Genomic DNA, 144,179 nt, shown 5'->3' on the forward strand with positions numbered 1-144,179 from the left:
CGAGTTTGTTACCTGGTTATATCATTAGCCTCAAGTTGAAACCGACGTTGAATACAAATTCAAATCTTGATTGAATGTTAATATTCGCTGTTAAATTTAACACTTTACTGATGATAGAGAAATCAGTTAGATGCCCTTTCAAATTTAATTCATTAATCGACAAGGACTCTATGTAAAACTGTTCCCGTACTTAAAGGTACGATTTTTTGAAATTCTTTATCAAAGTGTTATGAATTCTATTTCAACGTGAACCATAACATTTCTTTACTTAGGGCGTTGTTGTGAACATACCTTGATTTTGTCAGAACTATCACTTGTTAAAAGTAATGGATATTGGCTATGTGACATTTGACCGAGTATTAGTGTCTGTTTATTAGCAGCTCTTTACTTCAAGTGTCTTCGGCAGTATGCTTCAGTGAGGTAGTATTTTAAATCAGCGAAAGTTCTAGACTATCACAAGTAAACTTTACACCAGCATACCACAGCCTCCTAAAACACACATAGGCACTCACCATGCGCATCCATGTCGCACGCACGGGAAGCCGTCCTTAGCTGTTGATAGGATGTTAAACAATAATAACCATAACCACAAACTTACAGAGTATTATACTTAAACTGTAGACATTATCTATCCAAAACTGCTGTGCTGATGAAACGATAAAACATTAACCAAATAGCAATGGGTTTCTGAAAGGATAAATTGGAAGTTTTTTATTATTAATATGGTATACTACACATTAAATTGACAGGACGCCGAACTCCTGTTTTGGACTTGAGCATTTCGACATCCATCACCCGGACTACTTATACCAGATTGGACAGATTATACTCGAGTAAGTACATAAAAGAACAAAGATTGTAATTGATGATGATGATGATGATAATGATAATGATGATTATATGAAATATTTTTTTGATAAAGATTAACGAATCTCATGAAACTTAAAAAATACCTTGTAAAAACCAAAACGAGATACCAGATAAATATACGGATTAGTGTACATTAATATCCGTCTTCGTTTCAGAATATCTGCAAATCCTCACTTGTATATAGACTGTCTAAAAAGTAAAGATATTTGGGAGTACAGCATATACGACCAATTGTTTCTAGCCATCTTCGGGGACCTGAACGTCACCGCGTATATGATACATCAACCAGATGTGGGTAAGTACATATAATTGACATCCGATTCCGAAAAGAAACATACAGACGTAGTAATATTGGTTAAGTTTAATTAGGTGTTTTTTTTATATTTCATAACAGGTGCAAATGGTGAATTGTATTAATTATATTTTGCAACATCTCATAGGATATACGAACATCATTGTGTGTTTGTCATTTAATGAGGTATCATGTTGAGTTCTCAATCGTGGTAATGCAACAGGAATACTTTTTGCATATCACTTATAAATATAGCAATTATTTGTGGACATGTACGCATTTTATTTTTCTCTGATTCCAGCTGTACATTTGCCTCTTTTGCTGGAGTGTATAACAAACCGACCGTCCGACTGTACTTTCCCGACTCTACCCGATCCAAACACATACACAGTCCAGGAAATGGTGCAGAACCTCTGCAGGTAACGTTGGCCCGTCAGTTATGACCTATTTTTCCTCAATGATTGTGGATGATTTTATTAAAGCCGAAGTTCAATGATTAAGCATACGAATTGGAAATCAATAAGCAGACGAGACAGTCCAGCATTTACATGTAACGAAACCAACTGACTCTCGTAATGAAGTATCGCAATACACCGTGGCGTATGTCGGTGTCTGTTCTTTCAAAATCAACTGATTTTGCATCATTAAGCTGATGAAATATTTTAATTTTCCAGAGCTGTGAACGACTGGTTACGCTGTGCTGAATGCGATCCAAATGTGATGAGAATATTGTCCATTCTAACTACCTGCAATGCAACATATGATGGGGTAGGAGGAGCCGTCTCGAACGGTATGTTAAATTAACCAGATATGTTATAACATAAAGGAGAGCACGTCATTGAACCGTATATATGAAAACATAACGTTTAGGTATACGCAAAATGACGTGGCCAATTCGTAGTACTTTGTTGACAGATTATTGATAGCAAGCTTCATTTTTTATATAGTTTATTGTTTGCGTGTTGCATGTATACGTTGTTTTTGTATTGGCGTTTATTAAGCCCATGTCGTTACTGAATATCGTTAATGACTTTCCGTTTCTACGCTAGGATCAGTAAGCTTCCCTGATTTTCATTTTTATATGAATTCTTCCATTAACGGAATCATTGCAGAAATACATACCTGATAAAAGCCCGCTCAGAATTGCATGATATCAGTTATGAACGAAATTCAATTTCACAAACATTTATCGCTGGTTTATTCTGATATTTTGACAGATTCAATGCAGACTGATGTCTCCACACCTGATTATGGGTATGTTGAAAATATTTTTCGTCGACTCTCCATTGAGTAATTTATTGCAACAAAACTATTTATTAAACATTTAACATGTATTGATGTTATCAATAGAAGTACAATAATAAAACATGGTAATGTCAAATATCTCAGTATATAAACCCTTCTGATCTGTTATCCATCATTTTTACCTTAATGAGTGTGCATACCTGTAACAAACATTGCCGAGTTTGTTACCTGGTTATATCATTAGCCTCATGTTGAAACCGATGTTGAATACAAATTTAAATCTTGATTGAATGTTAATATTCGCTGTTAAATTTAACACTTTACTGATGATAGAGAAATCAGTTAGATGCCCTTTCAAATTTAATTCATTAATCGACAAGGACTCTATGTAAAACTGTTCCCGTACTTAAAGGTACGATTTTTTGAAATTCTTTATCAAAGTGTTATGAATTCTATTTCAACGTGAACCATAACATTTCTTTACTTGGGCGTTGTTGTGAACATACCTTGATTTTGTCAGAACTATCACTTGTTAAAAGTAATGGATATTGGCTATGTGACATTTGACCGAGTATTAGTGTCTGTTTATTAGCAGCTCATTCCTTCAAGTGTCTTCGGCAGTATGCTTCAGTGAGGTAGTATTTTAAATCAGCGAAAGTTCTAGACTATCACAAGTAAACTTTACACCAGCATACCACAGCCTCCTAAAACACACATAGGCACTCACCATGCGCATCCATGTCGCACGCACGGGAAGCCGTCCTTAGCTGTTGATAGGATGTTAAACAATAATAACCATAACCATCAACTTACAGAGTATTATACTTAAACTGTAGACATTATCTATCCAAAACTGCTGTGCTGATGAAACGATAAAACATTAACCAAATAGCAATGGGTTTCTGAAAGGATAAATTGGAAGTTTTTTATTATTAATATGGTATACTACACATTAAATTGACAGGACGCCGAACTCCTGTTTTGGACTTGAGCATTTCGACATCCATCACCCGGACTACTTATACCAGATTGGACAGATTATACTCGAGTAAGTACATAAAAGAACAAAGATTGTAATTGATGATGATGATGATGATGATAATGATAATGATGATTATATGAAATATTTTTTTGATAAAGATTAACGAATCTCATGAAACTTCAAAATACCTTGTAAAAACCAAAACGAGATACCAGATAAATATACGGATTAGTGTACATTAATATCCGTCTTCGTTTCAGAATATCTGCAAATCCTCACTTGTATATAGACTGTCTAAAAAGTAAAGATATTTGGGAGTACAGCATATACGATCAATTGTTTCTGGCCATCTTCGGGGACCTGAACGTCACCGCGTATATGATACATCAACCAGATGTGGGTAAGTACATATAATTGAAATCCGATTCCGAAAAGAAACATACAGACGTAGTAATATTGGTTAAGTTTAATTAGGGCTTTTTTATATTTCATAACAGGTGCAAATGGTGAATTGTCTTAATTATATTTTGCAACATCTCATAGGATATACGAACATCATTGTGTGTTTGTCATTTAATGAGGTATCATGTTGAGTTCTCAATCGTGGTAATGCAACAGGAATACTTTTTGCATATCACTTATAAATATAGCAATTATTTGTGGACATGTACGCATTTTATTTTTCTCTGATTCCAGCTGTACATTTGCCTCTTTTGCTGGAGTGTATAACAAACCGACCGTCCGACTGTACTTTCCCGACTCTACCCGATCCAAACACATACACAGTCCAGGAAATGGTGCAGAACCTCTGCAGGTAACGTTGGCCCGTCAGTTACGACCTATTTTTCCTCAATGATTGTGGATGATTTTATTAAAGCCGAAGTTCAATGATTAAGCATACGAATTGGAAATCAATTAGCAGACGAGACAGTCCAGCATTTACATGTAACGAAACCAACTGACTCTCATAATGAAGTATCGCAATACACCGTGGCGTATGTCGGTGTCTGTTCTTTCAAAATCAACTGATTTTGCATCATTAAGCTGATGAAATATTTTAATTTTCCAGAGCTGTGAACGACTGGTTACGCTGTGCTGAATGCGATCCAAATGTGATGAGAATATTGTCCATTCTAACTACCTGCAATGCAACATATGATGGGGTAGGAGGAGCCGTCTCGAACGGTATGTTAAATTAACCAGATATGTTATAACATAAAGGAGAGCACGTCATTGAACGGTATATATGAAAACATTACGTTTAAGTATACGCAAAATGACGTGACCAATTCGTAGTACTTTGTTGACAGATTATTCATATCGAGGTTCATCTTTTATATAGTTTATTGTTTGCGTGTTTTACGTATATATTGTTTTTGTATTGGCGTTTATTAAGCCCATGTCGTTACTGAATATCGTTAATGACTTTCCGTTTCTACGCTAGGATCAGTAAGCTTCCCTGATTTTCATTTTTATATGAATTCTTCCATTAACGGAATCATTGCAGAAATACATACCTGATAAAAGCCCGCTCAGAATTGCATGATATCAGTTATGAACGAAATTCAATTTCACAAACATTTATCGCTGGTTTATTCTGATATTTTGACAGATTCAATGCAGACTGATGTCTCCACACCTGATTATGGGTATGTTGAAAATATTTTTCGTCGACTCTCCATTGAGTAATTTATTGCAACAAAACTATTTATTAAACATTTAACCTGTATTGATGTTATCAATAGAAGTACAATAATAAAACATGGTAATGTCAAATATCTCAGTATATAAACCCTTCTGATCTGTTATCCATCATTTTTACCTTAATGAGTGTGCATACCTGTAACAAACATTGCCGAGTTTGTTACCTGGTTATATCATTAGCCTCAAGTTGAAACCGACGTTGAATACAAATTCAAATCTTGATTGAATGTTAATATTCGCTGTTAAATTTAACACTTTACTGATGATAGAGAAATCAGTTAGATGCCCTTTCAAATTTAATTCATTAATCGACAAGGACTCTATGTAAAACTGTTCCCGTACTTAAAGGTACGATTTTTTGAAATTCTTTATCAAAGTGTCATGAATTCTATTTCAACGTGAACCATAACATTTCTTTACTTGGGCGTTGTTGTGAACATACCTTGATTTTGTCAGAACTATCACTTGTTAAAAGTAATGGATATTGGCTATGTGACATTTGACCGAGTATTAGTGTCTGTTTATTAGCAGCTCATTCCTTCAAGTGTCTTCGGCAGTATGCTTCAGTGAGGTAGTATTTTAAATCAGCGAAAGTTCTAGACTATCACAAGTAAACTTTACACCAGCATACCACAGCCTCCTAAAACACACATAGGCACTCACCATGCGCATCCATGTCGCACGCACGGGAAGCCGTCCTTAGCTGTTGATAGGATGTTAAACAATAATAACCATAACCATCAACTTACAGAGTATTATACTTAAACTGTAGACATTATCTATCCAAAACTGCTGTGCTGATGAAACGATAAAACATTAACCAAATAGCAATGGGTTTCTGAAAGGATAAATTGGAAGTTTTTTATTATTAATATGGTATACTACACATTAAATTGACAGGACGCCGAACTCCTGTTTTGGACTTGAGCATTTCGACATCCATCACCCGGACTACTTATACCAGATTGGACAGATTATACTCGAGTAAGTACATAAAAGAACAAAGATTGTGATGATGATGATGATGATGATGGTGATGATGATGATAATGATGATTATATGAAATATTTTTTTGATAAAGATTAACGAATCTCATGAAACTTCAAAATACCTTGTAAAAACCAAAACGAGATACCAGATAAATATACGGATTAGTGTACATTAATATCCGTCTTCGTTTCAGAATATCTGCAAATCCTCACTTGTATATAGACTGTCTAAAAAGTAAAGATATTTGGGAGTACAGCATATACGACCAATTGTTTCTAGCCATCTTCGGGGACCTGAACGTCACCGCGTATATGATACATCAACCAGATGTGGGTAAGTACATATAATTGACATCCGATTCCGAAAAGAAACATACAGACGTAGTAATATTGGTTAAGTTTAATTAGGTGTTTTTTTATATTTCATAACAGGTGCAAATGGTGAATTGTATTAATTATATTTTGCAACATCTCATAGGATATACGAACATCATTGTGTGTTTGTCATTTAATGAGGTATCATGTTGAGTTCTCAATCGTGGTAATGCAACAGGAATACTTTTTGCATATCACTTATAAATATAGCAATTATTTGTGGACATGTACGCATTTTATTTTTCTCTGATTCAAGCTGTACATTTGCCTCTTTTGCTGGAGTGTATAACAAACCGACCGTCCGACTGTACTTTCCCGACTCTACCCGATCCAAACACATACACAGTCCAGGAAATGGTGCACAACCTCTGCAGGTAACGTTAGCCCGTCAGTTACGACCTATTTTTCCTCAATGATTGTGGATGATTTTATTAAAGCCGAAGTTCAATGATTAAGCATACGAATTGGAAATCAATAAGCAGACGAGACAGTCCAGCATTTACATGTAACGAAACCAACTGACTCTCATAATGAAGTATCGCAATACACCGTGGCGTATGTCGGTGTCTGTTCTTTCAAAATCAACTGATTTTGCATCATTAAGCTGATGAAATATTTTAATTTTCCAGAGCTGTGAACGACTGGTTACGCTGTGCTGAATGCGATCCAAATGTGATGAGAATATTGTCCATTCTAACTACCTGCAATGCAACATATGATGGGGTAGGAGGAGCCGTCTCGAACGGTATGTTAAATTAACCAGATATGTTATAACATAAAGGAGAGCACGTCATTGAATCGTATATATGAAAACATTACGTTTAAGTATACGCAAAATGACGTGACCAATTCGTAGTACTTTGTTGACAGATTATTCATATCGAGGTTCATCTTTTATATAGTTTATTGTTTGCGTGTTTTACGTATATATTGTTTTTGTATTGGCGTTTATTAAGCCCATGTCGTTACTGAATATCGTTAATGACTTTCCGTTTCTACGCTAGGATCAGTAAGCTTCCCTGATTTTCATTTTTATATGAATTCTTCCATTAACGGAATCATTGCAGAAATACATACCTGATAAAAGCCCGCTCAGAATTGCATGATATCAGTTATGAACGAAATTCAATTTCACAAACATTTATCGCTGGTTTATTCTGATATTTTGACAGATTCAATGCAGACTGATGTCTCCACACCTGATTATGGGTATGTTGAAAATATTTTTCGTCGACTCTCCATTGAGTAATTTATTGCAACGAAACTATTTATTAAACATTTAACCTGTATTGATGTTATCAATAGAAGTACAATAATAAAACATGGTAATGTCAAATATCTCAGTATATAAACCCTTCTGATCTGTTATCCATCATTTTTACCTTAATGAGTGTGCATACCTGTAACAAACATTGCCGAGTTTGTTACCTGGTTATATCATTAGCCTCAAGTTGAAACCGATGTTGAATACAAATTTAAATCTTGATTGAATGTTAATATTCGCTGTTAAATTTAACACTTTACTGATGATAGAGAAATCAGTTAGATGCCCTTTCAAATTTAATTCATTAATCGACAAGGACTCTATGTAAAACTGTTCCCGTACTTAAAGGTACGATTTTTTGAAATTCTTTATCAAAGTGTCATGAATTCTATTTCAACGTGAACCATAACATTTCTTTACTTGGGCGTTGTTGTGAACATACCTTGATTTTGTCAGAACTATCACTTGTTAAAAGTAATGGATATTGGCTATGTGACATTTGACCGAGTATTAGTGTCTGTTTATTAGCAGCTCATTACTTCAAGTGTCTTCGGCAGTATGCTTCAGTGAGGTAGTATTTTAAATCAGCGAAAGTTCTAGACTATCACAAGTAAACTTTACACCAGCATACCACAGCCTCCTAAAACACACATAGGCACTCACCATGCGCATCCATGTCGCACGCACGGGAAGCCGTCCTTAGCTGTTGATAGGATGTTAAACAATAATAACCATAAACTTACAGAGTATTATACTTAAACTGTAGACATTATCTATCCAAAACTGCTGTGCTGATGAAACGATAAAACATTAACCAAATAGCAATGGGTTTCTGAAAGGATAAATTGGAAGTTTTTATTATTAATATGCTATACTACACATTAAATTTACAGTACGCCGAACTCCTGTTTTGGACTTGAGCATTTCGACATCCATCACCCGGACTACTTATACCAGATTGGACAGATTATACTCGAGTAAGTACATAAAAGAACAAAGATTGTAATTGATGATGATGATGATTATATCAAATATTTTTTTGATAAAGATTAACGAATCTCATGAAACTTCAAAATACCTTGTAAAAACCAAAACGAGATACCAGATAAATATACGGATTAGTATACATTAATATCCGTCTTCGTTTCAGAATATCTGCAAATCCTCACTTGTATATAGACTGTCTAAAAAGTAAAGATATTTGGGAGTACAGCATATACGACCAATTGTTTCTGGCCATCTTCGGGGACCTGAACGTCACCGCGTATATGATACATCAACCAGATGTGGGTAAGTACATATAATTGACATCCGATTTCGAAAAGAAACATACAGACGAAGTAATATTGGTTAAGTTTAATTAGGGCTTTTTTATATTTCATAACAGGTGCAAATGGTGAATTGTCTTAATTATATTTTGCAACATCTCATAGGATATACGAACATCATTGTGTGTTTGTCATTTAATGAGGTATCATGTTGAGTTCTCAATCGTGGTAATGCAACAGGAATACTTTTTGCATATCACTTATAACTATAGCAATTATTTGTGGACATGTACGCATTTTATTTTTCTCTGATTCCAGCTGTACATTTGCCTCTTTTGCTGGAGTGTATAACAAACCGACCGTCCGACTGTACTTTCCCGACTCTACCCGATCCAAACACATACACAGTCCAGGAAATGGTGCACAACCTCTGCAGGTAACGTTGGCCCGTCAGTTACGACCTATTTTTCCTCAATGATTGTGGATGATTTTATTAAAGCCGAAGTTCAATTATTAAGCATACGAATTGGAAATCAATAAGCAGACGAGACAGTCCAGCATTTACATGTAACGAAACCAACTGACTCTCATAATGAAGTATCGCAATACACCGTGGCGTATGTCGGTGGCTGTTCTTTCCAAATCAACTGATTTTGCATCATTAAGCTGATGAAATATTTTAATTTTCCAGAGCTGTGAACGACTGGTTACGCTGTGCTGAATGCGATCCAAATGTGATGAGAATATTGTCCATTCTAACTACCTGCAATGCAACATATGATGGGGTAGGAGGAGCCGTCTCGAACGGTATGTTAAATTAACCAGATATGTTATAACATAAAGGAGAGCACGTCATTGAACCGTATATATGAAAACATTACGTTTAAGTATACGCAAAATGACGTGACCAATTCGTAGTACTTTGTTGACAGATTATTCATATCGAGGTTCATCTTTTATATAGTTTATTGTTTGCGTGTTTTACGTATATATTGTTTTTGTATTGGCGTTTATTAAGCCCATGTCGTTACTGAATATCGTTAATGACTTTCCGTTTCTACGCTAGGATCAGTAAGCTTTCCTGATTTTCATTTTTATATGAATTCTTCCATTAACGGAATCATTGCAGAAATACATACCTGATAAAAGCCCGCTCAGAATTGCATGATATCAGTTATGAACGGAATTCAATTTCACAAACATTTATCGCTGCTTTATTCTGATATTTTGACAGATTCAATGCAGACTGATGTCTCCACACCTGATTATGGGTATGTTGAAAATATTTTTCGTCGACTCTCCATTGAGTAATTTATTGCAACAAAACTATTTATTAAACATTTAACCTGTATTGATGTTATCAATAGAAATACAATAATAAAACATGGTAATGTCAAATATCTCAGTATATAAACCCTTCTGATCTGTTATCCATCATTTTTACCTTAATGAGTGTGCATACCTGTAACAAACATTGCCGAGTTTGTTACCTGGTTATATCATTAGCCTCAAGTTGAAACCGACGTTGAATACAAATTCAAATCTTGATTGAATGTTAATATTCGCTGTTAAATTTAACACTTTACTGATGATAGAGAAATCAGTTAGATGCCCTTTCAAATTTAATTCATTAATCGACAAGGACTCTATGTAAAACTGTTCCCGTACTTAAAGGTACGATTTTTTGAAATTCTTTATCAAAGTGTCATGAATTCTATTTCAACGTGAACCATAACATTTCTTTACTTGGGCGTTGTTGTGAACATACCTTGATTTTGTCAGAACTATCACTTGTTAAAAGTAATGGATATTGGCTATGTGACATTTGACCGAGTATTAGTGTCTGTTTATTAGCAGCTCATTCCTTCAAGTGTCTTCGGCAGTATGCTTCAGTGAGGTAGTATTTTAAATCAGCGAAAGTTCTAGACTATCACAAGTAAACTTTACACCAGCATACCACAGCCTCCTAAAACACACATAGGCACTCACCATGCGCATCCATGTCGCACGCACGGGAAGCCGTCCTTAGCTGTTGATAGGATGTTAAACAATAATAACCATAACCATAAACTTACAGAGTATTATACTTAAACTGTAGACATTATCTATCCAAAACTGCTGTGCTGATGAAACGATAAAACATTAACCAAATAGCAATGGGTTTCTGAAAGGATCAATTGGAAGTTTTTTATTATTAATATGGTATACTACACATTAAATTGACAGGACGCCGAACTCCTGTTTTGGACTTGAGCATTTCGACATCCATCACCCGGACTACTTATACCAGATTGGACAGATTATACTCGAGTAAGTACATAAAAGAACAAAGATTGTAATTGATGATGATGATGATGATGATGATGATTATATCAAATATTTTTTTGATAAAGATTAACGAATCTCATGAAACTTCAAAATACCTTGTAAAAACCAAAACGAGATACCAGATAAATATACGGATTAGTGTACATTAATATCCGTCTTCGTTTCAGAATATCTGCAAATCCTCACTTGTATATAGACTGTCTAAAAAGTAAAGATATTTGGGAGTACAGCATATACGATCAATTGTTTCTGGCCATCTTCGGGGACCTGAACGTCACCGCGTATATGATACATCAACCAGATGTGGGTAAGTACATATAATTGACATCCGATTCCGAAAAGAAACATACAGACGTAGTAATATTGGTTAAGTTTAATTAGGGCTTTTTTATATTTCATAACAGGTGCAAATGGTGAATTGTCTTAATTATATTTTGCAACATCTCATAGGATATACGAACATCATTGTGTGTTTGTCATTTAATGAGGTATCATGTGGAGTTCTCAATCGTGGTAATGCAACAGGAATACTTTTTGCATATCACTTATAACTATAGCAATTATTTGTGGACATGTACGCATTTTATTTTTCTCTGATTCCAGCTGTACATTTGCCTCTTTTGCTGGAGTGTATAACAAACCGACCGTCCGGCTGTACTTTCCCGACTCTACCCGATCCAAACACATACACAGTCCAGGAAATGGTGCACAACCTCTGCAGGTAACGTTGGCCCGTCAGTTACGACCTATTTTTCCTCAATGATTGTGGATGATTTTATTAAAGCCGAAGTTCAATGATTAAGCATACGAATTGGAAATCAATAAGCAGACGAGACAGTCCAGCATTTACATGTAACGAAACCAACTGACTCTCATAATGAAGTATCGCAATACACCGTGGCGTATGTCGGTGTCTGTTCTTTCCAAATCAACTGATTTTGCATCATTAAGCTGATGAAATATTTTAATTTTCCAGAGCTGTGAACGACTGGTTACGCTGTGCTGAATGTGATCCAAATGTGATGAGAATATTGTCCATTCTAACTACCTGCAATGCAACATATGATGGGGTAGGAGGAGCCGTCTCGAACGGTATGTTAAATTAACCAGATATGTTATAACATAAAGGAGAGCACGTCATTGAACCGTATATATGAAAACATTATGTTTAAGTATACGCAAAATGACGTGACCAATTCGTAGTACTTTGTTGACAGATTATTCATATCGAGGTTCATCTTTTATATAGTTTATTGTTTGCGTGTTGTACGTATATGTTGTTTTTGTATTGGCGTTTATTAAGCCCATGTCGTTACTGAATATCGTTAATGACTTTCCGTTTCTACGCTAGGATCAGTAAGCTTTCCTGATTTTCATTTTTATATGAATTCTTCCATTAACGGAATCATTGCAGAAATACATACCTGATAAAAGCCCGCTCAGAATTGCATGATATCAGTTATGAACGAAATTCAATTTCACAAACATTTATCGCTGCTTTATTCTGATATTTTGACAGATTCAATGCAGACTGATGTCTCCACACCTGATTATGGGTATGTTGAAAATATGTTTCGTCAATTCTCCATTGAGTAATTCATTGCAACAAAACTATTTATTAAACATTTAACCTGTATTGATGTTATCAATAGAAGTACAATAATAAAACATGGTAATGTCAAATATCTCAGTATATAAACCCTTCTGATCTGTTATCCATCATTTTTACCTTAATGAGTGTGCATACCTGTAACAAACATTGCGGAGTTTGTTACCTGGTTATATCATTAGCCTCAAGTTGAAACCGACGTTGAATACAAATTTAAATCTTGATTGAATGTTAATATTCGCTGTTAAATTTAACACTTTACTGATGATAGAGAAATCAGTTAGATGCCCTTTCAAATTTAATTCATTAATCGACAAGGACTCTATGTAAAACTGTTCCCGTACTTAAAGGTACGATTTTTTGAAATTCTTTATCAAAGTGTCATGAATTCTATTTCAACGTGAACCATAACATTTCTTTACTTGGGCGTTGTTGTGAACATACCTTGATTTTGTCAGAACTATCACTTGTTAAAAGTAATGGATATTGGCTATGTGACATTTGACCGAGTATTAGTGTCTGTTTATTAGCAGCTCATTCCTTCAAGTGTCTTCGGCAGTATGCTTCAGTGAGGTAGTATTTTAAATCAGCGAAAGTTCTAGACTATCACAAGTAAACTTTACACTAGCATACCACAGCCTCCTAAAACACACATAGGCACTCACCATGCGCATCCATGTCGCACGCACGGGAAGCCGTCCTTAGCTGTTGATAGGATGTTAAACAATAATAACCATAACCATAAACTTACAGAGTATTATACTTAAACTGTAGACATTATCTATCCAAAACTGCTGTGCTGATGAAACGATAAAACATTAACGAAATAGCAATGGGTTTCTGAAAGGATCAATTGGAAGTGTTTTTTTATTAATATGCTATACTACACATTAAATTTACAGTACGCCGAACTCCTGTTTTGGACTTGAGCATTTCGACATCCATCACCCGGACTACTTATACCAGATTGGACAGATTATACTCGAGTAAGTACATAAAAGAACAAAGATTGTAATTGATGATGATGATGATGATGATGATGATTATATCAAATATTTTTTTGATAAAGATTAACGAATCTCATGAAACTTCAAAATACCTTGTAAAAACCAAAACGAGATACCAGATAAATATACGGATTAGTATACATTAATATCTGTCTTCGTTTCAGAATATCTGCAAATCCTCACTTGTATATAGACTGTCTAAAAAGTAAAGATATTTGGGAGTACAGCATATACGACAAATTGTTTCTGGCCATCTTCGGGGACCTGAACGTCACCGCGTATATGATACATCAACCAGATGTGGGTAAGTACATATAATTGACATCCGATTCCGAAAAGAAACATACAGACGTAGTAATATTGGTTAAGTTTAATTAGGGCTTTTTTATATTTCATAACAGGTGCAAATGGTGAATTGTCTTAATTGTATTTTGCAACATCTCATAGGATATACGAACATTGTGTGTTTGTCATTTAATGAGGTATCATGTGGAGTTCTCAATCGTGGTAATGCAACAGGAATATTTTTGCATATCACTTATAACTATAGCAATTATTTGTGGACATGTACGCATTTTATTTTTCTCTGATTCAAGCTGTACATTTGCCTCTTTTGCTGGAGTGTATAACAAACCGACCGTCCGGCTGTACTTTCCCGACTCTACCCGATCCAAACACATACACAGTCCAGGAAATGGTGCACAACCTCTGCAGGTAACGTTGGCCCGTCAGTTACGACCTATTTTTCCTCAATGATTGTGGATGATTTTATTAAAGCCGAAGTTCAATTATTAAGCATACGAATTGGAAATCAATAAGCAGACGAGACAGTCCAGCATTTACATGTAACGAAACCAACTGACTCTCATAATGAAGTATCGCAATACACCGTGGCGTATGTCGGTGGCTGTTCTATTAAGCTGATGGAATATTTTAACTTTCCAGAGCTGTGAACGACTGGGTACGCTGTGCTGAATGTGACCCAAATGTGATGAGGATATTGTCCATTTTAACTACCTGTAATGGTACAAATGAAGGTGCGTTACATTTACGTTAATATATTACAATTGTTTCATGAACTTGTTATTGCACGGTATCTGTTTTCGATTTCTGTGACCATTTGTACTTGACATTTTATTGTGGCCTCATCTTGAAATCATGTTTCGTTCCTTATTTTGTAACGTTTTTTAAACATTGTATTTCTGTGTTAATTTATACTGACTTCCACATTTCTTTTCCTTTCGTATTTTATTTTTCGCATTTTGGTTTTTATATACTAAATTTTTGTATTACTTTCCTATGGTGGCTTCCGCATTTTGACTTCATTTCATTTTCAACAAATTGTATTGACAGAGGGGAGTAGCAGGCAAAGCCTATATAAATTCTCTGCATAGGTCGAACGAGTTTTACAAATAAATATTCATTATATGATAATTATGATATGTGAAATGAAATTTTATAAACATATACACAAATGATAACAATAACTGTATAAGGGAAGGTAACTAATTTGAATGAAATTATAACAAGATAACACAAGAATACATACAACACATCCACTCACACAAAGTACAATAGCTACAAACATAGTCAATATTAAGTATATACATGTAGTTGAAATTAATTAGTAGTAAGTATAATTAATCATGCACATACAAATGATCTAATTTAACTACGGTTGAGTGGCTAGACCAAAAGTCCATGTGCAATTACTGCACAGGTCATCACCACCCAAACAGTTTAATGTATAATGTAATAAGGATATGGTCTATAATTGAAATGCATGCACATGATTTTAACAAATTAATTACAATATAAATTACAAACAAGATCACTGAAAGTAAATTTATTAATACTAAACTAATTCATTTCGTATGTTCATCTGGCCTCACATATCATGGATTAAAAACTCCAAATAAAATAGATGTCATGCTAATCATAATAAACAAATTAATTAATTAATTAATTAGCATGGTCATTGTGAAGTGACTCACTATAAGATACATTTTTTTAATCTTTTAGACTTCCCTATAAAATAATGAATGTTATTTAGAATTTGCCTATTTATGAAAACATTACAGATAGGACATCCATATAGGAAAATGACAGTACTAATATGGTTATGATCATGTGTATAATTATTAAGAACTTGAAAAAGGTTATTACGTAGATCATTGTAAAAGTGGCATTCAAAGAAAAAGTGAGAAACTGTCTCAAGTGCGTCTGAGCAGTTACAAGCAGGACTGTCTGTGAGGTGGTCATGATGTAAATCAGATTTTAAATCGCTGCAATAATTTCTTTCCCCTTCAGATTTAAAATTTTTTAAAAGAGTCTATATCAGACACTTTATCTTTATCTAGTTTATGTTTAAAGTTTACAAGTGTAGGATAATCAAAAAGGTTAGCATTGTAATTAATTGTGCGACACATAAGAGGAAAGAAACTGTCATAATAGTTATTAGTTCTGCATAATGGCGGGTTAAATTGCCTTGTGTGACGGAGAGGATAGTGATTTTGATTGGGAATGTTAGAAAAAGGAGTGAGTACATCTTGTAAATGAGTTGGTGCGTGTCCATGCATTAGTTTGTACATCATGATGTATTTATGTTTTCTCGTCTGGCTGCCAGAGATTCCCAACCAAGTTCGGTATACAGTTTATGATGTGAGGTTCGTGATCTGAGTCCTGTAATAATTCTTGCTGCTTCTAACTGTATGGATTCCAAAAGTTCAGTTAATTGTTGGGTGCAATTATCCCAGACAATGTCTGCATATTCCAAAATTGGTCTTATAAATGCTGTATGGATTGTAACTAATGCTTTTCTGTTGAGTTTAGTTTTTATGTAGCGAAGAATGTTAAGTCTGCTATAAGCTTTTTCATAAATTATCTGAATGTGTTGATTCCATGAGGCATCATCTTTAAAAGTTAGTCCTAAATGTGTGTGTGATCTAGTGTCTGTAATTTGACTGTTTTGAAACGTTATTATGGGGTGGTTTGTGTTTTGTTTCCTGGAAAAGATTACAGATTTTGTTTTATTTGGGTTACATTTTATGTCCCATGTGTTTGCCCTACTCACTCATAGTATTTAGGTCAGTTGTTAATGATTGTGCTACTTTTACCGGATCATTATCAATAATAACATATAGGGATGTGTCATCTGCAAAACGTTTAATATTAGTAGAGATATTTTCTGTGACATCGTTATTGTAAAGAAGAAAAAGAAGTGGGCCAAGAACAGATCCTTGGAGTACCCCTGCATTAACAAATTTAAATTGAGAATGGTACCCCTCATTACTGACTCTTTGCATTCTGTCAGAGAGATAATTCTGGAACCAAGCAAGTAAATTTCCATTAATACCATATTTTTGCAATTTAAACAAGAGACCTTGATGCCAAACACGATCAAAAGCTTTACTTATATCACAAAAAATAAATCTTAGTTCTTTTCCCTGGTCATATTTTTGACAATTTCATTATATATGATCAATAACTGATTTACAGTTGAATCACTAGGTGTAAAGCCAGACTGATGCTTGGTAATAATAGAGTTTTCAACAAGGTAGTTAAAGATATACTTAAAAATATTTTTTTCTACTATTTTACTAAAACATGAAGTAATTGAAATTGGCCTGTAGTTTAAAACATCACTTGATGAACCAGTTCCTTTATAAATGGCTTTAATATTTGCTTGTTTCCATATACTAGGTACTGACCCTGATTGTAAAGAATTTAACTTTGTCATATTAACTTCACATTTTTACTTTTGAATGTTATCTTCCGCATTTGAACTTTTTCTAATGACGCTCACCTTTTTACTTCCGTAAGGTGACTTCCTCATTTTGATTTTTTATATCAACTTCACATTTTTACTTTCGAATGTAATCTTCCGCATTTTGACTTTTTTATCCTGGCGTTCACATTTTTACTTTCGTATGGTGACTTCCGCATGTTGGCTTTTCATATCAACTTCACATTTTTACTTTCGAATGTAATCTACCGCATTTTGACTTTTTTAATATTGACTTTAACATTTTTTTACTTTCGTAAGGTGACTTCCGCATTTTGACTTTTTCATATTAACTTTCACATTTTTACTTTCGAATGTAATCTTCCGCATTTTGACTTTTTGATACTGACGTTCACATTTTGATTTTCGTATGGTGACTTCCGCATTTTGACTTTTTCATATCAACTTTCACATTTTTAATTTCGACTGTTATCTTCCGCATTTTGACTTTTCTATAATGACGTTCACATTTTGATTTTCCTAAGGTGACTTCCGCATGTTGACTTTTTTATACTGACATTCACATTTTTACTTCCGTATGGTGACTTCCGCATATTCACTGTTTCATATCAACTTCACTTTTTTCCTTTCGAATGTAATCTTCCGCATTTTGACTTTTTCATACGGACATTCACATTTTTACTTCCGTATAGTGACTTTCTCATTTTGATTTTCCATATCAACTTCACATTTTTACTTTCGAATGTAATCTTCCGCATTTTGACTTTTTTATCCTGGCGTTCACATTTTTACTTTCGTATGATGACTTCCGCATTTTGACTTTTTCATATCAACTTCACATTTTTACTTTCGAATGTAATCTACCGCATTTTGACTTTTTGATACTGACGTTCACATTTTGATTTTCGTATGGTGACTTCCGCATTTTGACTTTTTTCATATAAACTTTTACATTTTTACTTTCGAATGTAATCTTCCGCATTTTGACTTTTTCATATTAACTTTCACATTTTTACTTTCGAATGTTATCTTCCGCATTTTGGCTTTTTTATACTGACATTCACATTTTGATTTTCGAAAGGTGACTGACGAATTTTTACATTATCAGCTCACCTGGTTAAAAGGTCCAGGGTGAGCTTATGCCATACGGTAGCGTCCGTCGTCCGTCCGTCAACAATTGACTTCTTCATAACCACACATCGGAATTTGATCACAATAGGTCAAAAGCATCCCTTTGGGGTGGGGACTCAAAATTGTACAAATGGCGGGGCTGACACCCCCCCCCGGGGGGGGGGGGGTCTTAGGGGTGGGGCCAAAAGGGGTCAATTTGGCTAAATTGATATAAACGACTTCTTCTCTGAAACTAAGCAATAGATATAGCTCATATTCGCCTGGCAGCCTCCCCTTGGGGTAGGGTTTCAAAATTGTACAAATGACGGGGCTGAGGAGACGGGGTCAATAGGGGTCAATTTGGCTAAATTATATAAACAACTTCTCCTCTGTAACCAAAGCAATGGATATTGCTCATATTTGACTGGGAGCATCCCTTTTGGGTCGGGATTCAAAATCGTACAAATGGTGGGGCTGACACCCCGGGGGCTGAGGAGCGGGGATAAAAGTGGTCAGTTGGCAGACTTGATATAAATGACTTCTACTCTGTAACTAAGCAATGGATATCACTCATATTTGACTGGTAGCATCACCTTCCGTATGTTCCACATGATATCTGCCGTGTTTTCTAGATCTCCAGATTACACAGATCGAATATCTGTGACATATACAAATGTAATTCACATTCCGTTGAAATAAAATATCTAAAGTAATCAATTGAATCTACCTCATCTGGATTTTTTATTCCTGAGATTTTCTCCTGGTTATGAACACTTTAGATCAGTTGCTCTACTGACGGACGCAAGTTGAACGCAGCTCTATGATGCATTTAAACTCACACTGCAACTGTCTTAGATTTTATATCGCTATACGCTAATATCTTGTATGTGTTTTGGGCAATCCTTTGTCTTTATACCAATTTGTTTTGTTGTGACAGACTGGCTACCGACGGGTAACTTGAAAACGGAGGATGTGTATGTATATGAGTTATTGATCTACAATGTAGTATTAATATAAGTTCAGAAATATCCGTTTCCCTCAGGAAAATTGTTTAACACTTATTTCCACCTACCTGATTATTTTTGAGTGTCTTTTAAGTATTTCAATGACCATTTGTTTTCATTTATAATCGTGTTGATACAATGTGTATCATTGCGTTATATATCACCTGTATGCTTTATTTGTGATATTTAACTTACCTCTGTTGTTATGGTATCAGTTCTATAATGTATTCCTCGGGTGTGTTGAACGGAAACCTATAGATACAGCAATACATTTCCATCTTCTTTCTTTGAATAATTCAATCACATATAAACATACCATTAGGAAATTACATTACATTGTGATGATTTCAAACCGTTCATTTAAGGAATCATCTTCTTTCAGTTTCGTTGCTGCTGCGAAAGAAACAGGAATCTACGATATTATGATGATGCCGTTCACCGATGAAAATGCCAATATGTTTGTAGACGTATTATGCAGGTAATGTGTTTGTTTATCGGGATAAATTAAAGACATTTTTTATCAAGACACGAGTAAAATGCATCACATCTGACATGTCCAAGAGTAGTCGTGCAAGAATATACACCGGTTATTATAATTGATCACTGATCCCCGGGAGACACGACTTAGACAACAGGCCGGGAAAATACTGACATGGTGACAGCTCAAAACAATCTTGAGAAAAAATATAATCTTCACCTGATTTTCATTTAACAGTATATATATCAACATATTTATGTGTTTTTAAAGCTACATAATTGAATATTTGCTTGTTTATTACAGAGAAATGGACCAATTCTTCCATTTTCTGACGATGTTTGGTGTAACACCTGAAATGGCCTTTAATGTATCACAACATTCCCTGCATACAACGGACATGTCAAATGAAGTAGGGGTGGTGTGTTTCTTTCACAGGAATGGTAAGTAATCAATTGATTAAAATCAAAGTCGAAATAAATAAAAACCTAATAACGTTAAGAAACTAAATATAGTTTATCATTACCGATACAAACACCTACAATTTCTGTGATTATCAAGTTATCAAAGGTGCCAAAATACAGAAATAAATCCTGCGATCAAAAACGCGTATATATTCGGACCAATGCATTCTTACTAATTTCTCACTCTCTCTTTTTCTCTTTCTCATTTATTCAAAGATGTGAAAGAAGCACTTGCAGCCTGCAAAGGTGAAGGTGGCACAGTTGGAACAACTTCATCCGTGGGGGAATTTTATCAAAGGTAAGATCGCGCAGAGATCGATGCTTGTGCATAGGTCGTTTATGAATACGTTGTGGAGTCTTCTTAATGCTATGAATTTCAGAATTGTAGATACATTCAATAGATTATCAGTATATTTCCAATCACATTCACAAAGGTGAACAAGTAAATGTCAAAAAGTCCGTTCTACAAATAACAACTTACATGTGTATATCATCTAACTACCAATGATTTTATCACTTACAGTTCTAGTTCAGATAGTGACAGAACATATACGTGGTGCAACCAAACAAAGCGCTCTAGCGGAGTTACTGCTAAGGCTGGATATCTTAATGCAATAGTTTAATGAATAAAGACGTGAATACGATTTTTACATATCCGTGAAATACTTAAATAGTATTCGGTCTTTGTATGGCATTTGATTATTTGGGGTGATGCAGGTGCAGATGACTTTTTTATGTAGCAGATTGTTTTGGTTTTTCTGATGTGCCAATCATCTGGAATCCTTTAAAACCGTGAATGATTTGAATTACATATTGAATTAATATTAATGTTTCAATTTCAGTCTGGATCCGACTCGGTCTTGTTACAAAAATTACCCTCAGTTAACGGTATTTTTCGACATGTCCGAGGCCTTGGCAAACCTTCTCAATGATCATTCTATCAGGTGATTTAAAGGAATTGACACTTGAAAATGTTATAGATTAAAGTTTAAATGGTGTTGATCAATTAATTTGAAGGTGAACGATGTAGTCTATTCATTTACAATATTTGAGTTTTAGAGGAATATTTGTAACATTGTAATTTTAATAATATACATTAATGTTCACGGAGAGAATGAACTAATATGATCAATCAGTGATAATAATTGTCAAATCCTGTCATATATTGATAGATATGATAATGTATGTTCTATTTCAGTGGAACTTTGATCAACATGACGTTTAATGATCACATCAATGACGACAGCGACATTTGTCCCGATTTCAAACTTCGGTACGTTGTTCTACATGTATGGTGTATAGCTCCAATTAACTTGTGACATATAATAATTCCTGAGTTTGCCGCTCGGGAGTTTATCACTGTCTTAAATATCTTCTATATTTTCTCTCCTGACAATCTAATGTTACATATTACTTTGTCGATTGATAAATCAAATAGGTACTCTCCTCAGCGTGCTTGGCGCTATAGATGATTATTCTTGTCGATGAAACGATAACACAGTTTGTAATAATTTCGATACATATGTAAACGAATAAACTTTACGTTTTATTTACAACCAAGGCGTATGATATTAGCATGCGAGCAAATTTACTGTGCCAGTTGTGTAGTACATCGATTTATCTTTCCCACTAATTCATCGGATATTTCTTATTGGTTCTCTAGCGCATTGAATGCTTTGAAGATTTGCATTATTGGATATGAATCTTCTGTCGAAACCCTGGATATTATATACCTCATTCAAGCCAGATTGCACCAATCAGACAGTTGTAGGTAAGTATTAAGCAAGAACCCAGAAATTGTCAAAATTACTGTGTATATTGAATTATGCGAAACAATATTATGAATCGGATCATTTTTCCATTAATATAGTGGTATAGTGTTCGCGCTGATTTCAATTCGAATACAGCGAAATTAAACAATTACTTAATAAACAGTATGTGCAGAAAACTTTCTTTTCCATCTTACAGTACCGAGGTTGACCGTATATATGAATGCATTACGAACAACTATGATATAGGGGCGGCAGAAATCATCCACCAGTTGTCGTCAGGAATTATGATTCATTGGGATGAAGTACACTTCATATTGTTATCGTTCTGTGATTGGTCAATGCAAGGTATGTAGGCCTACGCTGCCTTTTGTTTACTGAAAAAAATATTCGACAATGAAATTGATACAGCAATTAATGAATAATACCTTTCCATGTTTCTTTCGATCGATTTATTTTCATGCTTTTAGAGATCCTATCTTTTATTTCAGTGTTCCGTTGTCAGTCTTTATGTCCACTGTTGCAAACATTTGTAATCGACGATAACATCTACAATGTCCTCTTTTCTTCTATGTGTTACAGAAGCTGAGTGTTTCCTGACCGGTTTATACCCATGCCTGAGTCAACAAACAAGATCGCTGTTTGACATCGTAGAGTGAGTAACCTTCCTTCAGGATATTTCCGCCAAGTGCATCAAAGAGATAAATGGAAATTCTTATATAGAATATTTTAGATGATATATACAGAAAATAGTATTCCGTAAGCTTTCTTTCTTTCATTTTTTTCCTGGTGGATGTTTTAGTAATGATTATTGAGCTTGAAAATTCCGCGTCAAATGTTTACATACAACTGATATATGTCATTAAAGCTAATCATTTGTTTGGAATTGTCACTGTTAAAATAATATTTGGTTATTATACTTCGTTTTCTTAATATTTGATGATAGCAAGAGAGAGTATTTTTTCTATTTTAGAAATGTACAACAATGCCAGGAAGCATCCCAATGCATTGGTACTCCTATCGCTGATTCATTGGAATACATATACAGTGAGCCCCTGTAAGTAGTATTCCTGTGATTTGATATTTTTTTTTTTAAATTGCTTTACTTGATTATTTGATATGTTTGAGTGTACAAAATGTGTGTATCTCGATTCGAAGACTTCAAACATAAACTGATAGCATACGGATTAATTAAAATGCTTTCGTGCTACAATGTTTACTGCAAAATATGGAAAATTCGACAATATTTTCGTGTTTTAAACGACATTGTCTAAAGTCAATGGCCTTTCGATATTGTAATGTCTGTCATTTTATATAAATATGATAGCAAACCAGGTCTTTTTGTTGTGTGACAATGAATTTCTAGTGAAATTTTCGCCCGTTTATATCTAAGACAGAAATTTAAGATTGCTTCGAATATTATTATACCTCAGAAGCGGTATATTGAATTGATGTGAAATATGGAATACCACTCTACAAGCAATACGACTGGAAGTCTAATACTAGACGGCGAAAACAGTTCCGGTGTACAGAGGAAACTATCATGCTCGATTTGTTTGTCTCAGAATTTAAACAGACTTCCTAAATATGCCATGAAGAAACGGTCAATCATGAGTTTCGTCTTCATCTTACAGGTCATCTAGTGACTGGTCCAAGTGTGCCAACACCACTGATTACAAAGGCTTCATCATCGATATGATAACAAGGTACGTAAAGCACAATAATGTCAACAAGATATTATTGAAGTTGACATTTTCAGTCATATATCATATAAATCATAGTTACGGCAATCTAAAATTCGCATGTAATATGTAACACTGACATGTCTTATCTCATATGCTTTAGTCCAGAACCATAAAAAGACAGTGTTAAATCAACGATAGGGTCGACTATTTGAAACCTATTTCTTGATACTCCCACGAATAGATGAAAGCAGTCAAGAAACAAATTGGCGAAATTAATTTGTTTTCGTCTCTTAGAACGATTTTGTGTACAGTAGTTGCTAACCCATAGATAATGTTGTCAAATGTGTTTATTATGACGCCAGAGTTGTATGACCTATTTGAATTCTTGTTGATTAACAGCCCTGATACTGCATCCGGTATGGCGAGATGTAAAAGTCATTACAACAGCAATGCTATCGATATGATTTACGTTGGTATATTCCACCAAAATGTCACAAATAATGAGTATATGGACCGGCATACCATTGGTAAGTTCTAGATACAGTTGTCGTATTGCTATCGTGAAATTGTAAATCTACACTTCGTACTTTTGTCCCTGCTGTATCATTAGCATCGCCTTGGCTAATGAGAATGGTAATCGGACTATATTACAGGGATTTGTACATCGTAGAATTCTGGCATGTGTATATTACGGAAACAGTAACTGGTAGCATTGAGTATTTCTGAAGAAATGAATAACGACGAGAGCATATTTGAACCTTTATATGATCTTGATTTAAACTGAAATCATTTGCAACAAAGTTAAGCAAGATATCAATGAATCTGCGGCAAGGCCGGATAATTCTTTAATGTTACTAAATCTGCGGTAACACCGAACACTTCTATGATTTTACTAAATCTGCGGCAAGACCAAACATTTCTTTCATCAGCAATGTTGTGTGAAAGGGGAAATCATTTGTAAAATTATTGATTTTAAACGATATTTTAATAAAGCGATTCATTTTCATCATTAAAATATATGCAATTCATGATTTCTGCTGACACAATATTAGGAATATTACACTTGGTACAAATGTTTGTTTCTACAGAAGCTATGCAGGTTGTGAACGATTGTATCCATGGCGAAGACATCAGACATTGTTTAGTGACAGAGATCAGACCAGATGATGACCATTTCGAATTCTATTGTGATGACCCGATACAGTCTGAAGTCAACCGAATTTGCAGGTAGCTCATGTTAAATCGGTGCATTTAATTATCAGTTTTTGGTAAACCTTTGAGAAAAACAAATTAGCTTTCTTTAAGCCAAAACTGTACAATTTCAAATTAAAGTACAATTGATAAATCAGAATACCATGACTTCTGAATGTATTCTTCATTTTTACTTTACTGTCACCATTGACTCATATCAATTTCGAATATATATTTATACATATCTAACCTTAAAAGTTCGTAAAATATGCTATCTTACATTATATACATTCCAAATCATGGCGGTTTTGTCGATGTGTCCGTCGTGTTTTGATCTACAGCACAAGATTTATGGGTCTGAATAAACCACCGACTACTACATTGATATTGGATAAAGCAATGATTGTTTCGTAAGGCGATCATTGTGACACGTATTGACAGTGCGATTGCTTGAATCTAGCTTGACAGCGCTAAATTATTCAAATTCATGTAAAATAAGTCGTGTCATAGACTTTGTTTATAAAACATAAGATTTGTAAAGAAACGGATATAAGTTTTATCTTAACAAACACATCGGGATATCATCTTAGTCCTGACATGTCATTCACAGCAGTTATTTATCAGTATTTTGAAATTTTTGAAATTCTTAATCCAACATTCAAAAATAATATTTTGTTTTTTGTAGGATATACACAACTCTAATGAAGTGTGTCAGGTACTTGTCCAGTCATCCAACCTGCATTTCAAGCTTGCATACGGTAATACGATCACTTACAACGTGTACCGTACCTGATGTAAGTCACCTAAACACCACCATGCTACCATACCCAGATGGAAGTACAGCAAATGACGAATTATCGACGCAGTATGATTACGGTACAGTGCCGTCATCTTCGCCAGCGTCATCAACAGTGGATGTGACGTCAGAATTCTCAACACCTGACGATTATGCTAGAACATCACCTACTGTAATGGATATGACGTCAGAATTCTCAATACCTGACGATTATGCTATAACATCTCAGACTTCAGTGGATGTGACATCAGAATTCTCAACACCTGACGATTATGCTAAAACATCCCCTAATCCAGTGGATGTAACATCAGAATTCTCAACACCTGACGATTATGCTAAAACATCCCCTAATATAGTGGATGTGACGTCAGAATTCTCAACACCAGACGATTATACTATAACATCTCATACTTCAGTGGATGTGACATCAAAATTCTCAACACCTGACGATTATGCTAGAACATCACCAAATCCAATGGATGTGACGTCAGAATTCTCAACACCTGACGATTATGCTAGAACATCACCTACTGTAATGGAAATGACGTCAGAATTCTCAACACCTGATAATTATGCTAAAACATATCCTACTCCAGTTGATGTGACGTCTGAATTCTCAATACATGATGAATATCCTGCAACATCCCCTAATCCAGTGGATTTGACATCAGAATTCTCAACACCAGACGATTATGCTAGAACATCACCAAATCCAATGGATGTGACGTCAGAATTCTCAACACCAGACGATTATGCTAGAACATCACCAAATCAAGTGGATGTGACGTCAGAATTCTCAACACCAGACGATTATGCTAAAACATCCCCTAATCCAGTGGATGTGACGTCAGAATTCTCAACACTAGACGATTATGCTAGAACATCACCTAATCCAGTGGATGTGACGTCAGAATTCTCAGCATCTGACGATTATGCTAAAACTTCCCTTAATCCAGTGGATGTGACATCAGAATTCTCAACACCAGACGATTATGCTAGAACATCACCTAATCCAGTGGATGTAACATCAGAATTCTCAACGCCTGACGATTATGCTAAAACATCCCCTAATCCAGTGGATGTGACGTCAGAATTCTCAACACCTGACGATTATGCTAGAACATCACCTAATCCAGTGGATGTGACGTCAGAATTCTCAACACCTGACGATTATGCTATAACATCTCATACTTCAGTGGATGTGACATCAGAATTCTCAACACCAGACGATTCTGCTAGAACGTCACCAAATCCAATTGATGTGACGTCAGAATTCTCAACATCAGACGATTATGCTACAACATCTCATACTTCAGTGGATGTGACATCAGAATTCTCAACACCAGACGATTATGCTAGAACATCACCAAATCCAATGGATGTGACGTCAGAATTCTCAACACCTGACGATTATGCTAGAACATCCCCTAATCCAGTGGATGTGACGTCAGAATTCTCAACACCTGACGATTATGCTATAATATCTCATACTTCAGTGGATGTGACATCAGAATTCTCAACACCAGACGATTATGCTAGAACGTCACCAATTCCAATGGATGTGACGTCAGAATTCTCAACACCTGACGATTATGCTAGAACATCCCCTAATCCAGTGGATGTGACGTCAGAATTCTCAACACCAGACGATTATGCTATAATATCTCATACTTCAGTGGATGTGACATCAGAATTCTCAACACCAGACGATTATGCTAGAACATCACCAAATCCAATGGATGTGACGTCAGAATTCTCAACACCTGACGATTATGCTAGAACATCCCCTAATCCAGTGGATGTGACATCAGAATTCTCAACACCAGACGATTATGCTAGAACATCACCAAATCCAATGGATGTGACGTCAGAATTCTCAACACCTGACGATTATGCTAGAACATCCCCTAATCCAGTGGATGTGACGTCAGAATTCTCAACACCAGACGATTATGCTATAATATCTCATACTTCAGTGGATGTGACATCAGAATTCTCAACACCAGACGATTATGCTAGAACATCACCTAATCCAGTGGATGTGACGTCAGAATTCTCAACACCTGACGATTATGCTAGAACATCCCCTATTCCAGTGGATGTGACGTCAGAATTCTCAACACCAGACGATTATGCTAGAACATCACCTACTGTAATGGATATGACGTCAGAATTCTCAACACCTGACGATTATGCTAAAACATCCCCTAATCCGGTGGATGTGACGTCAGAATTCTCAACACCAGACGATTATGCTATAACATCTCATACTTCAGTGGATGGGACATCAGAATTCTCGACACCTGACGATTATGCTAGAACATCACCAAATCCAGTTGATATGACGTCAGAATTCTCAACACCTCACGATTATGCTAAAACATCCCCTAATGCAGTGGATGTGACGTCAGAATTCTCAACACCAGACGATTATGCTATAACATCTCATACTTCAGTGGATATGACGTCAGAATTCTCAACACCTGACGATTATGCTAGAACATCTCCTACCCCAGTTGATGTGACGTCTGAATTCTCAACACCAGACGATTATGCTATAACATCACCTAATCCGGTGGATATGACGTCAGAATTCTCAACACCTGACGATTATGCTAGAACATCCCCTAATCCAGTGGATGTGACATCAGAATTCTCAACACCAGACGATTATGCTAGAACATCACCTAATCCAGTGGATGTGACGTCAGAATTCTCAACACCTGACGATTATGCTAGAACATCACCCACTGTAATGGATATGACGTCAGAATTCTCAACACCTGATGATTATGTTAAAACATCACCTACCCCAGTTGATGTGACGTCTGAATTCTCAATACATGATGCATATCCTGCAACATCTCCTACTCCAGTTGATGTAACGTCTGAATTCTCAACACCAGACGATTATGCTAGAACATCACCTAATCCAGTGGATATGACGTCAGAATTCTCAACACCTGACGATTATACTAAAACATCCCCTAATCCAGTGGATGTGACGTCAGAATTCTCAACACCAGACGATTATGCTATAACATCTCATACTTCAGTGGATATGACGTCAGAATTCTCAACACCTGACGATTATGCTATAACATCTCATACTTCAGTGGATGTGACATCAGAATTCTCAAGACCAGACGATTATGCTAAAACATCCCCTAATCCAGTGGATGTGACGTCTGAATTTTCAACGCCTGACGATTATGCTAGAACATCACCAAATCCAGTGGATGTGACATCAGAATTATCAACACCTGACGATTATGCTATAACATCACCTACTGTAATGGATATGACGTCAGAATTCTCAACAGGACATGGCCCTACAGACACCACAACGTCTGTTAGAACAACCACAGGACATGACCCTACAGACACCCCAACGTCTGTTAGAACAACCACAGGACATGGCCCTACACACACCACAACGTCTGTTAGAACAACCACAGATCATAGCCCTACATACACCACAACGTCTGTTAGAACAACCCCAGGACATGGCCCTACAGACACCCCAACGTCTGTTAGGACAACCACAGATCATGGCCCTACAGACACCACAACGTCTGTTAGAACAACACCAGGACATGGCCCTACAGACACCACAACGTCTGTTAGAACTACCACAGGACATGGCACCACAGACACCACAACGTCTGTTAGAACAACCACAGGACATGACCCTACAGACACCACAACGTCTGTTAGAACAACAACAGATCATAGCCCTACATACACCACAACGTCTGTTAGAACAACAACAGGACATGGCCCTACAGACCCCACAACGTCTGTTAGAACAACCACAGGACATGGCCCTACAGACACCACAGGGTCTGTTAGAACAACCACAGGACATGGCCCTACAGACACTACAACGTCTGTTAGGACAACCCCAGGAGATGGCCCTACAGACACCACAACGTCTGTTAGAACAACCCCAGGACATGGCCCTACAGACACTACAACGTCTGTTAGAACAACCACAGGACATGGCCCTACAGACACCACAACGTCTGTTAGAACAACCACAGGACATGGCCCTACAGACACCACAACGTCTGTTAGAACAACCCCAGAACATGGCCCTACAGACCCCACAACGTCTGTTAGAACAACCACAGGACATGGCCCTACAGACACCACAACGTCTGTTAGAACAACCACAGGACATGGCCCTACAGACACCTACAACGTCTGTTAGGACAACCACAGGACATGGCCCTACAGACACCACAACGTCTGTTAGAACAACACCAGGACATGGCCCTACAGAGACCACAACGTCTGTTAGGACAACAACAGGACATGGCCCTACAGACACCACAACGTCTGTTAGGACAACAACAGATCATAGCCATATAGACACCACAACGTCTGTTAGAACAACCACAGGACATGGCGTTGTAGATACGACCACGTCTGTGAGAGCGTCAACCAGACGTAGTGCTGCTGCAATTGCCGCCGAACTATCTGAAAAGGCGGAGTTGTGGAATCACAATGGTTCCAACTCTTCCTATGTTTCGTCTCTGTTTATGTTAATTTCATTGATGCTGTATGCCATCATTGTTATTATGTAAATCTGTATAAGATATATTAACAACACTGATCTGTATGCCGATTAGTTTACGGTCCGACTTTTTCACGACTTAGGCGAAAACTTTAAATCCCGGTGTAAACATTTCTGGTTAAACATGTAGATTTATTTGACGGTTGGACTTTTTCATTACTTAGGTGGTAGCTTAACATAGAGTCAACATTACAGGTTACAAATAAAGATTTATTTTACTGTTGGACTTTTTCGCGACTTAGGTAGTAACATTTACATCTTACAATATACGTAGCATTACATTACCTGTACAGTAAAGACCAATCGTCATCTCCTTATCATGATCAGTAGCCACATTAATCGGTCAATTATTCATAATTATAAACGATCTGCTTTCAAATAACATATGTCACTGAAATCTCGCATGGAATTTATTTCCATGTTAAATACGAATTTACTATCTTTAGATTTTTGCTTCTTTGTCGATTTTGCGAAATTGATATATTATGCATTTGTCTTTGTCAATTTTGCGAAATTAATATATTATACATTTGAAATATATTTTTAAATTATTACATGAACTTGGACAACGTTAGATATTTTGTTTCGACAATTGTATGTTGTATTATTACTTAATCAAGAGTATTCAAATTACAAAATTATTATCAAAAGTGTTGATTGCGAAAATAGTACTGATTTAGAAAAGGAACTTTAACTATCTCTCTTTAAAAACTTACATTACATTAGTACAGGAAAACTATAGAAACAAAAATAGATTATCGACGATACATTTTCAGCACCTATAATCTTTTTTTTTAAATGTGGCATGTCATGGTTTTTTAATTCAAAACATACATCATTATTCACTGGTGTATCTTTTGATTTATCATCAATCAATTTTTTTCATAGTTGATGGCAACGTGTCCCATTAACTTCCATGTATACTCAAGCCGTCCAAATCTATTTTGTAATATTTTGTATTATTATCCCGTTAATTTTCTATTAAATAACCCGATTTTTAACTTTTTTGGATTGTTTCAAATAAGAAGGGATATACTGAAAACATATCCTATCCATACCGATGCACCTGTACGCAATACTGTATTGACAACGGTATAGACTGATCAGAATTATTGTTTGTAACAATGGTGATTGATCTGTTACCACCATGATCAGATAGTAGCTTTAATGGTTTATGACAAACCAATTTGTTTTATTTGTCATCGTTAGCAAAGCACACTGCTTCAAAATCAATAAAATAATGTTTAGTGCAGTAACTTTTTCAAAAACGTTCAAAAACTGATGTGAGGAAAATACAAAAAAAATATATTATATTTCGGAAAAGAAAGTACTTTCAGTGACCAACATTCATGTTATACATTTGTAATAAATAAGCAATATCGCGTTATTATGGGGAAAAAAATAAAATGGTATAAAACATGGACACTCTGACTTTAGTTTAATAGTACATGTATATTACTTATTGTCAGAACAGCTTATCGTAATAGTTGAAATTATTAAGCTCAATAATTGTTCGTGTAAGTGACTTCTAAAATGCCCTTAATATTTAGGAATGCATTTATAAGTTCTGTAGTAGGATTTTCAAGACAAAAGAAGGCGTTATGAAAAGTCAGATTCCGCGAATTTTAGCCTTTTAAATTTTCCATCGGGATCGATAACATCATGCCACTGGCATATTGTATACCTCTATCAATCATACTGAAAACGTGGTTGTTTATGCGGGGGTTTAATTTCGCGATTTCGATGGGTAAACTATACGCGTAGGGGTTATTGCCACATTTTATTTTCAACTGTCCCGTAATATCTCATACATAAGAAAACATACGTTTAATCATATCCTAAATAAATTTCTTCATGTAGATGAGACGATTTAATCTGTATTAATAACTGTTTTATCACTTTTAATATCTAAATATTGTTATTATTACATTTTAACCAGTGAAATATCGAAAAATATTCATTCAATAAAAGTGGTATATTACTTTTTTTCTGATTTGACCAATCAACACACTGCTTACAAACGACAACAGGGAAAATTTCAAACTGGCCTGGTATATTTTGCTATGAATAATAAACAGAATATCTAACAGTATCGTCAGCTATACCAAATACATTTCACTCATGCGGCTAATATTTTGAGTTTTTCATTCGTGCTGGGCACTCGTGAAAAAATATCAAAATATTATCCCCACTCGTGAAATAGTTTTGGTATTACTGAAGACACTGTTAGATATCCTCTATATATTAATTTCTTGTTGTAGAGTTGATATCTTTTAATTTTTTAACGCGTTTTTATCATCTTATCGACAAAACTCTTTCTTGGAGTTTGCTTGTTATCTAAATGTTATTATTTTTGTTTTATTTATGTAAAGTCATTGTTAGCATAGATGGTGAACGGGAACTTGTCTCTTATACAGAAAACAAAACAAAATCCTTTGTTGGTATTTATTTGTGATATTTCGTGAAATAAGGTGACAAATCGTCATTTTTTGTGATTTTTGGTAAACAAAGGGTGACACAATCGTGATATTTTTGTTATATTTCGTAATATAAGGTGACAAAATCGTGATTTTTTGTTATATTTCGAAAAAAATAAGCTGACTAATCGTGATATTTTTTGTAATATTTTGTAAAATGAGGTGACACAATCGTGATATTTTTGTTATATTTCGTAATATAAGGTGACAAAATCGTGATATTTTTCTGATATTTCGAAAAATAAGAAGACCAATCGTGATAGTTTTGTGATATTTTGTAAAATAATGTGACAAAATTGTTATATTTTGTAAAATAAGGTAACAAAATTGTTATATTTTGTAAAATAAGGTAACAAAATCGTGATATTTTGTAAAATAAGGTAACAAAATCGTGATATTTTGTAAAATAAGGTGACAAAATCGTGATGTGTTTTGTGATATTTTGTAAAAAAAAAAAATTGTGACAAAATCGTGATATATTTTGTGATAGATTCTGTTTAACTCGAATTCTTACGTTTTCAGTTTCGTTATTTATTTTGTTATCTTTCGTTATATAGTGTAAATCCTATTTCTATGTAAATAGACTTTTTTGGTAACAATATTCAGTGTAATAGTTTTGTTCATTGGTATTAATCAAACCTGACATGTATGTATATTAAATAGCTTTGATCAAACTACCTATTGTGTTGTTTTTTTTATGATTCAAAAGTTCAAATTTCGTTGAAATATTGTGAACTTACATTGGATACCGGTATTATATTTCACATAACGAAAAAATTCAATTTTAATTATGAATACGATGAATAAATCGCGTGACTTTTATTGTAATAAACTGGTTGTATTAGGAACATTGTTTGGTAATCGGTGCTTTTACAGATGTTATGCAGCAAGTATTTACCGTTTAACACTAGTTATGATCGGTCAAAAATCATCGGTCACAGCACATCCTTGATACCCCATTGGTTACCTTCATTTTCGCTGTCTGACCCCTGGAATATGTCATAGCTATATGGAAGTGGAATAAATAGCTATCTGATTGGTATAAGGAGAAAAGTGAGTAATCGCTAATCTGGTGTATTTTAACTTGAAGATCACAGAGGAACGAAAGCCAAGTTAAAATCCAGTTGATGGAATATTAAGGCAACCTCGAGACATCAAATGTGTAAGAGATCGAAAGTGAAGATAACGCACGGTATGTCAAGGATGAGCGCAACAAAATGAGGTTACAAAATTCTACGAAGCCAAATTACAAAATTATAATTAATGTCTGTGTTGTCATGCGCTCTCAATCCGGATCGAAACACCACCGAGTTCTAAGGCGAGTTGTTTTAAACAGATATGTATCTTACAAACATTAGTGATTTATAAATACAGAATTAGTTTCTGTCTTTCTTTGTGGTCGCTAAAGCCATATGAGAACCTTGTCAGCTGAAGTAAGGACACCTCGAGGTCAATTTTATAGTGTCATCACAATGAAATAACACTACGTTAACACAGTAGCAGGAGGCTCCATCCGGTAATACTATACTGGCAACCGACTAATCTGTCATATACCGCCAATCTACAGTATCTAGTTAATATCGCCGCGTTGATGGCACTAATTTGAATATGTCTCAGAAAGGAAATAATATCATGAAGTTTCAAAGAATTGGTGAATCATTTCATCATCAAGACTGTCTAATAACACAGAAAGGAAATTATCACTTATATAATACTCATAAGTGGAAATCAATCCAAAAATGTCATTTTACAATATACAGTTTGAAAAGTATACCGGATATATCAGTACTGGTTTCATTTTAAGACTTGCTTCTTTGATAAAAAGATGAACATATCTTATAGTATCCTTGTATTTTTAATGGTCAGAAATCTAAATATTGTTCATGTAATGAAAATTGTATTAATTATTTTTATTGATTTTATGGTAGAATGACATTTTCGTTATTATGTCAGTATTCTTGGTGCATAAATGAATTACAATAAATCACCTATATTTCGCATGGGATTTATTTTAGTGTTAATACGCAAGGAAGGTCAATCGCGAATCCAATTCCTTCGCGATTATTTGTACGAAAGTAACACTTTCGCACGATGGCCAAGCTATCGGTTAATGATATAGCAGTTTTGCAAAGTCCGTGACTTACTAGTTCATCACTACTTCAGTGGTCGCGAAACAATGTGTTCGCGAATAGGTCTGAAAAGGTAAGTTCGCGAAATAAAATGTTCACTAAGTGATTTACAGTAACGTGAATAACGTTAGTTAGAAACGGTATAGACAATGAGACACGATTTATCGTTACTCTCTATATCCTGTGGAAAGTTAAACAAAATGTATATATATAAATACCGACATACAGAATCAGAATATGTAGAATATAAACAAATGTGTTCTGAAAGGATAAACCTTGTCTTAGTCGACAACATCCAATTAAAACGGGGAATCTAAAAGGGCATTGGCGGCGATTGATTTTTGCACTTCGGGTCGAAATAACATTTTCAAAAACATTTGTTTTAAGAACTCTGGGTTATCCTCGCGCTTAAGTGTTGTATTACGGTAAAGTTTATAACTGTTACTAATTAAAAAAAAATACACCATTCCCGTTTACTTTTGTTTTTATAGCATAAACTCATTTCAACGACGGAACGCCTCTTTAAGGAAAAGAAATACATATACCGGGGGATGATAACTCGGAGTAAAACTATCGTGCGGTATCTAATGGTTTCTGGTGTCTTATTAGCCTTTAGAAATCTTATAATGGCTGATTTAAACGTTAATAAGTATTAGGCCCATATCAGATTTTTAAAACACCGATAAAACATCAGAAATTCCCTATCACATTCTCATTTACAGTCCAGTCGACTGGATTGCAAGGAATGAAATATCTTTCTTGACGACACGACACAGTGCCCGAGTTGTGATGACCTATCGTTCACGAGTTCTGACGACCTATCGTTCAAATCACTTAGTTACTTCAATACTATTTCGATATTCTTTCGGTTTTTCTTCTTTTTTTTTCTTTTTCTTTTTCTTTTATAGTTCCCATTCAGACTCGGGCACCCTCCAAACTCCCAATTCTGTCTTAGACTCTCTTTTATACCACTTCAAATCTTAAGTCTCTCACATAGAATAAATTAAATCCATTAAAATACAATCCTATTGATTATGACACACGCGTACACATGCTATTGAAACAGGGTGTAATCATCGGTCTCTCAGACATGGACACTGGGAACACATCCAAACACAGTATATGGGCGGCCATTAAAGATAAAATACAGAAACTCCTAAAAGGCAAAAACATTTTCACTTCAGTAAAAAAAAACACAATTATGCAAATAAATTTTGACTTGAAACATATTTCATTGCGAAATAGAGACAAAAGAAATGAAGACACAAGTTTTTTTTTCAACTTCTAGACGCCCTCTCCCGTCATACAAATACATTACATGAAAACATTGAAATGGGCATAAACATATAGAATATTTAACATAGACACAAGTTCGCAAGAAAGAGTACAAGAAACCCCTCCATATTATTTGCACCTAAGTGCAAATAGTTTATATCTTTTTGCCACCTAAGTGAAATCTTTTACCCAAAAGTGTCAAAAGCACGTGATGGTCATTTGGCTTTTTTGCACTTAAGTGCAAAATATGTATTGTTTCTGACGTATTTTATCCTAAAACGGCCTCACATAACAGTGTGGCTTTAGTAAACTCCAGTTACGTCCCTTTAGCCATATTTACAAAATACATTACACTGAAACTAGGAAGATAATCAACAAAACAGAATAATGTACGCCCCTTAATAATATTATCAAAAAGTTTTGTTTTTGAAATGTTTTTATTTTTTCCTTTTTTTTTCTTAGCTCATGAAATAAAGACGGACCTGGTGATTTAATATTGTTTTCAGACGAGCCTTGACCAAGATTTCCAAGGTCTGTATTAACACTTGTAGGTCCGTCAATATATACGTTTGAAATATTTCATTAAAAAAAAAGGAACAGGCCCAAGGTTAGGGAACACTAAGCACACGCATGCGCACCTGTTATACTTCACTCTAATTAATATGCAAATGAGGACTGGGTCTTACCGGATGTGAATGCCGGTGACCAGGACTAAATATAACCTGACTTGAAAATGTGCCATTTTAATATCTGAATTTTAAGAAGCTTTCTTTTAATTAAATCAAACGTAAAGTTGTAGAATTATGAATATCTAGAACTGGGTAAATTAAATTGAATGATTTTTTTTCACCTAACTGCGAGTCTGAAACAAGATGTCAGCCTTCAGGAGGGTGGCGTGCCAATTTCTTAATTATCGACGTCCACTTGCATGTTCGAACCTTGACAGGTATATGTTATCAGTGAATCACAGAGAAACACATATCATTTAGCTATGTTTATAAAAAATAGCACCTCTCATAAACAAACCCGTGATACTGCGAGGTCCAGTAGGTTAGAGGTCAGTCAACAAATGTCAGAACGAAACTGGCCGACTGGTAAGCCTCGCATATCTCTGACTATTTGTCTATATAGCTATGTCGTCTGACACAATCTGGTTCCTATATCCTATATCTATGGATCTATACTTGTACAGACATTAAATGTCCTTGGCAAGGCCATAAGATTCAGAAGCAGGTTTTTGAAAAAAAACAAACAAACAAACAAACAAAAAACACACAGCTTCAATCTGACCATGTAGTTCGAAAAACCAAACAGCTATGGAAGTCCAAATCATAAACACACAGTCGAGGTTCGAGAGGTTATGATCCCATGAAATCCGTTCTCAATTTATGCATGAATAGATTGGTGATGTTCGCTCCATATTTTGTTCTGGTTTTAATACGTTTTGGACTTTCTCGCTCGAGGACCTTATTCCTTCCTGATTAGTCTTAACCGTTTTTCATCGTCAATCGATTGAACTTACAATTCCGACAGAAACTTCTTGGATACAACATGATCACGAAGGAGCCATTGGCAAGCCATATAATTATTATTTACTCAGGGCCCAGGAAAAACTTTCAAAAGCACTCGTCCATCGGACGAGTTGCCTGAATAAAAGTACTCGTCCAAACAAAGAATTCACTTGTCCAGAAAATTTCAGAATTATCTGCTATACAACATTCTCATTTTTCACATGGCTGTTTACCAATTGTATTCAATACATTTACGCTCGATCTTATAATGTTCATTACGTTAGTAAAGTTTTAATCCATCGATAGAAAGACCGATGATTCAACTAATACAGGAATGTAGCGAATGTAAACATAGGGAAATAGGTCACATTACGCGAGAAATTGTGAGAAAGTTTTCCGATGAACCAGTGTAAAATATAGCTGTGACTTAATCAGTTATTTGTCAGAAATCAGAAAGGGTTACCGTTTTCATTTGAATCAGTCGTGTCAACACATTAAACTGCCATCCTGTTTTTCAGGTTGGCTGACAATAAAAATAACCATCCAATTTTCGTTGAGCCATTTTTATGCAGACATCCTCGGACAACACCCATTATACTAACATGTCACCCGGAACACTCGGAGGTTATCGGTCATCGTACATGACTTCCGATTTACAGACATAGATAGTCCTACTTACCTGCTATCATGCAGAAATTTTACTATTTTTCGTAATAATGGCACAAAAAAGAATACATAACTAACAATGCATCAAATTTTAAGCAATTTTATTAACGAATACTGAAATAACATAGAGAAATTCTACTCGTCCGACGGACTAGTTGACAATTAAAACCACTCGTCCGTCGGGGAAATCTACTCGTCAGGACAAGCGGACGAGTGCTTTTCCCGGGCCCTGTTTACTGCATTTAATGTATGTTTTTAATCGAATATTAACCTATAATGTGATTCATCCTGTCTCTGTCTTACCTGAAACAGGCCCTTGAACATACATCACACCAGGAACCTATTCAAGCCTACCTTCAGAGTGATATTACCAGCAAACTACATTTTATATTCTACCATTTTAATTATACATGTTACTATTTATAGAGATAGAATGTTTAATTTTATCAGTAGCCATTATATTCTATGAAATTATATGTTTTTGTAGCGGGACTGGACTGGGTCGATCATCGGTGACCAGGTAACTCAATTGGTAGAGCATCCGGCTAGTGTATGGAGGTCCCGGGTTCGAACCCCGGTCTGGCCGCTACATTTTCTCCTCTCCTGTTACATTTTGTGTATTTATGCATGCAATACCAGAATTTATTTTCTGTATTTTATAGCATTGTACAGTTAGTTTAGACTATGTGTAATATAAGGAACATCGTGATATAATTTCCTGTTACAAGCTCTAATTGTTATGGATGACATCATTTTACTGTGTACCATGCATTGCATCATTCATAATTACTTGTTGTTATATGTAACCAGGCTAAGCACCCGATTCTATACCTTATACTGAATGTTTGTATTATATATTTGTTCTGATGACAACATGTCTAAGTGTCAAAACTAGTTAACTACTTGATTAAAGCTGATCCACCCAGCATGACGTTGTTACAGTCATCTTTACCCTTTGACTTTACGGCCAGACTCTTGTATTCTTTGTATAATCCGTCGGCTAAGTAACACAGAACCACACAGAACTTTTTACATGGATGTTGGACCTCCCACCTCCCGTACATAAGTTCATTGTGCAAATGTTCATACCGAAATGACTTGAATAAGTTCAGAGTCACATTTTCCAACAAACTGTTCCAATGAGTCCACTACTCTTCTGTTGAATCTGTTTTGGAGATGTTTAGTCTTGGCAGCTAGGTTTCAGTTATCAGTCTAGGACTTCAATATCCCGGTCCAAAAATGACCTAGAATTGGTTTTGATTACCTGTATTTTATTAGCTCACCTGGTCCGAAGGACCAAGGTGAGCTTATGCCATACCGTGGCGTCCGTCGTCCGTCGTCCGTCCGTCCGTCGTCCGTCCGTCCGTCGTCCGTCTGTCGTCCGTCCGTCCGTCCGTCCGTCAACAATTGAATTATTTGACTTCTTCTTCATAACCGCTGATTGGAATTTCACCAAATTTGGTCAGAAGCATCCCTATGGGTAGGGGACTCAAAATTGTACAAATGATGGGGCTGATCCCCTGGGGGCCTCTGGGGCGGGGCCAAAAGGGGTCAATTTAGCTATTTTGATATAAACGACTTCTTCTCTGAAACCGAGCAATGGATATCGCTCATATTTGCTTGGTAGCATCACTATGGGGTGGGGATTCAAAATTGTACAAATGATGGGGCTGACCCCCCAGGGGCCTGAGGGGTGGGGCCAAATGTGGTCAATTGGGCTCTATTGATATAAACGACTTCTTCTCTGAAACTGAGCAATGGATATCGCTCATATTTGCCTGGTAGCATCACCATTGAGTGGGAACTCAAAATTGTATAAGTGGTGGGGCTGACACCCCGGGGCGCTGAGGGGCGGGGCCAAACAGGGTCAATTTGGCTAAATTGATATAAACAACTTCTCCTCTGAAACTAAGCAATGGATATCTCACATATTTGACTGGTAATATCCCCTTGGGGTAGGGATTCAAAATTGTACAAATGATAGGGCTGACCCCCCTGAGGGCTGAGGGGCGGGCCAGAAGGGGTCAATTTGCCTAAATTGATATAAACAACTTCTTCTTTGAAACTAAGCAATGGATTAATATATATCGCTCATATTCGCCTGGTAGCATCCCCTTGAGGTAGAGATTCAAAATTGTACAATTGGTGGGGCTGACCCCCGGGGGGCCAAAAGGGATCAATTTGGCTAAATTGACATTTTTAGAATTACAATAAAAACAATGTTCATGTAACCATATGAAATGCCTATGATATACTGACATAGCAATACCAGTGGCAAATATACTTAAGCATAGTTCTTGTTTCATATATCATGAAACCAGGTGAGCGATACAGGCCCTCTGGGCCTCTTGTTCCTTTTCAGAATAGGAAGATGCACCATTCCTGACAATGGTTCCACACGTGCAGTATCAATGACATGTAAATGTTTCTCTGACGATGATAAATCTGGAAAGAATCGTGGGAATGATATCAAAAAGTAAGTATTTACAGTTAATGTTGTTTCTAGTTTTATGTGACGTCATATATGTATTACAAGCACTGTTTTTTTCCACACAAACTTAAAGGTATATATGTATATGTGTAAAAGTGATTCATACATTTGTGGTCTATATTATTGGATAGTCTAGTGGCAGTCAGTAGTAACACGCTTGCCTTTCACCCATACAGCTGGGGTCGGATTCCCCATACAGACATAAAAAGATATGGGTCCGATTCCCAACCATAGTTTGTTTTCTCCTGGTAAACAGAATTCCCACAATAAACCCAATGGGCACTTCTATCCGAGCCAATAAGAATTATTAATATAAGTTGATATAACTTGTTTCAAAATTATTCTGAATTATAAATAATAAATACAGTTTATATCATTGTATTATTCCATCATGCTTCAGACATAAGTACTGGTACATTGTGTGTGTTTTAGAGGTTTAACCCCCCCCCCCCGGCATGTAGGAAGAAAAAATACTGTTATATGGGAAGAAATGTTCTTAATTTTGGAATTTTGCTGCCTTTTTCAACTTTAAAACAAACATTAATGACATATTTTAGAATTCAGAGTATAAGAATGACCATTTAATGCTTACAGTTTCACCCTGGGGGCAGTGACACACACTTTTGTGTTCAATCTAATATGGCAGAGATTTGCTTTGAACTGAGGACTTAGAAATAGATCTGTATAAGTCTGTGATTTTACTTAAATGTTTCAAAGTCTAGATTCCTCAAATGTACAATAATTATATCTTAATGTCTACATTATCCATACACTGAATTCATTTATTTCTGCTAGAACATCAACTGTCAAAGCAGGGGTATCCACACATCGAGACCCACAGCTACATAAACAGATCTGTGCTTCTCTGTTCGGAAAAAATGGAGAGAACTTATTTCAGTTAATATCAAAGGTAAGAATTTCATTGAAGTTGTTTCGTCTCTGACAAAGAGTCATTATTAATGATTGAAAGCAAAAATAGGCTGTCACATATTTCTATACATTACCAATAAAGTTATTTTAACCACTCACTGAAGGTTTTAATGCTCTTCAAAAGTTAATTACATACAAAAGAGATTTAATATTTGGAATGTAACTTTAAGTCTTATTGATCATATTTTTGGGCACTGTTAATTTTTTTTTTGTATTTTTTGGTGTTTATTAGTAAAACCAGGGGGGACCATAGGTCTCCTCCCCATCCGTTGTGTATGATTGTCAATGCTGTAGTGGCTTTATTCATTTTAATCAAACCTCACACCATGATAAAGGACCATAATGTCTCGGACAAGTTTAAGGTCAAGGTCAAGGACACTAACTAGTTTTAGCGGGGGCCAGTAGGGGACATGTCGTGCTTTAGCAATGTCCAGTATGCTCGTTTAATAGACATTTTTCTATAAAGTGAGTCATTTCTGTGACTTTCATGATTTTATTGTCGGCAATTTAGCATCTTTATAATATTTTTGTACTCATTTCTATGAGTGGTCAACCATATCCATGTGTACTGTAGAAAGTTTGAACCTTCCAGAGGAATGTCCAGTGCCTTATCAATAGGAAAAAATATATCTATAATCAGATGGTACTACCATCACCAAGATGATAAATTACTTTAAGACACCTGAACAATAATCTGGATTACTTTAATTTTTGGTTCTCTTCCTATTTTAGACTACAAATGACAAAAAAAAAAAATCAAAAAAGGTTTTCTAAATTACTTTGGAATGAGAGATTTAATGAGCCACAAATTTCTTGGTTTTCCCAAAAAATTACTTTTAAATTACTTTATGGCTATAGGGTCCACAGCTTAGATAATATACAAATGTATATCATATGAATACATTTTTTAGGTCACCTGAGACGAAGTCTCAGTTGACCTATTGCAATCGCCTTTTGTCCGGCGTCGTGCGTCGTAAACAATTTACATTTTCAACTTCTTCTTGAAAACTGCTTAACTAAATTCAATGAAATTTTACAGGAAGCTTCCATGGCTGAGGGTAAACCAAAATTGTGAATTATATGGTCCCCACCCCCCAGGGGCCTGAGGGGCGGGGCCAAAAAGGGTCAAATTGACTAAAATTTCAAAAATCTTCTTCTCTACTCTCAGATATGGTAGAATCAAATACTCTTCATAGATGGAAGGGTCTTAAGGTGCTTTACCAAAATTGTGAATTTCATGACCCTGGGGTCTCACGTTTGCCCCTGGGGAGGGAGTAAACTTTACTATAGTTTATATAGGGAAATCACATTTTTGACTATTATTTGTTGGATTTGTATTGGAATTCATTCTAACTTGTATCAAATTATCAGCATGGGATGACACTTTGATGGTATGTACATGTTGGCCCTAGTTGACCCCCAGGGGCTGAGGGGCGGGGCCAAAAAGGGTCAAATTGACTAAAATTTCAAAAATCTTCTTCTCTACTCTCAGATATGGTAGAATTAAATACTCTTCATAGATGGAAGGATCTTAAGGTGCTTTACCAAAATTGTGAATTTCATGACCCTAGGGTCTCATGTTTGCCCCTGGGGAGGGGGTAAACTTTACTATAGTTTATATAGGGAAATCACATTTTTGACTATTATTTGTTGGATTTGTATTGAAATTCATTCTAACTTGTATCAAATTATCAGCATGGGATGACACTTTGATGGTATGTACATGTTGGCCCTAGTTGACCCCAAGGGGCTGATGGGCGGGGCCAAAAAGGGTAAAATTTACAAAAATTTCAAAAATCTTCTTCTCTACTCTCAGATATGGTAGAATCAAATACTCTACATAGATGGAAGGATCTTAAGGTGCTTTACCAAAATTGTGAATTTCATGACCCTGGGGTCTCACGTTTGCCCCTGGGGAGGGGGTAAACTTTACTATAGTTTATATAGGGAAATCACATTTTGACTATTATTTGTTGGATTTGTATTGGAATTCATTCTTACTTGTATGAAATTATCAGCATGGGATGACACTTTGATGGTATGTACATGTTGGCCCTAGTTGACCCCTAGGGGCTGATGGGCGGGGCCAAAAAGTGTCAAATTGACTAAAATTTCAAAAATCTTCTTCTCTACTCTCAGATATGGTAGAATCAAATACTCTACATAGATGGAAGGATCTTAAGGTGCTTTACCAAAATTGTGAATTTCATGACCCTAGGATCTCATGTTTGCCCCTGGCAACATCCCTCCTTTATATAGGGAAATCACATTTTTGACTATTATTTGTTGAATTTTTATTGGAATTCATTCTAACTTCGTTAACATTTTCAGCTTGGGATGACAGTTTGATGGTATGTACATGTTGGCCCTGACTGACCCCCAGGGGCTGATGGGCGGGGCCAAAAAGGGTCAAATTAACAGAAATTTTAAAAATCTTCTTCTTACAGCCCAAATAAGGTAGAATTAAATACTCTTCACAGATCGAAGGGTCTTAAGGTGCTTTACCATATAATTGTGAATTTCCTAGCCCTGGGGTCTTGCGTTTGCCCCATGGGAGGGGATAAACTTTACTATAGTTATAGGGAAATCACATTTTTGACTATCATTTGTTTTATTTGTTTTGAAATTCATTCTTTCATTCAAATTTACTGAAATATTTCAAAAATCAGGTGACCGTTAAGGCCCATGGGCCTCTTGTTTAGATAAACTGGTTCCAGGATGTTAATTTTGTTGTTGCTATATATTGTAAAACTATTGATGGGTGTATTGATATTTCAGAGTAAAATCATGTTTAGTGTAGAACCAGGAAAGAGTGACGTCAAGGTTATAGCAGCGAATGATGAAAAATTGCAGAAAGCCAAACAGCTGGTATGTACAGGTCTAAGGTGATACATGTATACTGTTCAGATCCAAAACTTTTTGTTGGAATTACATTGTACATGTATTTTACTTATGATAATTGAATGTGATTACATGAACAGTGTATAATGGAAAACAGGTTTACTTTGTCAGAATTATTTCTCAGGACTATTCCGTTAAAATATCTACCTGACCCCTGGACTCTACATTAAATCACGTCTATCCATTGTTGGATGTCCTTCATATTACCTCTATGTAATTTATTAGATAAATTCTATAGGTGGTACCCCTTAACAAACCTGGAGTCCTAGGGTGGGATAGATGTTTTACCTCAGTATAAAGTAAAAAAACAGATCAAGAAGAGACAACCTCAACAAGAAGGAGGCAAGTTCTTCTAATTTTCATTAAGGTAGTTTGTTGGCCTATCTAATAAAAACTAGAAGAACCTGCCTCATGCCTGTTGAGGTAATCATTTCTAGATAATAATTTATAATACAATGTATACCTATTCAATCCCCTGCATACCCACATTGGCTCTGTTCCTAATATAAATATAAAAATACATTGTATTCAGTTATTTATGTCATCTAAGGGAGATACTGGTAGTTTTGTTTTTCTTTGACATGTAAACATATTTATATTAATGGTGAATTGACTTATCATGTTGAGATAATTAACTGGTGCCAGACATATGGAAAAATGACCCAAGGAAAAGGACTCTGTCGTAGTCTGTATTGTGTAGGTACCGACCGTACCGTGTTGATCCACTGTATAACTCACCCTTTATGACTGTAACTCATCAGAGGTTGTGTTAGAAGTCTAGGGTCCTGTATATATAGTGTATTGAGAGTGGCGTAGCGTGGCACAAGACATTGTTGGGTGGCAAAGGATGGTGCATGGTGGTGCAGTGTATGAAAGTATATATGAAAATTCCTTAGACAGTATGTCTACAGAAAATTGAAATCCCATAGCCCAAGTCGTTTTTCCATAGGCATAGACCCATTTTGTAAACATATTGTTGAAAGTAGCATAACTGTCACGCAAACGCTTGCATCATCAAGTAAATTATCATAAGGGTAAAACAAACTCTATTGTAAGCTCTGATTTCATATGATCATTTGTTAGAAAATATTGGAATGTTGTTTACATGAATTGTAATGTATGTCAGGACTCAAACTTTTCATAGCCAATGGGGCCAACACTTTGAAATTTTACATAGACCTACCAGGTTTTCAATAGCCTCTGGCCATCGGACCACCTTCACTTTCAAACACTGGGGGTGTGTTATCGCAAGACTCCATTATGGTGTGTAGGGTCGGGTGAATAGTTGTTTTTAGTAGTGCCAAATATATACATCATCATATGGACCTCTGGTGATTAAGTCGAATGTAACGTGTTAGAAATTATCTTGGCTGACGTTACTTAAAATTTCTTTTATAGGTACAAATGTATAACAAAGGATATTTTTTGGTGGTGAAGTGTAGATGGCCCTTGTGGTTGATACACATGGGAGACTGTTGGCATCAATTTTGATTAGACCTCTTGTTCAAAATTTGAAATTTAATTAATAATCCACTTGAATATCAGAGGTGTAAGGTGTTTTCATCAACAGCCATGGATGTGACAAGAGTATAACATGTCCACTGTGCCTCATGTATGATTTATGTAGTTGTCTTCTACCGATAGGTGTCACGGGAAATAAAAGAAATAAGGATGAAACTTGATTCTCCACCACTGCCTCAAGAGGCCACAAAAGAAACAACACTACCCAAAGATCCTACGTAAGTCAGAACACAGTAACAACACTACCAATGCATCCCCACATGCTGAAGATATTAAGTTTGCTCAAATGAAAAACCTTGACCCACTTTCTAAGGAAATGTCACAGGGGTCAAATGTGTTATATTCTGTAAATGCCTTTGACTGAGTAACCAAGTGAGCCATTATGATGATCATCAATATCGACATTGGCTCAGTAGATTACTGAGAGGCAGTGCTATCAAATTTTGTAAGTTATAGTCATTGACACACTAATAGAAGGTACTTTTTTCAATGTCACTGCTGTCAGTTGTGTTAAACCTCAACACATTATCTCGGAATATCTATTTGTATGTGTTTGTTTGCTGGGTTTATTGCCCCATGAACAGCCAGGGTTATTTGGAGGTGGGGTCTCTTTGTAGAAGTTGGTGACTACCACACTAAACAACATACAGTACAGGAGGCCCATTGCATGCCATCCAGAGCAGTTAGGGTAAAGTGTCCTGCTCAGCTTCCTGAGAAACACAAACCTACATGGGACGGGAGCTTTGAACCATGTACCTCAAATCTTCACCTGGGATTACATTGCTGGCAAACATCTAAGAGGAACAAAAATCATGATATAGAGTCATTAGCATGCTTGGTTGAATGGTTACTAGGTTTGTTCAAACATGCGGCCTTGACACTTTTACAAGATCATAAGGATCAGAAATACTTGTTGAATGCCCTTGACCCATTTTTAACCCAACATCATCAGATACTGGTATTTACCAGGGTTACATATATAACTACATACTTCTGTGTCTGTTATTACTAGGGGGCCAAGTGTCAAAGTAGAAATCCCCACCCATGCAGATCTGAGATTACATGACAGTATTTGTATGGATCTGTTTGGACCAAGTGGAGAAAACTTATCCCGAATAATAGCAGAGGTAAGAATTTCAGTACTTACTTTAGCAATATAGACTTCTTTCTCTCTTAACGTTTATGGAGAATGCAAAATGTATAAATAAAACCAAAAGGTACCATAATTATCCTCAAATAAGCCCCAACCCTTTTGTAAAAGTTTTGTATCATATTTTTCCTTGGATAAGCTCCCTCCCCTAGTGTAAAAGTTTAGTATCATAATTACCCTTGAATAAGCCCCCTCTACGAGTGTAAAAATTAAGTACCATAATTATCCTCAAATAAGCCCCCTCTCAAAGTGTAAAAGTTTAGAACCACGTTTTTCCTTGAATAAGCTCCTTTCCCCTAGTGTTAAAGTTTGGTACCTATTTATCCTCAAATAAGCTCCATTTCCTAGTGTTAAAGGTAAGTACCATATTTATTCTCAGATAAGCCCCATACCCCTATAGTGTCAAAGTCAAGTACCATATTTATCCTCAAATAACCCCCCTCCCATGATGTAAAAGTTTAGAAACATTCCTCAAATTATTCCCCTCCACAGGAGTAAACCTTTAGTATCCTCAAGTAAGCTCTCCATAGTGAAAGTTTATGACCATATTTATCCTCAATTAAGCCCCTTTCCCTAGTGTAAAATTTCAGTACCAAATTTATCCTCAAACAGCCCCTTCCCCAGTGTAAATTGAGTTTAATTCAGTATTGTGAACTGAGGGTTCTTTAATTCACCCTAGTTGAGATATCCCTGTCCACTGAACGGACCTATTATAATATAATCTACATTTCATTAAAGTTTTATCTCTGCCGATGAAACAATTTCAGATTAATTGATGCAAGATAGAAACCCGAGATTTTAACTGCATGCTGAATCTGTACTGGTCAGTTTTCCTTGTTACTATCTATTATAAAACTTTTGTTTGGTGTTTTGATATTTCAGAGTAAGATCATTTTCAGTGTGAAACCAGGTAAAAATGAGGTCCAAGTTACCGCAGCAAATCCTGAAAGTTTGGAGAAAGCCAAAGAATTGGTATGTATTGGTGTTTGTTTTAGTCTACTTGGTCCCAAGTTCCCGTTAGCTTATTATATGCCACAAACAGGGTTAGCACGGGCCTTGAGAAAGTCTTGAATTTCACCTTGGGCCTTGAAAAGCCTTGAATTTCACCTTGGGCCTTGAAAAGCCTTGAATTTCACCTTGGGCCTTGAAAAGCCTTGAATTTCACCTTGGGCCTTGAAAAGCCTTGATAATTGGTTTACAGCCTTGAAAAAGCCTTGAATATTAAGGTTTCATTATAGGATATAAGTGAAACTTTGGCCACTGATCATTTGGATTCAACTTTGTCCATGATGCCTCCCCTACAGACGTTAATAATTACCATGTCTAGTTGTAATTGATCAAGTGTATAGTTATAAGTTGCCTTTTTGTTCTCTTGTTTCCTCTCAAGATGACTTAGATGACAAGTAAAATGGGCCTTGGATATTTAATTAAGACATTGAAAAAGCCTTGAAAAGGCCTTGAATTTGGTTTGACAAAATCCGTATGAACCCTGCAAAAAGCCCAGTGTCTTCAATATTTCTTAAAAACTTAAGTGTCCCAGAATGTCTGAGTGGATTTAAACAAGATTGTTTTGCAGCATCAACACATAAATAGGACTTGTTACACACCAGCATGTACCACTGGTTTGATTTGTAAAGATTTTTATTTTGTTTTAGGTGACACAAGAAATACAACTAATAATGAACAATCTTGAATCTGGACGGCCCAGACAACCTTCAAGTCCTCCAAGGTAAGTAATAAAAGACATTGGCTGATGTCACATAAATAGGAATAATACATAAGATATGAAACATGAGTAATACAATACATAGATATGTCATATAAGTAATAATGTATTGGTCCACTTCCTTTGTCCTTCACTGTTGTCCTTCAAAATACACAACACTCAACTGACATTTTCTAATATTTATAAACGCAGACAAATTATATAACAGCGTCTAGGAATGTGTGACCTATTATGTGGGTACCCGACAATATTCTAGGTCGACGTTAAAATAGTTACTGACACTCAGTGCCACGTGCAGGGTCCAATCCGAGGCTCTGGCGTTCTCAGATGCCCTTGTGGCGTACCTGAAGACAACCTGTGCCCACCTGAATATCACTAACTGGTTGTTGGTCTGCTCTCCAAGAGAGTGAGACCGGGCCTAGGTCATGATTGAACCCACATAATAAGATGTAATCATTTACAGGTAGCAATACAGGTCACACATTTGATACAGATACAGGAAAAACTAGCGTACATTACAATAAAAAAAACCTTAAGATTTCTTGTAAGTAACAAAAATTCTCGGTGATGTCTTGTAAGAAATAAAAATTCTTGGAGATGTCTTGTAAGTAATAAGATTACTTAAAATCCAAGGTAGTAAATAGGAAGCCAAAAAACTTCTGTTAGCACCATAACTTATAGGATCTGTCTTAAATTTCCCTTTGGTGCCAAGATATGGTTTTATTTTGAAGCTAAATAGGGAATTTCAAGTGGGTCCAATACAGAATAAAATAGTTTAGGGTTAAAAGATATGGGAGGATTTAAATTTCCAAATGTTCTTGGATTGATATTTGTGTATTTTATATACTTTTCAGGTTTAAAGAAAAGATTGCTATAGAAGATGCTGAGCCACGTGAAATTGTTGGCATTTTAATCGGTAGAAAAGGAAGCAACATTGGAAATATATCACAACAGGTAAGTGATAGGTTGGATGAACTTCAGCAGTGGAACAACACATATTATAAAGTGAGATTAAGAATATTCTCTGAGGATTGTAATTATTCTCCATAAAGTAACATACAGCACAATAGTGTCTGATCACGGCTCTCTTCCTCAAAGTTACATACATTAAAATAGTGATATTGAAAGAGTGATGGAGCTCTCCTGTTTGAAGTTACATACATTAAAATAGTGATATTAAAACAGTGATGGAGCTCTCCTGTTTGAAGTTACATACATTAAAATAGTGATATTAAAATAGTGATGGAGCTCTCCTGTTTGAAGTTACATACATTAAAACAGTGATGGAGCTCTCCTGTTTGAAGTTAAATACATTAAAACAGTGATGGAGCTCTCCTGTTTGAAGTTACATACATTAAAACAGTGATGGAGCTCTCCTGTTTGAAGTTAAATACATTAAAACAGTGATGGAGCTCTCCTGTTTGAAGTTAAATACATTAAAACAGTGATGGAGCTCTCCTGTTTGAAGTTACATACATTAAAACAGTGATGGAGCTCTCCTGTTTGAAGTTAAATACATTAAAACAGTGATGGAGCTCTCCTGTTTGAAGTTACATACATTAAAACAGTGATGGAGCTCTCCTGTTTGAAGTTAAATACATTAAAACAGTGATGGAGCTCTCCTGTTTGAAGTTACATACATTAAAACAGTGATGGAACTCTCCTCATTGAGGATACAGTAAGATATTGGTGGGGCTCTCCTCCTTAAACAATCTAATTAAAATATAGATGCTCGTTCCTACTACGTTATATGAACATCGAACGACATCGCGTAATGAGTCACATTCTGGTGACTTTTGTTATCTCAATATTTCACTTTCAGGTAGAATTGTAAATTTTTCTATGTCTCGATCTTACCCATTCATCACATTATGCGTCTGAAGCTATTAAACCATTTTGGTACAGCATGTATATAGCTATATGCTTTGTTGGACGAAATGACTTGAAACAGATTGACAGATTATGCAAGCTTTGCACACTAGCCATGCTATTTCGCACATACGAAATTCACTTCCAAGATTCTGTAAGTAGTAATTTGATTGGTAAATCCGAAAGGTCATCCTGACATGACCCCTTATGCGATGTTGTTATATGTTCATGTAACGTACGGTAGTGAGAATGACCATCTAGATTCGTAGATCGTGAGTTCGAGGCCCGGTCAGGGCTTGAGTCAAAAAGTTGTCTTCCTTCGTCATTTGTGTTACTATGTTATGTATAGTTACACAAATACATATAGTAAAATAGTCATGGAACTCTCTTCCTTAAAGCTATATAAAGATAGTAATGGAACTCTTCTCTTTAAAGTGACATTCAGTAAAATAGTGATGGAATTCTTCTCCTATAGTTATATACAATATTAATCTCGGTGATGGAACTCTGCTCCTCAAACGTATATAAAGTATAAAATATTAATGTATAAAAGCTATGGCTTATTTATCTAGACAAAGGAAGTGTGAAGACAATTAGGAATGAGCTAGTCGGGATTTGCTCGGATCAGCCATGCATCAAGTCTCAGACCATCTCGCCATTTAAGCAATGGCATGGATAATTCATAATGTTTTTGATATTAATTAAAGGCCATCACTTCAAAAACAAAAAGTGTTAATTGAAAATGATTTATTCACATGAAAATTTTATTAAATTGGAAACATCATACTGACTAGTAACAATGCACTTGTACAGATCGCCATCTTTGGTTGGTCATGGGTTATAGTAAAAGAAGTGTCAGAAATTGCTATAAAAATTATGGATTTTTGTATCTTGTATAAACCAGAGACATTACTTCTATCTGAAATACTTTTTAAAATAATTAGTTATAACCAAACAACTAAAACAGAGATGCATACCTGAAGTATGATTTTAAGAAGTGTTTTTTTTTTATTTATCTTTTTTGCTTTCAAAGTATAGAAGGATTTCAAAGTGCTCTTGATTATAACTTGTCAGTAACTGAAATTAATTGAAAAATGAAAAACTCTTGGTCTTCTTTGAAGTGTCAGCTCTTGAAAAATTCATAAAATTTCTAATGTCTTTGTAATGAAAAGAAGTACACTTTTGTGAATGAAATGTCTCAAAAGTCATCTCCAGGCATTCAGCATTTCAAAATTTTTCCGGGGGAGATCCCCCGTACCCCCCTTATGAGAGGGGGGGCTGCTCGCCCCCCTCTCGTGCTCTCCCCCAGGCCGCCTTTGGCGGCAGTGGTGGCCTGCGGATACCACCAAGAAGGGCCTACAGCCCTTCTATTGGCCTTCTACTATTTCAATACAGCCTGCTACTTAAAAATACCTTGACAAGGCTGGACATATATACAGAGAGATTGGTAACTCTCTATTTGCCCTTGTGTTAATATAGTGGCCCCTGACCTTCCCACAATCCTTTGCGGTCGCTCGGTTCAGTCTTCACTTGACGCCATATTAGAGAAATCGTGACAACCACACACATAATTATCGATAGTTTCTATTTGAAATCATCACCAAGATCCAATTATGTGCTTTAATTTTATTAATATCAAAGTGCAGAAGTGTCGTCAATATGAAATATATCACAATTTGCTGTCCAAGTGTTTGTATTTTGAGTATGAAAGTCAAGCACACCGCAGGAAAGATCGGTGGGAATACCCAATTTTTGAAAAGTCTCTTGGGTTTTTGAGAATACGGATAAATGACAACAATGTGTATGATAAACAAGACCATATTCCATAAGTATGATAGTTTTTGGTTAATGTGGTAACTTTTGTAGTGGCCTAGATAAAACGATGTGCTTTTTGTGTGCTTTTAAAATTGACGATGTTTTGGTCTGACATAATGGCTGCTTAATTACAAAACTTGGACATGTCGATAGGACCCAATGGATTTTCGAAAATACGGATAAATGACAACAATGTGCACAGACTATAAGACTATATCCCATAAGTATGATAGTTTTTGGTTAATGTGGTAACTTTTGTAGCGGCCTTAATAAAACGATGTGCTTTTTGTGTGTATTTAAAATTGACGATGTTTTGGTCTGACGTAATGGCGGATTAACCAGAACATGTCGAATAAGTTCCAGTACATCGATACACACATGCGCAAAGCCTGATTTACCTGTGCTCGCGTGTGTTTGATAGGGGACAAGGCGCTTTCGATAAGGGATATGCTTGAGTGGTCACGAATAAAGGGAGCCACCACTTGTACGGGGAAATAGCGATGTTACTGATCTCTGTATATATGTCTCTGTATAAACAGAGTGCGTTGATTGACAAATGATTAAATAGAAAGAAAAAAAAAAGGAAATAAATCTTTGACTGAGTGTCAAAATGGTGTCCAAAAGTAATAATTCATGTTAAATGTTTTGCTACTTTATGTGTTCTGTTGTCTTCAGCAAGTTTTCGCCACATTTTGTCTATTCCTGCAGATAACATGTCAGTGCAAAGAGCACCCGAAACTAAACACACATACAAATAATAACTTATCATCTTTATTTGAAGATAAAGTAAAAGACTTCATTCTTGTTGATAAATAACTTTTGTTCAGAACAGAAAGCTTGTAAAAGATATTGTAAATCTATAATTAGGTCAAAGAAAACGATGTCTGATATGATCTGGGAAATCACCTGTGTCTATAATTAGAACACAAAAGAGTTCCATAAATGGTGGAACACACATTCTCTGATCTAAAGATCAGCTGGCATGGTTTACAAGTTTACAGGAATATTCAAGTGATGTTTAAGCTTAATATATGATAATGAATAGATATCTTCATCTGGAATATTTTTATGACTGAATATTTTACCGTTTCCACAGCCTTGGGTATTCTGCTATAAGGTATAGTCTGTTTCATAAAACTTCAGAATAACTAATCTTAATAAGGGCGCCCCCACTGTCAATTATCTGCGCCCTGCGCCCTTATTAGGTCAAATACGGTACATGTATAGCATGTACTGCTGTATGTTACGAATTTAGGTCATATATCAATTTGCTTGAATATCCACTTGTGTTTTAAGATAACAATTTATGTAATAATATGACTTACCACCTGCCTGAACTACTTTTGTAGGCATATACAGCGACCTTGAGTCAGTGTATATAGTGTGTACAAACAAGCTCGTTATCAGTTGTAGATTAGTAATGTTACCACTCCAGGATCGGGAGGTTCTCCTATACAGATCTAAAGACAACAGAACATGGCATCTAGATGTGTATTTTAGAATATTTAATTCCTTTATCCTGTAAGACTAATAAAACAATTTTAGGTACTTTATGGTAAAAATTACAGCACAAAAAGATATTTAAATTTCCTACTTTGGAAAATTCTTTGGTGGGAGATCTCCCACTTTAGCAACCCTAAGAGCTTTAAAGATATGTTATTGTAATGTTTCAGATTGGATGTCACATAAAGTTAACCCCACATGACGGTTGTATAGAGGTGGATGTGATGGATGAGAACAAATTGGAACAAGCAGTGGCATTGGTAGGTACAGCTGATTTGGTTGCCTTGTAATGATTCTGCTTCCCATACTTTGGAGAGAGAGGGGGCTGTGGTGGTCGAGTGGTTAAGGTGTCCGACACTTCATCACTAGCCCTCCAGTTGCCAGGTACTGACCGTAGTCCGGTGGTTTTTCTCTGGGTACTCTGGCTTTCCTCCACCTCCAAAACCAGGCACATCCTTAAGTGACCCTGGCTGTTAATAGGACATGAAACAAAAACAAACAAACAAAATAAACAATACTTTGGAGTAATATAGTCACAATGACGTATAACCATTAGTCTGTCCGTCCATCCGTCCATTTCTTGTCCAGATGATAGCTTGAGAATGAATTGTCCCACAAGTAGGATTTAGCTGAAACTTATCTGAAATGATCCTTAGATAGTGTAGTAATTTCTGATGTCATTTCAAAATCCAAGATAGCTGCTGTGACAGTCATTTTGAAAAACACATTTTCAATTCCTTCTCTTGTAGTTCCACATGTAGGATTTAGTTGAAATGAGTCAGGAATGATGATGAAATGGTCCTGATCAAGTTTTGTTATTTTACAGATTGATCCAAATTCCTACATGGAATCCCAATTATTCCCACTATCTACAATGTATATATATATATACTGGTACTGAAGTCTTTATTTAAGATGACTGTTATGCCTTTTGGCCTCTTGCCTTCCTTAACAATACATTGTATTCCCTGTTAACTAAGAAATTAATTATTAGCTCACCTGCCTCAAGGGCAAGTGAGCTAATGTTATGGTGCGGCTTCCGTTGTCCGGCAATCTGTCCAGCTGTACGTCCTGCGTTAACTTTTCCATTAGACAACATCTTCTCAATAATCAAGAGGCCCAGAGACCTCATATTGGGCCTGAAGCATGCTGGGTTGAATGGCTACCAAGTTTGTTCAAATGATTGGCCTTGATCTTCATTCAAGGTCACATGGGTCAAATTGGCTAAAACCTTTAAACAAAGTCGTCTCAATAACCAAGAGTCCCAGGGAGTTGAAATTGGGTCTGTAGAATGCTGGCGTGAAGGTCTACCAAGTTTGTTCAAATGAATGACCTTGACTGTTATTCAAGGTCAAAGCGGTCAAATTAGCTTAAATATTTAAACAACTTCTCAATAACCAAGAGTCCCAGGGAGTTGCCTTTGGATCTGTAGCTTGCTGGGGTGAAGGGCTGCCAAGTTGTTCAAATAAATGACCTTGACCTTTCAAGGTGATACCAGTCAAATAGGCTAAGATATTTTCATGACTTTTCAGTAACTGAAACGTCCAGAGACCTTATATTTGGCATGTAGCGTTCTTTGATTAAGGCTAGAAATTTTGTTTAAATGAATGACCTTAATCATAATTTAAGTTTGAAAGAGTTAAATTGGGCAAAATATTAAAAAAAAAACAACACCTTTTCAAATAACTGCAAGGCCCTGAGATCTTATATATGGTCTCCGATACACTTGTTCTGAATTATGTTTATGCATGAAAAAGATCACTGGATAGCAGTTGAGCGGTTCGGTCCCATTGGGCCCTTGTATTTGACGATTCCTTTGAATTTGCTAAAATACCACTTGTTGTGCCTTCAGGGTATTCATTTTACACATTTCTAACTTAAATTTTTTCATCTGCAGATAAAAAATGATATCCAAAAAATCTACAAAAGAAAGAAAAAGTAAGTACTGAAGATAGTGTTAATGTATACATATCTACCCTTGGGTTACATTAAATAGTCTTGGAATACTCTACTGAAATTGGGTATATTGGGTCCCACTTACCAATCAAAAGCCATAATTATATTGTTAAATTTGAGGACTTGGAGATTTTTCCTGAATATTTCCTTCCCCAAATCAACATTTCCCCCAAAATGAAACAGAATGACCCAATTCAAAATGTGTGATATGAAAACTCTTCAGATCTGTTTGAAGTATGCATTGGAATTTGGTCTCTCCAATTATCCTTTGTTCTAAGTCGAAGTTTTGAGATATGTTTATCAAAATAAGAACCAATGAAATCTAATTTCAGGAATATATTCAAAGCTGTCATATACCTGGTATGACCTTTCCATGGAAGGCAATAGAAAATGTCACATATGGGCATTTAATCCCAGTTTACTGTTGTATGTATAATAAATAACATTGAGAAGGGAAAATATGGTCACATATAAAAGGAGCTGCTTAATACCAACAGTCACTAATGCAGGTTTAACAGTAATTTGTTCAGTGTATGTGTCCATTTTTTCAGGCATTTCAATTACAAATTTCAGGTTTACCGAAAGTGTGTCAATTGGAAATTTAGATCAGTCCATGATTTTGCGCCTTTTAATCGGTAGAGGAGGAGAAATGATTAGACGAACTGAAGAAAGTGTAAGTGTTTCCTACAGACTCATATAGAACTGTGGATGTTGCTCTCAGATTGAGAAGCAACATGCAAAAAATTGATAGAAGACACAAAAATCACCTCATCAATATTAACCAGTATTTCTCCTCATCAAACAGAGTAATGACATCATCATGTCATCCGTATGTCTGTCTGTCTGTATGTCTGCCTGACTAGTCCACCATCTGTCTGTAAATCTATTTCGCCGGACAACCATCTGTCTGTCTGTTTGTTTGTCTGGCCTGCCTATCATATTTATGTTTGTCTGGGCGGCCAACCATCTGTCTGTTAATCTGGCCTGCTGACCATCTGTCTGTATGTCTGTCCATCCAACTGTCTGTCTGTTTGTCTGGCCAGCAACCATATGTCTGTCTGGCCTGCTGACCATCTGTTTGTATTTCTGGATGGCCGTCCAACCATCTGTCTGTCTGTCTGGTCAACTGGCTGACCATCTGTCTGTATGTCTGTCTGACTAGTCCACCATCTGTCTGTATGTCTGTCTGACTAGTCCACCATCTGTCTGTATGTCTGGATGGCCGTCCAACCATCTGTCTGTCTGTCTGGTCAACTGGCTGACCATCTGTCTGTATGTCTGTCTGACTAGTCCACCATCTCTCTGTAAGGCCAAACAAACATCTGTCTGTCTGTTCATATGGCAGTCCAAATCACCTGTCTGTTTGTATTTCTGGCTGGCCATCCAACCGTCTATCTGTCCATCAGGCCATTTGTCTGTACGTCTTGCCGTCCAACCGCCTGTCTGTCTGGCCTGCTGACCATCTGTTTGTAAGTCTTGCTGGCCTTCAAACCACCTGTCTTTTCATATTGTGGCATTTATGCATATATTTGTCCAATTTCAAGATGTTAAAAAAGAATCCCTGCTGAACAGAATACCTTTCATTGGGCTAATTCAAGCATTTGTTTAGATGTGCACCATTTGAGATTCATCTTGCTGTTCCAGGTTGGATGTTCAACTCGCGTAGACAAACATGAGCCAGGTTATATAGTTGTAGAAGTAGAGGAGGAGGACAAACTAGCAAAAGCAGTGCAACTGGTATAGTATGAGTACCATCAATATTGGGGATATTTAAATTCTATCTTAAAACTGAAAAAAATTATCCCCTGAAAAAAAAGAATTTTTCAACACTTAACATTTCTTTCAGGCTTCAGCTGTTCCCAAAGATAAAAATAAAATTGATGCAATAAAAATTTGATGCTCTTAATTAAGAAAAAGAAAGAAACTAAGTTAACGAGTGGTTTACAGATCTAGTTTAATGTTGGAAAATAACAACCTATATTTAATACTTTATTTCCTTCTGATAATAAGATACCATTTTATTCTCAGAAATTGTATTAAAATGTCAAAACTCCGTGGAAAGCTGAATACTATCTGATAAGATATGGTCATATTTTGAGATTTTTTTGTATTTGTTTAATTCCAATATTGAATATGGTACACTGTTGTATTGTGATGTAAAAACTCCACAGAAAGCTGAATTCCTCATTTATTTCTGATAATAAGATACCATAGTATCAAAATAAGATATATTTTTTTATTTTGTTGTTAAATTTGATACTAAGTTTTAAGATATAAAGGATACAGTTGTAGGCTGTAAATTGTCAGATTTCATTGGAGGCTATCTGTGAATATATCTTCCTAACTTTTTGGTTTGGAACATGAATCACTGAATGAAATTTATTAGTCCCCCTACTTGTGAAATGGGAAGGAAGAGGGGACTACAGGTTTCCTTCCATCTGTCCATCCACTCAGTTTTCCGAACTTTTCTCATCCATACTTCAAGGTATGCTGGTGAAAGTTGGTATGTAACTTCAGTTTGAGTAGCTACAGATCAAGTGTGAGTTTCAGGGTTTTTGGGTCAAGGTCAAGGTCATTGTTACTATTTATAGTGGTGGCTGGAAGGGGATGTGTATTGCTTTACCAAACCAATACCCAGCATGGTTGTTGTTTTAGAGTCCATTCTTTTATTTGCAGGTCAAAGAGGACATTCAACGACATCAGCTAAATTCGTAAGTATTGTGGCTTTTGATAAATATTGATAAACAGTCAAACTCTTCTCCGGGTACTCCGACTTTCCTCCACCTCTAGACCTGGCACGTCCTTAAATGACCCTGCCTGTTAATAGGAGGTTAACCAAAATAACCAAACCAAACCAAGTCCTGCTGGGTTTCTTTGGCAGTATGCTTCAGTGAGGTAGCACTATAAATCGGCAAAAGTTTCAGACTATCACAAGGAGACTTAACACGAACATACTACAGCCTCCCAAAACACATCTACGCCCACACCACATGCATTCATGTCGCATGCCTGGGAGTTCATCCTTAAATGACCTTAGCTGTTGATAGGACGTTGAACAATAATAAACCAAACCAGGAATATTTCACTGTCAAAATGGCTATATTCTATCTGTTGACCATTGAGATTTAAAATGGTGTTAGAGTGATAAATGGTAAGACAATGAATGTGTAAGGGGTGTAAACTGGTGTTTATAGGACTTGTACAACTAAATCGGCTAATCAGCTGCTTCCAGAACCAAAACCATAATGAAAATGGGTTTCTGAGGTTTCACCTTGTAGCTATTTTCTGAGTAATTTACATGTGGAATAAAGGTACTTCCTGTATACGAGAATAAAGAGTGATGTCGCAAGATTTGGAAAACAAAATTATACATTCCTAGTACTAAAAATAGAATGATGTAAGACTACAGGTGAAAAAAGGTGGTAATTCCCTATGTCAACTGTAAATATCAGGGTTACTGTCTTTCGAGTACCCTTAAGCTCATATATGCCATTACACTTATACAATAACACATTTTCTGAAGTTAGTGAAAACTTCAAACTTCAATTTTATATAAACTTCACATCATTTAAACTTAAAATGAGCGATTGAGGGGATGGAGTCACTAGTAATAACATATATAGTAAAATATTGAGTTTGTGTGAGTCCATTAACTTGTAATAATTAACTGACAGAACTTTGTAAGGTAATCTATAGTAGTCTGTTATATAGGAGGCATTAGTCCGTTATATAGGAGGCATTAGTCTGTTATATAGGAGACATTAGTCTGTTATATAGGAGGCATTAGTCTGTTATATAGGAGACATTAGTCTGTTATATAGGAGGCATTAGTCTGTTATATAGGAGGCATTAGTCCGTTATATAGGAGGCATTAGTCTGTTATATAGGAGGCATTAGTCCGTTATATAGGAGGCATTAGTCTGTTATATAGTAGGCATTAGTCTGTTATATAGGAGGCATTAGTCTGTTATATAGGAGGCATTAGTCCGTTATATAGGAGGCACATATAGGAGGCACTAGTCTGTTATATAGGAGGCATTAGTCCGTTATATAGGAGGCATTAGTCTGTTATATAGGAGGCATTAGTCCGTTATATAGGAGGCATTAGTCTGTTATATAGGAGGCACTAGTCTGTTATATAGGAGGCACATATAGGAGGCACTAGTCTGTTATATAGGAGGCATTAGTCTGTTATATAGGAGGCATTAGTCCATTATATAGGAGGCATTAGTCTGTTATATAGGAGGCATTAGTCTGTTATATAGGAGGCACTAGTCTGTTATATAGGAGGCACATATAGGAGGCACTAGTCTGTTATATAGGAGGCATTAGTCTGTTATATAGGAGGCATTAGTCCATTATATAGGAGGCATTAGTCTGTTATATAGGAGGCATTAGTCTGTTATATAGGAGGCATTAGTCCGTTATATAGGAGGCATTAGTCTGTTATATAGGAGGCATTAGTCTGTTATATAGGAGGCATTAGTCCGTTATATAGGAGGCATTAGTCTGTTATATAGGAGGCATTAGTCTGTTATATAGGAGGCATTAGTCTGTTATATAGGAGGCATTAGTCCGTTATATAGGAGGCATTAGTCCGTTATATAGGAGGCATTAGTCCGTTATATAGGAGGCATTAGTCCGTTATATAGGAGGCATTAGTCCGTTATATAGGAGGCATTAGTCCGTTATATAGGAGGCATTAGTCCGTTATATAGGAGGCATTAGTCCGTTATATAGGAGGCATTAGTCTGTTATATAGGAGGCATTAGTCCGTTATATAGGAGGCATTAGTCTGTTATATAGGAGGCATTAGTCCGTTATATAGGAGGCATTAGTCTGTTATAAAGGAGGCATTAGTCTGTTGTATAGGAGGCATTAGTCTGTTATATAGGAGGCATTAGTCTGTTATATAGGAGGCATTAGTCTGTTATATAGGAGGCATTAGTCTGTTATATAGGAGGCATTAGTCTGTTATATAGGCGGCATTAGTCTGTTATATAGGAGGCATTAGTCTGTTATATAGGAGGCATTAGTCCGTTATATAGGAGGCATTAGTCTGTTATATAGGAGGCATTAGTCTGTTATATAGGAGGCATTAGTCCGTTATATAGGAGGCATTAGTCTGTTATATAGGAGGCATTAGTCCGTTATATAGGAGGCATTAGTCTGTTATATAGGAGGCATTAGTCTGTTATATAGGAGGCATTAGTCTGTTATATAGGAGGCATTAGTCCGTTATATAGGAGGCATTAGTCCGTTATATAGGAGGCATTAGTCCGTTATATAGGAGGCATTAGTCTGTTATATAGGAGGCATTAGTCCGTTATATAGGAGGCATTAGTCTGTTATATAGGAGGCATTAGTCCGTTATATAGGAGGCATTAGTCCGTTATATAGGAGGCATTAGTCTGTTATATAGGAGGCATTAGTCCGTTATATAGGAGGCATTAGTCTGTTATATAGGAGGCATTAGTCTGTTATATAGGAGGCATTAGTCTGTTATATAGGAGGCATTAGTCCGTTATATAGGAGGCATTAGTCCGTTATATAGGAGGCATTAGTCCGTTATATAGGAGGCATTAGTCCGTTATATAGGAGGCATTAGTCCGTTATATAGGAGGCATTAGTCTGTTATATAGGAGGCATTAGTCCGTTATATAGGAGGCATTAGTCTGTTATATAGGAGGCATTAGTCCGTTATATAGGAGGCATTAGTCTGTTATAAAGGAGGCATTAGTCTGTTGTATAGGAGGCATTAGTCTGTTATATAGGAGGCATTAGTCTGTTATATAGGAGGCATTAGTCTGTTATATAGGAGGCATTAGTCTGTTATATAGGAGGCATTAGTCTGTTATATAGGAGGCATTAGTCTGTTATATAGGAGGCATTAGTCTGTTATATAGGAGGCATTAGTCCGTTATATAGGAGGCATTAGTCCGTTATATAGGAGGCATTAGTCCGTTATATAGGAGGCATTAGTCTGTTATATAGGAGGCATTAGTCCGTTATATAGGAGGCATTAGTCTGTTATATAGGAGGCATTAGTCTGTTATATAGGAGGCATTAGTCCGTTATATAGGAGGCATTAGTCTGTTATATAGGAGGCACTAGTCTGTTATATAGGAGGCACTAGTCTGTTATATAGGAGGCACATATAGGAGGCACTAGTCTGTTATATAGGAGGCATTAGTCCGTTATATAGGAGGCATTAGTCCGTTATATAGGAGGCATTAGTCTGTTATATAGGAGGCATTAGTCTGTTATATAGGAGGCATTAGTCTGTTATATAGGAGGCATTAGTCTGTTATATAGGAGGCATTAGTCTGTTATATAGGAGGCATTAGTCCGTTATATAGGAGGCATTAGTCCGTTATATAGGAGGCATTAGTCCGTTATATAGGAGGCATTAGTCCGTTATATAGGAGGCATTAGTCCGTTATATAGGAGGCATTAGTCCGTTTTATAGGAGGCATTAGTTCGTTATATAGGAGGCATTAGTCCGTTATATAGGAGGCATTAGTCTGTTATATAGGAGGCATTAGTCCGTTATATAGGAGGCATTAGTCCGTTATATAGGAGGCATTAGTCTGTTATATAGGAGGCATTAGTCTGTTATATAGGAGGCATTAGTCTGTTATATAGGAGGCATTAGTCTGTTATATAGGAGGCATTAGTCCGTTATATAGGAGGCATTAGTCCGTTATATAGGAGGCATTAGTCTGTTATATAGGAGGCATTAGTCTGTTATATAGGAGGCATTTGTCTGTTATATAGGAGGCATTAGTCCGTTATATAGGAGGCATTAGTCTGTTATATAGGAGGCATTAGTCCATTATATAGGAGGCATTAGTCTGTTATATAGGAGGCATTAGTCCGTTATATAGGAGGCATTAGTCTGTTATATAGGAGGCATTAGTCCGTTATATAGGAGGCATTAGTCCGTTATATAGGAGGCATTAGTCCGTTATATAGGAGGCATTAGTCCGTTATATAGGAGGCATTAGTCTGTTATATAGGAGGCATTAGTCTGTTATATAGGAGGCATTAGTCCGTTATATAGGAGGCATTAGTCCGTTATATAGGAGGCATTAGTCCGTTATATAGGAGGCATTAGTCCGTTATATAGGAGGCATTAGTCCGTTATATAGGAGGCATTAGTCCGTTATATAGGAGGCATTAGTCCGTTATATAGGAGGCATTAGTCCGTTATATAGGAGGCATTAGTCTGTTATATAGGAGGCATTAGTCCGTTATATAGGAGGCATTAGTCCGTTATATAGGAGGCATTAGTCTGTTATATAGGAGGCATTAGTCTGTTATATAGGAGGCATTAGTCTGTTATATAGAAGGCATTAGTCCGTTATATAGGAGGGCATTGTGGACTAGTGATAGGATCCTGGTAACAAATCCGAGGTCTAACTGGAAGGGCGGCTGTGTTGTGTCCGTACGATCTTCCAATATCTTTTCAAGTGGAACTTTATATTTAGTTCACCTTTGACTGTGTCGTGTATCAAAATAAGTCACTCTGACCTACATTTTGACCTTTGGCTAACATAAAAGGTTTGCTCAGCCTCTGTGTCTACATTCTGCTGAACTTCATACTTTGGGTATGAGTTCACATTGGTGAGGAGGTGTGTCATGCATGGAAAGTAGGTCATTCTGACTGATATTTTGACCTTTGGTCAACAACAAAGAAAAACAAGATTCTGAGGCCTATTTCCTATAAGACTTGTCACTGGAACTTCATACTAGGGGTATTTGTTCACCATATTCATACAAATTGATCACCTGTAAATTTTAGGCATATAATTTCAGATCTGGTAAGGGACTGTATTTTGATGAGTAGTCCTGTTATTACATACATGTATCATTATTGGAATATCTTCTAGACTGTCATGTCTGTGCTTAAAGGAAGCTTATTATAGTAAATTGTTTTGTTCAGCACACGGGAACAGAAGGAACGACCCGGCCAATTTAAAGCAAGAGTCACAGTGACATCTGAGATAGACCCGACTTTTGGGAATTTAATTGGTGCTCAAGGAAGAAACATTAAACGTCTTAGAAAGGAGGTATGATAATAACAATTTGAAATATGTAGGATTATTACATTTTCAGGTTTTGTGTTGCCTATGACTTATAGCGGAAAGATGGCGCATCAACATTGCTTTCCGGGTGGTAGTGTCAACATTGTTAAGGTTTTGTATTCAGCTGTTTCTGACAAAGCTAGACCGACAATCCTCAATCGATTGATGTAGTTTAGGTAGTAGAGCCTTCTACTTTAAAACGTTTCATGACATCACGTTATTTCAGTCAATCAGATTTGATGGACACATTCCATCAAGTTTTGTAAGAGTGCAATATGATGTTCTATCAGCATTTCTGACATTGTGGTGGGTATTATGGAATCAGATGCAGTATAAATACCAAGGGGTCATGCCTTTCTACCATGTGTTCTGGATTTGATACTGAAATGTAATAAAATGTCACTTTATTTCTATTGTTATCATGATTTATTGAGCTCAAATAACCAATTACCTGAAGGCCGGAGATATTGGTCATCTTGGCTCCATAGATTATCATATGATAGAAACAAATTGCCATGATATGTATAAATGTTTGCCCAATTGAATATCAAAATATTACTGTTTGAGCTGTTCATGAAGCTGAGACCATGGTCCTTCCTGTGTCATCATTTTGTCCAGGGGCAAGATAATAAACTGCAACAGCTGAGGACAAGTGACAGACATTCGTTATGTTGTCCATTGAGGTAGCCCCCAACTAGTACAAAGATACTTCACCTCAAAATGTCTGACTGTTCACTGAGACATAAACCTAATAAAATAAGATATGAACATTTCATGCCATTCACAAAGATACTTCACCTGAAAATGTCTTTGACTGTTCACTGAGCAATGAACCCAATAAATAAGATATGAACATTTCATGCCATTCATTACATATGATGAATTGTTGCACTGATGTACTGGATATGATGGACTATGCTCTGGAATCTTACCTGAAGCATGCCAACTAAAGACATGGCAGAGCATGCAGCCAGGTCATAACAACACTTCCTTCTGTCTCTTCTGTAAGGTTGACTCAAGCAAACTGTTGAAGAAATGTTTTATTTACAGTCCGGAAATATGATGTGCATTTTCTGTGAATCTTCTGCACAGATAATTGAAAAGAATACATTCAAGTAATATGACAATTGCATTAAAGCCACAATTTGGTTTGTCAGATTTCATTATGTTAACAAAAGGATTAGACAAAAGAACATTCCCTAAGTCTTCTCCTGAAACCACAATAATCAGTGGTTGATTCTAATTGTCCAGTAACTTTCTCAAAAATAAACTTTGATCCTGTTGATATCAAAGTAAAGCTAATCATTATTTCACACATGGTTCTACATCTACAGACATCATGGAACTTTAGTCTTCTTGTTTACATTTTCTATTAATTCCTGAAGAAGGGGATTAGTTGTATTGTCTGCGATTTTATTCTGAAGCATGAACAGAAGTCTAACATCAACAGGCTGGCTACAGTAGTCATTTAACATGATTGCACAAATATGATTTTCCTAACAGGGATTTCAGATATGGTCTTACTAGCTTTTCAGGATTTTAAATGATTTTTAAACCAGGATAGACTCTAAGATGGTCTCAGCAATGAATACCCCTATTTTCCCCTTTTTTGTCTCTTCATAGCCTCTATGTTAAAAACCCTCTTCTGAAATTCTTGTCTTATTTATAGACAGTGCAATGTTAACAATACTTGTAAATGACTGGAATATTCAGGGACATTTACATTTTTAAAAAAATGTGTTTTTAGCTTTCTCAGAAATTTGACATTGCAGCTATGGCAGCCATTTTAAAATATGAATGTGTAATTTCCAATTCTGAACAGACTTCAAACTTCTGAGGTTTCCCCAGTGAGATTAAAACGCCTTTTATTTGTTTTAGGTGGGAGCTACTTTTACGGCGTACATTGTTGATGATAATACTTTGGAAGTAACAGCCAATGATGCGGGTGTGTTAGAGAAAGCAGTGGAAGTGGTGTGTATTGGGAGATAGACTTCCCCACAGAGGAATGACATTCCTTGTTATAAGTCCTTTAATATGATGGACAGGGTTTTGATTAAATATTTTAATAGATCCGATATCTCCCATACTTCACAGGGTTATCCGGCGGTTGCTAGGGAAAAGATAAATCAATTTTACACAGGGGGTAGGGGGTAAAGACAGCCAGCATGCACTATATGACGCCGCTCACAATAACGTATCATCATCATTTTACGTTAAGTAACCGAGTCGTAAATGATGACTTCATCATTCCAAGGAGCATTGAAGATGGCGCGATGAAAAACATTCATAAAAACTTCGGTTGCAAGTATGTGAGAAAAATAATCAATCATGGGTCTGTTCTGTGAACAAGGATATCTCAACCCTCTTGTAAGAGTTTGGCTGGCCACACTCTTACACTCGGATTGAGATATCCCTGTCCACGGAACAGACCCATGATAGATTCTATTAGTCATAACTATCTGTTTGCTGTGTTCTTGTTCCTTCATCATTACCAGTCTAATGATGTTTAATATGCAAGGGTTTTATATATTTTATGAAATAATGTTTACCAACAAATTATATTAAAGGACTATATGAATTAGATTACCTAATAAAGTCATCTTGGATCAGTTATCTCCCTTCCTTCCTAAATATGTCTATTGATGGATGTTAGTTTGGTAGAACAAATGTTAACATTTAGGGGCAAGTTTCTGCAAAGGCCCAATATCACAGTGCAGTAAAAAATGTAGATTTTTTTTTATCAAAGTGATTTAACTGTATTGGTATCAGTTTGTGGGGAAAAAATTATGTTTTCAAAATTTTTGACATTAGTGACTTCTCTCTCAATTTCAAAATTTTCAAATTGAAAACTTTTGGCGAAGTTTTTTCATTGAGGCCTTCACTTCAGTGAAACAATGTATGGTGGTGATGATTTTTTCCATGCAAATTTTTATGAGTCTAAATGTGTTGCAATGAATTCAACTTGTGAAAATATTTTTCATTTTATCAAGTTTTGACTTAGGGCTATTCCAGTAAAAGATGTACCCCACCCCAGGACCCCAGGTTTTGTTAAGGGGTACCACCCATAGAACGTATTGAATAAATTACTAGCACTTATAGGAAAGAAATCCAACCATGGACAGAAGCAATTTATTTTGGATTCCTGGGGTCAGGTAGATATTTTAATGGAATAGCCCTTACTTTCTTTTGTTGTTGTGGAATAGTTCATTAGACCTTCATAGGGCACAGCAGCATTAATTATCATGTCAGTTTTTTGTCTAATCTGTGACTTCCTCTATTTGAAGGTCAACAAAGAAATTAGTAAGATTCAGATGGACTCAGAGTAAGTATTATACAAGATTTTAGTTTGCCTGCCTTTATGCTGTGATGCAAATTATGTTGTCCATTCAGCTTCAACTTTTCCCTGCATATGATATCATCTCAAATTTCAATAGGTGTAGTCAGAATATTTGGTCTTCAAGTAGCTTCATGGATGATAATCAACAAAACTTGTTCAAATGACCATAATCCATATTTGGCCTAAAATTCAAGGTCACAATGTCAAACACTGTCCAGTTTTTGTGATGATGAAACAATACATGCTGTATCATGATAAGCCCAACACGGTTTACAAAGTGAGATGGCCTTGACCCATATCCAAGGTTGCACTGGTCAAATTTTTAAAGCACATCTCTTCAAATCATTATTAAAAAATTATCTTAATCATGGAACAATATTATTGTATGCTTTAGTTAGCCTTTTCATGTTGGGAAGCTAAATATTTGTATCTCTGTGGTTTTTTTTTTTTGTATGTACATGTGCTTTAGTTACAGGACTTTTTTCTGAAGGCTTTTGAAGCTGAAAACGGTTCCTATTCTCAATCAAATCATACTTTCATATTTAAGCCATATTCCCAACATTTTCAGTTTCCCCCTGAAATTTTCGTTTCCAATTAACAAAGTTTCTTCTGAAATGAGTAAAGAAGGCCCCATTCCAAACTGGTGAAAAAAACCTGAGTTAAGTGTCAAGGTACGAATTTGTTTTACTTTCATGTCAGTATGTCTGTATATAAGAGTACTGTGATGTAACAAATCCAGGTAGTTGAGACGAATATTTTTCCCATTTGTATAATTTGACATTAAATCTGCATTGTTTATTTTTTCACAGCAATTGGGACAAGCCAGTTCGTAAGTATATCGCCACACAAGTAAACAAAGTCTGATGGCCGACATGGATAAACTCTATCATATCACTTTTAGACTCAATAATTTGGTCACAAAGCAGTCTTGGAGTAATAGAATAAAGTCCTTGAAAGCATTGTCAACCCTAAAAGTGTCAAAAATGTTTGGTGTCTTTGAAATGTAGTTAGTGTCTTTTAAGTGATATTTCACAAAAGGTAGGATTTTGAATATTTTTTTATAAAAAAGGGGAACAGAAATATTGACTTACAAACAATTGTCATATGATATTTAAAAAATATATTATTCGTGTAAATTCTTTATAAATAAGCTTGATTAATTTACAAACGTGAACGTGGTTCTGATATTGTGTCATAACAGGTTGAAATATTGCGAGGGGGAGGGGGTGGAGGGTACGATAGGTCAGTTGGTTAGAGCACCTGCCACGTAAACTCCGATAAAGATCCAAGGTGTGTGGTTCGACACTCCGTACCATTGTTAAACTAGTCTGTTCCATCATGCTCGTGTCCTCTGGATGGCATGCGATGGTCCTTCTTTATTATGTTCAGTGAGGTAGTTACCAACTACTACAAGGAGACCCTGCCTCCAAACCCAGCAAACAAACAGTGTAAATTGTTCTAAGTGAAACATGTACACACTTGTGTATTTACCAAATATTTTAGATAAAATCTATCCTCCATTGACCCTTCAGTTCAGGATTCCCTGGTGTACTATCACATGTCCTAATTGATCACATGAAAACATATTTTGATGCTGGCAATAATTTTAAATTTCATTAGAAAGAATTCTTAAAAGATATAGATCAACAGTAAATTTATGTGGAATATGTGAACACCTAATCATACGAAAAAGATATTACCAATGAGTGAAACAGCAGAGTTTAAGTTTCAATATTTTGTTAGTAAAATTTGTCTTCTCATTCCTTTGCAGACAAATATAAAGATATGAACTGGTAGGTACACTTCACAAAACAAAAATTATGATGTCATTCATTATTAATTATTAAATATTAAATCATAATTATGTAATTATACCAAATCTTGATTTATTCAGATATTTTTGTTACATAAATGGTTGCTGCAAATTTCCAAACTAAGTTTTTTTGACCTTCAGGTGTAGCATTAATGATGTGAATTATTTATTTATTTATTTATCATTAGGGGAAAAGTATTTTCTGGTGAGATGGAACCCCTAGGGATATTTGATGAGAGTGACCTTCACAAAGGTAAGTCAAACAATTATTGTATCCTTTCTTATTTTAGAATTCAATGACAATTTGGTCTGTGGAAAAAATTGCATGGATGGACTGGTTCTTCTAAGAATTTCTTGTCTGGGCCATAACTTCTAAACCGTTGAAGATTTCTTGAGGAAACTTTCAGTATATTTACATCACTTAAGCCGAATATGTAGTGCACTGTCGTTAGGCTGTCGTTAGGTCACTGTGACCTTTTATTCAAGGTCGAAGGTCAAAATAAGTTCAATATTTCTTGTGTGGGTGATAATTTTTAAACCATAAAGATATCATAATTATGTTTTTACAAAAGTCAAAAAATGTTTCCCAGACTTCTCCGAATATAATGTATGTTTTATTGTATATTAAGTAAATTATTTTGCAGAGTCTGAACGGATAGAGTGTCCATGTTTTATTGTATATTAAGTAAATTATTTTTCAGAGTCTGAACGGATAGAGTGTCCAATGTGGGATAAACTGGAGGCAGCAGACAAAATGGAGAGAAAGAGAGCCTATTTTGTTAATGAATTTGATAGGATGATAGCACTTACTGAAGAGGGCAAACTGTGGCAGTTCCCCATTGATAATGATCAGGGTAAGTTTGCTACTGTCAAACCTCGTAATCTCAAACTCGGATAACTGACAGCGGCATGGTAGTCTAGTGGTAGGATGCAGGGCTATGTGGCTGAAGGGTCACTAGTTTGAGTCCCAGCACGGGCGATGTGTTTTATCCTTGACAAGTAAAAGTAAAGTACTAAACTTATACACAAGGACGGGACTCATTTGAGTACTAAACTTATACACAAGGACGGGACTCATTTGAGTACTAAACTTATACACAAGGACGAGACTCATTTAAGATAAATGTCATACTAAACTTTTATCCTTATTATTTGAGGATGGTAATGAGGTAATCCAGTAATGTTAAAGGAATTATTTCATGGTTTCTGTTCAGGTCGCCCAGAAGAAGAGGATGTTACATTCGATGAGCATGTATTTCTTGAGCCCCTTATTGAGGACTTTCCAAAGAAAGGACCGATTCGGCATTTTATGGAGCTTGTGATAGCAGGACTGTCAAAAAATCCCCACATGAGTGTGAAAGAGAAACATGAACACATAGATTGGTATCGGGAATATTTCACTCAAAACAAACACTTGATGGAAGAGGAATTAGGTGATCTCGCCAAGATGGCTCCACAAGTACCGCAGCAAGTCTAAAGTTTCCATAGTGATCTAACAATAAGCTCATACCTGGTGATAAGCATGGAAATAACCCCATACCAGGCAATAAGCTAATGCTTGGCAAAAACCCCATGCCTGGCAATAAGCTTATACCCAGTAATAAGCTCATGTCTGGCAATAAGCCCATACCTGGTAGGAGCCCACTCATATCTATTGTTTTTCAGTACAAATAATCAACCAATATGATTTTTTGTCCAGCAATTGCCTGTGGGTTGCAGAATTTAAAATAGTGTAAAGGAATTAAGTTTTGTTTTTATTGTGAATCTAGTTCCTCGATCTTTTTATAGAAACAACATATTTACAGGGCTATTTATTTCCATCTACATAAATAAATCTAGCTTTTGTTAATGAATTCATTCTGTAGTGTGTTCAGATTTGTCATTCTTAAGGTTTGTTAAGAGATATATAATTGATGAGCCATTTGGAAGGGAAGTAATTCCCTAAAAGATTTGATTTCCAATTGTATTGTTATAGATTTAATTCAAAGGGAGAAATATATCAGAAAAGCTTTTATATCATTTTTCCATATTTATATTTGTATAATTGTACAAATATTTTCTGTGAATATGAGACTTATGGGAAACCAACTGAAGTTTTTATTGGAGTGAGTATATCAATTGTATTATTTTGAGAAGTTTCATAATTTTACTGATGTTATAGTTATGAATATCAGTCTGGTAACTTCTCAATACACACATCAATTTTAATGTTTCCAGGTAAAGTGGATGAAACTGAAGTTGTGATATTTTTTTTAATTTTTTTTTTAATTACCTGTAATAAAGGTGTGTTGATATGTTAGCATTGTGTTCTCAGGTTTTTATTTTAAGTTTTGTATTGTTTAATGTCCTTTCAACAGCTAGATCATCTACGGATGATAGGAGTCACAGAGCTATGTTACGGTGAATGATCCATCTGTCAGTCAACTTTCAACGTCTAGGAAAACTATAAGCAACTGAATTTTGATATTTGGCCTGGAGGAACCCAGGAAAGAGAATAAAATTTCCTCATACGAATACCTTGACGTACAGCAGATATACATGTATATACATTTCAATATTTTACTTAAATAATTATTTTGAAGGTCAACCGAGTCAACTGTTTAAGTTCCAGTAGACCTAGAATCCTGATATTATGCCACGTACCTGGAGTCCAGAGACGGTATAATCTGAAACATTCGTTGAATATAAAACATGTCTCGTGGTTGTTGATATGGAACCAAGAATATAAATACAACAGATTGTTGTAAAGTCCGAAATCATTTGGTTCCGTGGTTCCTATAGTCCGACCAGAATGACCTGTCGTGTTGAACTTTGATTAGCATATTGATTACAGACGGGTCTATAGTCATATACGGGAAATAGGTGCTTTGTATATATACATGTATATCTGTTAGTTGTTTATAATGTAACAAACCTTATCATCAGCTGCATCATTGGTATTTACATGTATACCGATCTAGATTTAGTGACAAACTGTTAACATGTGAACAATTGATCACATAGTTTCTTGAATATGTGTAAACCATGCATCAAAAATAAATGTTACAATCCCTGTGTTGTCAATATAAAATTGTAACAAAAACAAATGGTCCAAAACAGCACCCTGCTGGACACAGTAGTACTCCTAATCAATATGTTTTGTTAACACACCTGTGCACAAATGGAACTACCCACTTTGAATATTCCACGAAAAGGTTAACATGATAGGTCATTCTGGTTTGACCATATATATTATTATTGTTGCATGGGCTCACCAAGAAAGTTTGTACCTATGGAAAGATGCAGCATGGTTTAAGCTCTTAATTAATACTTCAAGCCAGATAAATCAAACTAGGTAACACAACAGACATGAGATACATTTATTGTATAACAGTAGTATGATTTTGCAAAACGTGAGCGTCATTTATCAAAAATTGTGAACACATCCAAGCAACACCATCAGTCATATCTATATATACCGTCAATATATCTAACTTTTAAGGCAGAAGATAAACTCAGAAAAAAGAGTTGATTGAAAGGCACCTCTAATATTTATTAATAACGTTACTAAAACAGCTGCTCAAGTTTGAAAAATAAGTCCACATGATAGTCCAAATTATTCTGACAACTTTTTGGTCGGAGATCAATCGATGCCAGATCGATATAAAAAGTTAGTAATAATTTGTTGTCTTCACATGACTCACTCCGCTCTACACAGTGAAATAACAGAGCCAACCTTAGGTACGCCTGGTACATGTATAAATGGTAAATTGTAACACGAAACAACATACATATGTATTTAATTCAACAAAATACAAATTGTCGTGACTGGAATGGTATCATTTTGAATGGAATGACTGTAAAAATAGAAAAATAATATGCCATATTTAAATTCTTATGAATGATGGAACCTGTTTGGAATATCAACAATTTTTTCATGTTTTTTTTAATAAATAATAAATTTACCCATTAATGAGGGTTGTTAATGCATACGAGGTATGTATCAATCCTTATTTCAATATCTCTTCATGCCTATTTCAATTTCCCTCAATTCCCTTGTAGAATTCTAAACTTTTGTCCTAGCTCTAGCATCCTTGAGATTTGGTTTGTTTTGTTTAACATCCTATTACAGCTGGAGTCATTTAAGAACGTGCCAGATTTTGGAGGTGGAGGAAAAGCCGGAGTACCCGGAGAAAAACCACCGGCCTACAGTCAGTACCTGGCAACTGCCTCACGTGAGTTTCGAACTCGCAACCCAGAGGTGGAGCACTAATGATAAAGTGTCGGGGAAACCTTAACCACCCATTAAGAAGCCTGAGAAAGATGAAGCAGCTGTATGATACAGTTTGAAAATGATTTTTCAGCACAAACATTCAACATTACTGGTAACACAAGTCCTTTGTACAGTCCCTGCAGTGCATTCGTACTAGGTGGGATAGCTTATCACTAGATGATTTAAAAACAAATGTAAATAAAACTAACAAATGGGATTTCTGAAGAATAAGCAAGACAAAAATAATAGTGTAATACCAGAAATGAATATAACCTTAAATCTTAGGATAGTAATTGGAGGTTGATTTTCGGATTGTAATTAGAGAGTAATTTTAGGATTGTAATTGGAGACCAATTATCAGATTGTAGCCTAATTGGAGACACTACATTTATTTTTTCGATTGTAATTGAAGATTAGTTTTTGGATTGTGATTGAAGACTTCATACTACTCCAACAATGTTAGAGGTTTAACACGGCGAGATACTTTTGACAGGCGCCATGTAACAGTTGGCAAAATAATATCCGATAGAAAAAGAGCCGACCAGCGGCCTCTTATGTTATAGGAGTAGACTTCATACCAGCAATACACGGATTGAGGCAGTGCTAATTACTTCAAATGTCTGGTAATACAATGATGATTAAGTGCTATCAACTTATACCATTAAAAACTAATAATACTGTGTTGGATGAATTGAAGATATTGGATGGTGAAAATAGCCTTTAGTAGTTAAATTTAACATCAGGAGATGAAAATGGCATTTTACCTGAGGAATGTAACTTTGATATTGAATGTAAAAACTGGGACCTTCTGTACACAGGGGATTGGTTAAAGTTCCCAACCAATGGTTCATGTATATCTATTACATGTATACTATAATATTTTACTAAAGTGATGTAACAGCAGAGATATGAGTGACAAAAATAACCTCCGATATCATTGAATGTAATAAACTGGGACCTTTTATACATAGGCACTTGGTATGAATTCCCAATCCATGGTCCATAAAATGTATACATATATCTTTACTATGGGGTTAGAATTTTGTGTCAAGTCCCTGTGCTTTTGTAAATACATGTATATCAAAAAGGATAACAGACTATATAGCTAGTTTAAGAATCAATATTTGATTTACACGAATTTTCTAAAAAAAGATTACCTGGTACACAAGTTTGGCTTAATCGTTCTCATTATACAGTTCATACACTGATCAAATATATAACACTATCATCTGAACATTTTTTAGGATTCACATTTTTTCATAGATATGTTCAACAATTTTTCTCTATGCATAATTCAAACAATGAAATATAAAAACATGTATATATGGATACATGTACATCACTTATTACAATAGGTTTATGGAATACAAAACATTAAAATATGTACATTGTCATGGTAACCGTAGGTAGAGATGATAAAGGATAATTTACTATAGAAAACATGAATTGCTGTGAATTTTTGTTTGGATGTAAAATGTATAATGAGGTCTTCTGTATAATTTTAAGGGGCTAATATTTCGAGGTTTGCAGGAATTATAGGGATATTCCTCACAAGTTAGAAATTCATATGATGCTAGTTTTCACAAAAATTGCACAAAAGCATCTACTTGATTTGTTCTTATGGAAATCATACACCTTAATTTACCAATATAATCAAACATACAATATTCAATTTGTAGGAATTCTCTATAGCTTTAGCTAGACTGATTTACAAACATTCATGTGGCCATGTACATTAAAACAGGTTTGTGTTTTATTAGCCGACCAGTATTTTAAAATTGACACAATCTAATTAAAACTAGACTTGTAATTTCCGCTCCTCTGCTCACGATGAGATCACCTCCCACAGGGTATTGTTAAATCTTGTATTGCAGTATATCGTAGAGTATTGTAGAAGAGCACGATGAGATGACCTCCCACGGGGTATTGTTAAATCTTGTATTGCAGTATATCGTAGAGTATTGTAGAAGAGCATGATGAGATGACCTCCCACGGGGTATTGTTAAATCTTGTATTGCAGTGTATCGTAGAGTATTGTAGAAGAGCATGATGAGATGACCTCCCACAGGGTATTGTTAAATCTTGTATTGCAGTGTATCGTAGAGTATTGTAGAAGAGCAGAAATCACAAGACTGATTTAGTTAGATTGAAAATTGACAAGAAATACGCCTAAAGAAGAAATGTAATATAGCGTACACACTTGTGTATTTACCCAATACATTGCATAAAAGTTATGATCTGTGAACCTTCACAGTTCAGGATTCACACCAACTTCGCTTGTCAAAATTGTTTTAAGGAAAGATATTTTAATGCTGAAAATATCTTTATTATTATTATTAATGATTAATTAATTGTTGAAATCATATGTATGATCTGGAAAACTTAAATAAATACACACACACACAAACATAATATTGATATATATATATATATATACATACACATATAAAGACAGGAAAAAAGTAAGGTTCATGGCCTCTCTGGAACGAGAGTAAGAGCCCATAAAGATTGGATAGAATCACATTTACATTTAATATAATTTCACAACCAAAAAATATCAAAATATGCATTTTCCTGTTGCTTTTAAACACAATTTTGAATGAAAGATGACCCAGTTTCATACAAAATATCCCTTCTTCACTTTCAGGATTTTCATACAATAAAAAATCACACAAAACATTTCTATCACAAAAAAATATATCACTAACATATAAAATATCTACAGTTATTTCTGTAATTAAAAATAAATCATTTTCTAATATAATCACATTTCAATAAAGATCAATCTATAATTATATTTATGACATAATTCTCATCTATGCAACAGAAAAACATCGCATCCATGTGTAAATTGCTCTCCCCCATGGACTTCATGTGTAAATTTGCTTTTTAAACTTCCATGTCTTCATATTTTCCATATGCATCCTAAAGCCCTGGACACACTCATCCTTGATACATGTACTTTAGGGGTTACAATCTCGTATGCTGTTTTCTTGTAATAAGAGCACATGAGATCATAACCCCTGGAGTATCGGGAGGGAACACACTTAAATGACAAAGTTGTGATAAAGGAAAAAAATATCAAAGAGTTAAATCTAATATTTTTGCACACTTCACCACAATTATCAATTTTACCATTATCAATATAAAATAGATTATCGTTATCCCAAAAAGTATATGTGCATGCCTGAAAGAAATATATACAGTTCATGGAAAAAATATGAAAGGTACTAATTTGATAAGGAAGATATTCCAATACAAATTAAATCATTACACACTGGTATATTTCAATTACCCAGGCAAATCCACAAAAAGGGACTCATTCCTTTGAAATATGAAGACACCATAGGGCAAGACCTCCAAAAAGGATATAAGATATCATATTTCAAGTAATGTGCATATTATTCTATGAAAATGAATAAAAATTTCAATTACAACAAAATTATCAAAATTTTGACAATGACAGGTGCTTTGTAAGGCAGATGCCAAATATGGACTTGTTAGATATCTCATTTCTCACATTATAAGGCAAATGTACTTGCGTGTAAGGGCAGTTTTTCATTAAGCATGCTCCCCATTAGTTATAAGCACCACCCTATTAAAATGTTAGAAACTTCCTTCTAACTCGGTCAGGGAGAATTTCTCTTAAGCTTGCTTGAGCGTATCAGACTAGATTGCCAGTCAGGTCCCAGGGGTCTGATCTGAGGCACCAATAACAATGACTTCTGTTACAGGGGTATGGGTATGCCCATGCAGGGACGAAGGAAACATTGACATTATATACAGTTTATCTTCACAAGAACAAAAAAATACCCCTGGAAAACCTCGGACAGGACTAGAAAGTCTGAAGTTCAAGGTTCAATCTCAAGCAGAGACATTGAAATATGTCACGACTTCTGCTACATGGGCACCACCATTATAGTACCACTTGAAAACCTGGGACAGGGGTCTCTTCTGGAGAACATGTGAAGTAATATGCCACGATGTATCATCTGCATGGTAAAAACATCTGGCCACTTCCTACAGAGAGATTTTATCTATGCTTCATTCTGTAGAATCTCTGAAGGTAGATGAACTAGGAGGAAGGCAATGAAAAAATAATTATCTCCATTACATGAAAACAAATAAGATTTTAAAATGTGCTTTAAAGGCAAAGAACAGTAGATAACATATTCATATCAATAAGATTAAATACATGAATTAATAAAGAAATTCTATTTTAATAATTTAAGTAAGTTGGTGAAATATGTAAATTATTTTCTAGCTAGATTCAACAGTCACAACTTGCAGACAGGATTTCAATGATTACCTGATGTTTCAATAACAATTAACAATGTTAAATATAATGAGCTTGATTAGAAAATAGTTAACTATTACACAAGTATAATATAAGTCAAAAATGTATATATATACAATTACCTGGGACAGTGCACAAATATCTGGAACAGTGCATATAGATTAACAGATGATCCTCATATATAGACTTTCACATCACATAAATCACATGGGGACAAATATAAACATTTACCCTATACATAATGTATTTAAATACATATCTATTCTACTAGGGTTGATTACACCATAATTGCCAATTTACCTGAGGAATTAATTTCACAATTCATGTGACTGCACAAAAATTACAATATTTGCACTTTGTCAGAAAGGTAAATATGATTTAACAAATCCACCAACTGATGATTTCGGTAAGGGCCTATAATGACTGAATCAACTGAAAAATGACAGAAGTGTGTATTGGTATAAATCATGTGCAAAAGAAATTTTTCAAAAATGTGTTTCTACTTTTCAGTGTAATGACAATTTCTGAAAAAGTTTTAATCACATTTATTTGTTCTATCCTCAATAAATAGCGACATCATCCATTTAAATTTAACTTTATTCAATTTTAAGTCACAGAAACTTTTTCTTGCCTGTATCTTTGTTTAAACTAAAGACTATTTTCTCTCATGTTTTTTTATATAAAAGTATGAAATTAAAGAATGAAAATAAGATAAAAAATATTTCAAAATAGTCTTTTAAAATCCAGATCAAATTTAAACAGAAATTCATCAACAAAATGCTGTTTACTTTTCAATAAAAGAATGAACATTTACATCTTTTTTTTTTTTAAGTTTTAATCTAATTTTGGCTTCTAAAAAAAATCTTGTCATCATCTTTGTAGATATTTTTGATAGTTTTGATGAACATTAAAATTATAACTAGTAAACAAATGCATACTTCCTACTGAATATTGATGAAAGGAGGGAAAATATTAACATGATAAGACTTACAATTGGAATGTTACAATTTGTACCTTTTTATGCTACATTGCATGTCAAATACTTGTAAGAGTTATCTACCTCAACCATCATGAATTGTTGTGAATTATCAGCTTTACTAATAACTTATCAAGTTTTAGTCAGAAACTGTTGATGGCTTTTAAGTAAAGTATTAAATTGCAGACATTTTTCTTACTCAACAACAAGGAACATGGCTCTAAATGTAAATTGAATTTTATATATACAATGTATATATTCTATTTACCTGTTTGACAAGAGGCCCAATAGGCCTGTAGCATAATTCGAAAACACATCACATCTGTAACCTTAATGTACATATATGTCACACTCAAATTCATTTAGAGAAATAAGGCTGACAATTTGGACCATGGATTAAAATACAGATGAGAGTTGCCATATGCCATATGTAGATGAGTTAAAACTCTATCAACATAATGTATCATATACCCTTAACTTAAAAACTTTAGGACACAAATACAAGGTGGCATACACCTTTAATTCTTCCATACTGTCACTGTAAAGTAGCATACACCCCTATTGATCCTAATAATGTATTAATGTAACACCTTTAACTTTTACTAACTGTCATTGAAATATACCATACACCTTTAACTCTTCCTTGCTGCCATTGAAGTGTAGCATACACCCCTAATGATCCTAATAATGTATTCATGTAACACCTTTAACTTTTACTCACTGTCATTGAAATATACCATACACCTTTAACTCTTCCTTGCTGCCATTGAAGTGTAGCATACACCCCTAATGATCTTAATAATGTATTGATGTACCATACACGTTTAACTATTCCTTGCTGAGTGCCATTGCAATGTAACATACACCCCTAATGATTATAATAGTGTATTAATGTACCATACTCTTTCATACTGCCATTCTAAATAATATACACCACTAACAATTCTAATAGTGGTTTAATGTACCATACACCTTAAACTCTTCCATACTGTCATCGAAATGTAGTATACTCCTTTAACAATTATATCAAGATTTGTATGTAACATACCCCTTTAACTCATTTATATTTTTATAACACCCATATTAGTCCTCTTTGAGGTGAGAAATAGTAAAATATTTCTAAAAAATCCTCGATCGTGAATATTTTTACAGGCCCTGAGGCCATAGCACTTGGTCATTTTCCGTTTGCTGGCCATGTGCATTTCCTGGGATGTGATGTTCTGAGAGATTAGGATGGTTTGATACAGCAGGTTACAGGACATTAAACACGCAGCCAGCAAACTGTACAGCCCACTGACAAAACTCACTGCTGTCCTGTAAAAAAAAAAAAAAACCAGGTAATCAGAAGAAAATTAAACATATGATCATCAAGTCAAACATTTTGTCTGCTGCTTTATATGATAAAGAGTTCCAACAGACCAACATTTAAATTCAGAATTTTAAAATATGCTTAAAATCATTTCAGATGAAAAAAGTTCAAAAAGCTTCAGACAATCTGGAGTTGTATTGCTGCTACAGTTCACATGATCTAGCTGGCCAAACTGTTATGTATTTTAAAATGTTTGAGAACATACTTGAAAAGAACAAACTTACTGGAAATCAACATATACAAACTTACTGGAAATCAACACAAACTTACTGGAAATAAACTGGAAATCAACACAAACCTACTGGAAATAAACTGGAAATCAACACATATAAATTTACTGGAAATCAACACAAACTTACTGGAAGTCAACACAAACTTACTGGAAATCAACACAAACTTACTGGAAATCAACATAAACTTATGTGAAATCAACACAAACTTACTAGAAATCAACACAAACTTACTGGAAATCAACTGGAAATCAACTGGAAATCAACACAAACTTACTGGAAATCAACACATATAAATTTACTGGAAATCAACATAAACTTACTGGAAATCAACACAAACTTACTGGAAATCAACTAGAAATCAACATAAACTTACGTGAAATCAACACAAACTTACTAGAAATCAACACAAACTTACTGGAAATCAACACAAACTTACTGGAAATCAACATAAACTTACTGGAAATCAACATAAACTTACTGGAAATCAACACAAACTTACTGGAAATCAACAAAAACTTACTGGAAATCAACATAAACTTACGTGAAATCAACACAAACTTACTAGAAATCAACACAAACTTTCTGGAAATCAACTGGAAATCAACACAAACTTACTGGAAATCAACACATATAAATTTACTGGAAATCAACACAAACTTACTGGAAATCAACACAAACTTACTGGAAATCAACATAAACTTACTGGAAATCAACTAGAAATCAACATAAACTTACGTGAAATCAACACAAACTTACTGGAAATCAACACATATAAATTTACTGGAAATCAACATAAACTTACTGGAAATCAACACAAACTTACTGGAAATCAACACAAACTTACTGGAAATCAACATAACTTACTGGAAATCAACACAAACTTACTAGAAATCAACACAAACTTACTGGAAATCAACTGGAAATCAACACAAACTTACTGGAAATCAACACATATAAATTTACTGGAAATCAACACATATAAATTTACTGGAAATCAACATAAACTTACTGGAAATCAACACAAACTTACTGGAAATCAACACAAACTTACTGGAAATTAACATAAACAAACTTACTGGAAATTAACACAAACTTACTGGAAATCAACACAAACTTACTGGAAATCAACATAAACTTACTAGAAATCAACACAAACTTACTAGAAATCAACATAAACAAACTTACTGGAAATCAACATATACAAACTTACTGGAAATCAACACATTAAACTTATTGGAAATCAACACAAACTTACTGGAAATCGACATATACAAACTTACTGGAAATCAACATATACAAACTTACTGGAAATCAACATATACAAACTTACTGGAAATCAACACAAACTTACTGGAAATCAACACATCAAACTTACTGGAAATCAACATATACAAACTTACTGGAAATCAACATATATAAACTTACTGGAGATCAACACAAACTTACTGGAAATCAACATATACAAACTTACTGGAAATCAACACAAACTTACTGGAAATCAACATATAAAAACCGACAGTCATTTGGGAGCAGGAACCAGCCGTAGTACAACTGAGGTGTGCAGACAGTAGTCAAAGTGAGGTGGACGCCATAGAACCCACAGAACACAAACAACATCATGGCTGCCATGAAATGACGGTGATTATTAGCAGTTATACAACAGTCTATCCTGAAATACAAAACAAAATCCTGGTTATATACAATACACAATTATTTGGTATCACATGGACAGAAATGGATTAAATAAACAAAACTGAACCCCAAATAAAGACAAATCAAAAGCTGTTATTAAATTTTTCTATTTTCGATTACACAGCAATGATGGTTCAACAAACACCGGTACCCTTTTATACAAGATATCGGAATCTTGTCTCTAATAATAGGTAAATGATGAAATATACAAAGTATCTTAATATAATAAAAAGAGGATTAAAGGGGAACATTGTATGACCGGGACCACTTTGTGAAAGGGGAAATAAGACACCAGTTAAATAATTTGTTCTATAGTTGTGGGGTTGTACAATGCAATGAAGTAATTTGTGTACACACTACATGCATACATTGTGTGCCTCACCATTCAATACGGTATCAACATGTAGCACACATCTGTGGGATAAGATTGCAACTTTTGTGTGGTTTGACGTAACAGGCTTGTTAAGTATATATATGCATCACAGATTAAAAATTAACCGTACTTACGACTGAACGAGAGACCATAGCTGTATTACTGATGAACCATGATAAGAAAGGTCATCAGTAATTGTTGTTGCCAAAATACAACTAGACCCTGCGTTAAATAAGTCTTATCTATAAGGTAAAGTATTAGTGTAAGACTACAAGGACAGGTAATACAACTCCAAAACAAGTACAATCAGTGATTGTGAAGTCAGCAGTCATCGCTAAATGCTTAAAAATTAAGTCCAAAACATGGCAAAATTTGAAAATATTACAAAATATTTCCATGTTATATTACCATATCATCACTCCTAGATCTCTAATAAATGTATATAACAAATTGGAAGGATGTGGGGTAAACTTATGGATGTATAAGCCTTTAAAAAACTTACTTCAAAAATGTTGGGGTGACTGCATTAGCTCACGGTTACTCGTAACCAATGAACTAACATGAAATAAACATAAATCACAAAGTTGACATTACCATGGAAACATTATCTACTGTAACACTACAAGGGTAGATAACTCTCAAACAAGAAATAAAAAAATATAACATTACTATGGAAACTATGTCTACTGTAATACAAGAGGCCCAGAGGGCCTGTATCGCTTACCTGGTTTCATGATATATGAAACAAGAACTATGCTTAAGTATATTTGCCACTGGTATTGCTATGTCAGTATATCATAGGCATTTCATATGGTTACATGAACATTGTTTTTATTGTAATTCTAAAAATGTCAATTTAGCCAAATTGATCCCTTTTGGCCCCCCGGGGGTCAGCCCCACCAATTGTACAATTTTGAATCTCTACCTCAAGGGGATGCTACCAGGCGAATATGAGCGATATATATTAATCCATTGCTTAGTTTCAGAGAAGAAGTTGTTTATATCAATTTAGGCAAATTGACCCCTTCTGGCCCGCCCCTCAGCCCTCAGGGGTGTCAGCCCTATCATTTGTACAATTTTGAATCCCTACCCCAAGGGGATATTACCAGTCAAATATGTGAGATATCCATTGCTTAGTTTCAGAGGAGAAGTTGTTTATATCAATTTAGCCAAATTGACCCTGTTTGGCCCCGCCCCTCAGCGCCCCGGGGTGTCAGCCCCACCACTTATACAATTTTGAGTTCCCACTCAATGGTGATGCTACCAGGCAAATATGAGCGATATCCATTGCTCAGTTTCAGAGAAGAAGTCGTTTATATCAATAGAGCCCAATTGACCACATTTGGCCCCACCCCTCAGGCCCCTGGGGGGTCAGCCCCATCATTTGTACAATTTTGAATCCCCACCACATAGTGATGCTACCAGGCAAATATGAGCCATATCCAAAGCTCGGTTTCAGAGAAGATGTCGTTTATATCAATATAGCCCGATTGACCTCATTTGGCCCCGCCCCTGAGGCCCCCAGGGGTCAGCCCCATCATTTGTACAATTTTGAATCCCCACCCCATAGTGATGCTACCAAGCAAATATGAGCGATATCCATTGCTCGGTTTCAGAGAAGAAGTCGTTTATATCAAAATAGCTAAATTGACCCCTTTTGGCCCCGCCCCAGAGGCCCCCAGGGGATCAGCCCCATCATTTGTACAATTTTGAGTCCCCTACCCATAGGGATGCTTCTGACCAAATTTGGTGAACTTCCAATCAGCGGTTATGAAGAAGAAGTCAAATAATTCAATTGTTGACGGACGGACGGACGGACGACAGACGGACGACGGACGGACGGACGACGGACGACGGACGCCACGGTATGGCATAAGCTCACCTTGGTCCTTCGGACCAGGTGAGCTAACAAGAGAAAAACATAAATCACACAGCCGGCGTTACCATGGAAACATTATCGACGTATACTTTAACACTACAAGGGTAGGTTACTCTCAAACAAGAAATAACATTACCATGGAAACCATGTCTACTTCAATACAAGAGAAAAGCATAAATCACACAGCCGGTGTTACCGTGGAAACAATATCTACTGTAACACTACAAGGGTAGGTTACTCTCTAACAAGAAACAATCATTACATACAGCCAGTGTCATATATATACATGCCATACGTTTTGGAGACAAATATGGGAGATTAATGATTATTTGAAGGGATTTTTGTCCAGAATAACGGACATTTGTGCAAGAAATGAATATCAACTTTTTTACTCAGTTCTAAACAATAAATTATAAGTTATAAAGACTATTGATATTTATTGGAGATATTAATCGTATAGAAAAAACAAATAGTTGGGTGATTAAAAGAGCTATTGCACAAAAAGTTTTTTTTCTATTCAACCCTTAATCTTTGGACCAGTAAAAAGAAAATCCATTCAAGCACTTGTGATAAGAAAAAACTGCATAAAGTTTGGGTTTGATTGGCCCAAGGGAACTTGAGTTATTGCAAGGAATTTTTTTCTATTTTTAGGAACAGTGACCTTTTTTGACCTTTAACCTTTGGACCTGAAAACAGATCCAAAACAAGTACTTGTAGGTCGTCATCAAATTTGAGCTTTGATCTGCCAATTGATGAACTTGAGTTATCACATGGAAACTTCAATGTGGACACCAATGCCCCCGAAGACGACAAGGTGTCACTATATATTCCGCCTTTTTTTTAAGCAACACGAAAAGCATTTAAAAAAGTTACATGTAGCTAAAGATGAAGACGAGCTATAGCTAGTTCATTTATCAGTTTGGATTTTCTATAAAAACTAAAGACTCTTCTCTGAGGCAACACATCAATTGTAAATATTGTCATAAAATGCCTTGCTGGAGGGCTCCTTAATGATGGACCATTTAGATCTAGATATATTCCAAGTGTAAGTAATCATGAAATTTTGTTGTAGGTGTCTTTATAACCCACTGCAGTAAATCACACAATGTTACCATGGCAACTAGGTATTACCTAAAACTATAAGGGTAGATAACTCTAGTTGAGGTGAGAAATAAACATACACAGCTGGTATTACTACAAAAAATAGTGCCTTATGTGTGTGTACAATGGCATATTAAAGTATATCAAAGTAAGATTTTGGCAGTTATAATTATGTCATCAATTACAGGGCGGCATGTACATCAAGGATTCATACACATATATGTGCATGCACAGACTAGATATAATCACCCTTCAATACAAATGGAGAGTAAGATACAGCTAAAATTGATTTAATGCAGTCATCATACATTTTAAGTTTGTCCTTTTGTGACTTAGATGCTAAGGGCCTGATTAGTGTTGATACTTAAGCGATTACTGAGGAAATTAAAACAGGTCAAAAGATTCAAAGTCAAAATCTTGATGGGGAGGTTCAATGGCCCCCATACATCGATTTATCAGTATTTTCAATATTGGAGTGAAAGAAAGCCAAACATATGCATATATTAGTTCTTTGTATCAAAGCAGGATTTAAACAAGGGACAAATTGAAGACCACAGTCGCAGGATGTAACACATCACGCAAAGTGAGATTCATATTAAGTTAAAGCAGGATTTACAATGAAACAAAATCCAATTTCAGACAAGGGTAGATAACTCAACATGCACATCAAAGCAATATAAATCACAATAAATCACAAGCAAAATGAAAGTATTCATAACAGATCAAAGCAGGCTTGAAATGTACACAAACAAATTGAATGCCAGACAACAAGGGCAGATAACTCACCAAACACAGTGATGATCACGCACATCAAAGCAGGCTTTACATACAGTACAATGCCCTGAGCGAGGCGGCTTTTTAATTCCACATTCTTCACACCAGGTGATCAATTTCCCATCTGATCAAATACAAGATGCATGCATGATAATGAAGTAATGTTTCCTCTTATGAGGAAAGTGACATTGATTGGGACCAAAAAAAATTCGCTGAGCCCGACAGACCATGAAAAACTCTTTAAATTTTGAATATTTTTGAATAGTCAATTATTCTGAAAGGGTTATTTATTCCATGCTTTGTAGCCAAAACCTAAAATGTTTGTTTCATTTTCTAAGCACATAAAACAGTGTTTTTCCTTCATAGTAAACGGGAAAATTGAAATGATTGAATTGGTAAATTTTGTTATTTGAGAGCTGCTATTAAACTTTCTTATTAAAATGTTTAATTATCATGCTAATTTTTTTACACCTATGCCAGTAGCTTGTCATATCTCTTGACCTTTAAAGCTTCTTTTGAAGAAGTTATTAAAAAATATTGAAATTCAAAACAATATAATGGTAAAAGCTCATGCTTCCTATGTCATGCAGTTAAAAGTATAATAATAATTGCACAAGAAATGATTTGTGAAATTTTAAAACAAACAGAAAATTCTTACCTGTGATTGGTCGAGAGTCCACCCATGTGACATCCTCCTCAGGTAAAGATGTAGATGTCATTTGTTCAAGAGATATCCCAATATTATTATCTCTAATGCTTTTCTCTATATCCACTTGAGTATAATCCTTTGAATTCTCCTTCATTTCCATAGAGCTGTTTTTGTGTTTGTTATTTGAGCTATAAATATCTTCCCTCCGACGGGGTTTGTATGTGGCATATGGACGTAAAGAGTGACTATTCAATTTAGCTTTTGTCATATAATACATCATACAAAAAAAACAGGATGTTAGTATGATATTCTCCCACAATAAAATTTCACGGAAAGCAACAATGAAGGCTTGAAACGTCACAAACATCAATATCACAGAGACCAAGCCCCAAATGAAAAAGAATGGTGTTCGCGTCTTTTCGGAGTTTCTTCGCCATGTTCGGTAAAAAAACAACATAAACAGTGGCATGAATGATAGCGATAGCACAGTCATGATTGGTCCAGTTGTTGCTATGAGGACGCATAGTGGCACTGTTACCATGGGAACAATTATGTCAAGACGAAGCTTCGTGGCCCCATGTCCTAAAATGCCGGGAATTCGACACCGGTCACTAACAGTGTTCAGAATTCGAGCTTGCATCCTGGGAGAAATTCTCTGGCAGGTTATGCACCTGTAAATTGAACACATTCAGATTTATACAAGAAATCACGTTCCAAATTTATCCTGCATTAAACCCCGGGGACCAACACACAAACTTCCCTAAAACAAGGGGTGGGGGTGGGCAGGGGATGTTAAGGCTGATAATATTGTAAAAAAAGAGAATTTGTCAGCCTTTTCAGTGAACTTACGGCAGATACTTTATCTGATGAAGTAAATCCATTACAATTGCTACATAATTGACTGTGGGTTATAAATTGCTGTAATGTTGCATTTTTTTGCAAAATTTACTAAAAGATATCCATTTGATATAATTTTTGAATTTAAATAAAATGTGTCAGCAATTGGCATTTTTTTATGTTTAATAACATGTAGACTGAAATTTGCTACTGTACCATCACTCCCATATATCTTTAATCACTGAAAACCCCTGAAAAATCTATTTATCTGTAGCTCAGCATCCTTTCCCTTGGAGGCCAAATATGAAACACCACACAGCCAACTTAATGTGCATGCATACAGTGACTGACAAACAGTGTTACACCTAATAAGCTAACGAACAGCCTGACTATATTAGTTTGCTGATATCGTCAGCCTTCTGGGGCCAGATGTACCTTAATCACTTGTTGATAAAAATCTTATTTCTCCTTTACTTCAGAACCTGTGTGTGTGTATTCTTTAAATAGGCAGGTAATAGGAAACTGACAAGGGTTAGAGTTTCATTAAATATTTTTACTTTTACCCGAAATCATTTCATCAGATTTTTAAATTGTTGTTTAACTGTGAACATTATCAATGTTTGAACAACAGGTCTATGATAATTGTTTCTGTAATCAACAATTATATGTGAGAAATATAAATACATTAATCATACCTGTCAAAAGCTTCATCAAGAGCATCACAGTCACAGCAGCAGGCGAGAATATGACTTTTCTCTCCCTTGATATTCTCGTACTCACAACAGCAAAGAGGTTCTGTACTGGTTACTCTTCGAGGGGGCATAACTCTTCCATGTCCCTAAAAGTAATACAAAAATAAATGAGTGGATCAATCACACAATATTAATCATTGCATGTCGGATATGATTGTTCCAACAGAAATATTAATTGATTGTCACCAACCGGCAGCGTAATATCTGGTCAGAATGATAAGTGTCATTATCAGCCTTAAGATCTTAATGGCAAAATCGGGTGAATTGGTGACACTGCATGTTGACAGGCAACACAAGTATGGTCTGTGTCAATATGAGAGAGATTATAAATGTCTCACCAAGCTCAGCCATGTTAATAGTGTCAACACAGTTGTACAGAACCAAAGCTTGTGGACTTCAATATAAAACAATGTAAATTTCCAGTCTGGGCATGAGGTTTTCAAAATGCATGCAGTTTCAGACCACCATATACATTTGTATATACAAAACTACCAGTCGACCATCATATATACAAAACTACAAGTCGACCATCATATATACAAAACTACCAGTCGACCATCATAATTATATACAAAACTACCAGTCGACCATCATATATACAAAACTACCAGTCGACCATCATATATACAAAACTACCAGTCGACCATCATATATACAAAACTACCAGTCGACCATCATATATACAAAACTACCAGTCGACCATCATATATACAAAACTACCAGTCGACCATCATATATACAAAACTACCAGTCGACCATCATATATACAAAACTACCAGTCGACCATCATATATACAAAACTACCGGTCGACCATCATATATACAAAACTACCAGTCGACCATCATATATACAAAACTACAAGTCGACTATCATATATACAAAACTACCAGTCGACCATCATATATACAAAACTACAAGTCGACTATCATATATACAAAACTACAAGTCGACCATTCATATACATGTATATACAAAACTACCGATCGACCATTCACATATAAAAAATTACTGGTAGTTTCAATTCCTTCTATGAAATATTTAATGCTTATACCAGGTGAATACATTTTTTCAAAACATTACATTTGTATATGTTACCATATTTTTCTCTACTAGGATCTCTCCTGAATTATTGATTTTTTTCAGCCTTAGTTGATCAAGGCTAGTAGTAATTAAATGCTTCATAACAAAAGAAATTACGCAATATTTTACCTGCTCCTTGTTCTATGAAAAAATAAAAATATCTGCATGACACAAAAAAGAACACTCTCAAACCTCTATATTTGTATGTGTGGCCTCCCCCTCCAGCCTTAAAGAAGCCGACCTCAGCATAGTAAATATACATCCATACACAACATCAGAATATCAACTATAACTAGATAGAGGTTAAAAATAGCTCCTCAGGCAACTGGGTAGCTTTACACAGACAGTTCAACCTGACAGAGTTCGATACACACAAAAGATATATCTACAGGTAGTCGTCAAAACAGTTCTTCTCACCAGGGAAATCCATAGGATAGGACATACAAAAAAAAATGTATACACCTATAAAGTGTACAGGATATAAAGTATGAGGCTCACTACCGCATGTGAACTGTCACATTCATAATGTAGTACATACAGAATTTCTTCAACGCTTCCAATGAATGTCATTTGAACATTGAACTTAATTAAGTGATGTACATGTACAGAAATTGACATACTTTAATCAGCTTTTATAAAGTTTGTCAGTGTTTGTTGATAAACATATTCCCAGTTGCTAATAATATACATTGTTTTAAAAAAATAAATATTTTTGGTTTTGTTTTTGTTTTTGTGAAACTTTATTCATTTTACAACAATTGCCAAACAAGTTAATTCAACTGATATTAATCACGCGTGTTAGACCGGATGGAAGCATGTAAGAAGTAAGTATAATAAAGGGGGAAGATACCCGAGTACCTGTGGAAATCCCACGGGGTCAGGCAGGTGACCCCATACTTTTTCACGTCTGCCTAAAGGCAAGTGTGTTATATATATACCACTGTGTCACCAAACCACCAATAAACGTAAACTGTTTAATTATATATAGTTTTGAACACTGATTCACAATTTCCTGTGGTGCTGATTTTTCAAATGCAAAGCAGTGTAAAATTGTCTCATAATAAAAACCAAATTGTAATTAGTTATCATCTCGATCAAGTAATTAAATTCTTTTGAAATAACTCAATACAAGTCTACTCATGATCATTATATGCATTTTAAAAGCTGTACACATACCTTATACAATTGTAACTGCAAAAATTTATAAAAATATAGTCTGCAATTTAATATTGGTATTTGCAAAAAGGAAAATTCGATTGTTGAATTTTCTATTTTTCTGTTTTTGTTTACGTCTTCTTCTTTTTTTTAGGAAAATGCTCTCTGCCACTAAATACTGACTTGACTTTTGTAAACATGCTCTCTGCCACTAAATACTGACTTGACTTTTGTAAACATGCTCTCTGCCACTAAATACTGACTTGACTTTTGTAAACATGCTCTCTGCCACTGAATACTGACTTGACTTTTGTAAACATGCTCTCTGCCACTAAATACTGACTTTTGTAAACATGCTCTCTGCCACTAAATACTGACTTTTGTAAACATGCTCTCTGCCACTAAATACTGACTTTTGTAAACATGCTCTCTGCCACTGAATACTGACTTTTGTAAACATGCTCTCTGCCACTGAATACTGACTTTTGTAAACATGCTCTCTGCCACTGACTTGTAAACATGCTCTCTGCCACTAAATACTGACTTTTGTAAACATGCTCTCTGCCACTGAATACTGACTTTTGTAAACATGCTCTCTGCCACTGAATACTGACTTTTGTAAACATGCTCTCTGCCACTGAATACTGACTTTTGTAAACATGCTCTCTGCCACTGAATACTGACTTTTGTAAACATGCAGCTCTGCCACTGAATACTGACTTTTGTAAACATGCTCTCTGCCACTGAATACTGACTTTTGTAAACATGCTCTCTGCCATTGAATACTGACTTTTGTAAACATGCTCTCTGCCACTAAATACTGACTTTTGTAAACATGCTCTCTGCCACTGACTTGTAAACATGCTCTCTGCCACTAAATACTGACTTTTGTAAACATGCTCTCTGCCACTGAATACTGACTTTTGTAAACATGCTCTCTGCCATTGAATACTGACTTTTGTAAACATGCTCTCTGCCACTAAATACTGACTTTTGTAAACATGCTCTCTGCCACTGACTTGTAAACATGCTCTCTGCCACTAAATACTGACTTTTGTAAACATGCTCTCTGCCACTGAATACTGACTTTTGTAAACATGCTCTCTGCCACTGAATACTGACTTTTGTGAACATGCTCTCTGCCATTGAATAATGACTTTTGTAAACATGATCTCTGCCACTGAATAATTACTTTTGTAAACATGCTCTCTGCCACTAAATACTGACTTTTGTAAACATGCTCTCTGCCATTGAATACTGACTTTTGTAAATATGCTCTCTGCCACTGAATACTGATTGACTGAATATTGTTTTTTTGTAAACATATGATGTCTGATGATGACATTTAAAGTTTAACCTGCAATTGAATATTGATTTTTGTAAAAAAAAAAATACTATCATTACAACAGATTTTCGTAAATATGCAGTCTGTCAGAGAATATTGATTTTTTGTAAATATGTAGCTATATATATAGACTGCCAAGTCTTTTTACTATAAACAAAAGGGAATATAGTACCCATGCAATAACTTATCCACTATCATATTTACCACCTGTACAGTAAATGAATTCAGGTTACAATGCTTTTTTGTGAAAAAAATCTCCTAACTTCTTTTTTTTATATAAATCCTCTTCTGCTTTCGAATTCAAGCACTATAAAATTATAAGCTCTGTTGACCGAAATATACCCAAAACTAGTCAGGCATCCCAACTCATAAGTCCGACAAACATTACATAACTCTTGTAATCCTCTATACATATAAGGGGTGAGCCGGGGCTTACAGTAAAGACTGTATTGCATTGTTTAAAGGCCAATTGACAATTTGAGTCATTTACGACTAGGAAGTAAAGATAATAAACCAACATTAGTCAAACAAAACAATGAGATACTTATAAATGACAACCGTGATAGGCATCAAAATATGCATTTATTGCAAATGTTAGTTAATTAACATATATATACACATGTGCACAGCCATATCACACACTTTGAAATATAATCTCATTCATGTCTGTGTATATCACAGTTTAACAATGCAACGATTTTCTTTTGCTATTATTTAACAAGAGATCCTAAAGGGATCTTGGCGTGCCCACCATTGAATGATCTTTATAGGTTCAATGTCAGATTGATCTTCTCTCTATTTTTCCCTTCCTCTTACTAATCTGTGTAAATTAAGAAACACCCCTCCAGTACTTTTCAAACAAGGGGAACCTATATATGAAATCTGAGATTTAGCGATAATGACTGTCTGTTGGCCATGTTGTTTTCCGACTGGTACCAAAATGCAATATGCATAACAAGAGACCAAGGGGAACCTACATATGAAATCTGAGAAAGATCCCTTCAGTACTGTCTGAGAAATAGCGATAACAAACTTCAATTGTCAAAATCCAAGATGGCTGCCTGTTGGCCATGTTGTTTTCCGATAGGTCTCAAAATGCAATATGCATAACTAGGGACCAAGAGCAACCTACATATGAAATTTGAGAAAGATCTATTCAGTGCTTTCTGAGAAATAGCGATAACAAGAATTGTTTACGGACGGACGACAAACCACGGACGCAAGGCGATTTGAATAGTCCATCATCTGATGATGGTGGGCTAAAAATTTGTAGTTTATTTGTTCCAGGCACTAAAATATTAATCATATTTGCCGGAATTGTGTCCCATTGGTGAATGACCCCGTTATTGGACAGAACTTTGTATGGAGATAAGTCTGTGTGTACACCACAGCCTGATGGACTGAGCTTTATTGTTCTACCCATTTTTTTTACATAAATGGAATGATTTGATCATTATCTTTGAAGTATATTGTGTTTCTCTATGAAGTAGGACTATCAAATTTAAAAATGTACATCATGTTATATTGCGGCCAAATTTTGGGCTCCTGGGCAGAGGTAAAATAAATAATAAAGCTACATTGTACAAGAACAAAACCCACAGTACATGATGTCTGCAAATCTGGTATGATTTGGTTTGTCTTACTATTGTTAAACATCCTATTAACAGCTAAGGTCATTTAAGGACAGCCTCGAGCTCCTGTGTGTGTGACATGCATGCGTGTGGTGAGTGCGTACGTGTGTTTTGGGAGGCTGCGATATGTTCGTGTTAAGTCTCCTTCTGATAGTCTGGAACTTTTGCCAATTTATAGTGCTACCTCACTGAAGGATACTGCTGAAGACACCCAGCAGGACACCCCACCCGGTCACATTATACTGACAACAGGCAAACCAGTCATCCCATTCCCAAAAGCAGAATAGCAACTACCATTTTTTAAAGATGCTGGTATGTCTTGGCTAGGGGACAGAACCCAAAACCTTCCTCACAGGGGCGAACGCTCAACTAAAGGCCAAAGGTGAGGCATTGTCAAGGGAGACATTAGGAAGAAGAAAGTTGTTCAGAAAGAGGAGAAAAGATAAGATCCCAAATTTAGTCGACTCTTATGATCATTCAATGAGGGCAGCAGGTACAATTCTTACGTCCTACTCTGCAGGGGCCAAATCTGTAATTATGTGTTAAAACTATAATTAGAGTTTTGAATATGAATTGATAATTGACTTAGTCACAATAAAATTAAGAGATTTTACTGTTGATCATTATTATAATAGTTAAGATGTACATGTAAATGATTGTCTGAATGCTTTCATTTATATTATACCACAATATTTTATGTACTGTTTTCATTGTTACATAATTATATATGAACAGGAGTTACCATTGTCAGAAGACAACAATGCTCAATGAGAGGGTTGAAATTCAGATTTTCTTTTTTGAGAAGATCAAGGCCCTACTCCAAAGTTCATAGTCAGCAGTTCTACAAATGTCAAGTACCAATTGTGACAAATATGAAAGCCCTATCTTACACAGTTTACATACTGTGGCCAAGGTTAATGTTTTTTAACAGCAGGTCCAAGGTAACGGTCAAGGTCAGCAGGTCAACAAATGTAATACCAAAAGAATAGTTTTGTCACAAGGAACACATATGTCAAGTACCCAAGTTGTATCTTATATGTATGTAACTTAAATAACACCTTAAGAGACCAGAAAAGGGTGGAAGCTGCTTGTCATAAATTGGTAATCAAAATTTGTTAATTTTTTTTCAATATCTTATTAGTATTGACACAACACTGCTTTATAAAAACTTTCACCTATAACCAGGGCTTTTTCTGGAGGCGTTTTGGGGCCGTTAATGGGCCCCATTACCAATAGAAATTATTTCATATTTTAGCTAAATTCCCAAAATTTACCCTTTACTCCTTAAAACGTCTCTTCCAATTCATCAATTTTCTTCCCAAAATGAGACAAAACGGCCTCTTCCCGAACAATTGAGAAAAAGTCCTGCTAACTGTCAACAGATGACACCAGGGTACACAGTGTAGCAATAGCTTCCCTGGACTTTGATTGTCCCAGCAAGCTATACATTGACGATTCTACAAAAATGAAGAAGGGCTTAGGGCTCCTTTGTGGGAGATATTATCAAAGTCATGTCAATGGGATAAATTATATACAAGATTCATAGGATTTTTCAATCATTCAATTGATTTCTGAATAAATTGCCTTGGAAACGAACTCAATGATTGGTGAAATCAATTTCTCTGTCAGGTAGACTATAAACAGGTAGTCTGGCATGCTAGTAACTAGGAACTGCCTTACAGACATCAATAAGTCAAGCACTGAAACTACATAATCACGAGCCAAAAATGTATCAACTTCCGTCATATTTCCTCTTTATTTCAAAGATTTCCATCTTTTTTCTTTAAATTTTCCTAAGAAGCATACAGCCAGAGCTGCCATTTACAGCTTACACATGACATTTCTTCCACTGCCCTAGCTACCATGTACTCATTTACAGCTGAGTTGACTGGACCATAACAGAGAAAAATATCATGTTCAAAGATACAACACATTCTGACCAGACTTGGACATTCTGATAGATAGATGTGTGTTGTACCAGATATCGCCACCAGACTTGGACATTCTGATAGATAGATGTCTGTTGTACGAAATCGACATCACCACCAGACATGGACATTCTGATAGATAGATGTGTGTTGTACGAAATCGACATCACCACCAGACTTGGACATTCTGATAGATAGATGTGTGTTGTACCAGACATCACCACCAGACATGGACATTCTGATAGATAGATGTGTGTTGTACATACTCGACAACAACACCAGACTTGGACATTCTGATAGATAGATGTGTGTTGTACGTACTCGACATCACAACCAGACATGGACATTCTGATAGATAGATGTGTGTTGTACTCGACAACAACACCTGACTTGGACATTCTGATAGATAGATGTGTGTTGTACATACTCGACATCACCACCAGACTTGGACATTCTGATAGATATATGTGTGTTGTACGTACTCGAAATCGCCACCAGACTTGGACATTCTGATAGATAGATGTGTGTTGTACCAGACATCACCACCAGACATGGACATTCTGATAGATAGATGTGTGTTGTACCAGACATCGCCACCGGTTACCAGACTTGGACATTCTGATAGATAGATGTGTGTTGTACCAGACATCGCCACCAGACTTGGACATTCTGATAGATAGATGTGTGTTGTACCAGACATCGCCACCAGACTTGGACATTCTGATAGACAGATGTGTGTTGTACCAGACATCGCCACCAGACTTGGACATTCTGATAGATATATGTGTGTTGTACCAGACATCACCACCAGACATGGACATGTGTGTTGTACCAGACATCGCCACCAGACTTGGACATTCTGATAGATAGATGTGTGTTGTACCAGACATCACCACCAGACTTGGACATGATGATAGATAGATGTGTGTTGTACCAGACATCACCACCAGACATGGACATGATGATAGATAGATGTGTGTTGTACCAGACATCGCCACCAGACATGGACATGTGTGTTGTACGTACTCGACATCGCCACCAGACTTGGACATGATGATAGATAGATGTGTGTTGTACCAGACATCGCCACCAGACATGGACATTCTGATAGATAGATGTGTGTTGTACCAGACATCGCCACCAGACATGGACATTCTGATAGATAGATGTGTGTTGTACCAGACATCGCCACCAGACATGGACATGTGTGTTGTACCAGACATCGCCACCAGACTTGGACATTCTGATAGATAGATGTGTGTTGTACCAGACATCACCACCAGACTTGGACATTCTGATCGATAGATGTGTGTTGTACGTACTCGACATCACAACCAGACATGGACATTCTGATAGATAGATGTGTGTTGTACCAGACATCGACACCAGACATGGACATTCTGATAGATAGATGTGTGTTGTACCAGACATCGACACCAGACATGGACATTCTGATAGATAGATGTGTGTTGTACGTACTCGACATCACCACCAGACTTGGACATTCTGATAGATAGATGTGTGTTGTACCAGACATCACCACCAGACATGGACATTCTGATAGATAGATGTGTGTTGTACGTACTCGACATCACAACCAGACTTGGACATTCTGATAGATAGATGTGTGTTGTACCAGACATCGCCACCGGTTACCAGACATGGACATTCTGATAGATAGATGTGTGTTGTACCAGACATCGCCACCGGTTACCAGACTTGGACATTCTGATAGATAGATGTGTGTTGTACCAGACATCGACACCAGACATGGACATTCTGATAGATAGATGTGTGTTGTACCAGACATCGACACCAGACATGGACATTCTGATAGATAGATGTGTGTTGTACCAGACATCGACACCAGACATGGACATTCTGATAGATAGATGTGTGTTGTAACAGACATCGACACCAGACATGGACATTCTGATAGAGAGATGTGTGTTGTACCAGACATCACCCAGACTTGGACATTCTGATCGATAGATATCTGTTGTACCAGACATCTTGTTTTAGGGCCAGAGGAAACTCTGGCTATGAGCTTTCATGGTATCCCTGTATCCCTAAATAGATTACAGACTTTTTTGGACATTCTGAACAATAAATGTCTGTTGTACTGTCCAAATCTGGTGTCGGGGCCAGAGGAAACCAGAGCTATACATGCTATCCCTAAATAGATCATATAGATGTATTTTAAAATTATCCCTATTTACTCAGGTCAATATAGGGATATACCTTAACCATCGAATACTGATATAATAAAAAAACTATAATCCATACTCAAAATCAATTAAACAAGGGAAAAGAACAAAATAATACTTGGCATTGCATGATCTGAATACACGTAGATATTTATAGAAGAGACTCCAATCGCAACAAGCTGAGGATGATGTATCTTTATTATTCCGTAGAATACTAAGGAGGAGAAAGGAGTCAACGTCAGCTGGAAATCAGTGGGTTTTCTCAGTGTTTTATTATTCCGTATGTCTACCGGTTTCGCCTAGAACGTTGGGCTTCTTCAGGACAATTTTACAACAGTTTTTTACCCCTAAAGCACTAAAATTGTGGGCACTTTTCCATTGTTATTTGTGATGTCATACAATTAACCTCACCCTATTAACGATAACTCTAGATTATACTATTACAGTCCTTGTTATGTAAATTTTAACGGCCCACTCTTATCATAGCTAAAATGTAAAACATACTGTTACAAATTAAAGTGTACAATTATTTAAGCTCATCCAAACAGACAGTGGAGTCTGATGTGGATTTATAGTTCAAAACCTTGTAATTGACGCATTCTAGTTCTGATTGATTCGGAGTGGATCCTGTACTGCACGAATCACTGTTCAACAGTTATAAGTCTTTCTTAAGCATTTCAACCGCTGCCTCTGTTACTGGTCTGAACTTCATGTGTGCCGGTCCGACTGTGCTGGTGCCTCCGGCGGCCTTGACTCTAAACTTCACGTTTTGTAGTTGTTCCTAGGTAGATATTTGATGCCTTCCTAATTTCCATTAATGACAATCAGTCAATCCTAGATCTGTATGTGTAGCCCTTCTAGCATATATAATTATGTAGTGCTACCGGTAAATAATTCTCTATCTCTTACCTCAATGTTTGGGTTTGAAATTGATTCGTCCACAATACACATTAATACAATTTCGGTTTCTTCCTCTGATGAAGAGGTCATTTTTATCCTTTTTTGTATGTCTGCCAATCTCAGGAAGTGTATGAGATTAAAAAAATATATATCTTACTGCAAAAAATTCAAGCAGCTTTCTTAAGTTTCTTCATACAATTAAAGGTCATATGACTAAACTTCCTACTTATTGAACTTGTCATCCCAGTTAATATGTACACATAAAGGTTTTCATTAGGCATGAGTTCACATATAAAATGTCTATATAGTAATGATGATTTTATCATGAATGCATTTGCTGTATATCGCTCAACATAAAAGGTTCCGGTAGTTGATTAAGATTTTCATTTCACTGTTAAAATGAAAACATTAAAATCCTTAGCATTTTTTAGTTGGACTAAGCTTATTTAAACCCTCACTATAACATATTCAAATTAAATCAATGTTTTTAGATAAAAAAAAATGTTTTATTTATCTGATCTTCCTTTGGGTTTTTAAAAAAATATCTTACATTGCCAACACTGTATACACCGCTCCTCACAAAATCACATATATATCTGTAAATGTTTAGTACTTACAGGGAAAAACCGAGTTTAAAAAAAGCTACCTATATAAGTATAGGAAATGTATTATGGGGGACATTTTTATTTCACCAAAATATGGAAATTTAGATTTAATTTTTAAAAACTTTTTGTAATGTATGGGATCAATATATAACCAAGCTTCCTTGCTGTTATAGATCATGATAAATATTAGACTATGGAAAAATCAAAAAAAATCTTTATCATGAAAAAAAATGAATGCATTTTGTGTTTTTTTCTTTCTTTTTATTGCTTTAAAGACGAGTTATCTTGATCATCCGTATAATTCATCACGTTGATTAATGGTATCACAGACCAATGAGTGCATGCGTCAACATTTACAGGGGGGATAACTCTTATAAACTGTACTCAAACATCATATTCTAGAATGTTTCTTATCCCATTAAAATATGTATTGAAAAATGTACTTTCAAAGAAACGCCATCCATTCACAATTTTTTGGGAATAACATGTTGTCTTTTGTTATTATATGCAAATGATTTTAGGAAATTTTGGATCTTTACTTCGCACAGTAAATCCCACATCTTTATACTGCATTTATCTGATAATAAGCCCTATACCTCGTAATACACAAATACATAAATTCATAACATTGCAGACCACTAGCCTAATACCTCATGCCCAGGATGAGAATGAGCTTATATCAGGATAAATATAGTATACTCCTAATCAATGTAACAAGTTGTATTACAGTGTTGTCATGCACACATCGTTTGTTCATTGCTAAATAGATGGAGTTTTTATATATATATAATTAATAAATATAACATTTATTATTTTATAACAATGTTGGCCCAGATAGAATCACATAAGGATCTTATTGTGGGAGAAAACTAGAGTACCTGGAGAGAACCTACGTAGTCATACAGTCGACCCAGGACATCCATTTGACCCTCCAATTTTAGCAATTCCAGAGGTCAAATCACTTTTTCTCCAAAATGTGAAGGGTCAAAACATGTCAACAGACATCTCCCTTCAATCCAAAGAGTCAGATTTGATTTTTGGGAGTCAAAAATATGCTCTAAAGGGTCTACTGGATGGCCTGTCGACCCAATACCTTTTCATGTCCAATGACAGAATCAAGGTGAAAGACGGCATTGCATTACAACTCGCCCACTGACCATCCGTTGCTTAAAATAAGGTCGGTCTTATTTCATATTTACTGTGTATTCCCACAAATTTTCCTTGTCGAAACTGGCCACAGGAAAAATATTTTGATACTAACAGTACAGCGCTATTAAGTCACTTGATTTAGGGGTCAATGCTCTTAAATTCTACAGAACCAGATATTTTTGAATGTGTACAGAATACCCCTTTAATGTAGGAGTAAGGGCTGATGTTTTTTCTATAAACACTAACCAGATGCAGATGCCTGTGCATATATTGAATATTAATTCAAATTGAAAAATAAATTTAATTATACTTTTGATATATTTGTCTATTAAATACATGGGTGGTTTGGTGAAACAGCAGCAATACAATTGTCTTTCAATTTCACCTGGGCGGATGGGATTTGATTCCCTGATCGGACGGAAAGGGTATGGGGGCGCGCCTGCGCCTGCGTCTGCCCAACCACATGGGTTTTGCTGAGTTCTCTGGTTTCCTCCGAAAGTAAGACCCTATGCGTACTTTAATCCAGGCCAACAAGTGTGATTATATATATATGTTGATAAAGATTGTTTCACAACTGTTGCAAAAAATACAACTGTTGTAAAATAAACAAAGTATATATTTATATCTAGTCATTTTAACTACACGTAGATAATCAGTTCATTCGTGATATCATGCGAGTTTGTATGTAAATTTATCTAGTCTTATTAACTTTCAGGGTAATACACTGTGGTTAATATTTTAAGCTGTGTAAATACTATATACACTATGAATTATAGCTTGGATATACCTTTGTTTCAGACGGTTGTTTCATATTAACAACAGGATGTAAGGTTCCTTACACAATAAAGGAATTAAAGTAACCAGTTTGGTTTAGAAAGGAATATTGATAATTTTGTAGCAGCCAATCCTAGGGAGTATGGACGAGATTCTGGGGGGGGCTCTTGGATATGCAATCCAGGCACCATATAGCCCAAATATACATGTTAGGTCCTACCCACGTTAACCGGGGAGGGCAGGTTAGGGGGGGGGGTATTCCAAAATATGGAAACCCCAGGGTTGATTTATTCACGGGTACCGGAGGGATCCACTTCACTAGCGATACCGCTAGTGGGTGTTGTCCACCTTGGGGACCCAGGGGACAGGTAGATTTGGAAAAATTGGGGGCAGGGGCTTGGATTGCACCCACTCTGTATGCACGGAGGGGATATATGCCATCTCTGATACCAGGGAGGCACTGGCGGGCCATTAAGTGTTTATCACAGACGGTCAGGAGATATTGGAAAGAAAGTGAGAACCCTCTCAGGATCTAGTCATAATAGGGTTGAAGCTGTGGCCATATTGTTCCATCATAGGGGAAATATTGTGTAAAATAGAGATTAAAGTTTATATGAACAAAATGGTATGTGAACTTTGAATATGTCCCTTTGTATAATTGTTTTAAACAAAGTTAACATTTTTTAAATTCACTTTGCACCTGCATCTTACATACAATAATGTACCTTCTTATTCATAAATTAGAATCAATGCAAATCTATTTTTAAGATTTCCACAAATAATTTTAAACCCTTATTTCAATAAATTAGCCAGTCGATCCTAAATTGTATCATGATTTTTTTTATAACATTCGGACATTAAACAGATATTTAGATTATGTCATCTGATCTATCAAACATTGGGGTGATGTGAAAAATAACAAAAAAAAATCAAATATTCCCTGATAAAAGTTAAAAATCAAAATACGAACCTCTGAATATATACCTATACGGTATATGTAGATGTTTGTAGCTCATTTATTCGAGCAAAGCAGGAATTCGAGCGGCTTTATTGTCTGGCTCCGTGTACATGTATTCTGGACGTAAAATTAAGTCCTTGAAGTCCTTATCAAGTGTCTTGTGGTAAAATAGCTGTCAATATTTTTTCCCCCATCACATGACATCACATATCAACACGAACTTTTAATCATATCATATTGTCCATCTAGTTTTAATATTCGCCGATATTATCAGTTGTACTTAAATGAAAATCACATAATCAGTAAACAAGTAAGTCGAATTGCATCCACCCACGACAGTTTCATGATTTCACGAAACATGAACATAACAGGGAAAATATTACAGTATTCGGGTATCTTCGTTAGGCCTACCTGACGATTGACACCTGCTTCTAGAAGTGGGCGTCACATAAGTCTCAAAACCATTATATCTTAATTATCTTGTACACACATTAAAAGTGAAACAAATTAAGGGTCTGAGTTGTATTAGATATAGGTATCTTACCTGACAAACTTGAGCGGATGTGGCTAAGCTGTCATAGTCACAGGTAAATTGCAAACAGGTGTGCGTCACCACCAACTAATTACTGGAGAGTTCCAGTAGCGGACGACAACTCAAAAGTAAGTTAGTGTGCGCTGTACGAGTTGTCTCCCGTATCATGGTGAGAAGCACATCTGTATGCTAACTGTTCCATGCCACCTTTCCCCGTCTCCTGTCCACCCACCCCATAACCGAGTTATCGAAACAAAAAAATCAAATTTTCAAGAACGAACATTTTCAATTTCATTTTTCAAAGATATTTAAAGGAACTTCTTAAATCTGAAACATGAGCAAGAATACTTTATTCGAATGAGAGATTTTTTTTTATGAAAAACTCAGAATACATGTACTTTAAATTTCAATCATATGGATCCCTGTAACCTGGATCTATAAGCTTTCTTCTTCGCGTTCATACCGGTTTGGTGGCTGTGATAATGGTGAGGCGGATATATAGTGTCACTAGGATATGCAAGACTTTCACTCTGATCGAACGGACTACGTACGTATACGGATGATTTAAATACCTTATTTTTTAGTCCGAGGGAGTAACCTTATGATGTCATTGAATCATATAAAAATCTACCGGGGTACGCTAGAACTAGGATGTCTCCATGAATAATATAAGTTCATATAGGATCATTTAGCATTAAAATATCCACTGTTCATTGTAATATTACTGATCAGTTATTGTATACGCAGGGGCGCACATATATGTCCGTCCCTGGTGTATAACTTGATTTTAAAATACAACAGTTAAGATTCCCTAGTGGATTTTAAGACACTATATATACATACCGATCGACATAAGACGTCAGCTCTGTCCAAACAATATTATCTGACTACGATGATTCTTTATGTACCGAGGTCCTGCCTGTGTGTACACATACACTCATAAATTGTATAGTGCATTATAAATGCCTGAACTACAGCTGTACGTACAGCTATCAATTGTTTAAACCTGCACCGGATGTTCTGGATACACCAGTTCGTATAAATGTGTATATATATGTATTAAATTTAGTCGTTATAAATGAATGAATACCATTAATAGCTCCATGATGATATCTGTTTTATGTATGACATTTTAGTCTCCAATAAAAGACCGGGGACTCTTATTAAACTAATTGTTGTTTAGATGATTTAATTTATGTTGCATTCCATAACAAGAGGCACAGAGGGCCTAAATTCGCTATTATGTATTATGGCAAGATTACAACATGTAGTTCCAATTTTCATGTTGACCGTACGCGTAATAGTCCATGTATGGTTTATCACGATGAAGAGTTTGGCATAAATGCATTGCCCGAGTCTATTAGCAGTATTGATATGTCAAAATTATTTTAACATTTTCGAATAAAAGTTTTAAACATGTTATACTGCTATATATGTAACCCAGGTGTTATATACATATTCATATATATATATATATATAGCATAGTATACGTATTGTACGTTGTATACCTGTCCATGTATACATAAGTATGCATTGTGTATGTGTGCGTCAAGTCCCTGTGTACGGGACATGTTGTTTATATGATCCTGTCAAAGTACCTGTCCTGTGGAATGTAAGGTATGTGTACAAAGTAGCCGGACCAGTCCGACGTGACATGGACATCAGCATGAACGCAACTCAGCAATTAACACCTGCACTTGCTTTGCACGCTCGTTGCGTTCCCACACCTGTCTACGTAACTTCCCTTCTGGCTTTCTATCTCTCTCCCTATATCTATCATTCCATTGCTGGACGTCGGCGCAAGCGGTCCAGCAGCGCAAAGCACTCGCATCGGTCATCGAGAGATGACCGAGCTGAATTTGTCACCATAGAAGCCTGGTAAGTTGACATAGTAGTAATGGTGAATGGTGTGTGGAACTCGCGTTCGAGACTGGGTGAGTGTGTTCGATTTGGAAGACTTTGTGAGTAAATGTTTGTCTCGTCTTTGTAGGTTTCAGGACCTGATTAAATCATCAACCGAACAACCTCTGTGTCTCCGGTTAAGGGGGACGTTTCCTATAGGGAATGGCGTTTTGAGGTTCAGTGCCTCACAGACGACCCAGAAATTACGGAAAGTCTTTTGTCCCGGGCGATTCGCAGATCATTACGCGGCACAGCACGTCGGCGGCTGATGTCGTTGGGAAATAGCCCAGACCTCAACTAGTACTCTCCAAGCTAGACAACTTCTTCGGTGGTGTTAGACTGTTAGTACTAATGGCATGATTATGCAGGAGTTTTTCAATTCTTTTCAAAAGCCTGATGAGTCTGTAACACATTTTGGTTGTCGCCTTGAGTCCATGTTGCACGTTGCAGTAGAACATGGATATTTGGATCCATTCTCAAAAAGTGAGCTTCTGCGTCACAAATTTTGGACCTCTTTGTCATCTGACAGGTTAAAAAGTCAGACAAGGCACAAATATGATACCATCAAAGATTTTGACCTACTCCTTAGAGAGATTAGGATGGTTGATAAAGAGATCAACTTACAGAACACTGTCTCTAAGGACAGTGCATCTTCTTCAACCTCTAAAGCCCCAGTCACACATGGGCGCGACCTTTGGCGAATGTTTTACGAACTACAGTTCGCAGTCGATCGCGAAGTTGTCTCGGAATGTCGTATTTTTGTCTTAAAACATTCTCCAAGGTTCGCTCAATGATCGCCATGCTTTGCGAATGTTTTTGACTGCCAAAAAAAATCGTTAAATAAATTTTGTCGTAAAGTGTTCTCTAACGATTTTCCACTCTGTCGTATGTAATTGAAAAAGAGTTGTAACGTGTCTTAGCGATTCGCAAAGTATTCTCTTTGGCGATCATTTACAACAGATTTACGAATTGTTAACGAACCAAGTACGAACGACTTGCAAACTGTTAGCGACAATATACGACATGTTTGAGACATATGTCGATACAGACTTGGACATTTACAAACACATATGACCTTTTGGCGAATAATAACGATTACATTAGCGACCGTTTGGGACTCCTTTGCGTTATAATTACGACTGTCAACGACTTTTGCGAGGAGGGTATAAATAGGGTTAGCCTATGTGTAGGGTGCATCCAGTTTCTTTATTGTTCTTGAACAAGACAGACCCAAAATATGGTCAGGACAAAAACGACAAAGGAAAAAAGAAGCCACCAACCAGGAGGTCTCCGAGGAAAACCAAGGTGGTCACTCCTAATCAGTCAGAAGACGAGACTTTGGACCTACTAGTATCTGAAACGGAGGGAACAGCTATGGTTGGAAAAAATAGGAACATATCCTGGTCAGCTAAGAGAAGCTGTTGCAACTCTCTGAGTCTCCTTGGAGCCAGTAATATATTGTCCTTTGCTTCAGAATAAAGCTGACTGAATGTTAATTGCAAAACTACATCTGTATTAATACCAAAATCTCATGACATTCGTAATCATTCGCAATCAATCTCATCATAATCGCTAATTGTTGTAATTAATTGTAAACATGTCGCAATCTGTCTCAAACGATTGTAAGTGATCTTACACGCTGTCGCGTTTAGTTGTAAATGTGTCGTAGAAAAGTCGCGCCCGTGTCGCTAATAGGGTCGCTTACAATCGCTATCTGTCGCAAAAGATCGCCATGTTCGCAAAATATTCCTGGTGTAAAATTGTTTTTTCGTAAGAAGTTCGTCTATTTGTCGTCAAAGTGTTGCTAATAATTCTCAAAGAGGTTGCAAACGATATTTTAATTTAAAAGTTCGCAAGAGTTCGCTGTCAAAATTGATCGCAAATGAGTCGCCTTGATTCGCCGTTATGTGTGACTTGGGCTTAAGGGAGTTAAGACCCGACAGCATGCAGTGCAAAGTGAGTCGGTGACCAGTACTGAATGTAAGTCATTAGAGGAAAGGTTTCATGCTCTTGAAAAAGACATGAATACCAAAATGGAGTTGTTGTTGGAAAAGTTGGATACTTTAGGTAATAAGGGTTCTGGTAGCGATAGGAGAGGGAACAGGAATAAGGGTTACTACGGTAACAAGAATAAAGGTCAACGTCAGGGTCAAAATCAAAATCAAGGCAAAAGTCAAGGTCAGGATAAGAAAAACACAAAAGAGTAGAGGTCCCTAATTGATGGCCGAGTGGTGACCTGTGGTGCTAGAGCTGACGGCCAGGATGATTTGATAGATAGGTTAGTTGGTGTTTCTAACGAGGGTACCATCTATCTTGATAAGCAAAGGTTTAGGGCACTTACCGATAGTGGGTCCATGGTTACGACTATTTCTCAGAAAGGTTTCGAGTCATTAAAACCACGTCCAGTGCTTTATAGCTTGGAGTCATTGGGACTTGAGGTTTCTGTAGCTGATGGATCTAGGTTGAAATATTTAGGCTACATTGAGTGTAATTTTACTTTACCTTTTTGTAACAATCTAGATATGCCCATCCCTGTACTTGTGGTTCCAAATACTACTTACAATGAGAGTTGTCCAATTATAGTAGGAACCAATATTATTAGGCAGTGTAGAGACCTGGTTAATGAAAAAGTTTGTTGTGATGTGATTCCTGCTGAATGGCAGATAGCTATGGACACTATTCACTGTGACCAATTTTTGGTTAAGTCCATGAACAAGAAACCTATTAAGGTACAGCCGTTTGAGTCGGTTGTTGTTGACGGTTTGGTGAGGGGATTTGATCCCAGGATAAACGAGGTAGTTACAGAGAACTTGGCTCAGGACAGTAGTTATACTGTATGTCCCAGGGTTGTAAACATGAACCAGATCTCAAGTGTTGTGAGACTTCATGTAAAGATATGTAACATTACTGCCAAGGCAATATCAATAAGACCAACATCTGAGTTATGTCAAGTACAGGGGGTACAGATAGTCGATAATCTAGCATCAGATGTAAAGAGTATGGTCCCTCAGTCACAACCAGAGGACCTTGGTGTTGTTATAGACAAGGATAATTTGACTAGGGAACAGTTAGCTGAGGTCGGTCAAACACTCAGTAACTGGAGTCATATATTTTCCAAAACCCCAAGTGATTTAGGTAGTACTAATTTGATCAAACATAAGGTCGAATTATTAGATGAAAAACCTTTCAAGCAACCATACAGGCGAGTTCCACCTGCTATGTTTGAGGAAGTACGTCAACATGTTAAGGACATGTTGGACATAGGCGTCATTCGCGAGTCAAAGAGTCCTTTCTCGTCAAACATAGTCCTGGTAAGAAAAAAAGATGGTTCGCTTAGGTTTTGCATCGATTACCGGATGTTAAACTCTCGAACCAAAAAGGACGCATACATGCTCCCTCGGTTCGATGACGTCATTGATACCCTTAGTGGTTCAAAGTATTTCTCAAAGCTGAACATGAGGTCGGGATACTGGTAGGTAGAGATCGAGGAGGGGGACAAATATAAAACAGCCTTCTCGGTGGGTAATCTCGGTTTCTATGAATGTAATAGAATGGGATTTGGGCTCACCAATGCTCCTGCTACATTCCAAAGGTTTTTTACGAACATTATACCCGCTCGAGCGGCTCTCATTAAAGTTTCTTACTCTCAAATTAGTGGCTTTAGTAGCTTTGACATCAGCGTCCAGAGCACAAGCACTACATTACCTTGATATTGATTTCATGAAAGTGTCTGGTAATAAAATTTCTTTTGACATTGCTGAATTGGAAAAGACATCCAAATTAGGGAAGCCTGCCAGACGTTTGGAGTTTACCAGTTACCAAGTTGAAAAAAGACTATGTGTTGTCAGAGTTTTAAAGAATTATCTTAAAAGAACAGTTGATCGAAAATCCAGCAGGTTATTTGTATCATTCAAAACTCTAGAAGCTGTGAGTAGCCGCCTTGGACCAATCTGCAGTATATAATATATCGCTGAGTTTGATGCCTGACAAAAAAGCGGCCGATGTAGAAGCACTTCGGTAAGAGTGAGCCTTAAAATGTGAAGTGTCAATCCCAGAGAAGAGTAGAACTTCCTTCAGCCACCTGGCAATAGTAGATGTACCTTCAATAAATATTACAACAGGGATGTGGACTGTTCTAATGCCTTTGCTAACTCTGTTTTAGGCCGTCGACATTAATGACATGAATGAGACATTGGTGTATCAAGATAGACTTTGGTGGTTTTGGGTTAACCAAGTTGTCACCGAATGGCTCAGATGTCGGTGTTTAATTTCCACAGAAGTGATTTTCAGTTTATTAAATTGTTGAAATTTATATAACATTGTTGTTTTATTTTGTTGATAGTGCTTTAAACTTGCTATGTGATACCCTCGTAAGCCGAGGGCTTAGTGTAAAAGAATGGCCCCCTCCTCAAAGTATCCCATAGGATATGATGGAGGAGGGGCATTCTTTAAACTAAATAGCCCGAGGCTAAGAGGGTATCTACCCACCCATATTGTCAATGGCTAGATGCATTGCATACTGTTTGCACTTCCCACCCTCATGGGTATTTTATCAACAAAATATGCTTTCTGTAAAAGATGGCGATTTGTGCACGTGCACGCGTTAAATACTACGCATTACTATGAATATTCATGAGGTAAAAACCTCTTTGAATGGATATCGTCTCTCACTGGTCAGCGAGAATATGCTATGTGATATCCTCTTAGCCTCGATCTATTTAGTTTAAAGAATGCCCCTCCTCCATCATATCCTATGGGATACTTGGAGGAGGGGGCCATTTTATACCACAAGTTTTGGCGATTAACAAAGTCAAAGGCTTTCTTGTAGTCGATAAAACAACAATATAGTCTGCGACGGTTTCTTAAAGTTCTATTAATCAAAGATTGTAAAACAAGAATAGCATCCACTGTCGAAAGGTCTTTTCTAAAACCAAACTGAGCATCTGTAATCATGGATTAAGCTTTATCAATTTTAATTAATCTCTCATTAAGAATAGATGTGAAAATTTTCCCAAGACAACTTACCAGTGTAATTCCCCTATACTTATCCGTTATATTTACATCTCCTTTTTTATATAATGGTATAATGGTTCCAATATTCCAATTATCCGGAAAGAAACCAGAGCTAAAAACCCCGTTAAATAGCTCTTTTAAACAAGGAGCCAAAGTATCTTTGCATGCTATAAATAATTAATTATTGCGTTTTAAATTACTTATTACATGTAAAACCTCTCTCTCGCTGATATCTTCATCTAATTCTTCGTAAGGGTTTATAATATCACCTGAATTATCGTATTGTTCCATGAATCTGTTAACATTTTCGTTTGAATAAGAGTCAATAGACGCCAACTTTTTGAAATGTTAAAAAAAATCTTCATTTTCCAAATTATTATCCTTGACTTTGTCTTATTAAAACATCTGTAGAATCTTTTAGGATTATGCTTTCTCATGTAGTTCATTAAGTTTCCTTCATGGGGCTTACTTTTTATAGCTTTCAAGCTTTTTATACATCTTTTTCTTATTCAATCAAGCATCTATGATTTGCCCTAGACTTATCTTTATTAAAAACTGAGAGAGCGGCTTTATATTCTTTGTATTTATTTTTACATGTTTGTGTAAACCAAGGCTCGTCTTCAGATTTATTAGCTTGATATGTTTTACGTAATGGAATCTGATAACAATGTGGTTCAACAATGTTTCTTAGCATATCAGAAAATTTTATGACACTATCATTTATGTTATCCGTAGACAGGCTACCTGGACTCAGCAGAGAATGAACTCGCCTGCATACCATTATCATTACGCTGCTTAATGATTGGACCATCATAAAGCTTTCCATTGACTCTAAGTTTGTCCCTTACCAACCGCATATTTTCCCCTTTACTCTTCAAATCTCCCACAGTCGGGCCAAGTTCCTTACGGCGTTGCTGAATTTTTCTGTTGGAAACTGCTCGTTGATGTAAAACGAGGCCCCTTTCAACCTACGTGCGTTCCGCAAAACTAATTCACGATCTCTGTTGAAGATGAAACGAGCTACAATAGGACGTCCCTTCCCTGCCTCAGATTTTCCAAAACGATGGACATTTCCAAATTCCATAAAATAGTCAATGCAAAGCTGCTCATGAATGAAATCCCGAAGGAGTGACTCCGTATTTTCCTCTTTGTTTTCGACAAGACCGTTAAAAACTAGATTGCACTTCATTGACCTCCACCCGAGGTCAGTAAGGCCTTCTTTCAGCTCCCGGTTCTCTTTGGCAGCGTCGTCTATTTTCCCAGATAATTTTACGATGGTAGCCTTACATTCACTTATGCGCTCGGTTTGCATTCCTTGGTCTTTTAAAACATTACTTACAGCACTTTGGATCTCTCTGTGTTTCTTCTCAAAATCATCAATTTTCCCGGAAAAAAAGTTCAGATTGCTCGAGTTCACTTGCCTTTTTTTCACCTGCTGCCATTCTCAGTTCCATTCTGTCAATCTTATTTTCGATCATCTCCAGCCTGTCTAGTTTTTTCATAATAATTTCAAAGTTTTTATACATATCACTTTGGAAATGTTCTTGACTAGGATGATTGCCTGGAATTGGAGTTGACGTTATCATATCTTGTCCATATAATGTTCCATTGGCTTCCCCTATAGCCACACTCACGGGTACATTTCCAGATGTATCGGTGCTAGTATCAGTGACAGACTCAGTTTTCCTTTTCTTGCCCTTATGTCGTTTCCCCATGGTAAGTATATATGTAGGTATACAACACTATTGTCACGTAACACACACATGTAGCGCATTCAACTATGTTTATTCAATAGAGCGTGACGAATCGCCGACGATAGGGACCTTCAACAGGTGTACAGGTAAGCACGTGAGTTTGCAAGTCAATATCTAAAAATAGCACCGTGTATATAGCTATATAGGACAATAATAAAATGTCTCTAAAATGCACAATTCCAGAAAGTCACTATCACATGGATAACACCATAGTAATCTCCGCTAAGAATCACAAAAAAATCATTTAGATAGGAAAAAGCCGCATTAGAAATGAGCAAAAACGGCCCTCATACCTCTGAAGCTTGCGTATGACAACATATCTGGGTGTCATCTTGTCAGTATAAGAGATCTCTATGATGGACGAACTTGGCTATGATGGAGCGGTTTACGGTGTCTTCTCACTTAGCCAACATTCTGAATTTTGAGGTATACAGGTAAGGTATTTTGTTGGCCAAGTGAGACTAGGTGTGAAAGGTAGAACAATAGATGATTACAGGTAAGGCTATAGACTGCTTCATAAAACGTCTAACATTTATGAGAATGTCATCATGATATATTAAGAGAAACAATTCAAGATATTCAGTAATACATGTATTTTTATTTCACATTATTTCACATTAAACACATTTTCAGTAATAACACATAATTAACTAGATTTTGAACATAGCCACTATTTCTAATAGAAGGATCTAAAGTGTTCCATAAGTTCATAGAAGAGGGGAAGAGACTGTTTTGATAGGAGCTAGTTCTAGAAGCAGGTATATTAAAGTATCTTTCATTTCTAAAATTGTAGTTAGTATTAGTATTAATATATGGTTGAATAATGTCATGGAGGTAGCTGGGAGTGTAGTGATTAATAATTTTGAATAAAAATAATATTTTTTGACGTTTTCTCCTTGTTTTTAATGTTTCAAATTGAGTTTCATAATAGAGTTTATAATGAGAAGTGCCCCTTCTAAGACCAGTGATTATTCTCATGGCTTCAACCTGGACCGATTCAAGTAGGTCAGATTCAGCTTCCGTGCAATTATCCCAGACTAAGAATATTCAAGAATAGGTCGAGCATATGATAAATATAGAGTTTTTAATGTATTTCTATTTACTTTATATTTCAGAAGTTTAAGAAGTTTCAATCTTGAAGAGGCTTTGTTATAAATATTGTTAATATGTTCAGCCCAGGTACCTCTCATGTTAAATGTTAATCCTAGATGTTTGTGCTGATCACGCTGTGCAATTAGATGATTATCAAAGAGTAGAGGAGGATGATTATTAGTGTGTTTTCTGGTTATAGTTAGTGCAGTGGTTTTATTTGGATTAAAAAGAACTTGCCATTTATGAGCCCAGTTAGAAATAGTAGAAATATCTTGATTAATTTGGATGGCAGGTGTATCAAGGTCATTTTGATTATTTACAATTACAAATAATGATGTATATGTATCATCAGCAAAAAGTTTTATATTAGAATTAATATTATTTGTGATATCATTAATGAATAGAAGAAATAAGAACGGGCCTAGTAAGGAACCTTGGGGTACACCTGCCGTAGTGACTTTGGAATTGAATTTGTAACCTTCAAAGATAACACTTTTTTTGTCATGATGATAAGTATGATTCAAACCATTTAAATAATTTGCCCTTAATTCCATACAATTTGTGTTTATATAACAATCCAAGATGCCATACCCGATCAAATGCCTTACTTATATCACAGAAAACAAAACGCAAATCTTTGCCAATATCGAGATTATGAGAAATTGTGTTATATATAGCAGCAAGTTGATTGACAGTAGAATCATTTGGCTGGAATCCTGACTGATGTTTACTCAGAAAGTTATGATCTTTTATTAAGGGCCTGTTTCCAAAATGGCCCCTTCTCTGATTCAAATTTCCTGTTGGTGGTGCATTGCCCATGCCGTTGTGGTCACAAATCTATAAAGTATAAAGATTTAGGTCACTTGGTTTGTTTTTTATGGCTCCTCAAAGTTGTACCCTTTCAGAAGCTGTCTAAGTGTTGATAAAATGTGCATGTTATGTAAAATATTAATGAAAATCTAATCAAATGATGGTCACCGTAAAGAATACATTCATGGCATGATTGTGACAAAAAATCATGTTTCCATCGCACCATTTGGCTGTTTTATGGAAGAAACAATCTCAAAAATGCCATTTTCGACACAATAACTGTGGGTTTTTTTTTAGAGAATACACCCTTTAATGGGCGTTGGATACAAACCAATTTTTATCCTATTAAACAGTACGTAATATGCTATTGATGAGAGGAAAAATCATCAACATGTAAGTGGGGGAACATTTTCAAATCTTGGGTTGAATTAGCCTATGGTTGAATTGCCAATTTTCGACTTTCTTTAGATAATTAACAAAAATACGAGAGTATTTGCTCGGTATGTTGAGAATATGTACACAGATATGAAAAAAGTGAGAGAAACACTTTTTCATAAAACAAATCCAAGATGGCTACTTCACAAGTCCCCGTGGTTGAAGACATTGACTGACAAATAGACAGAACAACAAATAAAACGTGTTCCTTATGATTTTGGTTGGTTTTCGCATTTACGGGAGTGTTCATAGCTACGGGCGATTGTATAATACCTATATTTATAAGTTTGGTTAGTCACATGGTAACGGGGATCTTTCATATCGAGCCCCAAACATACTTTTGACATATGCACTCCGTTGCCGCATGGAAAACTATTTCAAGTTTTGTCGGATTGGGAATTTCTTCACCTGTGGTTGTAATGGTCGAGGGTTTTCCAGCACCCTGTAATACCCAAGGTAGTACACGATACTGGAGATGAGCGCACACATTCCCATCGTTCTCTCTCCAACTGGGCACTGGCAGTAGTAGTCCTTTATTGGGGCCTCATCATCGGGTGAAACGGTGAACCGTATCCAAACGTTATATTTCGTTTGGCTTTTGTGTCGAAAATGTATTTGACATCGGAGAAGGTCTGGGGAGTGCTGGTAAAGCCACACCTCAGTCTCCGTCATCACTTAAATGTTCGGCGATGTAACCAGGAGTCAGATATATCTGATACGTTCCACACGTAATGGTTCTCAAGTAATCGAGATCGAGACGGGGAAACAGTACGGAAGATGCATCCATCTTGACAAACTCGGACCTTGCCCGTCTAGATAGATCCGGATCTGTCTTGACTCTCTGAGGTAAACCATTCGGTGTTGTCTAACGGTCCTTATACATTCAGCCATTAGCCTATCTTTGGCATCTCTCTCTGGAGATCTCTGGTAGATCGGTCCTCTAATACCATTCAGACAGAAAAAGCTGTGACGGGTCGAAGCAAAGCCTCGATGACATTGATAAAGCTGTTAGACACCAATTGCGTTCGGAAGAACGTCCAGTGTTTCGGATGACCATGATAGGATTCCACAATCCACCTCGATTTGGTGATAGTTCCGTCAAGATTTGCTTGGACGTCAGAATGTTGACTTTTTTTTTACCGGGTTTCAGGTATGACGGCATGCTAGTATTGAGGCCAGAGACTTCGAGAACTGGTAGGACATCTCTAAAACCTCGGTCAACGACAACATTGTCATCTGGTTGTAGCCAAGTAACTAGCTTGTCCATGGCTTTTTTTGTAATTGTAGCATCATTTTCGCTGCCAGTGAATGGTCCTACTGTGTCCAGAATGTAGCCATCTGGTAAGGCGATGCTCATGAATTTGAGATAGTTTCTTTTCTTCTGGCCACAGTGGGACATTCTCTGGAGCTTGTGGTTGGAGCTTTTCTGGATATAAATATAGGTGCCATCTAATATAGCAGTGGCTTTATCTCCAAAAAATGCTTCTGAAAAGACAATATTGTGCCCGAGCAACTGTTCTCTTGTCAAGTGATCCGGACCTAGAAATTGTAGGACTATCAATGTGTCTAATGCCTGCACTATGGAGTGGAATGTTTTGGACACACTTGACTTGGAAATTCCAAAAAGAGAAGAACACTGACTCCAGGAAATGTCGGTTTTCAGTTTTACCCAGAACAGTAATAGAGCATCGTGTGTAGTCTTGGTATATATACCAGATGAAAGATATGGGGAACAGTGCGAGTGGATTTCGAGGAACTGATCTTTGGACCAACCTGTCCAGGCCATGCATGCCGAGTCATCAAGAGAAGAAAAGCTTATTGAAAACGCAGACTGGTTATGTGAAAGGACGTGCGACACCTCTAGGAGGTCATTAATGATTTCGGACGATTTTGATGGTAACTGAGATTCCAAGGAACCTCTACCATCAAGGACAACCTCTGTAGACGGATCTAAGTCGGTACCAATAAGATGAATGGAGCAGACGCGGGATGAGGTGGGACACCACAGTTTGTGTGAATAGATCAAGTGATGTCTTGCACGTTTTGGTAAGACTGATGATTTTGTTCCATTTATTGCAAAGGTAACAAGACAGAGACAGCATTTTTGTGTGTGCAGATGATCCATTCAAAAGATCATGAAGGGTCAGCAACGGCAGGATATGGGACGGGGAGTCGTCTTCTTCCTCTATTTCCCGGTTTTGCTCGGGTTCAGGTTCAGGCTGATTTTTGTTCCGAAGATACTTCATGTAGCACTTCTGGCAAATAAGTGCTTGTTCCTTTGCTGACATCAATCCTTGTTGCACCAGCGTATCTAGGAGCCATTTATATTGTGGACTATTTACATTGCGTGCATTTCTGTTCTTATTGCCACTACGTTTCTTGAAGTATAGTTGACAGCCTTCTCCAACACATTTACCCTCCATCTTGAAACAATAACGATAGGTTTATGAAGCGTCGATAAAGTAACAAAATACCAAGCCACTGATGATTGCTGTAAACAGCTAATACTTAGTAGTTTGGTACAATTATGCGAAAATGTGTGATAAATAACGAACAACTAATTACACAAAATAACAAGACAATATAATAAATCACAGTCAATACCTCCAAGAAGCGCAGAACTGATTGATTACTTAGAACAAAATAAAGTATTTCATATGGATAATCTATCTATTCGATGTGGCGTGGTCGGCAGGCACAAAGAAAGTGAGACAAGTCAGGGTTCCAACCCTGACAGAGCCACAACGCTTTGGAGATGGGACAATAAAACAATGAAAGTGAGACAAGAATAGCTAGCGTCGAGTCAATGATTCCGTAAACGTAAACAAAGACAAGAAGATACGAATAAATGTACAAGGCCACACGATCAGAAAACTCAAAGGAGGACAACTTGAGATAGAACAGTATTCATGTATCAGGGTGTCCTCAGTGTAAATCTTTATATCGATACTGTTTATAATAAGCTATATAATAGGGTTTCAGACAAGGTTGTTACTCATTTCCCCTTTTCTTTCAATTTACAACCACATTCAGGCGGCGATATGAGAACGTTCCTCCACATGGAATTAGCTGATTTTTGGTACACATATGAAACAAGTAAAGCTCTATCCGATTTTGTGATGGAAATTTGCATCCAAAACTATATAACGGGAGAAAATTGCAATTTTATGGCATTTTTCTTCATAATTGTGTCTCTGCAAGTGCATTTTCATCCGAGAAAATTTTTGTTTGATGTTTTATGAATAAACACGATGTTTTGGAAATATTTATCAAAAGAAATTTATACTATGTTGCGAATTACAATTTCGAGATAATCTTCTTTTATTTACGACCTTATGTCTTTGATGCTCAAAATGACAACTTTATAAAAATACATTTTCACTGACATTATGACATCTGGGTGTCGGAAAGGTGTAAAATTATTCTTCGGAAAAGAAGAAAACTGTAGTTGAGCTAGATAAGAAATTATACGGGGGTAGGCTCCTATGGAGAATTAACATTACTGGAAACAGGCCCTTAAAAGTATATTTACAAATTATTTTTTCAAATATTTTGGAGATAATAGATGTAATAGCAATAGGACGATAATTATTAAGATCACTAATATCTCCTTTATCTTTGTATAAAGCATTTACATTTGAGGTTTTTAAAATATCAGGAATTTCACCAACTGCCATGATTTTATTGAACAATAAATAGAATGGATCATCTTCGCTAGCCAAGCCATGATTACGTTACACTACACGAACCCTTGGCAGATATAGTCGTGTTCAAACCGTCGCGCCCTGGAATCCCAGGGCATCCAATCAAATCGCGTTTTACACTCGGGCTTGGTTTCGCAGTAAACAAAAATTGCGGCACCCAGTACAGAGCTATAATGTCGACTATGTCATGGCATTTTACCTATATCTCATCGAAATGACACAAGCCTCCATGTGTGTTTGTTAACATCACAGATGAAGTAAATCGGAAACGCTCGTTTTGATTGGTCGAAAATTTCATGCGTGAAGAGTGGTAATTTTGAATCTCCGCTAGAGGGCCAGAACTGACGCCTATATCCGCCAAGGGTTCGTGTAGTGTAACGTAATCAGAAGCCTTGGCTAGCGAAGATGAGAATGGATATGCAAGTGCAGAAGATGCATTTTCAAGTATTTGGGGTATAATACCATCAGGGCCTGGGGGTTTGTTGGTTTTAAGTATGTTTAGTTGATCTTTAACATCTTCTTCAGTTATATTAATTTCAGAGTTCAAAGTGGTGAGTTAGGGGGGATCTGGTAAGTTAGTATCTGTTATATCTGAAGCAATTGAGGTGAAGAAAGTGTTAAAAGCTTCAGCCTTGTCACGTGAATGAATAATTATTGTGTTATTGTATTTTAGGGGTGAAGAATTATTATAAGTATTAGATAATTTACAGATAGATTTGGCAATCCGCCACCATTTCCTAGGAGGAACAGTTTTATCAGCAAGTGGATTCTGAAGTTTATTTAAATATCGTTCCTTTGCATTTCTTATCATTAAAATAGTTTCATTACGAATCATTCGAAATTTAGTCCAATCTTGGTCTCTGTTTTTTTCTTTGGCTTTCTTGTGAATTCTATTTTTTTCTGAGTTGTAACCTAATTTCATTAGTCATCCAAGGTTTATCATCAGGACGAATTATCACAGTTTTTTGAGGAATGTGAGAATTAGTGAGAGAGTATAAGGTGTTGGTAAAGTTATCATACATAACATTAATATTATCAGTGTTAAAAAGTAATTCATCCCAATACGTATTGAGTAAATCAGTTTTCAGACCATCCAATCAGCTTCATGAAATTTGTAGATAGTTTTCTTGTAGGACTGTTTCTTAAGAACTTTAAAGGAAATGCTTGCTAATATCGGACTATGGTCACTACATAGAGGAGATACGACTTCAGTATAATTGAATATATTGACATTGTTAGTGAAAAATATGCCAAGCATAGTAGCTGTAGAATTAGTGATACGGGTAGGTGCATGGATTAAGTTATGTAGTTGATATTTAGCCATAAGTCTAGAGAGGTGATAATTATATTAAGACTAGTGTTTGATAGATTATCAAATATGTTGTCCAGTTTATCCCAGTAATTTACAGCTGTATCAGGAGGCCTATACAGACAGCAAAGAAGGATTTTTTTTGTTTGAGGTATCAATTTCAAGAATGAGAATTTCTATACCTTCAGTTTCAAGATCAGGTCTATGAGTAGCTAGTAAATTGTTTTTAGTATAAATCATGATACCACCACCTTGATTGACTTGCCTATCTGCTCTAAACATGTTAGGATGGGAGTGAATTAATAGTTCAGAATTAGGAATATCAGTATTGAGGTGAGTTTCTGTATATCAGAATCAGACTATTCTGATTCAACAAGATCTATTTTATTTCTTAAAGATCTCATATTTAGATGAATAATGGAAAGGTTATCTGTATGAAGTCTATTAGAACTGGTTCTTGATGGCCCGGGATTAGTTTGAATATCACCAGATAATATTATTAATAGTAAACATAACAGCAAAAACAATGCATTTTTAATTTGCATAGTGATAATACAAAGTTGGCAATATAAGAATATCAAAAGACAAGCACTTCCACGCACACTTTCATACCAAAGACTTTGAAAAATAAAACACATAGGAAAATTCTTTGATACACAAGGTAGCAAAAGAAAAACAAACAAATGTAAAAAGAAAGATGGAAATAGGCTCTGAAAGAAGAGTAGGTATGTAATTGTACATAATATAATCAGTTATGACTTAGTGGATATAGATATATCACTTTTTAAGTAAGAGACAAGACGGAGAGTTAAGGAGTGCTCAAAGGGAGACAATTAATATAGATTTAATTTTCTTGACACTTCTACATTGGGTAGTTTATTAATTACAAAATAAGTGACAAGATAGAATAGAATGTAGAAGAACAGTTATATATGTGACTAAAAGAAGTACATTTGGGTAGATTTAATTAAGAAATTTAGCTTGGGTATGATATAGAACACATGGATATAGGAACTAATCATAAAGATAGATGATTGTATATACATTTGTACATTACAAATTCATATTCACATATTTCATTATATTTTAACGTACACATGCAATATAAATTTAGGAATAGACAATTGCATTAAATGCAAAATCATATTAACACAAGTAATTTATGTATACAAAACGTACATATATACACACAGTCAACAGTAGTATTAACAAATAACACAAGGCATAATAATATTTGTTTACGAGTTGTTGCTTGGTTATTAAAGCATGAGATAACAGATAATTAAATAAATAAATAAATAAGTAAATAAATGAATTAATCAACAAACAGAATAGAATAACATATAAGAAATAATGAAATAAGATAGAATGAATAAATGACCGTAAATAAAAATAGAATAAATAAATAAATAAATAAATAAATAAGCAAATAAGCAAACAATCCAGCAAAATAAAGCAACCTTGAAAAACATTTAACAAACATGTTTACAATGAATACTTACTTAATTAATATCGCAAGATGTTACCTAGTTTCAGAAGAGAGAATATTGATATAAGTATACATGTATGTTAAATCATATAATGATATACACATGTTAAATAATGAAAATAATCGCATGTCAATATTAACCGTAAATATCATACTCCTATAACTTGTTTTTAAATACAGGATTATATATTTTATTGATGAAACTATCTGGTACTTTGAAATATTTACATGGAGTAGCTAGTTACTAAAGCAATGGATAAGATTAACTATTATTTGACCATTAAAATGTCTATAGAGGATCAAAAGGTCTACTAATAGGTCTACTAATAGTCAGAGCTGGGACAGTCACGATGGTGTCAAATTCATTGGATCTGACAATGGGACATAGCTTGGCGCACTGGCATTAAGGCCAGAGGCCAGGCCTTCCTGAAGAGGACCTTGAAGAGTTTTGGACTTCACACAAGAAGACTGGATTGGCTGGGATTTGGTCACATTCGGTTTTAATTTAAGGAACTTTTCAAGATCACATTCATTTGTACCTTGAATAATAGGGTCTTGAAGAGATTTGACCATAATCCTGCCATCATAGGTCCAGCATGCAAGAATTTTGTTGTCATGTAGTAGATCTCTAGTCTTTTTATATAGCAGTGACCTTTGTCGAGTAAGTGCTTCATTGATGAACACTCTGTGTCTCTTGTCTTAAAGGCTACGTGAGAATGAACCTCTAGTGCCTTTGCCTTCATTTCTTCCATCGAAACTCTCATATCGTCAAGTTCATCGATAATTTCATGATCGGTTTTGTCCAATGAGTCAATATCCTTTTTAATTTTCACGACATTCCGCCCAATGGTATCATTTGCTGCCTTTACTTTGTCCATACTATTACTAGTACCTTGCATGTACCTTTCTAGGTTTGGTTTATTTTGTTTAACGTCCTATTAACAGCTAAGGTCATTTAAGGACGGCCTCCCGTGCGTGCGACATGCATGCGTGTGTTGGATGCGTATGTGTGTTTTCAGCACACCCCACCCGGTCACATTATACTGACAACGGGCGAACCAGTCGTCCCACTCCTAATATGCAGAGCGCTAAGCAGGAGCAGCAACTACCATTTTTAAAGACTTTGGTATGTCTCGGCCAGGGGACAGAACCCAAAGCCTTCCTCACAGCGGCGAACGCTCAACTAAAGGCCAAATATGAGGCATTGTCAAGGCAGACATTAGGAAGAAAAAAGTTGTTCAGAAAGAAGAGAAAAGATAAGATCCCAAATTTAGTCGCCTCTTACGAGCATGCAATGGGGGCAGCAGGTACAATTCTTACGCCCTACCTGCAGGGCAGATGTAACTTTCTATAACCAGAATTCTTTTATTTGCCACCACCAGCTCAGATTCAGTTTGTTCTACACGTAAGGTCAAGGAACCAAGTTTTTCATTAATTTCTTCCAAATTTGCAGTATTTTTTTTCTATAGCGGGCAGACGAGAGTTCACCTCAATCATTTTCATCATGCTCTTCGTCATTTGTCATATTGTGTTCTTTATATAGTCTGTCTACATTCCGAAAGAATTTCTGAAGTTGAAATACCTGTAGATCTGTTGTCAGCCATGTTGTCACGTGCAGGGTATGTTCACTGGTACAAGTTTGATGACAAACAGCTTGAAATGTTCCTTTTTCACGAAACTTTTACCACACATATATCCAGACTTAGGATGTATAACATGTTGCCTAATTTTGTTGAGCTATATAACATCTAAATAGCATAAAACCTGTAAGTTTGTTCCTCTCCATAACTTGCGTGTTACCTGTACGGAACACTTCTCACGAACAACAGGATTGTGTTTATCTCTTGATGCTCAGCAATGCTAAGATAAGATAAGATAAGTTTATTTCTGGTTCAGGACTTTTAAAAATAGACTAAAAATAATACACGAGATTGATATAGTACTTCTGTCCGGTCTACTGTACATTGTTTATGATTTAATTGATGCTTTGTAATTAAAGAAAAGTTCTTGGTTTTTCCAGTGATCGTCTAGCTTGTTTTTGAAGGAGTTTACATTTAATGCTGATATAACCTGTTCTGGCAATTCATTCCAGATTGACACTGTTCTGTTTGAAAAGTAGTTTTTTCTTAGCGTATTTGTGGATAGTCTAGGGAATATTTTTTTACTGTTGCGTTCAGCAGCATCCTTCCATAAAATGATACCATTAAAACATTCTTTATCATATATTTCGCTTATTATTTTGTACAGTTCTATCATATCTCCTCTAATTCTTCTGAATGCCAAAGTTGGTAGTTTGAGTTTTTCCAGCCTCTCGCTGTAGGTCAATTCCTTCATTCCCGGGAGACACTTGGTTGCTCTTCTTTGAACCCCTTCTATCTTGTCAATGTGTTTTTGTAAGTGAGGTGCCCACACAGGACTAGCGTAGTCCAGTTGGGATCTTACCAGACATTTATATAATGGGATAAAAGACCTGGTGTCCATAAACTGGAAAGTCCTTCTGATGAGTGCAAACATAGAGTTCGCTTTCTTAACTTTTTCAGATATATGTTCGTCAAACGAAAGCTCGGAGTCGATGATTACTCCTATGTCCTTCTCTTGTTTGGTTTTCTGCGGGTATTTCCCGTTGAGATGGTAGTCCGGTTCCGGTTCATGATGTCCTCTTCCTTTTCCCTTGCCTATTCTCATCTGTTTGCATTTGTCTGGGTGCATCTTAAGTAGCCATGTATCACTCCACTTACACATTGTGTCCAGATCCTTTTGAAGCTCTTGCACTGTCGTGCTCGCTTTTTATTATTTTGAATACTTTGGTGTCGTCTGCAAAAAGGTACATATCCGATTGAACTGTTTCAGGGAGGTCATTTACAAAGATGACAAACATTAATGGTCCTTGCACTGAGCCTTGAGGAATTCCTGATGTGACTTCAGTCCAGTCAGAGTCTGCACCATTCACAGTTACTTCTTGTTGTCTACCTTTTAAGAATTTTGCTATCCAAGAGATTATTTGGTTGGAGAAGTTGTATGAATTTAGTTTATTGAGGAGTCTATTGTGTGGAACTGTATCGAATGCCTTCTGGTAATCCATGTAAATACAATCTACAACCTGTCCTTTATCCAGGGCTTCTGTCCATATACCCAAAACCTCCAAAAGCTGAAGACTTGTTGATCTTCCAGATATAAACCCATATTGTTTATCCGAAAAATATTTGTTGGATCTCATGAATTTGGTTAAATGTTCCCTTATTAATGTCTCCAGAATTTTGCATACCACTGATGTTAAACTGACTGGTCTGTAGTTGCCTGCTTCACTTCTATCGCCTTTCGTCACTATCGCTAAGTCACTTAAGGTCGGGAAAGACCACAGGGTCTAATTTTACATCAGGATTATGTCAAAGTCTTGGAGCCCAACAGTGTTATACGTGTATATGATGAGACTGTATCTCCATTTGCCCACATTTTTCAAATCATATAATGAGGGGAGTGTTGTGACAAGAATTATAGTCTACTTCAGAGTAGTTAATCTAAATTTACCTGTATTTTTTATCTGTGTTTTTCACCTGTTACCTGATTATATCATGATGGTATCTTATACCTATAGGATGTTCATATAAAGAAAAACGTATTCATTTAAATATATATTGATAATGAATTGATTATCTTAAATCAAGGATTATTTTATAATCATTTTATCATTACTTATATTAACAATAAAATTCCACAAATTTACAATGATCATATGTAACAATGTCAAGTATATTAATTACTGAATAATTGTGTTGCCAAACAGTTACCAATTTACAGGAAACAAATGTTATGTTAATAACACTGTAATTACTACTAATAGGATGAGAGTGACCATTTGGTGACCACTTTTCAGTAGATTAGAATTCTGATGATCACAATTCAATTCAATTCAATTTATTTATTACCTTAAACTTGCGGTTTATCAGTACAAATACAGTGCATTAAATATATACAGTGAAAACATACATATGTAACCTGGGTATATATTATATATTCAGGTCATGGGGTCACCAGTAGATGTAGTAATACATGTATCGTGAGCATGTGAGCGTGCGATTGGCTAAACCACCCCATTCTTCTTTTCCCGCCACCTGTCAAACATTTACCTGTACAGGTATCACTCTTGCGATACCTGCCCAGGTGAACAGACATGTAATCGTAAACACTCTCAGGATCCCTGGTAAGTCGCTCTTATTTTCCTCTAACATATTTTATCTATCTATGATCAATTGTAAGATAATGTGTGTGAGAGGAATGTTAGTAAGAGTGTAATCGTATTTTATTATATCTAACCGGACAATAAAGAATATTTAACAACTGAATAATCGTCAGTGTGGTATTGGTTACACATAAATACATGTACAAATTAATAAAGTTCGGACACACACACACACAGACGACAAATACACGACCGCAGCGCTAGTGTAGAGAGTGATTTCATTTTTTTTCAATTATTATTATTGCTATTAAATTTCTAGAAACAATTGTCTTTTGTTGCCGAAAATGATAAATTTCCCTAGATTTGAAAGATCTTTAATATTTCTTGTTTCTAAAAGTTGTACAAATTTCTGCATACTAGGTTTTCTTTAGTACGGTTTGATGAAACGTTTTCTGATATCTGCGTAAAAGCTACATTTTATTATGAAATGGTACTCGTCTTCAATATCGCCACAGTAGCAACAATTACAAATTCTATTGGGTCTATCTATCTGATTAAAAACGTCCAATTTCAATATTCAACTGATGAGAACTTTTGCGATTTCTTTAATGTATTGTGAACAAATAGGTTTTGTCAAATACAGCTTTAGACAATAATTTCCACTAATAAATTTGTTAATTGAACATTTTGATGATAAATTTACATAGTTAAAACACTCTTGTTGAAAAATATCTGTCTATTTTCAATTATGAATAACTTTTCGCTCTCAATTTTAATATGTCTGCCTGCCAAAAATATCATAAACCTTTTCTAAACCATTCGTTTTTTATACTATTTGTCCACTCACTACCCTTTTCAATATTTAATATTCTACCTTCCACACCTTCCATAATTAATATGAACCACAAATTTTGCCTATCTAAAACATCAAAGGCTTTCTTGTAATCTAGACAGCAACAGTATAATTTCTTTGAACTATACTATATCAACACGTTTCTTTGAACTTTAAAAAGTGGGCAAATGAAGACCACCCCGATTATAGTGTAGCTATAGGTTTCTCAACACTTTCAAAGATAGATATGTCAAAGAAAATAAGTCCCTTGGGGTGGGGAAAGACCCCAGTACCTACATTTGTAACAGGTTTGTATTTATCTCAGCAATGCTATATATGGTTATGAGGTGGTGATCTCAAGGTTTTACCTCAATATCCGTCGTTCAGGATTATTAGCAATTGAAAGGACTTACAAAAACAAGAAAGGCTGTAGCGATATTTACGACATTTTTATTTCTAGACTCAAGTTTAATACAAAGTACATTGAAAAGTGGTCCAATATATTTGAAACTAGTGAAATTGAACTAAACAAAATTCAAATAATAGTGTTTAAAACAATTTATGATGTCTCGTAGAGATGGCTCCAGTACAGGCTTACACATACAATATTGGCAACAAATGACTACCTTACTAAGATAGATATATATGTTGAGGCTTTTTCATAATCTTTTTGATCAATAAACAAAAAAGATTTGTTTCATGTATTTTGTCATCATCACTTCTGTCACATTATTTTATTCTGATTATACTGCATGCTATGAAAGTTTTGTTTCATGTATTATTCCCCTATTACCTATAGATAAGCAACACACTTTGTATTCAAGTTATATATACACAGTTTGTGTATGTAAGTGTGTGTGTATATATATATATAGTAACACAAATGACGAAGGAAGACTCGTGCCCTGACCGGGCCTCGAACTCACGATCTACGGCACCCAATCGCCTTGCCAGAAATACCCACAGCTTATACATATATATATAGGGACTAACCTCTATTTCCCCCATTGGGCCCCGTCCCTTTGGCTCTAGGGGGGTCAGAGTCTTTTTTCCTTCCCCAAGGATGTTCCTGACCAAACCTTTAGTTGGAATTCATTGAAAACTGCATGACAAGTAGCGATATAAAGGATTAACCTCTATTTCCCCTGTTAGGGACTAGTTCTTACCATGGGTGTACGAGATTATCATAAATGATGAAAAGGTAAAAATAATATCGAACCAAATAGAGATACTGTATTTGACCTGTTACGAAAATGTTACAAAATTGTTGAAGTACTGTAACCAGAAGACAATGTCTAAAATTTGCATCAATGATATGTACCTGGTAGTATAAAAATCACTCTCATACAATGCAATTCCTGATATCTAACTCTCACACTTGCACTTTCCATTGAGCTCAATATGGATCACACATACAACATCCAGACAACAATAGCAAAGATGAAAGATTTTACATACAGATGACTTTAGATATTCAGCTAAGCATATCAAGTTAAACTTCTGTAACATTCTATCAAGCTCGAAGATTCAATAAGACAATATCGATACATGTTTAAGAGACATCTAAATAGTTTGTTCTCACATTACTCAACTAACTGCTTATATCATTGCAGCATCATCATGTTGCGTCATAAGACCATGTGATTAAAAGTTATAGAGTAATGAACCGTAATAAAACGATCAACAAATCAAACAATATATAACATTAACCTGCCAGCTTTATACTTATCCCTATCAGCCTTGCCGTAACTTCATATACGCGCTGAAAAATATCTCGGCATGGCCTTATAGTTCAATCAAAATACAAATATAATATCTCAATATTACTAAATACATACCAAAGCACAGAATTCCAAGGCAAAATACATGACGTACAACATAATACCATCATCAATCTATCCAATGACATATGCTCATCCTATCAATTGTTAACCAATATGACATGTTATCACAGTAATATCAGCAGAGATTTTGCTCTTAATTAATAGTGTATTTCTGACATAATTTATCTGAGAAAACATTCATAGCATTTGGAAACATTGATGTTTTGCAATATAAACCTGTCTGGATATGGCTAGATCTAGGCAATATTGATTTTTAAACAAAGATGATCAAGGGCTAGATAAAAGGAACAACTTTTTTTGTGATAATCTAAACCAGAGCTCACGTTAGCAATTATCAATATATTTGTAAATTTAGGAGTAAACAAGTTTATTATGATCTTGCAGTATTGAGGCACCCATCACTTGAAAGTTCAAAGTTCTGTATTGTGCAAGCTTTAGAGACTGGAACTGTTCTTATCAAAACGGTGATAACTGTCCTTGTAAAATAGGCAACAGGGAACAAAAACGTCAAAAACACATCTGGTCCATAGCCACTGCATACTGGATAAGTTGGCATCTGCTGCACAAATTATGACATGCGTGTTATTACATACTGTATAATTGTTTAATTTCGCGGGGAGAAAATTTCGCGTTTTTCTGTTGAGGACTATTTCGCGGGGAGAAAATTTCGCGCATTTTCAATTTCTTACAAAAATGAATTAGTACGAGTTATCTTTCTTGACATAGGTATCACATACATATTATAGTGTAACCATTCGTAACTCCGCGGGGGATTAAAGAGGTTAATACGATACCCGAGTAAACCAGCGTGAACAAAGGACAGCCACAGGTAAGAACAGGTAAGGATTACAGAATGAATTGTGTTCATAATTAAAATCATTTTGCAATTGTGAGTTAGCGTTGTGTCTCAGTTTTCTGTAATGATTTGGAACGTGTAGACGTACATATGGAGAATTGGTTGAAATACGGGAAACTTGGAGTGAAACATCCATCATCTCCTGATCCACGCAATGTTGCAGAGGCCGATCCCGATCTTGCAGTCGTTTTTACGAAATGTAACGAGGAAGTCTCAAATACATACATAAATACAACAAATGTTCATACCCCAAAGAAGAGAAAACGAGGGGATTACGGAAGCTATTCGCCGGAACAAAGGGCAAAAATGGCGAAATATACAATAGACAATGGGCCAGCAAAAGCTGCCAAGCATTTCACCAAAATCCTTGGTCGTCCAATCAACGAATCTACATTAAGAAGCATAAAAAACAACACATAAAATCTTCAGATAAGTCAAAATCTTCAATTTTGTCTTGTTCACCTCGAGGCAGGCCATTAAAAATTGGAATATATGATGAAATTGTGAGACATTATTTGAGAGAATTACGGAAATCTGGCGGTGTTGTTAACACAAATCGTTATGGGAGCGGCCCGTGGTGTTATTTTGAACAAGAATAAAACTTTGTTAAAGGAATATGGAGGTCCTGTGGAAATTAACAAAGAATGGGCCAAGTCTTTGATGAGAAGAATGGGTCTATCAAAACGAAAGGCAAGTAAAGGTGTCAAAAATATTCCTGGAGATTTTGAGGAAATAAAAACTGTGTTCAATCGGAGAGTGGAAAAGATAATTAAAGATGACAACATTCCTGACCAGCTGGTCATTAACTGGGACCAGACAGGTGTGCCATTTATTTGTACCCTGCGGCAATTGGACAACGGAGAGTCACTGGAGCACATCAGAGTCGATGTTGGAATATGTCAATAAAGTCATAGTTCCGTACGTTGATAATGTTCGTGATGAACTCGATCTGCCTATAAAAGCAAAGGCTATTTGTATCTTTGATGTGTACAAGGCTCACAGGGGTGATGATCTGTTAAAACTTTTAGCAAGGAACAGTATACGTGTGGCGTATGTACCCGCCTGTTGTACCGACCAGCTACAACCCCTTGACCTTATCCCAAACAACATTTTAAATGTCATCTGAAATCGGAGTCTTATCAGGCAAATGAAATCCAAAAACAACTGGAAAAGGGAAATGACATCAATGGTGTAAAAATTGACTTGAAACTATCAAATATCAAGCCGTTGCATGCATCGTGGCTTGTAGCCGCAGTTGACAAACTTGCAAACGATAAGGCCATGCTACGCAATGCTGTTACCCTTGCCGGACTTTAACATGTATTCAGTATATATAAATGGTTTTAATATTTTATGTGACTTTTAATACCATATAGGGAAATAGTAGAAATTATACTTAGGATGTACACATTTTATGCGACTCTAATATGATATCGTGAAACAGTAGAAACTACATGTATACTTACGATGTACATGTTCTGCTTAACAATATGCTTTAAATAAAGATTGTTTATTATTCATTGTCATAGTGGTCACTCATCACAAGGTGAAAAATATTCACGGGTATTTAATTTCGCGGACATTACCTTGACCGCGAATATAGCGAAATTAAATCCCCCGTGAATAAAAGCAACTATACAGTATCTTCACCAGATGTCCGTGTGTTCAATGATAATACATATATTGCATTGTAATTATAATTCAAAAAGGAATCCTTTTCCTTGGAAAACAAAACTAGTATTATACGGCACGGGCAAGCACAAGTGTCGTCCTTCTAATCTCATAGTAGAGGAATATCCTGGCTCAAAACTCCAGTGACGAACTTCGAATCGCCGACAAATGTTGGTAACGTGAATTTAACACATGCAATGTTTTCTTGATTCACATGTAATCGTCCCATTGATATATCAGTAATAAATGATGAAGATAGTGAAGTTTAAAATATTTCCCGCAAAAAAGCACATGGCAGCAATGTCTCTGGTCTGACCGGCGAGTCATGATCGCGTCGACGAGTAAGTCAGATCACTAACCACTTTGGATTCTACACCATGTAATGTTGTGAGGTATTGGGAACTCGCTTTACGCTACATTATGATATCGTCAGGCAAAACAACAAACGTCTTTTCTGTTCCAAGTCTTTATATGAATAATCAAAATGTATCTCACAAACGAAAAGAATTACAACAAAGGGGACTAACTCATATACATATGGAGTTGGATTATCTCCCCTAGACTGTACAATTATGTGATCTCGTAACACCCATACAACCTACATACACAACAATAGTGGGTATAAACAATAATAAATATCGTTACGTTGTGAAAACGATCCCCCTCAGCCGATAAATGTATATATGATATATATAGCACCCCTATTTGGTGGGCCCTGTCCCGGGGATGGGGGTCGGGGTCCCAAAAAGATGCTCCTGACCGAATTTGGTTCCAATCCATTGATAACGTGTATGACTAGTAGCGATTTAAAGAATTAACCTTTATTACTCCTTTTTGGTCCCGTCTTTCCGGCCCCTAAGGAGTTAAAAGATATACAATTTCTTTTCCCCTTCCCCCAATGATGTTCCCGATCAAATTCGGTCAAAATCCATCATGTAGTTTACGATAAGTAGCGATTTAAAGGAGATGTTGACGGACGGACGGACGGACGAACAGACGCCGCGCCATGGCATAAGCTAACCGGACCTTCGGTCCAGATGAGCTAAAAATATTGTTGAAATCGAAACAAGCCAAGATCAATAATAAATCTTTTTGGTATTAGTTCGAGGCTAAATAAAAAAAATGACTTGACCTATACCTACATTTTATAACATGTTTATAGTAACCCGAGAACAGTATTGATTGCATAACATTTGTTTTTATTTCTTGTAGGGTCCAGCAGAGGAAGTGGCAAAGGAAGAGGCAAAGGAAGGCCATTCAAAAACACGTGGAAGGCTACATTTCTTGTCGTTCACAGACCCGTTGCTTCTTTGAGAGAACTACGAAGAGATCCGGAATCTACCCAAATAAGTAAGTATTACCTGTAGGTGAGATTCAGAATCTAAAGTGTTTGCTGTAGTGGTCTTGCTCAGATATAAGTAAAATCAGTCGGGACAGTCAACTAACATTCGAGCAAAATGGAAAACTGTTACATTGGTTTGATAATTCATACAGCGCCCCTCCCCCTACCAACAGCCACAGCCACACGCACACACAATGTATGATTTGGCTCTAACCAATAGATCACTAGTTTAGTCTTCAGGCATCATAACATTTCTCACGGTGAACATATATTTGGTATCCATGAACACCATGATACATAATCTATTTTCGAACACAGATTAAGATTATTTTTCTTGTACACCATTTGGACATTTTAACGACTTTACTTGTTCCGACAAATGTTGCTGTTTTTATCAAATGTAAAATGTTGCGATTGGGTATAACTGTGGTGATGTGTCCTTAAATGACCTTAGCTGTTAATAGGACGTTAAACAAAATAAACCAAACCAAACCAAACTATGTGAGCGATATTTAAAACTGTGTAACTTAAGTATTCTATTCAATTTTTTTCATCTATTTTGTTGATTTCAAAATATATGAATTAATATTATAAAAGTCTGTGTTATGTAATGAATGTGTTGGAAAGGCCCAAAAAGGGCCTTTTACTGCTTTGTTAAAGTGTTAGCTAAACACATTTTCTGTGGTACTTTTTAAGAGGTATTTACGTAAAAAAGTACTTTTGTACCAAAAACTGGTCTACGATTTTGTGTTTGAAAATCATCATAAAAATCGAAGACAACTCAATGGTTCCAAAGAGTGGATGGAATATCCGATATTAAGCTCTACAACTTCACGATAGTCCGAAGTCCGAACCAGCCAACATTTAATTTTAGGTTCTAAGCCATAATGATAATGCTTAAAGGTGTTTATAAGGTAATAGGTGAATCAAGAAATTAATTAAAATGTTCTTCTCATTCACAGAATCTATTAATGCCTCTGTTACTTTACTGTTTACTTTTCATTGATATAAGGTCCATGCCTTTGTCATATTATAGTACAATGTATATAATAAATGATGTAGCGTGGTAAAATGGTAGCCTCCGCTAGAGAATTTCTCTTTATGTCGATCGGTTGAGTGTCGACATAGGTCTCAGGTTCGATCCCTAGCGGAGGTAGTGATTTGAATTTTATTAATCACGCGCTTTGTTACAATGATTTAGGGCTAAGCGGTATATCGGCATTTACATTTGTATTTTTTATTTCCTGGGATTGAGAAAAAGATCAATGTTGACCGCACCTGCCCAATAGAGCAACTGCAGGAATTCCTCTATGGAGCATTTCAGGAAGCACCACTACGCCTTGTTGGATTCCAGTACGCTAAATGCGCAAAGGGAGCGAGACTACAACTGGAGATTTTACAGCCTTCCTCCGTAACAGCATTGGCCACAACCATAAGGAAAGGGAAGGTTTATCTCTTGCCGCTAGGGGATATGACTACAGGATTTCACTAGGAGGTATACTTATATGCATGGTGCTGTTACTTTACTGTTTACTTTTCATTGATATAAGGTCCATGCCTTTGTCATATTATAGTACAATGTATACAAGAGGCCCATGGGGCCTGTATCGCTCACCTGGTTGGATTTGACCAAATGTCAAAATAATGTTCATGTTGTTCATACACATACTCTCTAAGGGACTGAAAGACCCTATGGATTATTTTTACAACCTAATTGTGTTTGAAGAAACTAAGTCCCTTAGGGTGGGGAAAGACCCTTGGGCCTCTTAGACTCCGCCCCTCAGGCCCCTGGGTGTTCAGAGTAAAATTTATACAAACTCTGTTCCCCTCCCCCAAGGATGTTCCTGACCAAATATGGTTCTAATTATTTCATAACTTTATGACTTGTAGCGATTTAAAGACTAATCTCTATTCCCCTATTTGGCCCCACCCCTCAGGCCCCTGGGGGTTCAGAGTAAAAATTTATACAAACTCTGTTCCCCCTTCTCCCAAGGATGTTCCTGACCAAATTTGGTTCAAATTCATCCATAACTTTGACTAGTAGCGATTTAAATGCTTAACCCTATTTCCTCTATTTGGCCCCGCCCCTCAGGCCCCTGGAGATTCAGAGTAAAAATTTATACAAACTCTGTTCCCCTCTCCCAATGATGTCCCTGACCAAATTTGGTTCAAATTCATTCATAACTTTATAACTAGTAGCGATTTAAAGGATTAACCCTATTTCCCCTATTTGGCCCCGCCCCTCAGGCCTCTGGGGGTTCAGAGTAAAATTTATACTAACTCTGTTCCCCTTCCCCCAAGGATGTTCCTGACCAAATCTAGTTAAAATCCATTAAAAACTTTATGACTAGTAGCGATTTAAAGACTAATATCTATTTCCCCTATTTGGCTCCGTCCCTCAGGCCCCTTGGGGGTTCAGAGTAAAAATGTATACAAACTCTGTTCCCCTTCTCCCAAGAATGTTACTGACCAAATTTGGTTCAAATTCATTTATAACTTTATGACTAGTAGCGATTTAAAGGATTAACTCTATTTCCCCTATTGGGCCCCACCCCTCAGGCCCCTGGGGGCCAGACCAACCGTTTATACAAAATTGGTTTCCCTTCACCCAAGGATGCTTCAGACCAAACATGGATCAAATCCTTTTATTCCTGCAGAAGAAGAAGGATTTTAAAGAATATGCTATGTTCCCCTATTGGGCCCCACCCCCAGGCCCCTGGGGGGCCAGACCCACCGTTTATACAAAATTGGTTCCCCTTCTCCCAAGGATGCTTCAGACCAAATATGAATCAAATCCCTTCATTTCTACAGAAGAAGAAGGATTTCAAAGAATTTGCTGTATTTCCCCTATTGGCCCCGTCCCTCAGGCCCCTGGGAGGCCAGACCCACCGTTTATACAAAATTGGTTCCCCTTCACCCAAGGATGCTTCAAACCAAATATGAATCAAATCCCTTCATTTCTACAGAAGAAGAAGGATTTTAAAGAATTTGCTATATTTCTCCTATCGGGCCCCGCCCCTAAGGCCCCTGGGGGGCCAGACCCACTGTTTATACAAAATTGGTTCCCCTTCACCCAAGGATGCTTCAGACCAAATATGAATCAAATCCCTTCATTTCTACAGAAGAAGAAGGATTTTAAAGAATTTGCTATATTTCCCCTATTGGGCCCCGCCCCTCAGGCCCCTGGGAGGCCAGACCCACCGTTTATACAAAATTGGTTCCCCTTCACCCAAGGATGCTTCAAACCAAATATGAATCAAATCCCTTCATTTCTACAGAAGAAGAAGGATTTTAAAGAATTTGCTATATTTCTCCTATCGGGCCCCGCCCCTAAGGCCCCTGGGGGGCCAGACCCACTGTTTATACAAAATTGGTTCCCCTTCACCCAAGGATGCTTCAGACCAAATATGAATCAAATCCCTTCATTTCTACAGAAGAAGAAGGATTTTAAAGAATTTGCTATATTTCCCCTATTGGGCCCCGCCCCTCAGGCCCCTGGGAGGCCAGACCCACCGTTTATACAAAATTGGTTCCCCTTCACCCAAGGATGCTTCAGACCAAACATGGATCAAATCCTTTTATTCCTGCAGAAGAAGGATTTTAAAGAATATGCTATGTTCCCCTATTGGGCCCCACCCCCCAGGCCCCTGGGGGGCCAGACCCACCGTTTATACAAAATTGGTTCCCCTTCACCCAAGGATGCTTCAAACCAAATATGAATCAAATCCCTTCATTTCTACAGAAGAAGAAGGATTTTAAAGAATTTGCTATATTTCTCCTATTGGGCCCCGCCCCTAAGGCCCCTGGGGGGCCAGATCCACCGTTTATACAAAATTGGTTCCCCTTCACCCAAGGATGCTTCAGACCAAATATGAATCAAATCCCTTCATTTCTACAGAAGAAGAAGGATTTTAAAGAATTTGCTATATTTCCCCTATTGGGCCCCGCCCCTAAGGCCCCTGGGGGGCCAGACCCACCGTTTATACAAAATTGGTTCCCCTTCACCCAAGGATGCTTCAGATCAAATATGAATCAAATCCCTTCATTTCTACAGAAGAAGAAGGATTTTAAAGAATTTGCTATATTTCCCCTATTGGGCCCCGCCCCTAAGGCCCCTGGGGGGCCAGACCCACCGTTTATACAAAATTGGTTCCCCTTCACCCAAGGATGCTTCAGACCAAATTTGGTCAAAATCCACTGAGTAGTTTAGGACTAGTAGCGATTTAAAGGAAAAGTTGACGGACGGACGACGGACGACGGACGCTGCGCCATGCCATAAGCTCACCGGCCCTTCGGGCCAGGTGAGCTAATAATAAATGATGTAGCGTGGTAAAATGGTAGCCTCCGCTAGAGAATTTCTCTTTATGTCGATCGGTTGAGTATCGACATAGGTCTCAGGTTCGATCCCTAGCGGAGGTAGTGATATGAATTTTATTAATCACGCGCTTTGTTACCATGATTTAGGGTTAAGCGGTATATCGGCATTTACATTTGTATTTTTTATTTCCTGGGATTGAGAAAAAGATCAATGTTGACCGCACCTGGCCAATAGAGCAACTGCGGGAATTCCTCTATGGAGCATTTCAGGAAGCACCACTACGCCTTGTTGGATTCCAGTACGCTAAATGCGCAAAGGGAGCGAGACTACAACTGGAGATTTTACAGCCTTCCTCCGTAACAGCATTGGCCACAACCATAAGGAAAGGGAAGGTTTATCTCTTGCCGCTAGGGGATATGACTACAGGATTTCACTAGGAGGTATACTTATAAGCATGGTGCTGTTACTTTACTGTTTACTTTTCATTGATATAAGGTCCATGCCTTTGTCATATTATAGTACAATGTATATAATAAATGATGTAGCGTGGTAAAATGGTAGCCTCTACGCTAGAGAATTTCTCTTTATGTCGATCGGTTGAGTATCGACATAGGTCTCGGGTTCGATCCCTAGCGGAGGTAGTGATATGAATTTTATTAACCACGCGCTTTGTTACAATGATTTAGGGTTAAGCGGTATATCGGCATTGACATTTGTATTTTTTATTTCCTGGGATTGAGAAAAAGATCAATGTTGACCGCACCTGGCCAATAGAGCAACTGCGGGAATTCCTCTATGGAGCATTTCAGGAAGCACCACTACGCCTTGTTGGATTCCAGTACGCTAAATGCGCAAAGGGAGCGAGACTACAACTGGAGATTTTACAGCCTTCCTCCGTAACAGCATTGGCCACAACCATAAGGAAAGGGAAGGTTTATCTCTTGCCGCTAGGGCATATGACTACAGGATTTCACTAGGAGGTATACTTATATGCATGGTGATCAAGTCCCCCAAATCATGATTACTAAACAATATGAGTTGGCTGATGAAATTTTATATTAATATATTCTATATTATTTTAACATATCATAGCGAAATATATAAATATCGCAATTACTAAGAGATCAGTGCAAATGAAGTAAATGAAGTATGTTTGTAAGCAATATATTTAAAATCTAGATGTTCATTCTCCCTCTGTTACATGAAACATCAAACAATATCGCATAAGGGTTCACGTCAAGGTGGCCTTTTAGATTAACCACTCAAATTCCTACTTCCACAATCTTGTGGTGAAATTTGTATGTGCAAACTAGCATGACTTAGAATACAAAGCTTACATAATCTGTAAATCTAACTCGCGTAATTTCGTCCCAATAAAAATAACAAAAGTCACCCTAACTTCACCCCTTCTGCGATGTAGATGTTAATGTAACAGACTGCCTGCCTGGTGTAGCCTACACCAGACATGGTGTCAGACACCAGACATGGTGTCAGGGCCAGAGGAAACTCGGGCTAGTAACAGAGTGAGAATTAACATCTTGGTTTTAATTAGATTGGTTTGTAAGTGTTGCATTTCACGACTGACAAAATACAAAATGGTATTTTGAATTTAAACTAAACAGACTTTTATTGTGTTATTACAATTATAGCTACTGTAACAGAACTATGTCATATTTCATTTAACAATTTTCACTTCTTTTCCGATTTCGATTAGTAATTCACTCTAATATAATATGACAATAATGCCCGAGTTCCTGCTGAAGTTTTTGAAACAAAGATAAGATAATTATTCCCTAATCCGTTCGACATCAGGCTTATGCTGCTATAGAACGTCAAGCAGATGCCACATCGCCACAACGTTCCGCAGACGACACATCGCCAAAACGCTCCGCAGACGACACATCGCCAAAACGCTCCGCAGACGACACATCGCCAAAACGCTCCGCAGACGACACATCGCCACAACGTCCCGCAGACGACACATCCAAGTAATTTGGATAAGCAACGTTAGTAAGTTGCTTATCCAATTTACAAGCGTTTTAAATAATAGGTTACTTAAATGGTCGGCGCAGTTTGATATCATCACTGATGCCCAGTTCAGCTTTAAACCTGGTCACGGCACCAATGACGCCATATTTATGTTACATGGTATGGTAAAAAAGGTACTGCAAAGACACCAGCTTTACTGCTGTTTTGTGGAATATCGCAAGGCTTTCGATAGTGTTAACAGAAATAAATTGTTTTTGAACTTGTATCAGAATGGAATAAGTGGAAAATTATTGAATATTTTGAAATCCCTTTATGAAGGCTTAAAATCGTGTGTTAGGTACAAGTGAGAGCTTTCTGATTTTTTTTTTCATGCACTCAAGGCTTGGTGCAGGGTGAAGGGTTATCTCCCTTCCTTTACTCTATGTTAGTTAGTTAAAATGCTTAACGGCCGATCAAAACTATAAAGGTCATTAGGGCAAAAATAAGTGATTAAGAATACGAGCAAAAACGGCAAGACACAAAATGATATAAATCAAAGAAATATTTAAACATGTAGATATATATTGGTACACTCACGATAGGTTTAAAATCAAAAAGTGGCTATGGTTAGTCAAATCTTGTGATACAGACCAATAACTTTCAGATAGTTGAAAAATTTTGTAAATACTAACAGACTCGAACAGAGTCTTCAGACTTGCCATGCTGTTGTAAAAACTTTCTCTTGCAAGTTGTAGATCAATGCAATCCAATAGAAAGTGTTTGACGGTAAATGATTCATTGCATACAATGCACTGGGGTTGGTCTTCATGCTTCAATAAGTAGGAATGCGTTATATATGCATGGCCCATCCTAAGACGGGCAATTTGGTTTGGTTTGGTTTGTTTTATTTTGTTTAACGTCCTATTAACAGCTAAGGTCATTTAAGGACGGCCTCCCGTGCGTGCGATATGCATGTTTGTGGTGAGTGCGTATGTGTGTTTTGGGAGGCTGCGGTATGTTCGTGTTAAGTCTCCTTGTGATAGGCCGGAACTTTTGCCCTAAGACGGGCAAGAACAACCTCGTCTCGTCTATTGTCTCTGTAGCAAGGAGACCATTCGCCGATATTTCCTTACATTGAGTATAGTTTGTCTACATATTGGTACCATTCATTTTGCCACTGTGATAATAAAAATTTAGTAACTAACGGTTTAAAATGTTCATTGCCAGGTATTCCGGTATGTCCAGGAACCCAGCAAAATATGATATGACAATTTAAGGTGATACTATGCAGTAGAATCAGTATTTTTCGAATGGACATGTCATCTAGATTTCTGTTACTTAGACTCTGTAAGACAGATAGAGAGTCATAATAGATAATTGATCTCGTTACATTGTAAGTTTTAATGTGTTCGAGAGTAAGGCAGATAGCATGGGCCTCTGCAGAGAATATCGAAGTGTCATTAGGCAGTCGACATCCCAAGGCTGCATTTGTAGTAACCATGGCTGCCGCTACCTTATGATCGTTCTTAGAACCATCAGTGTAGAATGATTGGAAGCCACTGTATTTTGAGTGTAGGTCTAAGAATGACGAACGAAAGACATGAGGGTCAGTATCAGATTTAATTGTCATGAAGGGAGAGGTCAATTTTCGGTAATTTTAAAGTCCATGGATTGTTCGGCAGGATACGATTGTGTCAACATTAATTTGGGCAGTTTCTAAAAGAGAGGGCATCCGTATTCCAAACGATGGAATACATTTTGGTTTATTATGGAACAAATCCATATAATTTGGATCGAATACAAGGGAATAGGCAGGTTTTGATGGATTCGATTTTAAATGAAGTACGTATTGCAGTGAAAGTTTATTGCGACGATTATACAGTGATGGTTCGTTTGCCTCTACAGAGAGACTCGCAGATGGTGTGGTTTTGAAGGCTCCAAGAGCGAGTCTCAGACCCTGATGATGTACAGTATCCAATAGTTTCAGATACGATTTTCTAGCGGAACCATAGACAATGGAACCGTAGTCCAATTTCGATCTATCAATTGCTCTGTGAAGTCTCAGGGAACAACCAACCAATTGAAAAAATATATTTTTGAAACAGCCCCTGTGTATAGAAAGTTGAGCCAAGGATAAAATGTCTGGCAGCCACTGATTGGCCAGTATGTTATGAAGTGAGAAAATAGATATGTAGCCCGATAGGTAACTATCAATAAGAAATGTTGATATAAATTTCGTAAGTCCGATTGGTTTTTTTCCCAAAAGTTCACGTAATAATAGTAAACAGGCAAACATTTAAGATTTTTGAGAATTTTTACTGCGAAATTCACATATTTTCAAAATGGTTACCCTGGAGAAAAAATTTGAGCTGAAGGACCCCACTTTTTTTTTTTATTAGGTGTTATATCAGACCCTAAACTTTTGTTATAAACCATAATCGTCATATTCAATTCAAGAATTTGAATGAAATAATTCAAAACGTTAACACTAAAGTCTATGGGAAAACAATTGGTTGGTTGGTCTCTATAGCATAGCTTTCCATTCAGCACCCCTGTCAGTGTCGGGACACTACCTTTGTAATATTAAGTGCCTCAAGACATTTAGCTTTCAGGTGCTTTATATGCGGAAGAAACGTTAGTTTTCTGTCAAATATTATGCCCAGAAACTGAGTTTGTTCAACTTCCGGGATGGGTGTACCGTCCAGGGAGAGACTTGGATCATCGTGTGTCTTGCGTAACTGACAAAAGTGCATACACAACGTTTTAGATTTCGAAACTTTGAATCCATTTTCGTCCGCCCAAATCTGGAGTTTGCTTAAACACTGTTGCAATTGTATTTCAATGATATTCATGTGTTTTGATTTATAACATATCAGGAAATCATGAACGAATAGGGAGCCCTGATTTGGTTTGGTTTATTTTGTTTAACGTCCTATTAACAGCTAAGGTCATTTAAGGACGGCCTCCCGTGCGTGCGACATGCATGCGTGTGGTTAGTGCGTATGAGTGTTTTGGGAGGCTGCGGTATGTTCGTGTTAAGTCTCCTTGTGATAGGCCGGAACTTTTGCCGATTTATAGTGCTACCTCACTGAAGCATACTGCCGAAGACACCCAGCAGCACACCCCACCCGGTCACATTACACTGACAACGGGCGAACCAGTCGTTCCACTGCAAATATGCTGAGCGCTAAGCAGGAGTAGCAAGTACCATTTTTAAAGACTTTGGTATGTATTGGCTAGGGGACAGAACCCAAAGCCTTCATAGCCCTGAACTGAAGGGGATGAAGTTTTAACAATTTTGTTTATTTTTAGCCCACAAAGTGTAACCGAGAGAAGGCTTGGTTTGGTTTGGTTTATTTTGTTTAACGTCCTATTGACAGCTAAGGTCATTTAAGGACGGCCTCCCGTGCGTGTGGTGAGTGCGTATGTGTGTTTTGGGAGGCTGCGGTATGTTCGTGTTAAGTCTCCTTGTGATAGGCCGGAGCTTTTGCCGATTTAAAGTGCTATCTCACTGAAGCATACTGCCGAAGACACCCAGCATCACACCCCACCCGGTCATATTATACTGACAACGGGCGAACCAGTCGTCCAACTCCAAATATGCTGAGCGTGAGCGCTAAGCAGGAGTAGCAACTACCATTTTTAAAGACTCTAGTATGTCTCGGCTAGGGGACAGAACCCAAAGCCTTCCTCACAGCGGCGAAAGCTCAACTAAAGGCCAAAAGTGAGGCATTGTCAAGGGGGACATTAGGAAGAAGAAAGTTGTTCAGAAACAAGAGAGAAGATAAGATCCCAAATTTAGTCGCCTCTAACGATCATGCAATGGGGGCAGCAGGTACGATTCTTACGCCCTACCTACAGGGCAGTGGTCAGTTGTGCAATTAACACTGTAAGCGTATGAATATCAGCTAGTCCATTTTAGTGTATTTTATTTATGATGTATTAGTGTTTCATTGATGGGTATAGTATCTTTATGATACAATATTTGACGCAATAAAGAATTGTTTCCCGCTTAAAACCATGTTTGTTTCATGTAGACTGTAACCAATTCACAAGTTTCAATTCTTGTACTCGCGTTTTCAAATTGCACGTGCGAGGTCTCCTTGACACAGGAACCTGCTATAAATGATAACGAATAACAGTTATAAATACAGTGGCATGTGAGCCATTGGACCTTTCTTAGGTTGCCAACTGATAATTAGTTTTAAGACAATAGAACATTTGTTTGTTACAAGAACACTCGTAGATATCCGTATGCAGCTTATATTATTTGTTATTTAACATTTTGTCTATTTCGTTTACAGGAACTAGTACAGCTTGTAGGTCCACATACCGAGGTGAAAACCATATCTTAGGAAAGAAGAACTTTAGCATGTTTGTGGTACCTAAGCAACCAGGAAACATTTAGATGTATTGTTGACCGTGAAAACCATATCTTAGGAAAGAAGAACTTTAGCATGTTTGTGGAGCCTTAGCAACCAGGAAACATTTAGATGTATTGTTGACCGGTTTGGGTTAAGTAAGGGATCCCTACATTATGTTTTGAGAAACTTCTGTAACATCATTACGAGCAATTAAATACTCCAGCAATTGATCCACTAGCCAAGTAGTGAGTCGGGGTTCCAAAATAAATGTTTACGCAGAGGGCGAGTTTCCCGAATGTAAGATTTATGTAATTTAGGCAAATATATTTCTATCGGTTCAAAAAGACGGTTAAATGCTGTTTAATTGTTAAATGCAATAAAACGATCTCTACACTAGCGAAGCGATCGTGTATGTGTGGTTTGTGTGTGCTTGTGAGTTACAATGCACTTTGTATTTGTATTGTATGTTATTTGTAATGTCTGCACTGTATATATATGCACTACTGATAAACCGTAAGGTTTAAAGTAATAAATGAATTGAATTGACCTGTACGGAACACTACTCACGAACAACAGGATTGTGTTTATCTCTTGATGCTCAGCAATGCTAAGTCACTTAAGGTCGGGAAAGACCACAGGGTCTATTTTTACATCAGGATTATGTCAAAGTCTTGGAGCCCAACAGTGTTATACGTGTATATGATGAGGCTGTATCTCCATTTGCCCACATTTTTCAAATCCTATAATGAGGGGAGTGTTGTGACAAGATACAAGAATTATAGTCTACTTCAGAGTAGTTAATCTAAATTTACCTGTGTTTTTTACCTGTTTTTTTTACCTGTTACCTGATTATATCATGATGATATCTCATATAAAGAAAAACGTATTCATTTAAAAAAAAAATGCAATTAATTACAAAAACATATATATATATTAATTGCATTGATATATTTATAATGAATTGATTATCTTAAATCAAGGATTATTTAATAATCATTTTATCATTACTTATATTAACAATAAAATTTCACAAATTTACAATTATCATATGTAACAATGTCAAGTACAGTCGAACCCACTTAATTTGAAATCGGATATATTGAAATATCGTTTAATTTGAAGTGAAATGAAATCCCCGTCCGAATGCCTTCTTTGTATTGTTTCATCGGTTATTTTGATATCGGTTTATTTGAAATATCGCTTTATTTGAAAGGAAATTATTGCCCCCGGCAATGCTAAACCATTGTTTATGTATCGCTTAAATTGAAAGTCGCCACGACAGGCTTCGATTACCGGTCCTTACGGTACGTGCGTCCGATCAAAAGACAGATAAAGATGATATTATGATTTACACAATACAAATAAATTGTGACTTTTAATTATTAAATGCGTTTGTTATGTGCATGAATCTTTATGTTTACGAGTATCCTTGAGGGACACAGCTTATTTTGGCTTCTGCTACATGTACAGCATACATCGAAATTGACTCTGATTTAACTACACGCGAGACAATTACAAATGACGAGGCCATTATTAAGGATTTGACAGACAATGCTAACAACGTAAACAGAACAGTGATATTGACAACAACCCTCAAACAATTCGTGAAAATCCATCTATCACCGACGCACAGGTCCGATTTCAGACGATAGTTCTCGGAAAGTAGCCCGGATGTACCGGAAACTTGTTCTCATGTGTGTCCGCGAACTCAACATAAACAAAAACAAACAACAGTGGAAGACTTCTCCCGTCGAATTTAACATTATTTCTAATAAACCGTGAAACTACTATCATTTTGGAATCGATTGTAAATACTAAGTAAATGTTGATTAACTATATTGAACAATGGTGTGTTGTTTGACGTAGCGCGGTATTGAAATATGTCGGCAAAAGGCTGGATACCGGTTATATTGAAAACCGGTTAATTTGAAGTATTTT

The 144,179-nt window shown here is 36.2% G+C and overlaps 4 protein-coding genes and 1 long non-coding RNA gene across 8 annotated transcripts; 4 read left to right on the forward strand and 1 right to left on the reverse strand.

Moving 5' to 3' along the window:
• The first annotated feature begins 6,811 nt into the window (after window positions 1–6,811).
• Window positions 6,812–9,810, forward strand: LOC117340496. Its single transcript, XM_033902256.1, has 7 exons — window positions 6,812–6,831; window positions 7,087–7,202; window positions 7,630–7,666; window positions 8,615–8,698; window positions 8,872–9,011; window positions 9,308–9,425; window positions 9,681–9,810. The coding sequence occupies exons 1-7, from the start codon at window positions 6,812–6,814 to the stop codon at window positions 9,808–9,810; spliced, it is 645 nt and encodes a 214-aa protein (XP_033758147.1).
• Window positions 9,811–12,308: 2,498 nt separating this feature from the next.
• Window positions 12,309–13,912, forward strand: LOC117340913. The gene is made up of 3 exons (XR_004535506.1): window positions 12,309–12,409; window positions 12,837–12,873; window positions 13,829–13,912. It is a non-coding gene; the product is annotated as an uncharacterized LOC117340913 (long non-coding RNA).
• A 23,558-nt stretch (window positions 13,913–37,470) lies between these two features.
• On the forward strand, window positions 37,471–72,145 carry LOC117340174. Of its 3 annotated transcripts, XM_033901935.1 has the most exons (23): window positions 37,471–37,578; window positions 41,172–41,285; window positions 42,096–42,210; window positions 45,009–45,098; window positions 46,776–46,870; window positions 47,665–47,779; window positions 48,685–48,774; window positions 49,458–49,531; window positions 50,383–50,482; window positions 54,886–54,975; window positions 56,613–56,653; window positions 57,245–57,344; window positions 58,316–58,408; window positions 59,348–59,382; window positions 64,617–64,743; window positions 66,637–66,729; window positions 68,043–68,080; window positions 68,905–68,924; window positions 69,867–69,888; window positions 70,097–70,161; window positions 70,610–70,762; window positions 71,123–71,431; window positions 71,468–72,145. In XM_033901935.1, the coding sequence occupies exons 1-22, from the start codon at window positions 37,505–37,507 to the stop codon at window positions 71,383–71,385; spliced, it is 2,007 nt and encodes a 668-aa protein (XP_033757826.1). In that variant the 5' UTR covers window positions 37,471–37,504; the 3' UTR covers window positions 71,386–71,431; window positions 71,468–72,145. The 3 variants fall into 3 exon arrangements, with proteins under 3 accessions (XP_033757826.1, XP_033757825.1, XP_033757827.1); XM_033901934.1 differs by having other exon boundaries at window positions 71,123–72,145; XM_033901936.1 differs by having other exon boundaries at window positions 37,488–37,578; window positions 41,172–41,289; window positions 71,123–72,145.
• Window positions 72,146–73,253: 1,108 nt separating this feature from the next.
• On the reverse strand, window positions 73,254–103,432 carry LOC117340175 (palmitoyltransferase ZDHHC23-like). Of its 2 annotated transcripts, XR_004535383.1 has the most exons (7): window positions 103,370–103,432; window positions 89,036–89,178; window positions 87,513–88,174; window positions 86,867–86,978; window positions 82,528–82,704; window positions 80,256–80,747; window positions 73,254–80,177 (listed from the first exon to the last, which is right to left on the reverse strand). XR_004535383.1 is itself a non-coding variant. In XM_033901937.1 (6 exons), the coding sequence occupies exons 2-6, from the start codon at window positions 89,161–89,163 to the stop codon at window positions 80,495–80,497; spliced, it is 1,332 nt and encodes a 443-aa protein (XP_033757828.1). In that variant the 5' UTR covers window positions 89,164–89,178; window positions 103,370–103,432; the 3' UTR covers window positions 73,254–80,494. The 2 variants fall into 2 exon arrangements, 1 of the variants encoding a protein (XP_033757828.1); XM_033901937.1 differs by having other exon boundaries at window positions 73,254–80,747.
• Window positions 103,433–128,668: 25,236 nt separating this feature from the next.
• On the forward strand, window positions 128,669–128,998 carry LOC117340497. The gene has a single exon (XM_033902257.1). It carries the CDS (start codon window positions 128,669–128,671, stop codon window positions 128,996–128,998), a length of 330 nt encoding a protein of 109 aa, XP_033758148.1.
• Window positions 128,999–144,179: the final 15,181 nt, after the last annotated feature.

The sequence above is a fragment of the Pecten maximus genome, chromosome 13 (genome assembly GCF_902652985.1).
Source record: "Pecten maximus chromosome 13, xPecMax1.1, whole genome shotgun sequence".
NCBI lineage: Eukaryota > Metazoa > Mollusca > Bivalvia > Pectinida > Pectinidae > Pecten > Pecten maximus.

What these genes read in the sequence shown, in the direction of transcription:
- LOC117340496 (XM_033902256.1), top strand. Translation starts at nt 6,812, where the DNA reads ATGGTGCACAACCTCTGCAG. An exon ending in AGGAGGAGCCGTCTCGAACG is followed by an intron (nt 7,203 to 7,629) that starts GTATGTTAAATT and finishes ATATTTTGACAG; the next exon opens with ATTCAATGCAGACTGATGTC. An exon ending in GTCTCCACACCTGATTATGG is followed by an intron (nt 7,667 to 8,614) that starts GTATGTTGAAAA and finishes TTAAATTTACAG; the next exon opens with TACGCCGAACTCCTGTTTTG.
- LOC117340174 (XM_033901934.1), top strand. Translation starts at nt 37,505, where the DNA reads ATGTCAGCCTTCAGGAGGGTGGCGTGCCAATTTCTTAATTATCGACGT. An exon ending in CGTGGGAATGATATCAAAAA is followed by an intron (nt 41,286 to 42,095) that starts GTAAGTATTTAC and finishes TATTTCTGCTAG; the next exon opens with AACATCAACTGTCAAAGCAG. An exon ending in TATTTCAGTTAATATCAAAG is followed by an intron (nt 42,211 to 45,008) that starts GTAAGAATTTCA and finishes TTGATATTTCAG; the next exon opens with AGTAAAATCATGTTTAGTGT.
- LOC117340175 (XM_033901937.1), bottom strand. Translation starts at nt 89,163, where the DNA reads ATGCCCCCTCGAAGAGTAACCAGTACAGAACCTCTTTGCTGTTGTGAG. An exon ending in CTTGATGAAGCTTTTGACAG is followed by an intron (nt 88,175 to 89,035) that starts GTATGATTAATG and finishes TTCAATTTACAG; the next exon opens with GTGCATAACCTGCCAGAGAA. An exon ending in TTTTTATATGTTGATTTCCA is followed by an intron (nt 80,748 to 82,527) that starts GTAAGTTTGTGT and finishes TTTTTTTTACAG; the next exon opens with GACAGCAGTGAGTTTTGTCA.
- LOC117340497 (XM_033902257.1), top strand. Translation starts at nt 128,669, where the DNA reads ATGGAGAATTGGTTGAAATACGGGAAACTTGGAGTGAAACATCCATCA.